Here is a 112,926-nt window from a genome sequence, read left to right on the forward strand (position 1 = left end):
CCCCAACCCAGGCTCACTCCCATTCACACACACACACTCCCTAACCCAGGCTGACTCCCATTCACACACACACACAAACCCCCTAATCCAGGCTGATTCCATTCACACACACACACACACACACCCTAACCCAGGCTGACTCCCATTCACACACACACACACACACACCCCTAACCCAGACTGACTCCCATTCACACACACACACACACCCCAACCCAGGCTGACTCCCATTCACACACACACCCCTAACCCAGGCTGACTCCCATTCACAAACACACCCAACCCAGGTAGACTAATTCACACTCATGCACAGCCCAGGCAGGCCCCCATTCACACATATATCCAACCCAGGAAGAGCCCCATTCACACACAAACCAGACAGAATACCATTTATACACCCAACCTAAACCCAGGCTATCATTCTCACACACACACACACACACACCCAACCCAGACAGACTACCATTATACACATATCCTCAACCCAGGCAAGCTCCCATTCACACACAACACCCTCACATGCAGGTTCCCATTCACGCACACACAATACCAAGGCAACCCCCCTCACTCACACACAAACTCTTTTTGGCAGGCACGGTTTGCCAGGAGCCTCTCTTACTCCTTTGCTGCTGCTATTGCAATGACCCTGTAAAACAGTGGTTCTCAACCAGTGTGTCGCAAACCACCAGTAGGTGTGTCGCGCACCCGCTGCTCTTCCCCACCCCCCCACCCCCCCACCCCCTTTTCACCTCAGTGAGAAGAACACTGCTGCCGTTCCTGCCCGGGCTATCAGCACATTCAAGCCCCGAGGGGAACGGCAGCAGTGTTTTGTGGAAGCCGGCAACAGGAATATAACCTTTTCTTCTTCCCGCCCCTGATAACAAGAAGTATTCAAAAGTGCATAGCGGACAGAGCTCAATTGATTCTTATCGCCGCGACGATGGTACACTTTCCTTCTCCGACTATTTCTAGAAGAACCAATTCGTCTACCAAATTCTCCAGATCTCCTACTCCAGGATCACGGGACTCTTCTACACCCATTACACGCATCCCTCCACTTGACAGCGTGGAGGTTGAACGGCTCCTATTAACAGAACAGGGAGTCTCTCAGTCTACACAATTAATTTTATTAGAATCAAGAAAACTTTCAACAAGGAAAAACTAGAGTTACAAATGGAAACTTTAGTCTACTTGATGCATATCCAACAACATGGACTGTCCACCAGAACAACTCATGGATTACCTTCATACACTGTATGACACTGGGCTAGCCACGTCGTCCATAAGGGTTCATCTCGATGCCATTGGTGCATACCATAGACCATTAAATAATACACCGATATCCAATCATCCATTACTATCTCGTTTCATTAGAGGACTATCTCATCTTCGTCCTCCAACTGCAAAACCTCCCGTTCCATGGAATATCAACACAGTCCTGGAACAACTCATGCTTCCCCCCTTTGAACTTATGGAATCAGCACATATGAAGCACCGTACTTGGAAGGTAGTGTTTCTAATAGCAGTAACTTCGGCATGACGAGTCAGCAAGCTACAAGCACTAGTCCATTATTCACCATATTTGCAGTTTTTTCACCAAAAGGTGGTTCTCAGAACACACCCATCCTTCTTGCCAAAGGTAGTTTCGCAGTTCCATCTTAACCAAAGCATAGAACTACCAATCTTTTTCCCTAAACCTCATACCAACGAGAGGGAAAAGTTACTTCATTCGCTGGATTGTAAAAGAGCGTTAGCTTACCACAAAGAAAGAACAAAATTGGAATCCCGAGCTTCTAAACTATTTCTATCATTTGATCCAAAAGCACCGGGACTACCAGTATCAAAATGTACCATCTCTAGCTGGATAGTACAATACATTCAATTTTGCTATGACAAACAGAAATTACATCTGTCTTCTATACCCAAAGCTCACCAAGTGAGAGCCCTAGAAGCTTCATGGGCACACCTTCGGAACGTACAGCCCATAGACATTTGCAAGGCAGCTACATGGTCATCACTCCATACCTTCTCATCACACTACTGCCTTGATCAGGAAGCGACCACGGATGCGAAGATAGGGCAAGCAATCCTGCAATCTCTATCCTCATGTCCTTGGTGACTACCATACTTCTTCAGATCACGTTCAAATAACACTATCGCACCTAAAGTGATCGGGAACTTGGGACTCCCATGACAGCATGGCTAATTCAGCCCTGCTATCAACGGGAAAAAGCAAGTTTGCTTACCGTAAGCGGTGTTTCCGTAGATAACAGGATGAATTAGCCATGCTGACCGCCCTCCACCCTGGCAGTCACCGTTTCTTCAGATCAACTACAGCTTAATCACAGACTGAGGAGAATCTGTTACTTTCCTGCACGGGAACACACGCGCAGCCGCAGAGACAAAAAAACTAAATCTCTGCTTAACAAGCTCCGCCTCCCGGACCTGATTGGCAGATCCCATGACAGAATAGCTAATTCATCCTGCTATCTACAGAAACACCGTTTACGGTAAGCAAACTTGCTTTTCTTGGTGAATGTATACATAGAATTGTGGAGACAAACTGAACTGGAAACAGCAAGAAGCCAAACTCTGTATGCAGTAAAACAATGCAAAAACATTAGCTTTATGGTCACTTTATTCTATATTTGGTGAGGGTCTGTCAGTAACCCACATTCCAGTGGGAACACTGAGAGGAGAGGATCACCTTGCTGGTGGCTGAAAGGAATCAGTAAGTTTTTGCTTGGGACATTGTCTTTTTTAAAAATATTGGGGCAAAGTTAACTATCTGGGAATATTATTTAATGTGTTTGTGTGTTTGTGCCTTTAATAATCAGAAAGGCAGTGAATAAACAAGTTAGATTGTTTGTATTTTTAAATAGGCAATAAGGTAGCTAGTAAGCAGTAGGTAGTGTGTTTATTTTTAAAAGTCTGCAGAACTGAGTGTTCTGCAGACTTTTAAAGAACTGAGTGTTTGTATTTAATACAAACTGAGTGTTTGTATTGAAAAAAAAAAAAAACCACCACAAAAAATAAACAAACCCCAAAAAGTAGCCAGAAGCTAGAAATAAGCTAGGAGCAGTGTATACCTAAGTAAAAAAGTTGAATAGTTCAGCTCAGTTACTCACCTTGGAAAGGTGTGGAGGTAGTGTGATTGGGTTTGAATAGGGACCAACGTTTGTTAATCAAGAGAGCAGTAAGTCACTCTGGCTGACTAACTGAAGTTAGACTGTTTGTATTTCCCAAACCTCCCACCCCTCGCTCATTCCTTAATTTATAGGCAGGTGCCACTTTCACAAAAAAAACAAACAAAAAAAAGCATCAACAAAAACTTTATGAGAATTCGATCAGACCCCGGTAGGCCACTACCAGACACATAGTGAATTCACTAATACATTTAAAGGAAGTTAGACACATTCCTACTCCCATAGCAACCTAAAACTTAACTAGGAACTGATCAAAATTGAGATGAAGGCAGCAGTCCAGCAGCAAGAGGGGGGCTTCCCAGTCTTTTGCATCGAGTGTCACATGTATGATTTTTTACCCACCGGTGAGAAGTTGTACATGTGCATGCGATGCAAAGAGCTCCTGGCTCTCAGAGAATGAGTCCGATCTCTGGAGGCTAGACTGGCAGACCTGGAGAAGCTGAGGCAGACAGAGAGGTTATAGATGAGACCTTCAGGGACATAGTAGTCAAGTCCCAACTTCAGACTGGCAGCCCTGGTGCTGCCTTGGAGGAAGAAGGTTTCATGATGGGAGAGCACCAACCAGGTGCAGCTGGAAAGGATCCTGTAGCAAGGACCTGCTCTCCAGGTGATGCATTGTCCTTTCGCACTGAGGATATCTCCCCAAGGCCTACTGCCCAGGAGGGAAGGGTTAGGTCGGCCGTCATAGTTGGTGATTCACTTATTAGGAATGTAGATAGTTGGGTGGCTGGTGGGCGTGAGGATCGCCTGGTAACATGCCTACCTGGTGCGAAGGTGGCGGACCTCACGCGTCACCTAGATATGATTTTAGACAGTGCTGGGGAGCAGCCGGCTGGCGTGTTACATGTGGGCACAAACGACATAGGAAAATGTGGGAGGGAGGTTCTGGAAGCCAAATTTAGGCTCTTAGTTAGAAAGCTAAAATCCAGAACATCCAGGGTAGCATTCTCTGAAATGCTCCCTGTTCCACGCGCAGGTCACCAGAGGCAGACATAGCTCCGGAGTCTCAATGTGTAGATGAGACAATGGTGCAAGGAAGAGATTCAGTTTTGTTAGGAACTGAGGAACCTTTTGGGGAAGGGGGAATCTCTTCTGAAGGGATGGGCTCCATCTTAACCAGGGTGGGACCAGACTGCTGGCGCTAACCTTTAAAAAGGAGATACAGCAGCTTTTAAACTAGAACAAAGGGGAAAGCCGACAGTCGCTCAGCAGCGCATGGTTCGGAGAGAGGTATCTTCAAAGGATACTAATGATGCATTAGAATTAGGGCATCCCGACAGTGAGGTTCCAATAATTAGAAAAATAGTCCAAGTGCCTGTAACTAAAAACTCACCTGAACTAAAAAATTCTAACTTATCCCTATCAATTAAAAAGCAGAATGAAAATACAAACAAAAAACAAACTTTGAAATGTTTGTATGCTAATGCCAGAAGTTTAAGAAGTAAGATGGGAGAATTAGAATGTATAGCAGTGAATGATGACATAGACTTAATTGGCATCTCAGAGACATGGAGGAAGGAGGATAACCAATGGGACAGTGCTATACCGGGGTACAAATTATATCGCAATGACAGAGAGGAGCACCCGGGAGGAGGTGTGGTGCTTTATGTCCGGGATGGCATAGAGTCCAACAGGATAAACATCCTGCATGAGACTAAATCCAAAATTGAATCTTTATGGGTAGAAATCCCTTGTGTGTCGGGGAAGACTATAGTGATAGGGGTATACTACCGTCCACCTGGTCAAGATGGTGAGACGGACAGTGAAATGCTAAGAGAAATTACGGAAGCTAACCAAATTGGTAGTACGGTAATAATGGGAGACTTCAATTATCCCAATATTGACTGGGTAAATGTATCATCGGGACACGCTAGAGAGATAACGTTCCTGGATGGAATAAATGATAGCTTTATGGAGCAATTGGTTCAGGAACCGACGAGAGAGGGAGGAGTTTTAGATCTAATTCTCAGTGGAGCACAGGACTTGGTGAGAGAGATAATGGTGGTGGGGCCGCTTGGCAATAGTGATCATAATATGATCAAATTTGATTTAATGACTGGAAGAGGAACAGTGTGCAAATCCAAGGCTCTCGTGCTAAACTTTCAAAAGGGAAACTTTGATAAAATGAAAAAAATTATTAGAAAAAAACTGAAAGGAGCAGCTACAAAAGTAAAAAATGTCCAAGAGGCGTGGTCATTGTTAAAAAATACCATTCTAGAAGCACAGTCTAGATGTATTCCACACATTAAGGTGGAAAGAAGGCAAAACGATTACCGGCATGGTTAAAAGGGGAGGTGAAAGAAGCTATTTTAGCCAAAAGATCTTCATTCAAAAATTGGAAGAAGGATCCAACAGAAGAAAATAGGATAAAGCATAAACGTTGGCAAGTTAAATGTAAGACATTGATAAGACAGGCTAAGAGAGAATTTGAAAAGAAGTTGGCTATAGAGGCAAAAACTCAAAGTAAAAAGTTTTTTTAATATATCCGAAGCAGAAAACCTGTGAGGGAGTCAGTTGGACTGTTAGATGATCAAGGGGTTAAAGGGGCACTTGAGAAGATAAGGCCATCGCAGAAAGATTAAATGATTTCTTTGCTTCAGTGTTTACTGAAGAGGATGTTGGGGAGGTACCCTTAATGGAGAAGGTTTTCATGGGTAATGATTCAGATGGACTGAATCAAATCACGGTGAACCTAGAAGATGTGGTAGGCCTGATTGACAAACTGAAGAGTAGTAAATCACCTGGACCGGATGGTATACACTCCAGAGTTCTGAAGGAACTAAAAAATGAAATTTCAGACCTATTAGTAAAAATTTGTAACCTATCATTAAAATCATCCATTGTACCTGAAGACTGGAGGATAGCTAATGTAACCCAGTGCCAGGAAAAATAGTGGAAAGTGTTCTAAACATCAAAATCACAGAACATATAGAAAGACATGGTTTAATGGAACAAAGTCAGCATGGCTTTACCCAGGGCAAGTCTTGCCTCACAAATCTGCTTCACTTTTTTGAAGGAGTTAATAAACATGTGGATAAAGGTGAACCGGTAGATATAGTATACTTGGATTTTCAGAAGGCATTTGACAAAGTTCCTCATGAGAGGCTTCTAGGAAAAGTAAAAAGTCATGGGATAGGTGGTGATGTCCTTTCGTGGATTGCAAACTGGCTAAAAGACAGGAAACAGAGAGTAGGATTAAATGGACAATTTTCTCAGTGGAAGGGAGTGGACAGTGGAGTGCCTCAGGGATCTGTATTGGGCCCTTACTTTTTAATATATTTATAAATGATCTGGAAAGAAATACGACGAGTGAGATAATCAAATTTGCAGATGACACAAAATTGTTCAGAGTAGTTAAATCACAAGCAGATTGTGATAAATTGCAGGAAGACCTTGTGAGACTGGAAAATTGGGCATCCAAATAGCAGATGAAATTTAATGTGGATAAGTGCAAGGTAATGCAAATAGGGAAAAATAACCATTGCTATAATTACACAATGTTGGGTTCCATATTAGGTGCTATAACCCAAGAAAGAGATCTAGGCGTCATAGTGGATAACACATTGAAGTCGTCGGTTCAGTGTGCTGCAGCAGTCAAAAAAGCAAACAGAATGTTGGGAATTATTAGAAACGGAATGGTGAATAAAACAGAAAATGTCATAATGCCTTTGTATCGCTCCATGGTGAGACCGCACCTTGAATACTGTGTACAATTCTGGTCGCCGCATCTCAAAAAAGATATAATTGCGATGGAGAAGGTACAGAGAAGGGCTACCAAAATGAGAAGGGGAATGGAACAGCTCCCCTATGAGGAAAGACTAAAGAGGTTAGGACTTTTCAGCTTGGAGAAGAGACGGCTGAGGGGGGATATGATAGAGATGTTTAAAATTATGAGAGGTCTAGAATGGGTTGATGTGAATCGGTTATTTACTCTTCCGGATAGTAGAAAGACTAGGGGGCACTCCATGAGGTTAGCATGTGGCACTTTTAAAACGAATCGGAGAAAGTTCTTTTTTACTCAACGCACAATTAAACTCTGGAATTTGTTGCCAGAGGATGTGGTTAGTGCAGTTAGTATAGCGGTGTTTAAAAAAGGATTGGATAAGTTCTTGGAGGAGAAGTCCATTACCTGCTATTAAGTTCACTTAGAGAATAGCCACTGCCATTAGCAATGGTAACATGGAATAGACTTAGTTTTTGGGTACTTGCCAGGTTCTTATGGCCTGGATTGCCCACTGTTGGAAACAGGATGCTGGGCTTGATGGACCCTTGGTCTGACCCAGTATGGCATTTTCTTATGTTCTTATGTTCTGCGTGTGTGACCCAGCTAAAGGTGTTCTGCGAGTTTGTAGTTTCTTGGTAGGGATCTATAGCAGCTTGGCTTGTTCTGTTTTCCTAATAGGAGGTGTATTGGTGTTTAGGGCCTGGTGTAATTTTTGCAGTGCTGCCTTTTCATAGGTAAGGTTGTTACTGTTTGAGTTCCATAATGCAGGTGTAACTTTGTGCACATTAGTTTGTGTATATTATTTCAGATCCTGGAAGTCTGATAGGTGCTATACTTTTGTTTTGCACAGAATTTAGAGTGGCTTTTTTCGGTTTCCATTCCAGTTTCTGTTTCCACATTTATAATTTTTTGGTCTCTGTACTTGGTGAAGGTTGATTATATGTGGTGAAGTATTTTACTAGCATGTAGGCATTTGTATCAATATTATTTGTGGTGTTTTCTCAATAGAACATGCATTGGTGGTAAATTACTGTTTTTTCATATGGAGGGCTATTGCACCTGGTAGGAGAGAGTGTTTATGTTGCTGTTATTGAGATTTCACCAGAAATATCTTTTTTTGTATGGTAAATTGTCCTAGTTCTGCCCTGCACCCATTGTTGGGGGTCGAGGGGGTTCCAGTGGAATGCAGAGTGTTTGTTTACATTTAGCCGGTGGTCACATGTTCAGTATGTCATGCATGTGAGAACCATCTGTCAGGTGTGTCCCGCCCGAAAAAAGGTTGAAACCCATTACTGTAAAAGGCTAAGGAGTTAGAAAATCTACTAGCACATCCTATCCAATGAGAAAGTGCATGCTATTGGTATGATGGTGAAATTATTGATGACTAAAAGTTACTTTGTAGGCAGCAACATATTTGTAAGCAGTACTTATATCTTTGCCCAAAAATAAAAGTATAGGAGAAATAATATTCCCAGTGTGTCATGGCTATTTTGAAGCTTTCTTAAGGAAAAATATGCAGTGCTTGCAACATGGTTGTAACCACATCCATATCAGACTATACACATTTTATTTGTTAAGTCCCTGTAACAGATAGAAAAACTGCAGGAAGTTGTCTGAGGGTGCAGTTAGCATTCTGGTAGTAGAGGATTGTGCAATTGATACAGACCTACTTTTTAGTGGCAATCCCTCCAATTTCTTTTAAAGTCCTATTTGAATTTATTTATTTATTTAAAAACTTTTCTATACCGTCGCTAAGTTATATACCATCGCAACGGTTTACAAATAGGCACATAGACTAAGGTAAGTAAATGTAGGATATCGTACATTCTAACAGGTGCCAATAAAGTTCGGTTACAATTTCATAAATAAAATCATTATTTGAGTAATATTGGTCAAGTCCAGGTGTATTATTGCATTACTATCGCTTTGAAATATTACTTCTTAAATGTAGGCTTGAGTACATTCATTCTCATCTGCATTACCCTGAACTTTCATTCTCTACCCTCCACACTCTTTAGTGAAGGCTTTTTTAAAGAGCCATGTTTTTAGATTTTTCTTAAAAGTTTTGAGATTATTCTGTAATCTGAGTTCGGGGGGCATCGTGTTCCATAGTATGGGCCCAGCCAATGATAAAGCCCTTTTTCTCACTTGGGTTAATTTTGCTGACTTTACTGAAGGGATTGTTAGTAGTGCTTTGTTTGCTGATTGGAGGTTTCTTTGTGGAACATGTACTCGTAAGGCTGTGTTTAGCCAGTCTGCTTCTTTATCATATATTAGTTTGTGTATGGTGCATAAGGCTTTGTATTTTATCCTGTATTCGATGGGTAACCAATGTAAGTCTGCTAGAGTTTCGGTTATATGGTCCCTCCTCTTTTTTCCCGTTAGTATTCTGGCTGCAGTATTTTGAAGTATCTGGAGTGGTCTTATCGATGTGCTTGGGAGTCCTAGTAAGAGTGCGTTGCAGTAGTCAGTGCTAGAAAAGATAAGTGTTTGCAATACTGTTCTGAAGTGGGCAGGTGTGAGTAATGGTTTCAATCTTCTGAGGACCATAAGTTTTGCGTAGCCTTCTCTTACTTTTATAGATATGTGTTGCTTCAGGTTGATTTCTAGGTCCATTATTACTCCCAGATTCCTTACTTTTCGGCTAGCTCAATTTTTTGGTTATTTCTTAGGGTTATCGGTGTTTGAATGATTTTAGTATGTTTTCTCTCAAGGTGAAGGAATTCAGTTTTGTCAATGTTGATAACCAGTTCCATCTGGTTTAGTAGTTGTTTAATTATGTCTAGGAACATGTTAGCTAGACTTAATGTTTTTTCAATTGTGTCGTCTATTGGTAGAATTAATTGAATGTCGTCTGCGTAAATGTAATGTATTATCCCTAGGCCTGCCAGCAGATGACATAAGGGTAGCATATATATGTTAAAGAGGGTAGCAGACAGCGCTGAACCCTGAGGTACTCCTGTTTCAAATTTAAATTTTTCTGATAATGTGTTTTTTATCTGGACTTGAAAGAACCTGTTGTTTAGGTAGGATCTGAACCAGTTTATTGTTTTGTCACATTGTTTTGGCTAATAATACTTTATTTGTTGTTATTTATGATTTGTATAACATATACCAGATGTACTAAGCACTGTACTGAGACACATAATGGACAGTCCCTTCTTCTTGGCGCTTACAAAGCAGACAGGAACAGGAGACACAACGAAAAACAAATAGGGAGCCTTTGGCAAGATGACAAGGCCATGACTGTTGCGCGGCCCGTCCATGCCCCACCCACGCACGGGCCTGCTCACCTCGCTAGCTTCTCTGCAGGCTATGGGTCGGCCTCCCCAGCGGCAACCGCGAGTTCCTCTAGGCCTCGGCGTCCCACGGCAGCGGTCGCCAGCCCTTCCACTGCGCACCAGGCCTCACGCCAGAGTTCGGCATCTCCAGTGGCGTTGGCCATGCCCCTACGCACGCACGGACCACCCGGCCTCTTGTAGGGCCAGGGGCGGGTCCTAGCTCCGCGGTGCGCCCTGATTGATGGAATGACATAAGGAAGTCCCTGCCTACGCTTCCTTGCCTTGGCAATCAGGTCGGCATTGTATTGTGTGCTAGTTTGCCTCTGCGCTCACGGTCTTATTCCAGTCTTGTTCCAGCATCCTACTGTTCATCTTCCCAGGTAGTACCCACGGCCTGTCTCTCTGGTACTGACCTTGGCCTGTTCCTTGACCATCCTGTCTGCTGCCTGCATCCTGACCTCTGCCTGCCTTGTGACCTCATCTGACCTCTGGAACCTGACCTCTGCCTTATTGACTACTCCTAAGACTGACCCTCGGATTCCGACCTCTGCCTTGTTGACCACGTGTCCTCATTCTGGCTCTGTCCCTTGCCTTGTCATAGTCTACGCTGTTTGGGTCTTCCTTGCTTCTCCAGACCAACAGCGTGAAGTCCGACCACACTCCCTTGTTGATCGTGGGCACGCCTCTCTTCTACCTCTCCGGGAGACCCTGCAAGGCCCACCTAAGTCCAAACAGCCCGGGTCCCTACGGGCTCCAGCCGGGGGGATCTCGCGCTTCCAGTGGTGAAGCTCATCCTAGCCTGTCTCCTCCTGCACTCCGCCCCCTGGGGGCAGGTGCTTCCTGGTCCCTGCCAGGGAGCCGTTCTTCACTGCTCCAGGACAAGGATCCACCTCCAAGCGCAACAATGACTGAAAAAATTTAAGGTAGGTGGGGTTAAACGGAGGAAAGGTAACTTTTATGTGATCAGACATGACATCTGTGGTCTGGAAATATTTCAGGGAGAACTCTGGTTAGGTAAGTTGTTGCTAATTAGCCTTTTCTTGTACAATAGATATATTCCAATTCTATGGTATACACCACCACTGACTTAATTAAAGGTTCAGAATAATTTAAAGGGGAAGTTCATGCTCAAATGTCGAGGGAGCTGATTGTCTGGTAAGATGAAAGCCCTCGCTACCTGAAAGATAACTTTTAGATTTGAGCAGATTGTATTCTTTTTGACCATAAAAAAAGACTCATCATTGCTACAAGGAACATCCATTTTGTGCTCCCAGCAGCACAGCAGTGCTCTAAGAAACCATTTTTTTTTAATAAGGGGTGATGCAAGGGTTTTCACTGTCCTACATAAATCATTTCCTGCCTTTGAGAGTGGGCCATCTGTCCTCACAAAAGAGTGAAATCAAGGGAGGAAATTCTCAAAAACTTACCAGAATAAAGATGTGTAAGTATGCTGGCCCTATGGCTCCATAGGAGACTCAGTTTGGAGCATCTCATCTGGCAGGGCTTGGGCATGTCATAGAAGTGGTATGCTTAAGATCCAGAGAGGAAGGTAATGAAGGAGACTGCAGCTATTGGAGAGACCTCTGCTGACAGAAGAGAGGGAGTGAAGAGTTTAAGCTTAGTGGAGGATTCCTCTCTTGACCTTGGTCAGCAAGAAGCTTGATTTGCCTCCGCATACTAGCTTATGTGTGCGTAGGGGAGGACAAATAAAAGGCATGTTAAGCTTATTTCTATACTAACAGGGGAAGGAAAAGAGCCAAGGAAAAAGTTACTATAGAGAGTATTTTTTTTGTTGTTTGATTATTGCTCTAAACTAAAGTTATTTCATGCTAGCTACAATTGCAACACAATAATCCTTTCTGGCAAACTAAAGGGGTTGGAGGTGCACTGTTTACAAGAATTAATAATTTGAAAGAAAGAAGAGCCATAACTAAACATTTCTGTGTCCAGTGCAGTTAAAAATTTGTCCCCCCACACTTCTTCCAGTACCCTTCCCAGATGGCTGCACTTAGGGTATAGGCACCACCCTAGTTAGAACTTTATAAAGAAGAGCTAATCTGTTCATTCTCCTTGGGGCTGATGGAATAATCTTCGCGGAAAGCGACCACTGACTTTTCAGCACCTGCTTTCTTAATGCATGCATGGCACCCGCAAGGGGGGCGCCATGCAATATGTAAATTAGGGGGTCGCGCTAGGAAGGAGGCGCGACCTTAGCGCCTCCTTCCTAATGCGACCCGCCGCGGCTGCCGGTTATGAAGACAGACGCCGGTTATGAAAACTCGGCCTCGGTTTTCATAACCATCCTGTCTGCCAGTAATGAAAACGGTTACAGAGTTTATCGGTGGCCATTTCATTACTAGCCGACGGCCGGTTATGAAAACTGACGCAGAGTTTTTTCTGCTTTTCTGTACTTCTTTTCAATGCACTCAGCTATTAACACCTGCTCCAGTCAGGCGTTAATATCTGAGCCATAAATGTGCGTCTGAGACTCACATTTATCTTTTTGCATTTGGAGTGAATGAGTAATAGCCTCATTCACGTGCATTTGTATGTGATGAGTGCTAATTCATTCACTCCGCATGGGATGTGTGTTAAATAGGCGCTATTAGGGGGTGGATTAGCGCCTATTTAACCCGTGTCCGACAGCAGGTTAAATAGTGCGCTCGGTTGAGCGCGCTGTATTGCATTGCCCTACTTGTAATTAACTTCCAGGAAAGCAGCACCTTCTTCCATTCAGGATAATTTAGAAATCCTTTTATTCTGTTTTATTGGCCTTATTTGAACTACCAGCTTTCTACAACCTTGAGTTTGACAAATATGAATTTGTTACTGATATGGGAATGTTTAAAATTAATTACAACTGTTAAACTTAGTATTTTGTGATTTTCTTTGTCCGTAGCACTCATTCTGCTGATGCAAAAATCATAAAATAAAACAGTATGGAACTAATGATTTAAATACTGTATGAAAATATTCAGATATACCACTTTTAAGGGTAGGAGCAGGCCACTCTGATGGCTAAGTGGCAATGTTGCATGCTGCCATATGAAAGACCTGGGTTCAAGGTTACCAACTCATGAAAATGTTTTTTACTGTCAGTTTGCCAGATCTTTACTTAGGTAATTAGACTGTGGCAAAGTGGCACCAAAGTGGCATGAATAGCCTAAGGCACTGTAAAGGGGCAAAGGGGTACCAGGAGTGGCAACAGTGCTTTACAGAGGTAAAAAGCAGCAGCGAGAGTGTCAAAAGAGAGCACCGATAACAGTTGCATGAACCCTCGAAGGTAGCACTACAGGCAAAGTGGCAAGACAAGTTTGTCAAGATTGTTTTTTAGATACACATTTTTCTGTCACCATATTATGAACAGCTGGACTTACTATGCAGAGATTCATCTATTTAGGCATTGAGACAGAATCCCCAGCTTCCAAACAAGAGTGTGGCCTCACAAAGCCTGAGCCCATAGCACTGTTGCCTCATGACATTTTTTTACTGACAAAAATTACTTTTATGGATGTCATTTTTGTTCATTTTTCTTTTTCCTGTCCGTAAATTTTCTGACAGTTGGTAAACCCTGCCTGGGTCCAACTAGGGTTGCCAACTTACTGCAGATTGACCAAATAGACTGATCCAGTTCTGGTTTTGCCTCATTGCATGCATGGAGTTGTAGTTCTATCTAAGAGACAAGAGTGAGAATCAGAACTACAACTCCATGCATGCAGTGAGGCAAAACCAGAACTGGATCAGCCTATTTGGTCAATCTGCAATAAGTTGGCAACCTTAGGATCAACTTCTGCTTTTAGGTCCTGCTGAGGCTGAAACTGCTGTGCAGGTCGCATTCTCAGAGAAAGCCTCAGCCATTGCATATTGGTGATACCTAGTGGCCAGACTCATGGTGCACAACTCTCAGGTTCCAGAAGGAGTCTGGTTTGTTGAACCTGGCCTAGAACGGTCACTGTGATATCTGGTCTAGTTGAAAGTGGGGAGAGGGTTAAACATGTGGAAGATCCCCAGGTAGTTGTGACTGAAGGTTTATCACACTGTTGTCCCAGAAGAGGCTGGCTTCTATTAAGCTGAAACCAAAAGAAAAAAATGAAACTGATGGCTGGGAAAAAAAAAAAAAAATGGACTCGGCATGTGTGTAAGGTCAAAAGGATTTCATGTGTGACAGGTAAGGAGAGGTTATTTATGGAATTATATGAGACACTAATGCTTTTGAGCAAGGACGCCAAATAAATGAGTAATATACATAATTCATTACATATTTAATTTTAAATTGATAAAATTGAAGTAGTGATCCTCAGACTGTGGCTTGGGAGATATATTTGCAACAGCATAAAAAACTCCCTGTCACAATTGCTTCAATCAAGGTACAGCACCCCAGGAACTCTACAGGACTGGAAGACTGGATGCGGGGCAGGACTAGGGCCGGTCTTCTGCCTAGCCAGCCCCTCCCTCACAGGTTGAATCCTTGGGATCTGGGGGCCAGTAGGTCTTTGCTGTGGCAGTACATCATAGTGAGTTTAGACAGGCAGAAGCAAAGCAGTACAGGCTGTATTAAGGCTGGACGAGGCAAGGCTTGCTACAGACAGAGATAAGATTAGGTACTGAACACGGAGTGGAAGAGACAGGCAAAGCAGGATATTGAACCGGGAATGGAACTAGATGCAGGCTGGGACAAGGCAAGATACTGGCAAGACAGGGAAAAATACCAGGAAGAGGAGTGGGTTGGTCACTGCAAGACCAAACACAGGACTGAACAAGGACAAGGCAAGACAACACAGAACAAGTAACACAGAAGACTGAAGGCAACAAAGCTGTAGGCCACTAGGCTACAGAAAGAGTCCTGGACAGTTCCACAAGGCAAGATATGAGAATAGAGCAGATGCGGAGGCCACACAGCAAGGCAAGGCCTAGGGTAGACCACAGAGCAAGGCACAAGGAGCAAGACAACTCTTGAGGTCACAAGTCAAAGCCTGAGTAGGGCACAGAGCAAAAAGCAGGAAGCAAGAAGGCCCCAAAGTCACAAATCATAAAGCAAGTAAACAACGTCCAGGTCAGAGAGCCAAGAGTGACTCCATGAAAAGGCAAAAGTATATGGGCAAGGCTGGGTAATATAGGGCTGGAGTTTGGGTGTGGTGCAAACAGGAGGAGGAGATTGGCAAGGCTGGAGATGAAGCTTGCTGAAGTCCACTGGTAAAGAAGAAGCTGCACCACAGGCTGAGTCAGAAGGCCAGGGAGGAGATGACTTGGATAGCTCTGAATGGAGCTCACTGGAGGCCTCTGCTGGTGAGGAGGGGTCATAACCAGCAGACTCAGGGCATGGTGAGGCTGTGAAACAGACACAACTGACACTCCCACAGAATCAAAAAAGATCCAAAACAAAAAAAAGTTTAACTAACCAGAATATTTGAATATAAGTCATTGAGACCAGATTTGTTATTAATTTTAATTATGACAGAGCAAAGGTTGAAACCTAAACCCACTGATTATATCCCACAATGTGTATTCAATATTTTTAAAAAATTTTTAGACACAGCTCCTATATTTTATACAATATAATTTATTAATTATTGCATTTTCTCCCTTTATAAACAAAATATAAATATTTATTACAAAAATATTGTCAAAAATGTCTTACATATATTAATCCAAATATAGAGAAGGAGCAATGCTGCACTCCACAATTCATATACACAATCCACAAGGAGTGCAAGAAGACTATAGGTCCAATAATTTCATCTTCAAAAATGTTTATTTTAAACGTTCAAAGGAGCCACTCCTATTTTTAATTCATGCACAAGTAAATGACTGCTTCAGGGTCTCCCGACACGGACCCCGTGTTTCGCCCGAAGGCTGCGTCGGGAGGGACAGTCTATAATTTTGACAAAAGCTTAAAGTCAGCTGAGGAATTCACACAGCTAAAGCGGCAAGGAGGGCCTTACATATATTAATCACCATCACAGGATTGTTTACACACACATTATCCAATATTAACAATATATACCAATCTTAACTACTGAAAGTCCCTGGTGGGCCAGCAGGGTCCTGGGAATGAGCTCCCCCTCTCGGACAGTCAGCTGCCAGTAAACAAAATGGCGCCATGGCCTTTTGCCCTTACCATGTGACGGGTTATCGGTGCCATTGGCCAGCCTCTGTCACATGGTAGGAGCAATGGACGGCCGGTGACATCTTAAAAAATGGCGCGGGCCATCCATTGCTCCTACCATGTGGCAGTGGCCCACCAATGCCACCAATAGCCCGTCACATGGTATGGGCAAAGGGCCATCAGTGCCATTTTGATTAGTGGCAGCCAACGGCCCAAGAGGGGGAGATCACTCCCAGGACCCCACTGGTCCACTAGGGACTTTCAGTACGTTTGTTTTTTTTTGGGGGGGTTTAATGTGCCCTCTCCCTCCCCCTAAAAAACGATAAAACCGTACAAAATTTTGTGGATTTTACTATCGTTTCGTCGGGCCCCCCGAAACACGACAAAATAGGAAATATCGTCTATATTTCTTATTTCGTCGCAAACGAATGCACATCCCTAATTAGCACATACAAAAAGCATACACATCTGCTTTGCTAGCAACCTAAACCAGTAAAGATGAAGCTAATTCCCTGGAAAGGAAAAAAATAGTGCATAGTTTTACTTGCTGAGAAGAGAGAAACAAACTTAAATAATTTCATTTTGGTCTAGCCCTGTATATTGCTGGTTTTCACAAACATCAAGGAAGCGTTTAGGTTATCAGCTAAGGCCAGACACCCCAATGTTTAAGTAAGGATTGGATGTGCCCTCCAGAGAGTAGAAGGAATGGGGTCAGCCACCCCTAACTTAAAGCACAGGTCTGCTGGGAGGGGGAGGTAAATAATGAATGTTAAATCCAGGGTCTGTAACAATTCGTAGTATGTCCTTTTCTCCTACATTGATAACAAATGCCATGAAACTTCACTGTCTGAGAAGCTGGTTCATGCTTCTGATTAAGTGCAGGACTACAGGTTAAAGTCCTGTCGCGGAGGGAGCATACAGCGATTACATCCTTGCTCTCCAGTGGTTTCTCTATCATCTTTTTCATTCTCATAATTAGAGGGAGATTCGGGTTGACACTGTTCCCAAAGAATTTCTAATTTTTCATGTTTATCAAGTAACTTTATTTAAACAGGTAATTTTAGACTTTAAAGCCTCATTCTGGGTAGTAGAAATTTTTAGCTTCTCAATTAAATCAGCCTCATGCTGCTCATAACGTTGTCTATCTTCTGCCAACTGGGCAGAAGATAAATCCTCCTGCATTAATTTATTATAGTTTTCTTGTTTCAATTTATCTGTCAAGATCTTAAGGTGTTTGACCAAGTACTTGTAATATCTAAAAACAGCCATATTAAAGCTGTGCTCTGCTTATTTTTTGGGCATTGTGGCATTGATATACTCAGAAATCTTATTTTCTATATCAAAAGCATTTAAGTCTGCTGTGACATTAGGACTCCATGGATTCTTCCCACAAGCTGCTGCAATCTCCAAAAGGGTACTCTCTCTTCGTTTCTGCTTTTAATTCTATCTTACTGACCATTTGATTATTAACAAATGACACCTTCTATGACCACATGATGCTAAAGTTAAATACACACAATATTCTGTACTCAGCAGCTTTTCTCTTCTACTCTTTCCTGTTTTCTGCAGATTACAAGAAAAATTCTTAACACAAACTAGACAGTACCAGAATAAACAAATCTGCCCTTCACACTAAAATATAAGAAGTACATAGGCACATAAATTAAAGACTCATATAATCCTTTCATCTGAAATCCAACATCCTTGTTGCCAATTTTGTTCTGAGTTCAGACCGTGTACACTGGCATTCTTGCCAGGGGCTCTGACTTGGGGGTGGGGGGGAGAATAATCTCACTGAGGTCTACACTGGGTGCTACCTGAGGAGCTTATCATCTGTGTGCACACAGGATTTCCTCGGGGGCTTACCCAATATAAACACACACAATTACTGGGATTAAAAAAAGGCTACACTATTAGGCGATATCCTTACAGATGAATCCCCTGACATTTGTGCAATAACAGAGACTTGGCTAAAAAAGACAGACATCGCTATTACTAATCAACTACCCTCAGACATTTACAATGTTTTCTCTATACCTAGAACTAAAAAGAAAGGAGGGGGACTCCTCCTTCCTGCCAAAAAGAAATACAATCTCACCCTGCAAGCCATTTTATCTCCTCCCAAACTCGAGATTGCTCTCTTTAAATCAAAGGCGCTACAGATCTGCTTAATGTATGCTCCCCCAGGCATATTGGAAAACAACCCTTCACTACTCACTGAATATATATCCAAATACATCAACATTAACATACCTGCTATCATCCTAGGAGACTTAAATCTCCATTTCGACCGCACCCCACCATCACCAGCCTGCGATGCTACCCTTACCACCCTTAATGCACTTGGATTTAAACAAATGGTTTCGGGCCCTACTCACAAAGCGGGACACACTCTTGATGTTATTTTCACTAACTCACTTATCAGCACTGACCCACCCCCATACCCTGATCAGACCACTACCGGATAGACACATGCTGCACGATTAAATGCAGCCCCCACACTCCTCACCTCAAAAAAAGAACCATAAATTTCAGAAAACAATGCAAAACTGAAGACATCGCTGATGTGCTTTCAGAGGAATTCCATAAGTTAGACCTTTCTGATGCCAACTCGGCTTGCTCTTCCTGGTATCATATCACTAGCAACGTAGCAAATAAACTCTGCCCACTACGTACCAAAGAGATCAACACAGAGAAGAAAGACAAGAAACCCTGGTACACCCCTGACCTTAGAATAATGAAACTTGAGCTCCGTAAAATGGAAAAGAAATGGCGTAGAAACCAAGCGCCAGCACTACTTCTAAAATTTAGATCACTTTTCCACGAGTACCGTAAAACGACAGATGAAGCCAAGAAAAACTATTATGCATCAAGGATCCACCAATACCAATTTAATTGACGTGCTCTCTTCCAATATGTTTCTAGCATCATTACCACCCCCCCCCCCAGCAAACTTCAATTCAGACAATGAAGATGAAAATAAATGTTAAAAACTAGCTGCCTACTTTCATGACAAAATTGATTCTATCATGACTCGCTTCTCTACTACTTCCCCCCACACTAACTACTCACCTACTAACACACCCATTATTTCTCCCACCCATAGACCACCTACACACAATCCAAATCTACCCATCCTCTGCTCATCTTCCCTCACCAAATTTGAAACCACAACGGCACTAGAAATTGAAGCGATCCTCAAAAAGACCAAACCAGCAATACACCCTCTTGACATCATGCCCACAAAGACACTCCTCTCCTTTCCTACAAGAATTGCTATACCCATTACCAAGATTCTTAACAAATCTATCACCTCTGGAATTGTACCGGCACAACTCAAGCATGCTATAATAAAGCCAACACCGAAGAAACTGGATTTGGACCCTAAGGAACCAGCTATCTATCGCCCAGTCTTGAACCTCCCTTTCCTATCGAAAATTATAGATAAAGTCATCAACAAGCAACTCACAGAAAAGAAAATTATTCCTTACCTGCTAATTTTCATTCCTGTAGTACCATGGATCAGTCCAGACGGTGGGTTATGTCCCCCGTCCAGCAGATGGAGTCAGATCAGAGCTCGAGAGTGCCACCTCATATAGCAGCGCACCCTCTGCTGGAGCTCAGTATCATGTATAACAAAGCCCAAAAGAGCAAGAAACAAAAAACAATTTGGATCAAACAACTGACGTAAGTAAACATCAAGAACAAGAACATGTACGACCCAGAACGAGGTCGAAACAGTGAAACCTATGAGGAGCTGTACCAATCCCCTTAGGAAGAAAAAAGAAAGAGACAGCTACAGATACAAGGCCGAGCAGAGGTTCACAGTCCCAAAGCGGTGGGCGTCTGGACTGATCCATGGTACTACAGGAATGAAAATTAGCAGGTAAGGAATAATTTTCTTTTCCCTGTACGTACCAGGATCAGTCCAGACGGTGGGATGTACCAAAGCTTTCCTAAACCGGGGGGGCCCCTGAGAGCCCTGCTCGGATAACCTGATCGCCAAAGTGCTCAGAAGGCGAAGGCGGTAGGTGTAGCCGATAATGCCTAGCGAAGGTATGCAGTGACTTCCACGTCGCTGCCCGGCAGATCTCCTGAGGAGAGACCGCACGAGACTCTGCCCAAGACGCAGCTTGAGAGCGTGTAGAATGAGCTCTGACGCCCCTAGGCGGATCCCGACCGGACCCAATATAAGACGCTGAAATGGCATCCTTAATCCAGCGGGCGATGGTCGTTTTTGACGCGGCGGAGCCCTTTTTAGGCCCCGACCAGAGCACAAACAGGTGATCGGAAACGCGAAAGGCATTGGTAACCTCTAGGTAGTGGAGGAGCACCCGCCTGACGTCCAAATGACGAAGAGACTTCGAATCCACAGGAGAGAACGCCGGGAGCTCCACCGTTTGATTCATGTGGAAGGAAGAAACCACCTTTGGAAGAAAAGACGGGACCGTACGAAGCGAGATCCCCGCTTCCGAAATGCGTAGGTAAGGTTCCCTGCAGGAGAGAGCCTGCAGTTCCGAAATGCGGCGGGCAGAGCAGATCGCCACCAGGAAAACGGTCTTCATAGTGAGGTCCTTCAGCGACGCGCCCTGTAGAGGCTCGAAAGGCGCGCCCGCCAGGACTCGAAGAACCAGGTTGAGGCTCCACGACAGACAGGGATCCCTGACCGGTGGCCGCAAATGACGGACCCCCTTCAGGAAACGTGCGATATCCGGTTGGAGAGGCAGGGAGACTGTTGTCTGTACCAGGACATTCAGAGCCGCGACTTGTACTCGGAGAGAATTATATGCCAGTCCCTTATCCAGACCATCTTGCAAGAATTGAAGGATCAATGGGACCGTCGCCTCCGTGGGCCGGGCTCCATGGTCGACACACCAAGACTCGAAAACCTTCCACACGCGAACGTAGGCCACGGAAGTGGAAGGCTTGCGTGCCCTGAGCATCGTGGAGATTACCGCCTCTGGATAGCCTCTGCGGCGGAGGCGGCGCCGTTCAAAAGCCAGGCCGCAAGACAAAAGAGTGCCGCCTGCTCGAAAAATACCGGTCCCTGTCGGAGGAGCCGGGGAAGGTGACTCAGCCGGATCGGACCGTCCACCGACATGTGCAGCAGGTCTGCAAACCAAGGCCGACGCGGCCACTCCGGCGCTACGAGAATCACGGGGCCGCTGTGATTCTCTATTCTGCGAAGTATTTTGCCCACCAAGGGCCAAGGAGGAAAAACATAGAGCAGCTGACCTTCCGGCCACGGCAGAGCGAGAGCGTCCACCCCCTCTGCCCCCCGTTCCCTTCTGCGACTGAAGAAGCGCGGAGCCTTGGCATTGCCCGCGGTCGCCATCAAGTCCAGTCGAGGGGTTCCCCAGCGACGAACCAGGAGAGCCATCGCCTCGTCGGAGAGAGACCATTCGCCGGGGTCCAGTCTTTGTCGACTCAGATAGTCTGCCTGAATATTGTCCACGCCGGCAATGTGAGAGGCCGCGAGCCGAAGCAGGTGAAGTTCCGCCCATGCCATCAGGGGCGCGATTTCGGCTGAAACCTGAGCGCTTCTCGTTCCTCCTTGACGATTGATGTAAGCCACAGTGGTCGCGTTGTCCGAGAGAACCCGTACCTCCTTGTTCTGAAGCAGAGGGAGGAAACGTTGCAGCGCGAGGCGCACTGCCCTGGTCTCCAGACGATTGATCGGCCACCTCGCCTCCACCGGAGACCATGTCCCCTGTATGGCGCTGCGCTCGCAGACGGCGCCCCACCCCACGAGGCTGGCGTCGGTGGTCACCACCACCCAAGATGGGACTGCTAGAGAAACGCCGCGAGCCAGGTGATCCGGGACCAGCCACCACTCTAGGCTGTCGCGAGCCAACTGAGGAAGAGGCAGAATCACGTGATACTCCTGGGACACCGGTTTCCAACGTGAGAGCAGGGACGCCTGCAGAGGGCGAAGGTGTGCAAATGCCCAGGGAACCATGTCTATGGTGGATGCCATCACTCCCAGAAGCTGTAGATAATTCCAAGCGGTAGGTTCCGTCAAAGACGCGAAGAGCCTGATGTGCTCCCTCAAGGAGAGGGCCTTGTCCGCTCGGAGGAAGACCATTCCCTGCTGAGTGTCGAAGGTTGCTCCCAGAAAATCCAATCGCTGAGAGGGAACTAGGGAGCTCTTGGACAGATTCACCACCCAGCCTAGGGAGCGAAGCACCTCCAAAACTCTGGTCACCGAAGCCTGTCCATGTGAGAAGGACTTTGCCCGCACCAGCCAGTCGTCCAGGTAGGGATGTACTAAGATCCCCTCCCGTCGAAGTGCCGCTGCCACCACTACCATGATCTTGGTGAAAGTTCGTGGGGCCGTCGCGAGTCCGAAAGGAAGAGCCCGGAATTGAAAATGCTGATCCAGAACTTTGAAGCGTAGATAACGTCTGTGGTCCGGACGTATAGGGATGTGTAGATACGCCTCTGTCAGATCCAGAGAAGCCAGGAACTCCCCCTGGTGGACTGCTGCAATTACCGACCGTAACGTCTCCATGCGGAACCGACTGACCCGCAGCGAGCGGTTTACCTCCTTTAAGTCCAGTATGGGTCTGAACGAATCGTCCTTTTTGGGAACTACGAAGTAGATGGAATAATGGCCCGAGCCCACCTCGGCGAAGGGAACGGGAACAATAGCCTCGATGTCTTGGAGTCGGTCCAACGTCTGTTGAACCGCCATCCGCTTGAGATCGGAGCCGCAAGGAGAGAAGACGAACCTGTCTCTTGGCGGACGGACAAAGTCCAAGGCGTAACCGTGTTGTATGGTGTCCAGCACCCACTGGTCTGAGGTTATCCTTACCCACTCCTCGAAGAATGCCGAGAGTCTGCCCCCGATGGGCGGACTGGAGGAGTGGGTCGCTCTGGCATCATTGGGAAGGCTTGGTGGAGGAATGTCCCTGTCCCGAGGCCTCTCTCGCGGGACGCCGCCCGCGAAAGGAACGGGACCAAGGCTGCGATCTACTGGGAGCTGGACGAGAACCAGGCTGTCGGTACGACCTGTAACGTCGTTGCGCCCTAGCCCTGGTCCTAGAGGAGGCAAATGCCCGGTAAGGACGCTGCCTGTCTTCAGGCAGACGATGTACCGAGTTCTCACCCAGCGACTTGATGATTTCATCGAGATCATTGCCGAAGAGAAACTTCCCCCGAAAGGGCATAGAACCTAGGCTCGACTTGGACGAGGCATCCGCAGACCAATTCCGCAGCCACAGGAGCCTTCGTGCTGCCACCACAGAAACCATTGACCGAGCAAGAACCCGGAAAAGATCATATAGGGCATCAGCTCCGTAAGCAATGGCAGATTCCAGGCTGTCGGCCTGGGCGGCTTCCTCCGGAGGCAACTGCTGGGACGTTAAAAGCTGTTGAACCCACAGGAGACTGGCCCTCTGAGTCAAAGAGCTGCACATGACGGCCCTCATTCCCAAGGCCGAAACTTCAAATACCTTCTTAAGGAACGTCTCCAGCTTGCGGTCCTGCGTGTCCCGTAGGGCTGTCCCGCCCGTGACGGGGATCGTGGTCCGTTTCGTCACCGCTGAGACCGCCGAATCCACTTTAGGGAAACGAATGAAATCCAAAAAATCTTCCGGTAAGGGATAAAGTTTTTCCATGGCACGGGTGACCTTCAAGGACGCCTCAGGGACGTCCCATTCCCCAGTGAGAAGCTGTAGAAAAGACTCATGCACTGGGAAAGCCTTCGCTCTAGGCCGGAGTGCAGCCAGAACTGGATCCCCTTTTTTTGATGAGGTCGCAATCGCCGGGGTCACTGGTGCCGGAGGATCCGGAGGTGGATCCAGATCCAACTCCTGCAGGGTCTGCTGGAGGAGATCCTCCAGCTCCTCTTTGTGGAAAATGCGCAGAGCGCGAGGATCGTCGCCCTCCGCCTGTCCCTCCGGGTGTGCAGGGTCCGGAGGATCCAAGGGGTCAACCCCCGACGTGGAAGCCGCTCCTACCAACCGTGGCTGAGATGGCAAAGCAGAGGTCCCCGGAACTGCCCCAGCCGGGGTCAGGGACCCGGAGGGAGGAACTGTGAGCTTAGGAATCTTTGGAGCAGGAGGACCTGCTGGAACACCTCCCGGGGCTGCCAGGCCCTGTAAATAAGCTGTGTGCATCTTGAGGATAAAGTCCGGGGCGAAAAAGGGCAGCCCGGGAGGCGCAGCAGCATCCCCTGGGGGTGGATGAGCGGGTCGACCTTCCTCGGGACAACGATGTAGGCGGGGGGGCCCCCTAACAGCCCCTATCTCCTCCGGCGAATTTCCTGCGCTCAGATCCTGTTCCAAAATGGCCGCCTTTCCCGCCATCGGCGATGAAGTGGCCGGCCCTCGCTGCCCGGGCTGCGGGGAGGATGGCGTCGGGAGCGAGCCCGAGGCGTGCGCTTCACCTTCCCCCTCGGGGAGGCAACGTGGACACACACCCTCCCGCGAAAAACGAGACCCCGGGTCGCCGCAGGTCTCGCAACGGGAGAAATGCGGCATGACAGCGCCGCTAGAAACAAACGCCGCGGGGGGGCCAAAAACGAAGCGCACCGCGGGGGGGCCTAAAGGCCTTCACAACCCGCCCGACGAGTCCGCAAGCGCCGGCGGGAAGGTCCCTTCTGCCGGCGCGCCCAGGCCCGCGAAAAGGCTGCCGGGCCGCGGGACCGTCCAGGAAAATTAGCTGCAAATAAAAACTTGCACAAAGTAGAAAACTTACCCCCCAAACGAACCCTGAAAGGGACTGAGAGGTAGCACAGGAAGGAGACAGAGCAGAGAAAAGCACGCCTCCTCAGAAATTAAAGTTAAAATTTTTTTTTTTTTTTTTTTTTTTATACAACTAGATCCAAATTGTTAAAAGAAATAAGACATGACAGGAAGAACTGAGAAAAGAGCTAAAATAACCAAAAAACCTGTCACACTGGGGAAGCACTGATTTCCCCAACTCGCATCTGCTGGAGTCAGAATGATACTGAGCTCCAGCAGAGGGTGCGCTGCTATATGAGGTGGCACTCTCGAGCTCTGATCTGACTCCATCTGCTGGACGGGGGACATAGCCCACCGTCTGGACTGATCCTGGTACGTACAGGGAATTTCTAGATGAAAATCAATTACTCTTCCCATCCCAATATGGATTCCGCAAGAACCATAGTACCGAAACTCTTCTCTTGGCACTCTCCGATTCAATACTAAAAACATTAGACACTGGTCACTCTTACATACTTGCCCTGCTTGACATTTCCTTGGCATTTGATACTGTCAACCACAATACCCTCATTACTCGCCTCGCACAAATTGGCATTACTGGCACTGCACTATGTTGGCTCCAATCTTTTCTAAATGACAGGAAATACAGTGTAAGAATTGGCCAACATGAATCCAAACCTAGAAATCTGCTACTAGGTGTACCCCAAGGATCCTCTCTCTCTTCAACACTTTTCAATATATACCTCACTCTACTCTGTCGATTTTTGATGAAACTGGGTCTTCCACACTTCATATACGCAGATGATGTGCAGATCCTTATCCCTATCAATGACTCCCTACCCAACGCTCTCAAACTCTGGGATACCGCACTTGCAGAAATAAAGAATCTACTCACTGAAAACTCCTTGGCAATAAATACTAGCAAAACAGAGCTCCTCATCATCACGCCACAAAACAACATCCATTCTAACCCTAGTCTTCACTCACCATCTGACCCTCTCAATTTACAGCAAGTCCGCAGCCTTGGCGTTATCATTGACAAACATTTCACCTTAAAAAAATTTATTACTTCCACCATTAAAAATGGTTTCTTTAAACTTCATACATTAAAAAGAATTAAACCCCTCCTACACCCATACGACTTCCGGACAGTTCTACAAGCTACAATCTTGTCAAAATTGGACTACTGCAATTCCATCTTACTAGGACTCCCAAAAAATTCACCTCAACCACTACAGATGCTACAAAATGCAGCTGCACGCTTACTCACCAATATGCACCGCCATGAACACATTACTCCAGTTCTACAATTCCTCCACTGGCTTCCTGTTGCGTCTAGGATTTTATTCAAAGTACTTACCCTTATACACAAGTCAATCTATAACCAAGATATGCATTGGTTCTCTGATCATTTTACATTCCATACATCAGACAGACCAACAAGAAAAATGCACCAGGTTAAACTCTATCCCAACAATCGAACATGTTTCAACGAGAGAACGATTATTCACGATCGCTGGAACCAACATCTGGAATAAAATGCCCACAGATCTGCGCCAGGAGCCCTGCCATAGGAAATTTAAACAGGACCTTAAAACCTGGCTGTTCAAACAAGCCTACACTTAATGAACATCTCCCCTTCAGAAATTGCTAAATATATGTTACACATACAATTATCGTTCACTCTCCAAGCAGACATTATACAATAACTCCATCTACATTCATTGATCTAAATGTTTGCACTACTTTTACTTTTGTAAAGACTATTTCTGATCCATGGATCTATCCTAAAATACAGACTCCCAAGTTATATACATCTCCTGTTATATATTCTCCAAATTATATATAATTGTATCGTTATATACCCTTCACCTGTTAAGTACGTCTCCATTGTATTATATGATTTTAATTTGTTTACTGGTTTTAATTTATATCTGTTATGTTCTATTATAAATTCATTTGATTGTAAAGCTTGTTGCTGAATTATTGTTCATTGTAAACCGAGGTGATGTTTTTTAACGTGCCGCGGTATATAAAAAATCCTTAAATAAATAAAATAAATAAATAAATTATATATGGGGGCTTGAACCCAAGAGTTTTTTCCCTGCACAAACAAACAGTCACATACAAACTTTGATTCAGTACATCACGGTTCCAGGTACTTAGGAAAGTAAGTTTATTTGAGCAATAGGAGGATAGAACAAATAAAATCAAATCAGATAGAAAAAGTATTGGTAGAAAAAATGTATGTTTCCAAAGGATCAGCCTGTGCTATCACATCCAAGAGCCAGCTCTCCCCTTATACATTAAAAATGCTTGTGAAAGCAGTGATGTTCGCTTACTCGGATTTCTAATCAAATCTCAGGCGCAGCTATGTGGCCTTTATTCTCTCTCAGGCTTTAGTATAAGTTAATTGTTTGCTTAGTTTTGGGGTACTTGCCAGGTTCTTATGGCCTGGATTGGCCACTGTTGGAAACAGAATGCTGGGCTTGATGGACCCTTGGTCTGACCCAGTATGGCATTTTCTTATGTTCTTATGCTTTCTCATTATAGACCTAGTGGAATAACTAAATAAACAGACTCTTGCCTGTTCGTAAACATTTCACAGTGCAAGACAGTAAATAGTTCACTCAGAGGTTGGCCTGTGGCCTTCAAACTAGTCTGTGTCGGGTAAAAACTCTGAATCCATACGGCCTACCCTCTATATACATTATCAGCAAAAAAATTGATATTTTTGCCTCTCTTCCTCTCTCTGCAACCTCTTTTAGTTTATGAAGGCTAACCAATTTTCCCTTAACTTTTCAGCCACTTTTTTAGAAAACCAAACTGGTGACTTTTTCCTCTTACCTTTATTTACTTTCCTAATAAAAAGGTTTGTTGCCCTTACAATTTCTCCTTTCAGCTTTGCCCACTGCTCTTCTGCTTCCTCTAGCTTTTTCCATCCATTTAATGCCTCCTTGAGGTACTCCCCCATTTTAACAAAGTTAGTTTTACTGAAGTCCAGGACCCTCACCTTTGAATGAACCACCACTGCCTGTATTCTAATACTGAACTACACTACCCAGTGATCCCTGATTATCTCCACTATGATATCAGAAGAATTCTCCCCATTTGTAAGCACCAGGTCCAGTATTGCCCCCTCAGGTGTCTGTTCTATTTCCAGTTGCTAGAGCAGTTCTTTTTGCATACAATCCAGATCCTCCTGCATCTAGACCACATTGGGATGTCCCAATCAACTTCCAGCAGATTGAAATCACCTAGGAATAGCACCTTCCCTTTCATAGTAATTCTGTGAATGACTTCAATTAAATCTTTATTCATTTCTTCTGCCTGCAGAGGTCTGTATATCACACCAGTATAAAATGGATGTTCTTGTCCCTCTTTCCAGATGAACCCACATAACCTCCCCTTTACCTAGTTATGATTTTCTTGTAACAAGGATTATAGCAAATAATGAAACAAGTCTATAAAAAAGGAAGAATATAGAAGGCTGTAACATGATAAAGAGAATTTAAACATCCCCCGATGCAGATTCTTTTCGAAACAGACACGTCGGAGTGCACATTATGTAGGTGTTGAAAATAAAAGTGGAAATACCTACCAAAATCCCTACCTTTTCTTCAGCTGTCTTGCAAGCAAAATCAGCTAACCTGTGGAGTCTATGAGGTGTGTAGTTTAGTGTGAGCTCCCTTTGTAGAATCTTGTTGCTTATGGTAAATCATACCAGCTAGAAATAATTATCAGATAGATCTATAAGATGCAACCAACCAAGCTCCCCTGAAATTTACTTAACGCATTCATTTATACATTTTATATTCTGTGGATCCATAGTGTTCAGCACAGATTACAAGATATGCATAAAACACAGTCACATAAAACAATAAAATGACAATTAAAATGTATAAAAACAAGACCATTTTTGTGCTTTCTAGTCCGTTTTCCTATGATCTATATAGAGCAACTATTTCTTTTAATTTTAGTCAGATTTAATTTTGTCCTTGTTTGTGTGAGGCCACTAATTGAATACTATTATACACAACTAATTTCTCAAACCCCTAATTGGGCAGTATTCTATATACCAAGTTTGGGTGAGCATTTAATTTACTACTCTGAGTTCTGGCCCATTGCTGTTATTTAGGAGAGTTGTGGGTGGATCCTTGGACCGGTGGCAGATGCCCAAGCCCCCGGGGGAAGATCCCGAAAGGGACCACCGGTCAGGCTCAGAGTATTGAGACGGACACACACTAGTTCTTTTATTAGACAGTATACTGAACCACCAGATGTGGCAGTAGTGAGCTGGAATGCCCAGCTGGGCTGTAGTCCCTCAGATACTGGAACAGCGATCCCTGGAGGCTGAGCTGTAGAGAAACTGAAATATAGTGAGTAGGCAGGGTATGCAGAGTTCATGTGCTGAACTAGAAGGTAACACTCACACAATGTCTCATAAAAGCCCAGGAGCTGGAATGTATAGGCCCTCGAGGAGCGAGTACCTGGTTCCAGGGAAAGCTCTGAGAGAGCGATGGTAACTCACTGATGTAGTTGGCAGTGATGACTTCCAGGCAGAAGAGAGTACCAAGTAAGTTTGGGAACGAGGGCCCTCGAGGAGCGAGTACCGGTTCCAGACTGTCACCTGAAAAACAAAGGAGAAAGCAAGGCCCCCAAGGAGTGGGTACCCCTAGTAAGTCCGAGGAGGCAGAGTAGCTTAGGTAGAGTAACCCTTGCTAACTCGATGTGTTAGCAAATTCTAAGACCTTATATATCCGTCGCAGGTGACGTCTTCGGGGGACGCCCCTGAGGTTCGCGTCATCGCCGGTACTTCAGTCGGGGCCGCGCGCGCACCCCTAAGCCTCCAGGAACATGGTGGTTTGCAGCATCTAGCTGGTCCGGGGATGCCAGACGACTTCGGCAGAACAAAGCCACGGCAGCCAATCTTCCCACGAACAAAGAGGGAGGCGCCAAAGAGGTAAGGAGGGCGGACAGAGGGCGTCGTGAACCGATGGACACAACAGTACCCCCCTTCAAAGGGCGATTTCCTCTTCAGGTACCAGGCTTAGGTTTTGAAGGACGTGCAAGGTGGAACTGACGAAGCATCTCTTTGTCTAGGATATTGGTCTGAAGCTCCCAAGAGTTTTTCTTCGGGCCGAAACCTTCCCATTTTAGAAGGTATTGAAAAGTCTTGCCTCTTTTACGAACGTCCAGAACTTCTTCGACTTTGTATTCTAAGTCGTCTTCTGCATTGATGACAGGTAGATCTTGAGTCTTGGAAGAAAATTCACAGAGTATGATGAAATCAGCAGCAATGGACGAGCTGCTGGGGATGTCACTGAGATCTTCAGTGGAAGTAGCGAAGTTGGGGAACGTCCAAAGCCCACTTCAAGTTGTAACACAATAGTGGATCTTCAAATTTGATGAGGGGACTCTTCAGGTCTTCCACTAGACGTCTGAGAATGAAGTTGCCTCCTGCCCCTGAGTCCACTAGGGCAGGAGTCTGAACCATGATCGGTCCGTAGGTCAAAGAGACTGGAAGAGAGAGCGGAGGAGATGTTGTGGTATGGCCTAAGAACAGTCCTCCTGCAGGACTTAGGCCCGTCCATTTTCTGGACGAATGGAGCATGTGGAGACATTATGGCCGGTATGACCACAGTACATGCAAAGGCCGTGCTTCTTCCAAAATCTTCTCTCTTTGGAGGTCAAGCGACCGTGACCAATTTGCATAAGTTCATCTGTATCAGCAGCAGAGACTACTGGAACCATCCGAGGTGTAGAGACAGTACTGGCCTGTTTCAACCCGGGTAACACCTAGGCCGGAGTTCCTTCACCTTGTCCCGGAGCCGGTGATCAATCCGAGTAGCCAAGGCTATTAATTCGTCCAGCGAGTCAGGTGTCTAGCGAGCGGCCAGCTCGTCCTTCAGACGGTTGTCCAAGCCTCTGCAAAAGAGAGTCTTGAGACATCTGGGGTCCCAGTGGAGTTCTGCCGCCAGAGTTTTGAACTCTATGGCAAAAATTCAGCCAATGATGTGTTGACTCGCTTCAAATCCACTATAGCAGAACCGGCTACAGACATTCGAGCAGGGTCATTGAAAACAGATTTAAATAAGTCCATAAATCCTTCTATGTCCTGCAAAATGGAGTCCTTGCATTCCTATAAGGTAGATGCCCAAGACAAGGCCCTACCATCCAGGTATGAAAGGAAGTAGGTGGTCTTGGAGAGAGCTGTAGGAAATAGAGACGGCTGTAAGGCAAAGTGCATGCAGCACTGGTTCAAAAAGCCCCGGGTCTTCTGGATTTCTCCGGAAAACTGGATTGGAGCTGCCAGTGGTATGGCAGTCTTTAAAGTTACCTCCTGTGACTGACCTTCTTGGTTGGAGGCTGTGCCTTGAACCTTCTGTGTGTGTAGCTGATGAAATGTTGCAGTAAGTTTCTCCAAGGTGCCTTGCTACTCCATAATGTGCTGGGCCAGGCCCGGCATGGCCTGCAAGGCATTAAGTTGTGCCGGATCCATGGAGTTAGCAATCTTTTGTTATTTAGCAGAGTTGTAGGTGGATCCTTGGACCGGTGACAGATGACCACGCCCCCGGGGGAAGATCCCGAGAGGGACCACCGGTCAGGCTCAGAGTATGGAGACGGACACACACTAGTTCATTTATTAGACAGTATACTGAACCACCAGAGGTGGCAGTAGTAAGCTGGAATGCCCAGCTGGGCTGTAGTCCCTCAGATACTGGAATAGCGATTCCTGGAGGCTGAGCTGTAGAGAAACTGAAATATAGTGAGTAGGCAGGGTATGCAGAGTTCATGTGCTGAACTAGATGGTAACACTTACACAATGTCTCATAAAAGCCCAGGAGCTGGAAGGTATAGGCCCTCGAGGAGCGAGTACCTGGTTCCAGGGAAAGCTCTGAGAGAGCGATGGTAACTCACTGATGTAGTTGGCAGTGATGACTTCCAGGCAGAAGAGAGTACCGAGTAAGTCTGGGAACGAGGGCCCTCGAGGAACGAGTACTGGTTCCACACTGTCACCTGAAAAACAAAGGAGAAAGCGAGGCCCTCAAGGAGCGGGTACCCCTAGTAAGTCCGAGGAGGCAGAGCAGCTTAGGTAGAGTAACCCTTGCTAACTCAATGTGTTTGCAAATTCTAAGACCTTATATATCCGTTGCGGGTGACGTCATCTTCGGGGGACACCCCCGAGGTTCCCACCATCGCCGGTACTTCAGTCGGGCGCGCGCGCCCCTAGATCTCCAGGAACATGGTGGTTTGCTGCGTCTAGCCAGTCCGGGGATGCCGGAGGACTTCGGCAGAACAACGCCGCGGCAGCCAATCTTCCCGACGGACACAACACCTATTATTGCGCCTGTCGGTTGCGACCTCTCATGTTCACCTCTTTTTTACCCTGCACCATCAATCATTGGAAGAGTGGCCACCTCCGCCAGTCAACTCCGACCTCCACGGCGTCCCCGTGGGCACTGCCAACCACCATCTTACTTCTGGAATCACCTAGGCGCGTGCGCGCAGGGCCTCCTTTTGTTTACGTCATGGCAGGAACCTCGGGGGCATCCCCTCCCGATGATGTCAACCCACTGGTATACTTAAGCTGACCGGCCCACTGCTAAGACGAGTTAGCAAGTAGTTCTCTCGTTGCTAAATCCGCTCCACATTGGGATCTTCTGTTCCAGTTCTACTCATGGCATTGGGATGCTCTGGGTACCCGCTCCACGGGGGCCCTTCCGTGTCTCGGCTATCCGCTCCTCGGAGGGCCTTTCTGCCTTGGACTTCGCCTAACCCAAACGTCACTTTCAGCTCCTGGAACTTCCTTCTATAAGTACCTTCTTCAGTTTCCTACGCTGTCTACAATGCTGGGATTCTACGGTGTACCCCGTACCTCTGGCCACTACCGTTCATCAGCATAGCTCTTCTACCTATCCTGAGCTACAGGGTATCGTACCACTACTCAAGATCCTCTACCTGGTTCCTGTATCTTCAGACCTGTGCTACTTCATCTACTGACCAGCTATCCTCGGTTTACCCCACGCTGCAGGCCACTACCGGATCTGCTCTCACAGGTATCTCCACCAGCGTACAGGAATCTCCTGGTGTACCCAGTGCTGCGGGCCACTACCGGAACTTCACATCTACAGTACTACCCTGAGTATTTCCTGCTTAAGAATTGTCTTATTGCATTTCCCGCTCCTCAGGTTCTGAATTATCTTTTCTCCCTCATAAAAGCTCTTTACAGTTGTGTCCTACGTCGCTGAGACCACGCCCGACGGTGAGGCCCACAGGGCTCCTCCCTGTGGGCGGAGACATCGCTCATCTAGGCCCAGGGTTCACTATTTCCAACAAAGTCATAATACCCATGTATGTACCTTAATCTCAAGAAGCCTAAAATGCATGTTTCCACAAAATAAATACAATTAATTATTTAGTATTAGGACTTCTGTTTATGGTGTTTATAAAATGTACATTTTTTCAGCTAATTTGATTTTTTTCAGTTGCTTATAATTAGTGTTTTTGCATTGCTATCACATTTCTGCATTTTCTAGTATCCCCAATATTCCTTCTACTTCTACAGCCCCAGCATTTTCCCTCCCATCCCAAATGAGCATAGCCCCGCACATCCATTATTAACATTAACACATTAGCTACAAAAGTAAAAAGTGTGCAAAAGGCATGGTCATTGTTAAAAAATACCATCCTAGTAGCACAGTCCAGATGTATTCCACACATTAAGAAAGGTGGAAAGAAGGCAAAACGATTACCGGCATGGTTAAAAGGGGAGGTGAAAGAAGCTATTTTAGCCGAAAGATCTTCATTCAAAAATTGGAAGAAGGATCCAACAGAAGAAAATAGGATAATGCATAAATGTTGGCAAGTTAAATGTAAGACACTTATAAGATAGGCTAAGAGAGAATTTGAAAACAATTTGGCCGTAGAGCAAAAACTCACAGTAAAAATTTTTTTAAATTTATCCGAAGCAGAAAGCCTGTGAGGGAGTCAGTTGGACCGTTAGATGATCGAGGGGTTAAAGGGGTACTTAGAGAAGCTAAGGCCATTGCGGAAAGATTAAATGATTTCTTTGCTTCGGTGTTTACTAAAGAGTATGTTGGGGAGGTACCCAAACTGGAGAAGGTTTTCATGGGTAATGATTCAGATGGACTAAACAAAATCATGGTGAACCTAGATATGGTAGACCTGATTGACAAACTGAAGAGTAGTAAATCACCTGCACCAGACAGTAGACACCCCAGAGTTCTGAAGGAACTAAAAAATGAAATTTCAGACCTATTAGTAAAAATGTATAACCTATCATTAAAATCATCCATTGTACCTGAAGACTGGAGGAAAGCTAATGTAACTCCAATATTTAAAAAGGGCTCCAGGGGCGATCCGGGAAACTACAGACCGTTAGCCTGATTTCAGTGCCAGGAAAAATAGTGGAAAGTGTTCTAAACATCAAAATCACAGAACATATAGAAAGACATGGTTTAATGGAACAAAGTCAGCATGGCTTTACCCAAGGCAAGTCTTGCCTCACAAATCTGCTTCACTTTTCTGAAGGAGTTAATAAACATGTGGATAAAGGTAAACCGGTAGATGAAGTGTACTTGGTTTTTCAGAAGGTGTTTGAACAAAGTTCCTCATGAGAGGCTTCTAGGAAAAGTAAAAAGTCATGAGATAGGTGGTGATGTCCTTTCGTGGATTACAAACTGGCTAAAAGACAGGAAACAGAAAGTAGGATTAAATGGACAATATTCTCAGTGGAAGGGAGTGGGCAGTGGAGTGCCTCAGGGATCTGTATTGGGACCCTTACTTTTCAATATATTTATAAATGATCTGGAAAGAAATACGACAAGTGAGGTAATCAAATTTGCAGAAGATACAAAATTGTTCAGAATAGTTAAATCACAAGCAGATTGTGATAAATTGCAGGAAGACCTTGTGAGACTGGAAAATTGGGTATCAAAATGGCAGATGAAATATAATGTGGATAAGTGCAAGGTGTTGCATATAGGGAAAAATAACCCATGCCATAGTTACACAATGTTAGGTTCCATATTAGGTGCTACTACCCAAGAAAGAAATCTAGGCGTCATAGTGGATAACACATTGAAGTCATCGGTTCAGTGTGCTGTAGCAGTCAAAAAAGCAAACAGAATGTTGGGAATTATTAGAAAGGGAATGGTGAATAAAACGGAAAATGTCATAATGCCTCTGTATCGCTCCATGGTGAGACCGCACCTTGAGTACTGTGTACAATTCTGGTTGCTGCATCTCAAAAAAGATATAATTGAGATGGAGAAGGTGCAGAGAAGGGCTACCAAAATGATAAGGGGAATGTATCAGCTCCCCTATGAGGAAAGACTAAAGAGGTTAGGACTTTTCAGCTTGGAGAAGAGACGGCTGAGGGGGGATATGATAGAGGTGTTTAAAATCAGAGAGGTCTAGAACGGGTAGATGTGAATCGGTTATTTACGCTTTCGGATAATAGAAGGACTAGGGGGCACTCCATGAAGTTAGCATGTGGCACATTTAAAACTAATCGAAGAAAGTTCTTTTTTACTCAACGCACATTTAAACTCTGGAATTTGGTGCCAGAGGATGTGGTTAGTGCAGTTAGTATAGCTGTGTTTAAAAAAGGATTGGATAAGTTCTCGGAGAAGTCCATTACCTGCTATTAATTAAGTTGTCTTAGAAATTAGCCACTGCTATTACTAGCAACGGTAACAAGGAATAGACTTAGTTTTGGGTACTTGCCAGGTTCTTATGGCCTGGATTGGCCACTGTTGGAAACAATCAGGTTTGATTGTTAGACCTGATGGACCCTTGGTGTGACCCAGTATGGCTTGATGGACTTGATGGATCCTTGGTCTGACCCAGTATGGCATGTTCTTATGTTCTTATGATTATATTCTCTTGTGGGCTGGTAGGACCAATGTTCTTTAAATGAATATCTTGCCCCCAGTTAATGTACTTCGTTCAGCATATTCTCTGTTACTTGCCTGGAGACCTTTTCTCTGTTCTTTCTGGGATTTTGTCAAGATTCATTTCATATCAGAGATCAGTGCACATTAAGTTGCATACGCTCTGGAGACCCAAGGAGGCTGGTGGTATGGCCCTCCCAGATCTGCAGAGACATCATTCGGCCTGTGGATTAGTGGGGACTATGGTGTGGCTTCATAGAGACCATGCTGTAACCTGGTATGCACTTGAATGTAAACTAGCAGGGGATGTTGCACCTACAGCCGGATTTGCTCAAGGGTACCAAAAAAGCTGGAGGTTCTAGTCCTTACATTACTTACACTCTAAAAATCTAAAAACATTGAAATGGCCTTAACGTAGCCTGTCTGCGTTCACTCCCTTGCGTGGGAATCTCAGGTTGGCAACGAATATGATGCATAGAGATGCTGCCTGTTGGTGGAAGCTTGGTTTAAAATTTCTGGGGCAATTATGGGAGGATGACAGTACATAACTCCAATTCTTTCCGGATCTCAAGGAAGAATTTAGGGTTGAGGATGACTCGGAAGTCTTCTACTGATATTTAGTGGCCTTGTTGACCTGTCTTAGAGATAAAGGGTGGCAACCTTTGGTTCCCAACGCTGTAGTGCATATCCTTATTCAGGATACTTTACCTCGTAGGGGTATATCTCTTTTCTATGGCTTAATACAGCACTGGAATAGAGATCTTCAGTTGGAAATGACAAGCCAACATTGGAAAAGAATTTGGGAGAAAGCACACAAGATCTCTTTATGTGCTTTCCGTGTGGAAATGATGGTAAAACGTCTCCACTAAGCATACAGATACCCTTTATTCTATGCCAAGTTCTCTTCTGACTCCATGGGATTCTGTTGGCATGGTTGTGGCTATCCAAGGCTCCTATATTCACATCTGGTGGTCCTGTGACTTTATGATGGCTTTTTGGCGGTCACTTATGGCAGTTTGTCACCTTATCTTGGGAAAGGAGATAGCAGTTAAACCAGAGCTCTGTCTGCTGGGGATATTGGGGAAATATAACCTCACTACCTTGCAAAGGAGACCGACAGACCATTTAATACATGTTAGGAGATTTACGATAGCTCTAATATGGAAGTCGGCTCCTACCTTGAGTTGCTGGCAGAGTCAGGTTCATGAAATTGCTCTGGTGGAGAAGCTTACCTATATGCTTAAACAAAACATGCTGTTATATGATAAAAGCTGGTCTCCCTATTGGGTGTATTGGAGTAGCCAGGCTGCATGAGGGCAGTAATATGGACATTGTGTGTAGGCAAGATATGTTTATTCATAACCTCTTTGTAATTTTTTCAATACGATCCATACTGCTTAACATTTTGATTTTGCTCCCTTCGGAGGGTGGGGGTGGGGGTGGGGGAGGAGTGTTCCTGTTGTTCTGATGAAGGAATGTTGCCATTCATTTTTATGAAGCTATCAAAAAATTAAACTAGAGTTTGTAGAAACATATTCAGCCAGTTGAGAAATAACATGCAAAAACTAAAGCCAGCAAGATTTCAAGGAATAACAATGATTTCTAAAGAAAGAAAAAGTTACACATCTGTCAGATATCTCAGGTGACCAAGAGGTACTACAGGATATGGAAACATAGCAAATATTCCAAGGTAATGGAAAGAGACCAACTGCAGTAATCTCTACAAGTTTCTGTGGTCTCTTGAAGGAATTCAGCATGGAATCTCTGCAGTAAAGAGCAAGGGGCACGTAGCTTTCTGCAGCCAGAAACCCGCAGAATAGCAAAACATCTCAATGAAGTACTGAGTGTTCTATAAGCAGGGCTGCCTTGCATGAACACCTTGAAAGAAAGCTGCATTCTTGGGAATGTTTATTATTCAGTAAATAAATAAGAAAACAGTTTCAAAATACAGGTTACTGAGTTAATTACGGTAAACATCTGAAAATGAAAAAATATTTTCAACTTAACTACGAACACTCATACTGACTGACAGGTCGATATGGCTACTTTCAGTTTTTGTTACGTTGTATGTTTCTTGCTTGGCAGACTGCAATGCAGCATACCACTTGCGAATGACAGCACCAGCTGTACTGGCTACTACACAGAGAGCCCCACCCATTGACCACCAAGTTGGAGAACGACTAAGGAAAAGAAACTGAAATATAAATGCAAAAACCACGTCCATGGTTCTCATTACTGCCACAGGCCCAGCCTTTTCTATCTGTAAAGCTTTGATCAGAAAAATCTGACCTCCTAAACCAAACACTGCTATAAACATTAGAAGCCATCTATCTAGTCCACAAGAAGGTAAACGCCATTCACCTAACACAAAAAGTACAATGACGCATGTAGTCAGCCCAATGACAGCATAATACCAAACAGACAACATATAGTGTACCGACTTTCCCATCTTTCTTAGCAGAACCAGGGTTGATGCTGCAGCAATGGCACTTGTCACAGCAACTATTGTTCCTTTGAGGTGATTTGAATAGTCTCCTTCCATGCCTTCAAAGTGCGATCCAAAGAGAAATGGTGGTCTTGCAATAAGCACCACTCCCGTAATCGTACAAATCATAAAAATAATATCCCAGATGGTGCAGAACTCCTTCAGAAATATGCAAGCAAAGATGGATGTAAACACTGGTCTGCTGAAGGTTATCACAATAGCATCTGCCAGTGGTATCAACTGGACAGCGTAATAGAGCAGAATCATTGCACTGGAACCAAGTAATCCCCTGAGGAGAAGGAAAACTCGCTGACCTTTTGGTCCCAAAAATCCAGTTCTGAAAATAAAGATAAGAAGTCGCATTCATTCTTCTCAATACAAAATCAACATATGGTTATATAACCTACCAAAATGAAGATGTTTGTTTATTAAGACTTATTCATTAGGCAAATTAAACCTATTGTTATGTTTGACTGCCAGTGGGATGTTCACACAGGTCGATTCCCCAGCCTGACGCCATGAATCACTGCGCCTCCCCTCTGTGGCGGGACCGTGCCGGAGCTCTTGGGCACGGCAAGATGCCACAGGGACCACTGCCTTTACCTTTCCCCTTAAGTGTGCATGCGCCCGACATCTGCTGATTTAAAGGGCCCTTGGCGGGAGAAGGCTGCAGCGCCCATAGATAGCATCACCAGCTATTGCCCTAAAAAAGGGCCCTTTGGACATCCCTACATTGCCTCACAACGGCCTCCTGCGTGGTTGCGTGTAGTGTGTGTTGCTGCTTCCTGAGTTCTCTCCAGCCCAGCCTTGCCTCTTCCCTCCTGCCTGCCCTGCTTTCATCCTATCTATTTCCTTCTGTCTACTTGCCTGCCCTGCTCATCTCCCAACCTCCCTTTGGACTGACTTCTGGCCCTAACCTTTGCCTGGACATTAACCATTCTTGTCTGTCGCCTGCCTCTGACCCTAGCCTGGCTGTGGATAAACACCTATGCCATTTCCATAGAGACTCTCGCCTAAGATCTGCTAGCCCCCAGAACTCAAGGGCTCAACCAAAGAGGAAAGGGTTTGGAATAGGTGAAACTCCAGTCCAGTCTCTTTCCTGCGTAGCTCCGCCGGCTGTCAGTGAGGCCTATGGGACCTACCCTGTAAGCTGAGCCAACCTCACCACAGCAGCGAGGGCCCACACATCTTACACCTATATTGGCTGATATTAGGCTTAGACAACAAGTGACACATTAACATGTAAAGGAATTTTACTTCTCTGCAGTAAGTTAATCTGGAATGAGCAATGAGTTTCTAAAAACAAAAGGCTGAATGTATAACAAGCACTGAAATGTTAGATGTTATGATTAAAAGCAATAAAAATTGATGTTAAAAAGAATCAACATGGCCTCATTTCAATAATCGCTTGATGTGTTAGGTTTATTACATTTGATTTCATTCTCTACAAGATGCAAATTCTAGACATAGAGAATCTTTTTAGTAGGTTACAAATGTTTCCATGCATCTGCCTTTAAAACAACAGCCTTCATTAGTAGAAAAGTAGATAGAGAGCTCCCACTGCACCTTGTGCCCCCACTACCCTGGTTCTGGGTATTAACAACATTCTTCCCCACCCCCACTCCCGGCCTATATTTAACACTTTAACTTAAAAAGCTGAGTACTTACTTTGCATATTACTTACTTGCAGTATATTAATGCAGGAAGCACAAATAGCAATTGGAAGATGCAGCGGATTGCACTGATTTCTACTGAATGGATATCTTCTATTTTTTTGACTAATAACGAAGACACTGAGAAAAAGCCACTAGACAGCAGGGTGTAAATGAGCCCAAGTCCCGGGCAGGTACATTTCTTCACTGCTTCTGAAATGAAAATTACATTTCAATTAGGTAAGCAAATTGCTTCAATCAAGTTATCTTCCCTTCATTTGGCACTGACATCATGTAATAGTAACCTGGGCAGTAGCACGTGTGCCTCCACCACTCTGCAGCTACTGCAGCTGCAGTGCTGTTTCACCCCTCCCCCACTTCCTGTTGATTCCCATGCTGCAAGCACAGGGCAGGACACCTAGCTGCTTTGGTCTGGCCTTTAGCTCCCTGCCTGAGGATGCATGCAGATACAGGACAGGGGAGACAGCCAATGGCAGGAGAGGAGGGCCTGCTGGGAGGGTGTAGACATCAGGGAATTTCATGAGGACAGACATAGACCTGTGAGTGTAATCATTAAGGTTGTTGTATTGTTAGTTTATTGTGTATTTAGAGACAGTTAGGAACTGTTAATTTTAGTTAGAGGAAGGAAAGCCTGAAGCTCTGCAGAAAGGTGGTGGAGACTCTTTAGAGAAGATGTCCCTGCATCTAGATAGGGACACCCATGCTGGGGGGAGGTCAGGTGTGGAACACACTAGTGAAGAGAGTGGAAGGCCCAGCTAGTAATAGGACCAGGAATGGCAGATATACCCAGGTAGGGCTGGTGGTATCCGATCATGCCTGCCAGTTCCCAATCCTTAGACTAAGCACTGCTAGAGGTCAGCCAGTGTGCCGTTGTCTCAACTGAGCAGGCATCCCCAGGGCTACAGCGGTGTAGCAAACTGAACTAAAACAACTCTTGTCTGGGAATATGGAGACCAAGAAACCATGAATAAGCAGACTTTGCCTGCCATACTACTGTTGTTATACAAAATTAAGTGTGTTGGACCCTTCCTGCGTGAACCCTCCTTTTTTAACATGATACCACTTGTGATCAGAAGTTGGTGGGAGGCCCTTGGAGCGGCCAGGGACTGGGGTAGGCCAGAGAACAGACCAGGTTGGACTCTGGCGGCTTTTCACTGGTTTATTTACAGATTTATATAACAAAACAGAAGAAAATGGCTGCTTACCTCAGCAGACTAACAGGCAAAAGAAAAACTTCCAGAACAGACACAGCACTTAATTATAGCTTCCTTCTTCTTCCTGGGGCCTCCTTCTCTCTCTCTCAGGGCTTCACCTCTTATCCCCTACCTCAGGGATACACCGCCACCGGAGGATCCCCTTCCTGTCTGTCTTAAGGTGGACCAGGCCAGATAGCTGGAGCCTGTCCCTTAAGGCAGTCTGAGGCTGTCATGTACTCTATAACAGTTGGATTACTAGGAAAGAAACACCTGCTAATAATTCAAAATGGCTGATGAAAGACCGTACAACCTAGTTCATGGCAAGGCTCAGGATGGAGCTCCCAAGTTGTCAGCTGCAATCGCAGCAGAATGGAAGGACTGGAAATCTGCCACATAGTCATTACTTAAAGACTGAGCAGACTCTGATGCCCCAAGGACAGGTACCCTCATGGTGGACACCAAATATGAGGTCCCCAACCTCTACCACATGAAAGAGGGCTGACCAAGGGATTGTGGGTACTACAAACTCTGAGTTGGAAAGTCTAGCGTGAAGTCCTAAGAACATAAGAACATAAGAAAATGCCATACTGGGTCAGACCAAGGGTCCATCAAGCCCAGCATCCTGTTTCCAACAGTGGCCAATCCAGGCCATAAGAACCTGGCAAGTACCCAAAAACTAAGTCTATTCCATGTAACCATTGCTAATGGCAGTGGCTATTCTCTAAGTGAACTTAATAGCAGGTAATGGACTTCTCCTCCAAGAACTTATCCAATCCTTTTTTAAACACAGCTATACTAACTGCACTAACCACATTTGCTGGCAACAAATTCCAGAGTTTAATTGTGCCTTGAGTAAAAAAGAACTTTCTCCGATTAGTTTTAAATGTGCCCCATGCTAACTTCATGGAGTGCCCCCTAATCTTTCTACTATCCGAAAGAGTAAATAACCGATTCACATCTACCCGTTCTAGACCTCTCATGATTTTAAACACCTCTATCATATCCCCCCTCAGTCGTCTCTTCTTCAAGCTGAAAAGTCCTAACCTCTTTAGTCTTTCCTCATAGGGGAGTTGTTCCATTCCCCTTATCATTTTGGTAGCCCTTCTCTGTACCTTCTCCATCGCAATTATATCTTTTTTGAGATGCGGCGACCAGAATTGTACACAGTATTCAAGGTGCGGTCTCACCATGGAGCGATACAGAGGCATTATGACATTTTCCGTTTTATTCACCATTCCTTTTCTAATAATTCCCAACATTCTGTTTGCTTTTTTGACTGCCGCAGCACACTGCACCGACGATTTCAGTGTGTTATCCACTATGACACCTAGATCTCTTTCTTGGGTTGTAGCACCTAATATGGAACCCAACATTGTGTAATTATAGCACGGGTTATTTTTCCCTATATGCATCACCTTGCACTTATCCACATTAAATTTCATCTGCCATTGGATGCCCAATTTTCCAGTCTCACAAGGTCTTCCTGCAATTTATCACAATCTGCTTGTGATTTAACTACTCTGAACAATTTTGTGTCATCTGCAAATTTGATTATCTCACTCGTATTTCTTTCCAAATCATTTATAAATATATTGAACAGTAAGGGTCCCAATACAGATCCCTGAGGCACTCCACTGTCCACTCCCTTCCACTGAGAAAATTGCCCATTTAATCCTACTCTCTGTTTCCTGTCTTTTAGCCAGTTTGCAATCCACGAAAGGACATCGCCACCTATCCCATGACTTTTTACTTTTCCTAGAAGCCTCTCATGAGGAACTTTGTCAAACGCCTTCTGAAAATCCAAGTATACTATATCTACCGGTTCACCCTTATCCACATGTTTATTAACTCCTTCAAAAAAGTGAAGCAGATTTGTGAGGCAAGACTTGCCCTGGGTAAAGCCATGCTGACTTTGTTGCATTAAACCATGTCTTTCTATATGTTCTGTGATTTTGATGTTTAGAACACTTTCCATTATTTTTCCTGGCACTGAAGTCAGGCTAACCGGTCTGTAGTTTCCCGGATCGCCCCTTGAGCCCTTTTTAAATATTGGGGTTACATTTGCTATCCTCCAGTGGATGATTTTAATGATAAGTTGCAAATTTTTACTAATAGGTCTGAAATTTCATTTTTTAGTTCCTTCAGAATTCTGGGGTGTATACCATCCGGTCCAGGTGATTTACTACTCTTCAGTTTGTCAATCAGGCCTACCACATCTTCTAGGTTCACTGTGATTTGATTCAGTCCATCTGAATCATTACCCATGAAAACCTTCTCCATTACGGGTACCTCCCCAACATCCTCTTCAGCCTCTGTAATCCCTCTGTAATCCCCATGGGAATAATATACACCAAAGGGGGCCAATCCCCACGACCTACCCATGGTCTCCCTACTTGCAATCTTACCCTCCCATGGATCTCACCAGAGCAAGCTACCCAGTGCCCTGTTATCTTGCACCCACACCGTACCATGCACCATACTACTCATCAACAGCTACACTATCAGCTATCCAGCTTTCTCTGGAGCACCCAAGACACCAAGTCAGCCAGTAAAGTATACACACCAGAAAACAAGTATAGCAAACTGAACTTGGGTAAGCACCCACCAAACCCATCAGTTTGAGGGTCTGTTGCTGGGCCTGGGCTTCCTCCAAGCTGTAGAAGCTACCATACAGGCTTGCAAAAGGGTGTTCCTTGGGACAGACCCCGTGTCTGCATACTTCACTGAAGGAGCTGAAGCGGACTACACTGCTACCCGAATGCTGTTGGAAGCAGACACCTCACTATCCCCAGAGAGTGCGTGTAAGATGAATAGGACTGTATGCTGGGCTGCACAGAGAGAGGAATAACCAGTCAGAAAATGGAGATGGTAATGCCCTTGTACAAGTCCTTGGTGAGGCCTCACCTGGGAGTACTGTGTTCAGTTCTGGAGCCCTTATTTCTAAAGGGATAGAGACAGGATACAGGCGGTCCAGAGAAGGGCCACCAAAATGGTGTGGGGTCAGTATCAGAAAAACTATGAGGAGGGACTGAAGGATATGAATATGTATACCCTGGAAGAGAGGAGGTGCAGGGGTGATAGGATACAGACCTTCAGATATCTGAAAGGTTTTGAGAAATCAGCGGAACTAGGGAAAGTCCAGGAAGGACGTCTCAGACCCAATATCAGAAAATATTACTTCACAGAGAGGGTGGTGGATACCTGGAATGCCCTTCTGGAGGAAGTGGTGAAAACCAAAACAGTGAAAGAATTCAAAAGGGAATCGGATAAACACTATGGATCTCTAAGGCTAAAGGATGGAAATGAAGAACAGAGAGCATGGAGTAACTTGCTGGTGCGGCAGTTACTACCTTAACCAATAAGCCTTGATACTGTTGATGCAACTCCATCATTGCTCTCTGCTTCAATGGCAGGTTGAAAAGGGGAATTGAATTCGTTCAGCGACCAAGGGCCCACACTTTTACGGTCTGGGGAAACAAGTATGGGGTAACTTTCTGATGTGCGGTTACTACCCTTAACCAATAAGACTGATACTTTGATGCAACTCAAACATTGCTCTCTGCTTTAATTGCAAGGCATAACGGGGAATTGGATTCAAACAGCAACCAAGGAGGGCCCCGACTTTTATGGTGTGGAAAACTGATAAGCATGGGGTTTCCAAGACAGCGCAATAGATACTACCATAAGCTTGTGCTAGATGGACCATTTGGTCCTTTTCTGCTATTTCTATGTATGTTTCTATTATCTTGGCAACTTCATACGAGACTGTGAATCGCACAGAAGAAGAAACTGTGATTGTTCTTCCCTATTAGACATCTGTCTACACTTCAAATTGTGCTAGTACACCCCGGACACACGAATTGTGAACATGTCCTTGGTGAAAACTTTGTATCTACTCATGAAACCAGCTATAAAACTGGTATTGTTCAGGAAATGTCCACTGATGAACCTCATTATCAGGAGTAAGAATATTCACATACATCTGGACTCAGACGATGTCATCAGTATCCCACCAATCCTGTATCTATAGATGGTGGTGACATCCAATCAAGATCTGAACTATACAGGACTCTGAACTATACAGACTGGGAACCTTTTGCTAAAGGATTTTTCCCAAGGATTTTCCCAGAGATTTTCTTCCCCAGAACCTTAACTGTTGTAATTCACTATACCTATGAACTAGCAAGCTTAAGAATGAGTTCCATGCGCAGCATAGCTGCTCCACTAATCTTGAAGTAGCTGCCTTGTCAAAACTGCCAACTTTATTCCCTGAAAGAACTTTGGCAAGCCAAGGTTTACCCTATTCCTGCTGACATACCTCAAGGAGATGTCAGTGAGACCTCTGGGTTCTATTTTCCTGTCATTTGCCTGCTAGGGTTGCTGGATTCCTTGTCCCATGCTTCTCTGCAGGAGTGTAACCCACCAGCTTAATTAATCTTTCAGCTGGGATAATTAGTTTGGCATTGCATATTTGTCAAGTGCAAGTTGACTTGGAGTTAACATATGAGTTTATACTAATTTTTCATAACAATGTTTTGCTCTGTAAAATTTAGAAATTTAAAAATAAAATTATATTTACTGTATTAAATTTTGTATACTTATGCTGCTACAATTAAACTGATTACCTCACAAAAGTGGAAGCAACTGCTCCTTTAAAACTACTGAATTTGTATCATAAGGTTATCAGTTAAATCTGCTAATCACCTGTAGCCAATCTAGCCTACAGATGGAACTTTTCCCCAAGATTAAAGGCTTAAAAAATGACTTAGACTGACAGTATCTGTATTTTAAGTAATCATAAGTCCTTGCTCAGAAACAAATAAATACAATTTTGTTATTAATCCTATCTAGGGTTACCAAAGGGCTTTGCCAGAGGGTTCCTATCATTTAGATTTATCCAGAGGTCAGAGAGCTCTGTGTTCTGCTGAGCTCTTGCAGTGTGCAAGCATCCTTCCTGTTAAAGAGGCATTTAAGGGCGATTAGATGAGGTGTCAACAAATGGTTGAGTGATGGAATGGACTATATAGGGTTGTGTATAGTAAGAACATAAGAACATAAGAAAATGTCATACTGGGTCAGACCAAGGGTCCATCAAGCCTAGCATCCTGTTTCCAACAGTGGCCAATCCAGGCCATAAGAACCTGGCAAGTACCCAAAAACTAAGTCTATTCCATGTTACCATTGCTAATGGCAGTGGCTATTCTCTAAGGGGTAGATTTTAAAACCCCTGCGCGCGTAAATCCTCCCGGGACGCGCGTAAGTCACGGGGCTTCCTAAAAGGGGCGGGAGGGGGCGTGTCTGGGGCAGGGGGCGGTCCGGGGCAGGTCCGGGGGTGTGGCGACAGTTCGGGGGCGGGTCGGGAGGGCGGTCCTGAGTCCCCCGGCACTGCGGCCTGTGCCAGGGGATGCCGGGGCAGCGCGCGCAAGTTACGCCTGCTTCAAGCAGGCGTAACTTGCCCAACAAAGGTAGGGGGGGGATTTAGGTAGGGCTGGGGGGTGGGGTAGATAGGGGAAGGGAGGGGAAGGTGGGGGGATGTGGAAGGAAAATTCCCTCTGAGGCCGCTCCGATTTCGGACCGGCCTCGGAGGGAACGGAGGCAGGCTGTGCGGCTCGGCGCTGATTTTTTTTGAACCTCTCATTCTCAAAGAAGCTAATTTGAAGAGTGAGGTTTTTGCTTGTGCTTATTTTTTGTGCTGTACGCAGTTGTTCATTTTAAGAATAGTACATCATGAAGTTTTTCTAACACTGCTTTTTTGTTGTTTTAGAGGCATAGATTAGATGGAAAGTGCATATATTTTCAAAACTTAACATTTTCTCTATTTTTCTTGCTAAATTTGATTTCCTTGACACAGGCTATACCAGCAGAATGCTGACAGCATTGGAACAGAAATGGGAATAAATGATTGGGAGCACACTTATTTTTCAAATTACATTTTCAAGCTAAGTTGATTTTTATCTTCACATTTTGTTGGGACATTTAGACTCCATTTTACAGACACTCATTCACATATAAAGTAAGATATATAAAAGCAAAATGTTTTTAAAATGTGTCACACATTAAAAAAAAGGACGGTTTTTTGACTGATGATGGTGCATTTTAAATCTATCTTGAAAGCCTTTCTGGCTTGAAATTTGGCATCTAAAATCTTTTCCTTCTTTAAATCTATATATTTATGTTAATCATGTTGGTGTGCTTTTCAGCTTTATACACTGAGTACATTCATATACATTAAATTTATATACCACCAATCTGCAATCCTAAGTGGTTTACAAAAAACATGTATAATTATTAAAACAGATAAAATGCAATTAATAAAAGTCATGTAAACTACAAAACATAAAATATAATATAAAATTACAAGATAAAAAAATAAGTGATATTAAAACTATGCTAAAAGCAGTAAAATAAAATAAAAGCTAACATATACTAAAAAGAGAACCTCATTGCCCTTCTGCATTATTTAACAAGTGCATTGCCTTATTATAGACTGCTTTTAGCAAAGTACTATAAAGAAATATTGCCTTAAGTAAAAGCCTCCTGGAAAATATCATTTTAACCATTTTTCTAAACTTCAGCAGAGAACTCTCAATTTAATTTCTCTCAGCAACAAATTCCATTAAATTGGGCCTTGTGCATAAAAGAGACATTCACAGGACTCATCTAGCCTAATATGTCTAAAAGATGGTACATATAACAATTGATAAACATTATCAGGCAATATAAAAGGCAGATTCAAAACATAAGCAATCTCCATTTAATGGGATGAAACTTCAAGTGTGGAAGGAAATTTAAATCTGCGTAGGCTCATTGTAATTAAAAGTACAGTGGACCCTCGAGTTACAACCGGCTTCACTTACAAACAACTTGGGTTACAACCAAAATTTTAGTTTTTAGTTACAACCAAAGTCTTGAGTTACAACCTGAATACCGGCCAAGACCATATGTATCCACTCGTGTGTGCGGTTGCTTCTAATTGAGTGTTTTTTCCTGTCAATCGTCTTTTTTTGGGCTTGGTGGGTGGGACTTCTGCTCTGCTGTTGCAGTGATTGGCTGCTGCTGCTGCCGATGAGGCCTGTCCATCTCAGGCGCACCCAGAGCTGCAAATGTTCACAGGAGCACATAGGCAGACCCGGCACGGCATTGCAGCAAGCAACAGCATCACTGGTGACCAAGGAAGCTTCTGTGCAGCAGCAGAAAGGGAGTGTAGCACTCAGCTGGCTACAGCAAGGTATCAGGAGGGGAGGAATGAGTATGCTGAGAGGGGAAAATGAGTGATTGGGGGCCAGAGATGTGTTCTGAGGGGGTGGGGAGGGGGGAATCCTGCCCTTCCTCCCTTCCTGCAAGCCAATTATATCAACCTGAATGGTGAGTACAGAATGAAATTGTTGTTTCCGGTAGGCTAGGAACATTTTATAACTTTTTGATGAGTACATTAGGAAAAGTATAGGTGTTTCTGGTAATTACGCACATTATACAACCCTTTTTTATTATGAAAATGTTAGGTAAGGGGTGCTTTGTGAGGTTCGGAACGCATTATGGGTATTTCCATTATTTCTTATACAAAAAATAGTCTTGACTTACGACCAACTTGAGTTACAACCAGCCCTCTGGAACGAATTGAGTTCGTAAGTCAAGGGTCCACTGTAATCTTAGCAAAAGCTTCAGTTATGAACTCTGGTGACACTAGATAAGTAGGGATCTGACTGTGTAGGATTATCTCTCTCTCTAACAGGCCAATTCAGTATGGTGCGCTCAGTCGAGCGCACCTTTAGCCCCAGTTTGGCCACGCGTTTTTGACGCGCTATTTTTACCCCTTATACAGTAAGGGGTAAAAATAGCACGTGGAAAATGCGCTGCCAAACCCCCCCCCCCCTCCCCGAAACTAATAGCGCCCGCAACATGCAAATGCATATTGATGGGCCTATTAGTTATTCCCGCACGATACAGAAAGTGAAATGTGCAGCAAAGCCGCACATTTTACTTTCAGAAATTAATGCCTGCCCAAAGGCAGAAGTTAATTTCGGCCGGCACAGGGAAAGTGTAGAGAAAAGCAGAAAAAACTGCTTTTCTGTACACCCTCCGTATAGTGATATTAAGTCGGAGGCCCCAAAATTTAAAAAAAATGTTAAATTAAAAAAAACAAACAAACATAAAATCTGCCCGCGGGTTGGAAGACGGACGCTCAGTTATGCTGGTGTCCGATTTCCGAATCCGTGGCTGTCAGCGGGTTTGAGAACAAACGCCGGTAAAATGGAGCGTCAGCTGTCAAACCGGCTGACAGCCGCCGCTTCTGTCAAAAAGGAGGCGCTAGGGACGCGCTAGTGTCCCTAGCGCCTCCTTTAACTGCGGGCCCTCATTTAAATACTTGATCGCGCGCCCAGGAGCGTGGCCTGGGTGCGCGTCTGGAGAGCGGGCGCTCGCCTCGGAGCGCCGGCTCTCCCGCAGTCTTTACTGTATCGGCCCGTAAGTCAATACTGAGAACTTGAATAGGCTGGGGCATAGGGTGACTGCTGATGTTGGTGGTGCATCAGAAAATTTGCTGCTGTCAATTGATCAACTCTCTGAGCTGCCTACGCAGTTTGACATCATCAATAAAGGCCAGGCTCAAAATGATCCTTTGACATGCTAATGTGTGCAACATTGAGCCGGCCTTTGATGATAACTTATGTCAGTTTGTGGGAAGTAGTTCAGACTGCTGGCAGCCTGGAGCAGGAGCAGAGATTTACTTTATGGCTAACTGATGCTGGCAGATAGGAACAGCTCATTTATTTATTTATTTATTTATTTATTTATTTATAGGCTTTTATATACCAATGTTCATGTAATAGTACATATCTCGTCGGTTTACATAGAACAAAAGTTAGAAATTACATCGAACATGTGTGATACATATAACAAGGCGTACATAATAAGAATTATAGATAAACCAAAAACTTAGTATTACATCAAACATAATAAACACAGTTGTACGAACAATGTGAGCACATAAGCATATACCCGAAGAACAAATGAACAAAAGGGCATTTGCCCCAGAGATTTTTCTAACCCAGGACCATGGTCTGGGAGAAGACTAGCCCAGGATAAGGTGAAGAATGAGGAAAAAGAACGGCCAGTCTAAGCTGAGGTGTAGGGATTATTGAAGCCTTTAAGTGAAGGCTTTAGTGAAAAGCCAAGTCTTAAGCTTTTTCTTAAACGTTTGCTTGCAAGGTTCTAGTCGAAGGTCCGTGGGGAGGGCATTCCAATGTGTGGGACCAGTGGTCGAGAATGCACGTTTCTTGAGCTGGAGGTGCATAGAGTGTGCCTAAATAATTGGTTCTGATCGGTCTAGATGATGAGTGATGACGAAGAGGGCAGTTTAGTTCTAGCGAAGTTTGGGAGTGAATGGTCTTGTGGATTATGGTTAGGACTTTATACAAAATTCTGGATTTAATGGGGAGCCAATGTAGGTCCTTAAGGATAGGCGAGATGTGTTCTCCTCTACTGGAATTGGTTAAGATCCTGGCAGTGGAGTTCTGTAACATTTGTAGTGGTTTGGTGGTGATAGCTGGAAGGCCGATTAGCAGGCAGTTGCAGTAATCTATTTTTGAGAATAATATTGCTTGGAGAACTGTTCGAAAGTCCTGAAAATGGAGGAGAGGTTTCAGCTTTTTTAGTATGTGAAGTTTATAAAAACATTCTTTTGTTGTATTATTGACAAATTTTTTTAGGTTCAGCCTGTTGTCAATAATTACGCAGAGGTCTCTTACGTGTGTGGAGGTCGTTTGGGGTGTGATAAGGTTGTTGACTGCCTGCACATTGTCATCCTCAGTGATGAACATAAGTTCAGTTTTTGAAGTATTGAGTACTAAGTTAAGGCTGGTGAGGAGGGTATTTATGGACTGTAGACAGTTATTTCAGAAATTGAGGGTGTTGGAAATTGATTCTGTGACTCATGGCAATCTTCTGCCTGAGGTGAGGGATGGGATAGGATGAGATTCCCCCCCCCCACCCCCACTCTGTGCTGCCCCTGCTCAGGTACCCAAACTGATGCACTCTCCAAGAGACCGTCCACACCAATTCACCATACAAAAGAAAATTCAAATTCTGGTATCACCTCATTAACAGCCACACAAACACCTTTCACTGCCAGAAACCTTTTGAAGTAAAACCTGGGAACTTTTAATTTTCAGTCAGCCTGAATTAGTAGAGAAGAGATGGAAGGGAGTAGGGAACACACAAACTTTCTCTTCTCTCACAAAACCCTTCTACCCTCTCTTCTTCTTATTCCCCTCTTCCGCTTTCTCATTCCCCCTTCACCTCACTCACTCACCCCTTCCCTCTCAGTCAGTCACCCCCTCCCTTCCACTCAACCCTTCCCTTCCATCTCAGTCAGTTACTCCCTCCCTCCCACTCAACCTTTCCCTTCCCTCTTAGTCACTCACCCCCTCCCTCCCACTCAACTCTTCCCTCTGTCACTCCCTCCCTCCTACTCAATCCTTCCCTTCCCTCTCAGTCACTCATGCCCTCCCTCCCACTGAACCCTTCCGTTCCCTCTCAGTCATTCACCCCTTCCCTTCCCTCTCAACACTCACCTCTCCCTGCCACTCACCCCATACCTTCCCTCTCAGTCGCTCAACCCATCCTTCCCACTGACTACCACGTAGGGTCTCTTCTCACTGAGAAGGGATGGGAACCCCTCCAGCGCATCACTAGAGAGTGCTGCTGCATAGGGCCAGTGCTAGCTTTTTTACTACCCTGTGTGAACAATTTCCATGTTGGCCCCACCTCATCCTGGTTTTTTTTAACGTTTAATTTATATTCTAATCAGGGCCAGTGCAAGGTTATTAGGCATCCTAAATAAATCTTACAGCTTTCTGCTCAGGCCTCCCCCCCAAGTCAGCCCTCTCCACACACAATTTAAAATTATGCATTTATAATACAAGATTTTACATATAAAAAGGCACTCAAAGTGCTGTCTTTTGAAGAAAAATATCACAACAATATGTATATTATATTTACATGCACTGCTGTAGTTCAAGCAGAAAACCCTGCAAAAAAGCCAAAAAGACACTTGGAACATAAGGCATTAGCACTATTGTAGCACATATTGGGTGTGGGCTTGGTCTTCAGAAAGTCATGAGCAAACTATAATACAATTACAATATAATAAATCTCCCATTCCAAAACAACACTAACTGCCAGCACTCAAACAGTAACAACCCTACCTATGAAAAGGCAGCACTGCAACTATTACACTAGGCCCTAAGACACAAATACAACTACTATTAGGAAAAAAGAACAAGCCAGGTTGCTATAGATCTCTACACAGAAACTACAAGCTAGCAAAATACATCACCTCAGTCACACATGCAGAACCCAGACAAACCCTCACTAAATACAGAATAAAGAGACCATAAATAGAAGCATGCAGACAAAACTGAACTGGAAATCGCAACAAGTACATGCAAAGTACACCAATGGAACAACAGATACATCACCATTCCTCAGAAAGCATCAAGCAATAAAATCAAGAAATCTAAAGCATTAATTATAATGGTAAAACCATACTAATAAAAAGAATTATTTCAAAACAACTGATGAACAGAACAACATCCAATAATTAAAAATGCATACATTTTGTTTTTTACATTTCCCAAATACCAATAAAATATTTCACAACATCATACGGATCAAATAACACCCAATTAATTAAAATCATTAAGAATTTTAAAAAATCTCACTCAGGCACCCACATAGGCTCCTCTCTCTCTCAGGCACAGGCACACACACACACACACACACACTGCCTCCTTGCTCCTTCTCTCTCATGCACACATGCACGTTTCCTCTCCTCCAGGTGGGACGAGATTCCCGAGCCTCCTCCACCAGCTGCCTATCCTGATGTAATCCTTCAGCAATTGCGGGGCTGCTTTCACTTTGGCCACCGAGCGAGATGGGATCACCCAGCAGCTGAACGGGCCTCTTTCACTTTGGTTGCCGGGTGGGTTGGGATCTCCCGGCGGCTGTGCAGGCCTCCTGCAGTTTGGCTGCCAGGCAGAATGGGATCTCCTGGTGGCTATGGGGCATCTAAAGTTGGTGGTGATTGGCACACACCTTTTAAAGTTGGTGGTGCCTGTGCACAATGGACGCTATGCTCCTGTGAATAGGTGAAATAAAACAACATTCCTCATTAAGCTTTCTTAAATATTGTTTGGTTAATTAGTACCTCATGGAATGAGATAACTGTTTCTTACAGTAAACATGATGTTTTTGACAGAGTTCCTCTGCCAAGTAATATGTGTCTTATTACTTTTCCCAAGAATTCTATAGAGAATATCCCTGTCCTATCTGGAACCAGCTCCTTTCCCCTCTGAGTCAGAGATCCTGGATATGTTTCATGGACATGCTATCAACTTTAGTGAGAGATTACACTAGTCTACAGCCAAAATCTTTCTGAAATGAATGTAGTCAAACTTTACTAAATCTGGGTCCCTAAGAGCAAAAATGATGCTTACAATTGTTGATTGGCTTCAGATACCTGAAAGGTTTTAATAACGTATGAACTTCAAACGTTTTCCACTGGAAAGGAAACAATAGAACTAGGGGTCACAAATGAAACTCCGGGGGGGGGGGGGGGGGGGGGAAATGACTCAGAACCATCATCATGGAGCTGTACCTCCTCGTCTCTGGTCCTGCCCGAGATGGATAATCGCCACAGCATTCATCTGGCCACCTACATTCAGGTCACTTTATTCTCTTGGGCCTACAAATCATGATGAGCTGCAAGGAAGATCGGAGCTGTACCTGCCCATCTCTGGGCCTGCCCAGGAGAATCGCTGCAGGTATCATCTGGCCACCTACAGTCTTGTCACCTGACTCTCTGAGGCCTATAAATCGCAGCGAGTTGCGGCGCACTGCTGCTGGTGCACCTAACATGCATGCCAAAGGAGCACGCCCCTTATGCCTTCCCCCCCCCCCCCCCCCCCGATACAGATAGAGAAGAAAAAAAAAGTTACATTGTTACATCTTCCAGCTCTACTCCCATTAAAAGACCTATGGACCAATATGCCGTTTGTACCAGTCCAGTTCTTCAGCATTCACTGAGTACTGATCTGGAAAATGTGTCCTTGAGTCCAGAGGTAAGATCTCCTCCCCGAACTCCTTTGGGCATGCTGACCAGAAAGGAACCTCTTGAGGAGAATTCCAAGTTTGTTCTAGGTACTGATATTCAGGAACCCTCATTAAATGTGGCGAATGTATCTTTAAGAAACTGTCGGGCCGATACAGTAAGATGCGGGGGAGAGCCGGCGAGCACCCACTCTCCCGACGTGCGCCCAGGCCACTCTCCTGGGCACGCAATTCAGTTAAGAAAGATATGCAAATTAGGGCCCGCAGTAAAAGGAGGTGCTAGGGACACTAGGGCATTCCTAGCGCCTCCTTTTTGACAGAAGCGGCAGCTGTCAGCGGGTTTGACAGCCGATGCTCAATTTTACCGGCATCGGTTCTCGAACCCGCTGACAGCCAAAGGGTTCGGAAAATGGACGCTGGCAAAACTGAGTGTCCGTCTTCCAACCCGTGGGCCATGGGCAGATTTTTTATTTATTTATTTATTATTATTTTTTTGGGGACTCCGACTTAATATCGCCATGATATTAAGTCGGACGGTATACAGAAAAGCAGTTTTTTCTCCTTTTCTGGCCGAAATTAATGCCTGCCTGTAGCAGGCGTTAATTTCTGAAAGTAAAATGTGTGGCTTCGCTGCACATTTTACTTTCTGTATCGCGCGGCAATAACCAATAGGCCCATCAATATGCATTTGCATGTTGCGGGTGCTATTAGTTTCGGGGGGGGGGGGGGGGGGGGGGTTGACCGCGCATTTTCCACATGCTATTACTCCCTTACTGTATAAGGGGTAAAAATAGCGCGTCGAAAACGCATGGCTCAGCCTGAGCGCACTTTACTACATCAGCCCGTGTGATAGAAGTATCTGGTGGCTTCAGCTTGGTGTGCTATTCTAGAGCCTATGGGGTAGATTTTTAAAAACAGCGCGATCGCGTACTTTTGTTTGCGCAGCAGGCGCAAACAAAAGTACGCTGGATTTTATAAGATACGCGCATAGCCGCGCGTATCCTCTAAAATCCTGGATCGGCGCGCGCAAGGCTGCCGATTTTGGCCAGCCGGCGCGCGCCAAGCTGCGCAGCCTGCCTCCGTTCCCTCCCATCACCTTCCCCTCCCTTCCTCTACCTAACCCACCCCCCCGGCCCTATCTAACCCCCCCCTTACCTTTGTCCGTAGATTTACGCCTGCGAGAAGCAGACTGCTGGCGCGCCGTCCTCCGACCCAGGGGCTGGTCCGAAGGCCTGGACCACGCCCCCGGGCCAGCGCCATGCCCCCGGTCCCACCCCCGAAATGCCGTGTCCCGCCCCCAAAACGCAGCGTCATCGGGTCTCGCCCCCGACACGCCCCCTTCCAAAATCCCCGGGACCTACGCGCGTCCCAGGGCTCTGTGCGTGCCGGCGGCCTATGGAAAATAGGTGCGCCGGCGCACAAGGCCCTGCTCGCGTAAATCCGGGCGGATTTACGCGAGCAGGGCTTTTAAAATCCGCCTATGCATCTAACAGCAGCTCGGGAAGGGAATGCTTCCGCTAAGGCTAGTTAATCATCTGATATCTCTTTAAAAGTCATTTGGAATTCTTACGCATTGAGAAATCTCTTTCCAGCTCTGTCTCTCAATTGTGTCAGTTTTCATCTGCTGTATCCTCGAAGTTAATTGAGGTAGACAAAAGGTTGGGAACAATCAAAGATACCTTAGGAGTGCAGCCTGGTGCAATTACCAATATTCAAGCATCATCAGTTTTATCAATTAAAGATAATATGAGTCTTAATTACAAATGTGAAATGTTGGAAAACAAACTTAGCTCCATGAATCTACATTTTCTTAATTTCCCAAAAACTCATTTGCTTTCAGGTATCGAGTTCTTTAAAAAATATATTAATGAAGTTTTGCAGTTTTCCTCAGAGAAATCTTTTCCTTTATCTAACTTTTATTACATGCCAGAGAAAAAAAGAGAGTGACAGGTCCTACTGTTGGTGTCATGGATGTTTTGGCCTCAGCTGATAGAGGGATACATCAGAAATTTCTTCAAATGACATTTCCACTAGGTCAACTTTTGTGGTGTCCTTTGTTTCTCTTCTTGATAAAGAGCTGTTTCTTCAGCAATTCTTTAAACACAAGATGTAATTCCCTATTATTCAACTTACCTCTTAATACAATCCACCCACTACAGATCCTGCAAAATGTAACTGCAAGAATACTCACTGGATCTAAAAAACATGATCATATCACTCCCACACTTATATCTCTACACTGGCTCCCAATAAAATTTAGGATCGAATACAAAATTCTATCCATACTACATAAAATAATATATGAAAAACAAACTGGTTTAGTTCATCAATAAAATTGCATGCTCCAAACAGAAACCTCAGATCAGCAAATAAAGGAATTTTGAAGATTCCTCCTTCTCGATCCAAACAACTCACCTCAACTCAAAAGACAGCAATTTCACTTGGAAGCCCCAAACTCTGGAACACCCTCCCAATAGAACTCAGAATACAAGAAAACTTAAAAAGTTTCAAAAAAGAGCTAAAAATATGGATGTTTACCAAAGCCTACCAACTCACCCACTGACTGAAAACTCCGCTCCCATCCTATAACACTAGGAAAACAGAAACAGATGGACCCAAGAAACTTGTGATTATTACTCAGTTCTGTAATATGTTTTGATTAATCTACAAACCTAGTTCATAAATTATATCTTCTATGTTAGCAACCATATGAACCGTTTTTTGAAACAGTTAAATATCGTAACTTTGTAAACCGTTGTAATGGCAAAACCGAACGACGGTATATAAAAATCGATAAATAAATAAATAAGAGTGTACCATGTTTGTGGCCATGTTGTACGAGTTTTTCCTGATGTTTCAAGAGAAACACAAGTCAAGAAGGAACTGTTTCTAAATTTAAAATCCAGAGCAATTGGGGAAACCTTTTTTCTTAAATTTGCCTGTAAATGCTTGGTAGAATTTCAGGGTAATAAATATTTTTTTCTTGATCCTGGTTACCTAGAAACTTTTTAGATAAATCTTCTTGATGGATGTGTTAGATGTTTTCTTTGTTGAAATTGTATCAAGAGGTGACATTGCCATGATGTGGACATTTCAGTGTAAAGATATGTAACTTAAAAATATTTGTTTTTGCTTCTTGGATTTGTGTTTGAAATTTCCTTGTTTATATCATGTATTTTGATTAAAAAAACTTAATAAAATGTTTAAAAAAAAAGAAGAAATGGAAGCCTGGAATGCCCTTCCAGAAGGGGAGGTGTGGATGAAAACAGTAAACAAATTTAAAAGAGCATGGGATAAACCCTGTGGATCCCTAAAGCCTAGAGGTTGGAAATGAAGAAACCAGTGCATGGGGGTAACCTACTCAGAGTGGCAGTATTATTCTTAACAGAAGGCATGGGGATTACTATCCTTAATTAATTAACTTTGATGCTTCTGATGCAACTGCAACATTGCTCTCTGCTTTGGCGGGTGGAAAAAGGGAAACTGGATTCAGACGACAACCAATGCTGGGCCCCAACTTTTATTGTTCAGGATACTGATTTAAAAAAAAAAAAAAAAAAGCACAGGACTGCTTCTATGGCCAAGACCAAAAGTAAAGCATGTTCAAGCAACACTGTCTGAATTATGAAGAAGGCTGCTCATCCCCTAAAAATGGTGTTAGCAGTAATTACGTTATGGATTTGACAGTTGTTTGGTTTTGATTGTAAATATTACTACCCTTAACATAACGCTTGGGGGTAACCTGCACAGAGTGGCAATTGCTACTTTAATAAACTTGCTGGGCAGACTGGATGGACCATGTGATCTTTTTCTGCTGTCATTACTATGTTACTATGTAAAACGTAAAAACAAATATCATGGAAACAGTAGCCAATCAGCTAGTTTAATTGCCATATTTGAATTCAGCACATCAACATTAATAATAAATGGCACATTTTATCGCTGAAGCTAACTTCTAAAAATGTGTATACCAGTATTATTTGTTGGACTTTAAAGACTTCCACACTATTGAACTGTTCATGGATCAGGACACCATACAGATTATCAGTTCGACATATGCCCTTCCCATTCTTGACATTCTTTTCCTCATACACTATATTATTCTGTTGTTCATGAATAGAAAGATTAGGGCCATGATTTCTTTTGGGTGGAACCATCTTGCTTCCACCCCACTGCATTTCCAAGATTTATTCGAACGCCAAGATAATTGAGTTATAAATTACATGATGCCTTAAACGACAATCTTAATTTTAGGTTACCTAAAAGATGTGAGATAATATAACTTTCCTCGCTCAAACACATTTAATTTTTCACATAATTATGTTAAGAGAAATATATTTACTCACATTTATTATTCATGCACGATTAGTTTGATTGATTATAAGAATTTTTAGTATATTCATAAATAGTTAACATTTGACTTATGATGTTATATTGAAGCTTAATTAATAGAAAGAGATATTGATGCTTATTTTCACTGTTCAGTTTTTGCTTTGATTAATTACCATTGATATCATTGCATATATCATTATAACCTTGTGTTACTCGTGAGTTCAACTTGCAGTGTTGTATTTGCTAGTTAGGTTTAATAGGTAATACATCCTTTGCAGCACATTTCATCTTAAAAGGGAAGTTGTTGTAGGGTAAAAGCAAGTGACCCTAAACAAGGATGTGCATAATTGAATCTGGGCCTGTAGCCATGCACACAGACTGAACCAAAGTGCAGGCCTAAGCAACACAAACATGGAGCCTTCAACCACGTGATCACACAAAGGAGAAGAAATTGTGATTGTTCTTCCCTAGCAGACATTTGTCAACATTTCACAATTTAGTAGTACACCCCCGACACATTAACCGTGAGCATATCCTTGGTGAAAACTTTGTATCTAGCTATGAAATCAGCTATGAAACGGGTATTGTTCAGCAAATGTCTGCTGATGAACCTCATTTCCAGGAGTGAGAATATTCACATACATCTGGATTCAATGTCATCAACATCCTACCAATCCTGTCTCCCAGAAAAATAAAGTGTCACGCTTTCAAGCGTAAAATGTATTCTTAGTTTGTTAAAAAATGTCAAGGCCATCAAGGCAAATCTGGAGAACAACAAAGAAAAAGATAAAAAAATAAATTAAATTGCAGCCACCACTGACTCTGAGGAATACAAAAGGTTCGAGACGTTTTCCATCAAGTCAATAGCATTAGATCACTCAGGATCTTCCATCGATTCACTCGAGTACCCACCAACCAGAGATTCACTTGAACTACCATCAGAACCATCACTAGAGCTCCCAAAGAGTATTTCCCCTCCAGATGACAATACATACTAAACATTCAGCAAATGACTAGTAAAATAGAATTCCTTCTCCTTGGAAGAAGAGGACACATACTCAACTCATCAAGGCATTCTCTAAGCACAAAAGGTTAACAAAGCAATTCCAGTACTAGATACTTTCCTAAAGGTGCAGGATAACTGCTGGAATAACCCTCACACCAATACCTAAAATCTTACCTATGAAGTACATAGTTAAAGAATGCAGACATCACACAAAGATTCAACTGCCTCATGATTCTTTGATCATGAAATCATCAATGAAAAAAGCATGGAAATCTAAATTGTATTCCAGTACTTCGCTGGGTAAGGATGCAAAGGTATTAGACACAACAGGCACAAAACATTTCCAATCTGCCACCCTACAATCCAAAATCGAAGCATGCCAAACCCAGATGGTACAGTTCTTCTAGTACAAAACCTGAATGAATATGAAGTCTACATACCAGAGGACAAGAAGCATAACTCCAAACAACTATTCAAGAAGGCAGATGACTGCACAAAGCACATGACCAGGGCCGTACATGACGCTTTTGATATTGCATCCAGAACATGGGCCATAGTGACAGCAGCCAGAAGGCTGGCCTGGCTAAAAGTGTCAAATATCCTAGAGGACATACATGAGAAATTAGCTGATATCCCTTGCAAGGGAGACAACCTCTTTGGAAAAAAAAGTAGAAGAGACTGTAGAAGCTATCAAAAACCAGAATACAGCACTACAATCAGTATCCACATTTACCCCTATAGATCAGTACCAAGGCAGATGCCAATACACTCATACACACAAAAAACCCTACAACACTACTGGGTTCAAGAATAGATATCAACCTTACAACTACTAAAGACAAAGGCAACAGTTGTACTAGTCACAGCTCCAATAAAAGCCAATGACAACGAGACCTCAAAGGAATAGGATTCCAAATTGTGGCCAATCCAAAAAAAATTAGACAGGGCAACAGAGGTCGCAATCTAGTTTTTCACCATTAATACCAGGAAAACATGTTCCCACATATTCCAACAGGAGCAAGAATTCAGAAATTTTACAAACAATGGACTGCCATAACAACACACAAATGGGTCTTGGAAATAATGAAACATGGATACTTTTTAAATTTTAAAACACCACCAAAAATCTATTTCCAGGAAAAAAACCAATCAAAGTTCGATAGTCAACAAAGACTAAACAATCAAATCAAAAGCAATCCAAAAAGTCACGAAAACCCAACAAAAGAAGAGGTTTTACTCTAAATACTTCTTGATACCAAAGAAAACAGGAAAACCCAGGCCAATTCTCAACCTACGGGGGTTAAACAAAAACCTTCACATAGAAAAATGTTGCATTCATATTTTGCAGACAATCATACCTCCTCTTCAAAAGCACAAATGGTTAACAACAATTGACCTAAAGGATGCTTAAACTCACATTCTTATAAGGAAAAAAATCACAGAAAGTCTCTCAGATTTTCCTTTCAAAAATCCATTATCAATACAAAGTCCTATCTTTTGGCCTAGCATCAGCTCTCAGAGTCTTTACCAAAGTCCTAGTGGTAGTTGCAGCACATATTAGGAAGATGGATACATTGATCTTTCCATACTTAGGTGACTGGCTCATAGCCACATCATCAAAAGAAGATACAAGAAACCATACTTCCACAATCATTCATATTCTATAGATGTTAGGTTTTGTGATCAGTTTCGGGAAAGCTTGCTTATATCCAAAACAAAGGATGGAATATATAGGAGTCATTCTACACATGACAAACATATAGTATATGCTTACCTTCCACCTCAAAGGGCACAAACTCAAAGAGTTAATATGAAGCTTTGATAGAAGGTACAAGCCCACAAGGACCCTGGAGAAGGACCGTCGCTAGTTAACAAGAAACTGGAGGGGAATGGAGTAGATGTAACTCCATTTACAGCAGAGAATGTATGGGAAGATCTGGGGAAACTGAAAGTGGACAAAGCCATGGGGCCTGATGAGGTTCATCCCAGGATACTGAGGGAGCTCAGAGATGTGCTGGCGGGTCCGCTGTGTGACCTGTTCAATAGATCCTTAGAAATGGGCGTGGTGCCGAGTGATTGGAGAAGAGCGGTGGTGGTCCCGCTTCACAAGAGTGGGAACAGAGAAGAGGCTGGTAACTACAGACCGGTCAGCCTCACCTCGGTGGTGGGAAAAGTAATGGAATCACTGCTGAAAGAAAAAATAGTGAACTATCTACAGTCGCGAGAATTGCTGGACCAGAGGCAGCATGGATTCACCAGGGGAAGATCCTGTCAGACAAATCTGATTGACTTTTTTGACTGGGTTACCAAGGAATTGGATCAAAGAAGAGCGCTCGATGTCATCTACTTGGATTTCAGCAAGGCTTTTGATACGGTCCCGCACAGGAGACTGGTGAATAAAATGAGAAGCTTAGGAGTGAGTGCCGAGGTGGTGGCCTGGACTGCAAATTGGTTGACGGACAGAAAACAATGTGTGATGGTAAATGGAACTTACTCTGAAGAGAGAGCGGTGTTAAGCGGAGTGCCACAGGGATCGGTGTTGGGACCGGTCCTTTTCAATATCTTTGTGAGCGACATTGCGGATGGGATAGAAGGTAAGGTTTGTCTTTTTGCGGATGACACTAAGATCTGCAACAGAGTGGACACGACGGAAGGAGTGGAGAGAATGAGACGGGATTTAAGGAAGCTGGAAGAGTGGTCGAAGATATGGCATCTGAGATTCAATGCCAATAAGTGCAGAGTCATGCATATGGGGTGTGGAAATCCGAAAGAACTGTATTCGATGGGAGGAGAAGAGCTGATATGTACGGAGCAGGAGAGAGACCTTGGGGTGATAGTCTCTAATGATCTGAAGTTGGCGAAACAATGTGACAAGGCGATAGCTAAAGCCAGAAGAATGCTGGGCTGCAAGAAAACGGAAGTGATAATCCCCTTATACAGGTCCTTGGTGAGACCTCACCTGGAGTACTGTGTTCAGAGTGGAGACCGTATCTCCGAAGGGACAGAGACAGGATGGAGGCGGTCCAGAGAAGGGCGAAGAAAAAAGTGGAGGGTCTTCATTGAATGACTTATGAGGACAAATTGAAGAATCTAAATATGTACACCCTGGAGGAAAGGAGGAGCAGGGGTGATATGATTCAAACTTTCAGATACTTGAAAGGTTTTAATGATCCAAAGACAACGACAATCCTTTTCCGTTGCAAAAAAATCAGCAGAACCAGGGGTCACGATTTAAAACTTCAGGGAGGCAGACTCAGAACCAATATCAGGAAGTATTTCTTCACAGAGAGGGTGGTGGATGCCTGGAACGCCCTTCCGGAGAAAGTGGTGAAGACCAAAACTGTGAAGGATCTCAAAGGGCATGGGATAAACACTGTGGATCCATAAAGTCTACAGGATATGAATGAAGAGAAGAGGCACGGGGGTGGCTTGATTGAGGGAATGACGGCTACTACCTGGAGATTAATATCCTTATTCAATAAACATACACACAGTTAATGCGACTCCAACATTGCTCTATGCTTCAATGGCAAGAGGAAATGTGGAAAAAAGGATTTGCATCCACAAAAAAGCAGGGGAATAGCTTGCTTGTTACGGCGGTTACTACCCCTAATCAATTAGCTAGATACTTCACTTAGATGCAGCTCCAGCACTGCTGTCTGCATCGATGGTGGGGGTGGAAGGGAATTGGAACCAAAAAGTTACCAATAAGGGCCCTGACCTCAGCGGTCAGAGTAACAGATAAGTATGAAAACAAATAGGTGTGAAAGCTTGCTGGGCAGACTGGATGGGCCGTTTGGTCTTCTTCTGCCGTCACTTCTATGTTTCTATGTTACTAAGACTCACTAGCCACATGGCCTCAGTGGTACATGTTGTTCCAAATGTGAGGTTGAAGATGAGATGGCTGCAATGGCACCTAAGAACTTTTTGAAACTAGGCCCAACTGTTATCAACAAGAGTGCCAATATCTTATCACCTTCCAAAATCGTTAAGATAGTGGTCTCACATACTCAGTTTGCCATCTGGCAAGACAATACATCCATTGGAAGACCAATTAACAATAACAACAGATGCATCAATGATGGGATGGGGAGCACATCTTAGCAATAAGAACACCCAAGGCCACTGAAGAAGCAAAATCACACATAAATGTCTTGGAAATTCTTGCAGTTTTCAAAGTTGTCAATGTCAGTCTTACATTCGCAACAAAATTCTACAGACAATCAAGTAACGATGTTTTTTTTTTACTTTATTTTTAAAGATATTTCAATTAACAAAGCATGAAAAACTTTTTATCAGTAAGCAAGGGATATAAAAAAACACAATAAAGGGAAAAATTTATAAATATACATATAAATGTATAAAAATATACAATATATGTAAGCCCTGAAAAAGGAAACAAAAAAAGAGAAAGGGGGGGGGGGGGGGGGAGAGGAAAATATAGGAGAAAACAGGAAAATTTAAGGCGAATGCACTAACGAGCCAATTCTGTTATACCAAAAACAATAGATCATTGGTTCCCTATAGGAACATGAGAAGATGTTAACCTCTTACAAGCCTCAATAAAAGATTTCAACTGTTCTGGAGAAAAAAAAAGAAAACTTTCAAAACCATATTTTACAAAACATTTACAGGGATAACGCAAAACGAATGAGGCTCCTAGATGGACACACTTCAGCAATTGCAACGATTGGGGTTCGTACATTCGGCCACAGGGGATTTCAGTTTTTTAACACAAATGGACAAGCTGCGTCATCATCTGACAGAAATTGAAGCAGCTCAGATAGCCCACCAGCTAGAATGTACTAAGCAGTTATACTATGAGGGGGGAAACAAGGCTGGTAGACAATTAGCCCGTAAATTGAAGACCAAGCACACCGTAAATTGAAGACCAAGCACATATTGTAAAGCTAAAAGCTTAAAACTGGCAGATATTAACTTCTAATGCAGAAATAAGCCAACGATTTATATGCTTCTACTCGGAATTATATGCATCTACTACTAACATAAGCCAGTCCGAGATAGAGGATTATTTGCAACAAACGCATGTACCGCAGGTAACCCCCGAAGCACAAAAATTTCTAGTTCGGGACATTACAGCGGCAGAGGTCACATGGGCAATTAAATCTCTGAAATCGGGCAAGTCGCCAGGGCTGGATGGATTCACGGCGCCCTTTTATAAAATATTTGTTGCTTTGCTGGTGCCCCCATTGGTAAGTCTCTTTAACTCTTTACAGGGGACGCATTTGCTCTCCCAGGTAGCTAATCTTGTGGGGTGACTCTTATTGCTCAGCCGGGCCGTGATCCAAAGGTCTGCGGATCATACCGCCCCATTTCTTTAATAAACTTAGATATGAAAATCCTAGCTAAAATATTGGCCCATAGGCTTAATGTGTCTCTCCCTGGGCTGATACACACTGACCAATCTGGCTTTATCCCAGGTCGAATGGCATCGGACAATGTCCGCAAGACAGTAGACGCCATGTGGTGGGCCCGTTCTCAAGATATCCCCTTATTACTTCTCGCCCTAGATGCCGAAAAGGCTTTTGATTATGTACACTGGCCGTTTTTGTTTCAGACCATGCGATTATTCAACCTGGGGGACAAATTCATAACTTGGATTCAAAAATTATATGAGGCACCTACAGCCTGCTTAAAAATCAATGGGGGGTATACCCATCCGTTTGACGTTCGGCGTGGGACCAGGCAAGGCTGTCCACTTTCTCCCTTATTGTTTGCCCTCTTTTTAGAACCCTTTGCCCAACGTATTAGACGTAACAACTCAATCAAAGGGATTCAGGTTGGCGAATTCTCTTCAAAACTGTCCCTCTTTGCCGATGATATTCTGTTTACGATTACTGAACCCTCACAGTCATTACAAGCAGTCACAGAAGAAATTACAGCCTTTAGCTTAGTATCTGGTTTCACAATCAACTGGGAAAAATCTGAATTATTGAATGTCTCTCTGCCCTCTGACAATATAGCCCAGCTTAAACAGGATTACCCCTTTAAATGGGCCAACCAAAAAATAAAATATTTGGGGATATATTTGGGCACCGATGATGATCTGTTTCAATTAAACTACCCATCACTTATGGCTAAAATATATCAAGACCTTGAGGAGTGGGACAGGTACCACATATCATGGTTAGGGCGGCTAGCAGTATTAAAGATGAACATTATGCCTCGGATTTTATACCTGATGCAAACATTGCCAGTCATAATACCTGCGAAGCTACTGGATAAATGGCAAAAAAGGTTAAACAAATATTTATGGAAGAGGAAAAGATCCCGAATAGCGAAAGAGACACTGTATTTAACCAGACATCGAGGTGGATTGGGAATGCCTAATCTATCTCGATATCACGGAGCTACTCAGCTTAAATCGGCTGTAGAATGGTACAATACTAAACATTGTAAACCTTGGGCATAGTTGGAACAGGCAATGATTGGGAATCTCCCAATTACTGCCTTGTTATGGCAACCACGAGATACCTGGGATCCAGGGGTGAGATTACCTGGGACAGTGCAATCCATACTGTCAGTCTGGGAATGATGGAAGAAAACATTAGTGGGCACACAAACCTTTTATCACAGCACCCACCTATTCCACCATAAGGCTTTTCGACCTGCTGGTCATCCTGCAGCCTTTAAACACTGGGTGGCTAATGGGGTTACACAACTAGCTCATATTTGGTCTCCAGGGGGGCTGACTCCTTTTACTACACTTTGCGATACATATCATTTAGGATCTTCGGACCTCTTTAAATATTTGCAAGTCAGGCATTTCTTTCGTAGCAACCAGTTGAAAATGACTTACTTAGGGGCATATCCTCCTTTGAAAGCATGTATAGACATGCAGATTCGGTTGGCAAACATATATCTAATCTGTATGGATTGTTGAGTGGTGACTTAAATATGTCAGTGACTCACATAAAAGCTTGGCAAGCGGATTTACAAAGCGATTGGACAATGGAGGACTGGAAGCGAACGTTCCAATCTTTGAGGAAAGGCTTAATTTCGGCGCTGCACATTGAAAATAGATAAAATTGTACTTCAGATGGTATACCACTTGTTCTGTCCCCAGTAAAGGGTACATGTTTGTGCCTGTATACATTGCATCCCACCTGTGCTTACTACGGCCCCTCCCTCCTAGGAACGCATGACATTTTCTGTAACCCAGGACAAAAGTCTGGGAGCCTTGCCTTTAAAGGGAGTTTTGCCTTTAGCAGAAGCCCCCTCCCCTCTGTTCCTCCCATTGGGAAAGGGTCTGCATGCCTTCTCAATCTAACTTGGGTCTTCTTAGGGGTCCTATCGGTTGAAGGGACTGCCCCTCATGTCCCCTCCTGTGTCACATGGGTCCTAGGCTCGCTACCATTGGATCTCGCCCCTAGCCCCAGCTTGTGGGGACCCTTCCTGTAATCACTCTCCAAGACTGTGAACCAGTCTGAGCCACGCCATGTAGAGGACGCACGTGTCTGTAACCTCTGCTACACGAACAGCTTTTTTACATTTCTCCTACCGCTTTAAACTCTAAAGACTAATCAGCTTCAAACCTTCGTCTTCTTACCCTGCATCTCAAGAAACCTCCGTTCCTCCCTCTCCCACCCATTTCCAGCCAAAAGGATCTTCGTCTGAGGCTACCTCGAGTTGAATCCAATAATTGTGAGTAATAGAAAAATTATCTATGCAATAAATGATTCATACTTAAAAGATCTTTGTTTGGATACTGATTAAAGGAGGAAGGTTAACTGTCTGGATGAGGGGACTTGGAAAGTTCTTATTGAGCCAGAACAGTAAAAAAGCTGGGCTCTTGCAGCAGGTTGCAGTATAAAAGGCTGATCTCTCTACACGAAGTAACAAGCAAAGGGGCTAGTCCGCTTCAGTAAAGCATCTTACTGAGAGCTGCAAGAAAAGTCAGCCGGTGATCTGAAAGTAAAAGCTCTGATCACACAGAAGGTAACACAGCCGGTGAGACTTGTTAATCTCAAAGCCTTTCAAGGAACTGTATGAGGTACACTGAAAGAGAAACTTCAGCTTGCTACAGATTTGCATTGAACAAAGATCGTTAAAGACTGTCTTGCATTTGAATAAGCCTCTCCTGCACACAGTGTGGGAAGAAACTAGCATAAAAACCTCAGAGTGTAAAGATTTACAATTCAGGACTAACTTTGGATCTGAAAGGCATTTGAGAAGCAAATACAGATTTAAAAGTCAGCCCAAAACTGTAAGCAAGGAATACTTGGAGCTCCCAGGAAACCTTGGCTTTGTGTTATCTGAGACGAGGCGGGAAAAAAGTAGCCCGGCTTCAGACAAAGGACTTAACGACGGTACTTAAGGTCTATTCAAGTCTTCTAAACTGAGAAATTCACCCCTCCCTTCTACTACTGCACGGGCAGAGAGCAATCAGTTGCCATAGAGACCAAGACACGAGGCCTCCGTCTATTCCAGAGACTAGAGGTGATAAAAAGCTACGGCGGGGAGGGGAAGACAGAGGCGATTCCGCCCTCCTCACCTTCCTTTGTTATACCTCACTGCCAAGCTCCCTCCCTCCCTTTCGCCACACTCTAGCAAGCTAAGAGCAGAGAACCAAAGAAAATAAAATCTTTGAAGTGTTGATTACAACATACTCAGCCCGACCAACCTAATCACAGATAGGATCATGGCCGAACAGCCGGCAGAGACCGTCACATTAAAAGTCAACACAGCAGGAGGAGGGGGGAACGAGGAAGAGAGAGATGAAAACAGGGGATCAAAGAGATTATGCGCACTCACAGAAAAAGCTTCACAGCGATATGAAGAAAATAAACTGAAATATGAAGAGAAGATAGAAAAAGAGTGGCATAGCATTACAAAGAAAAAAGAGAAGGTTTTAGAAAGCCCCACCAATCTCAAGTATTACATAGAACAGCTGAAGCTTCATTTCCAAACCTATCAGCTCAACATAGAAGAGTATCTCGGGTTCTTAACACGGACCAACACTGCAGAGAGCCTCGAAGAAAAGGGCCGTTAACAGAATTTACACCAACTGCGCCAGAGAATGGTAATGGACACTATTGACAGCGCAGAAGCAGGTGACATGATAAACGAGACCAGCTCTCAACACTCTCGCACCTCTAAGCAAACATCTAGGTCTGCAAGGTCACAAGGGTCAAGACACTCGAGCCAGTCTCAACTCGGCTCTATCATCCTCCGAAAGAGAGCAGAGTCCCAAGCAGCTATAGCGCGCATGCAGTATGCTGAACAAGCAGCAGCCCTCAAGATAGAAGGGCTCAGAATAGAAGAACAGCAGAAAGCAGCGGAGCGCAAAAAGGCTGAGCTAGAGATCGCCTTAGACCTATTGCAGCAAAGGGGAGAAGCGGCAGCCCTTGAAGCCCAAATTAAAGTACTCAATGCGCCCCCGGACCAGGACAATGGGGAAGACCCACTCAGCTATATGGCCCAACAAGAACCAATCCGGCGGACACTAGAGTACGTCATGGCTCACCCTCTGACCCACACCAGCGCCGGGGCGTCACCTCCCCCAGAGCAACCTCTGCACCGGGAAGGAACACACCTCCCCCCACAAGTAGAGACTTCAAATAGAGAAATCAAACCTGAGACACAAATTGTCCTGAGTACCAGACCTCATGGCAGCAATCCACTGACTCTAAATCATACGAATGCAAGAGAGCCACTCACAGGAAGCGTCCCAGTCGAACGCCCCGAGCCAACGCACAACAGGAGAGATGCGCATAGTCAACCACAGGACATCAATCCAGCGAGGCCCGCCACCTTTCAGGATGAGTCTTCAGAAAGAGAAGACCTAACAAGGTACATGTCTCGCCGAGAACTCGTAACCGCAGGACTCTACGCGTTCAACGACCGTCCCAAGGATTACAGGACATGGAAAGCCGGCTTCCAGAATGTTGTGAAACCTATGAAGCTGGATCCGTCAGAAGAAATGAACTTGGTGATGAAATGGCTAGGATGTGAATCGGCCGAACTAGTGAGCAGATTGAAAGCCGTCCACCTAAAAGATCCCGCCGCGGCATTAAAGGAGCTGTGGGAGAGACTCGACCGAGACTATGGAAACGCAGTCGCCATAGAGAATGCATGGTTCGAGGAACTGAAAAACTTTCCGGTAATATCTAGAAAAGACAACCGAAAGTTGTCAAAACTGGGAGACCTCCTCCGAGAGGTGGAGACTGCGAAAGCCGAACAAATTTACCCGAGTCTCAGCTTCCTAGACACACCACGAGGCATGAACGCCATCATAAATAAGCTGCCAAGCGACATACGAGACAAATGGGCATCTCACGGTGCCCGGTACAAAAAGGACAACGACAGGCATCCACCTCTCCATGTCCTCGCGAAGTTCATACATGACTTGGCAGACCACAGGAACGACCCTAGCTTCCAGTTCGACGCATATGAGACACACAGGATCGGCCCCCGAGTGAGGGAAAGGCCAGCCAAAGAGTATGGCAACAAAAGGAAACCCATTTCCGTGCACAAAACGGAAGTGTCACCCAAAGCACCTACGCTAGATGAGCTTCCCGATACGAGCAAGGTGGAGGATCCAGACCGGCAGTGCCCCATACACAAAAAACCCCACCCGCTCAGGAAGTGCCGAGGATTCAAGGGGAAACCCTTGAAAGAACGCAAAGAACTGTTGAAAAAGTATAGAATTTGCTACCGGTGTTGTTCTTCATCTAGCCATATGGCTAAAGACTGTGACGCAGCCATCAAGTGTTCAGAGTGTGGGAGCGACCGACACAATAGTGCTCTGCACCCTGACAAAGTAAAACCTCATCCTTCAAGAACTCCACACCCCAGTTCAAACCACGGCGGGGAGGAGAAGGATGAACAAATGCCAGAATCTGAAGTGGTCCCAAAATGTACACAGGTGTGCGGGAGAAACAGCCAAGGGAAGTCCTGCACAAAAATATGCTTGACTAGAGTGTACCCCAAGGGGCGGCCTGAACAAGCAATCAAAATATACGCTATCATAGATGAGCAGAGCAACAGATCCCTAGCAAAGCCGGAATTCTTTGACTTATTCGATATCCACGAACATTACTCGCCGTACAGCCTCAAAACCTGCTCAGGAGTCGTCCAAATGACAGGGAGGAGAGCAAGTGGATACGCGATAGAGGCGATAAATGGCAGCAACAAGTCAGACCTACCCATGCTCATTGAGTGCGATCAAATACCTGACAACAGAGACGAAATTCCTACACCAGAAGCTGCCCAACATCACCCCCATCTGAGATCTGTAGCACATCGGCTCCCACCACTAGACCCGGAAGCAGAAATCTTACTGCTACTGGGTAGGGACGCACCGGAGTTGGTCAAGTCACTGGAGATGTGAGATGGTCCACCAGCCACACCCTACGCCTACCGACTCGCCCTAGGGTGGGTGATAGTCGGCGATGTCTGCTTGGATCGGACAAGGAAACCGAGCGTTCAGACGTACGCTACGAGTGTCTTGGACAATGGACGCCCCACCCTGTTTGAGCCATGCTCCAACCACCGGAACACCAAGGAGGTCTTAAGCTGCGAAGAACCGGACTTCAATTTGGTGACCAGTCGAACCAGCCCTCCACCGGACGCAGAAGACCATCTAGGGAACTCAGTGTTCCAAGTCACCAAAGATGACGACAAAACCACCCTCTCTGTAGAAGACAGAGAATTCTTGAGAATTATGAACAAAGGGTTCTATATGGATGAATCAAAGAGCTGGGTGGCCCCCCTACCATTCCGGACACCCAGGCCTCGGCTCCCCAACAATAGGGAACAAGCAGTCTCACGACTTAGGTCACTGCAGAAGACTTTGGAAAGGAAACCGGAGTCGAAACAGCATTTCATTAGCTTTATGAAGGAAATGCTTGACAAGGGCCACGCAGAACTAGCCCCACCCTTGAAGGATGGCGAAGAATGTTGGTACTTACCTACTTTTGGGGTATATCATCAGCAGAAACCAGGTCAAATCCGAATCGTCTTCGACTCCAGTGCACAGTTCCGTGGTATCTCACTCAACAGTGTGCTTCTCACAGGACCTGATATGACCAACAACCTGTTAGGAGTGGTGATCCGCTTCAGGAAAGAAGCAATCGCCGTGATAGCTGACATTCAACAAATGTTCTACTGTTTCGTCGTGCACCAAGACTACAGAAATTACCTGAGATTCCTGTGGTACGTGACAATGACATCAACAAGGAAATTGTGGAATACCGGATGCGAGTGCACGTCTTCGGCAACAGCCCTTCACCTGCAGTAGCCACATACGGGCTCAGAAGGACAGCCCAAGAAGGAGAAAAGGAGTATGGCACAGAAGCCAGACGCTTTGTGGAGAAGGACTTCTACGTGGATGACGGATTAAAGTCCTTACCTACTGCAAGGGAAGCGATCAGGTTAATAAAGGCAACGCAAGCAATGCTAGCGGGCGCAAATTTGAGACTCCACAAAATAGCTTCGAATAGTCCTGAAGTAATGAAAGCATTCTCTCCAAACGATCATGCCAAAGACTTGAAGAACTTGGACCTGAGAGTGGACGCACCCCCCCTCCAACGAAGCCTTGGGTTAAGTTGGGATCTAAAGAGGGATGTCTTCACATTCCAAGTTTCGACCCAAGACAAACCATACACCCGCCGAGGTGTCCTATCCACAGTCAACAGTCTGTATGACCCGCTGGGGTTCGTAGCTCCAGTCACAATACAAGGAAGAGCCTTGTTAAGAGAACTCTCATCAAGCACTACCGAATGGGACGCCCCACTGCCCCAATCAAGGAAATTGGAATGGGAAAAATGGAACAGTTCCCTGAAAGTGCTCGAACAGCTCCACGTACCACGAACTTACGTCCCGATATCACTCAGCACACCCAGCCGTAAGGAGATCTGCATTTTCTCCGACGCATCAGTCAAAGCCATAGCTGCGGTAGCCTTTTTGAGAGTAACAGACGCGAAAGGGACAGTACACATGGGCTTCATCTTCGGCAAGGCCAAGCTAGCACCACAACCCGACCACACCATACCGCGCCTAGAATTGTGTGGGGCGGTACTAGCAGTGGAAATAATGGAGCTGATAACAGCCGAAATAGACACATAGATTGACGCTATTCAACTCTACACTGACAGCAGAGTAGTACTAGGCTACATTTACAACCAGACGAGAAGGTTCCACGTGTATGTCAGCAACAGAGTTGAACGTATACGTAAGTCAACGCATCCAGAACAATGGCACTATGTGCCCACCGATCAGAATCCAGCGGACCACGCGACAAGAAGTGTACCAGCTTCCCATTTAATGAAAACGATGTGGTTGATGGGACCAGAATTTCTCCAGAAACCAGAACACAGGTCCCCCGAACGCTCATTCGATCTCGTGGACCCCGATGCCGATTCGGAGATTCGCCCAGTCACAACTACTCTCCTCACCAGCATTGCTCCCGGGAACAGTCTGGGAGCTCACTGTTTCCTGCGCTTCTCAAGTTGGACGGCGCTGAGAAGAGCGATGGCGCTCCTCATCCATATAACGCTGTCAAGACACCGACCAACAGACGATAGGCAGAACACCTGTCGTCGATGGCATCTCTGCACAGAATCCCTCTCAGTGAACGAGCTCATCCGAGCAGAGAGCACTATTCTACGCTGCGTACAACAGGAAACGTACGCAGAAGAATGGAGACACATTAGCAGAGGTGCGGGTTTGCCCAAAGACAACACCCTCCGGAAGTTAAATCCCCTCATTGGCAAAGACGGCCTGCTGCGAATTGGCGGACGTCTCACCCATGCGGAGCTAGACGCGGGAGAAAAGAACCCCGTCGTTGTTCCTGGTCGGCATCACAGAGCTGTCCTGCTCGTACGACACTACCATGAACAGGTCCGGCATCAAGGTCGACACTTCACCGAAGGGGCCATCAGAGCGGCAGGGTTGTGGATCGTGGGAGCGAAACGATGCATCGCCTCCGTAATTCACAAATGCATCAAGTGTCGCAAACTACGTGGTACCCTTCAACAACAACAAATGGCCGACTTGCCAGCAGACCGACTCAGCACCGAGCCTCCGTTCACCTATGTGGGGCTAGACGTCTTTGGCCCCTGGCCGATCACGTCCAGACGCACCCGAGGGGGATGTGCGAACAACAAACGCTGGGCAGTGATATTCACCTGCATGAGTATTAGAGCCGTACATATTGAAGTCATCGAATCTCTGGATACTTCGAGTTTCATAAATGCACTGCGCAGATTCTTTGCGATCAGAGGTCCAGCCACCCAAATCCGCTCCGACTGCGGAACTAACTTCGTGGGAACTTGCAAAGAACTGAACATTTCTTCCGTTAAGATTGACTATCCTACCGTTAAAAGATACCTTGGCGACCAGAAATGCACGTGGAGGTTCAACCCGCCCCATGCCTCACACATGGGAGGATCATGGGAGCGAATGATCGGGATGGCCCGCCGAATCCTCGACGCCATGCTGATAGGGACTAGTCCGACTCGACTCACCCACGAAGTCCTAACCACTCTCCTGGCAGAAGTGGTGGCCATCCTCAACGCGAGACCACTGATCCCGGTATCCTCCGACCCTGAGTCACCGCTGATCTTGACCCCAGCCATGCTTCTAACACAAAAGACTAGTAATATTCCTGTGCCACTCGGAGACTTCGAAGGCAAAGGAATCCACAAACGCCAATGGAAACAAGTCCAACAGCTTGCCAACTCCTTTTGGAGTCGTTGGAAGAAAGAGTACTTACCGACCCTCCAGTATCGAAGCAAATGGCAATCTAACAAACCCAACATCCGAGAAGGAGACCTCGTTCTTCTCAAGAATGATCAAACCCAACGCAACAGCTGGCCCCTGGGGCTCGTCGTCAAGACTCACCCCGGAAACGACGGACGTGTTCGTCAGATCGAAGTGAAAACTACGAATCAAGGGACAGCCAAGGTCTTCTACAGGCCCGTCAGTGAAGTGGTACTCCTCATGCCACATGAAGAAACTTGAACTTCGTGGACCGTTGTCCACACCAAAGACTCTCTCTTTGTGTTGTCTGTCTTTCGTTTCAGCTTGGCGAAACTCCTTGAGGAAGACACCGTCCACTGCCTAGATGACTGGACGACCGAGATGACCGCGAACGATCCAGTTATAATGAACTTTACACTGTTGCATGATGATATGAGAACTGATATTGTGGTATCTTGTGATACCAGACGGGGAGTGTTCTGTCCCCAGTAAAGGGTACATGTTTGTGTCTGTATACATTGCATCCCACCTGTGCTTACTACGGCCCCTCCCTCCTAGGAATGCATGACATTTTCTGTAACCCAGGACAAAAGTCTGGGAGCCTTGCCTTTAAAGGGAGTTTTGCCTTTAACAGAAGCCCCCTCCCCTCTGTTCCTCCCATTGGGAAAGGGTCTGCATGCCTTCTCAATCTAACTTGGGTCTTCTTAGGGGTCCTATCGGTTAAAGGGACTGCCCCTCATGTCCCCTCCTGTGTCACATGGGTCCTAGGCTCTCTACCATTGGATCTCGCCCCTAGCCCCAGCTTGTGGGGACCCTTCCTGTAATCACTCTCCAAGACTGTGAACCAGTCTGAGCCACGCCATGTAGAGGACGCACGTGTCTGTAACCTCTGCTACACGAACAGCTTTTTTACATTTCTCCTACCGCTTTAAACTCTAAAGACTAATCAGCTTCAAACCTTCGTCTTCTTACCCTGCATCTCAAGAAACCTCCATTCCTCCCTCTCCCACCCATTTCCAGCCAAAAGGATCTTCGTCTGAGGCTACCTCGAGTTGAATCCAATAATTGTGAGTAATAGAAAAATTATCTATGCAATAAATGATTCATACTTAAAAGATCTTTGTTTGGATACTGATTAAAGGAGGAAGGTTAACTGTCTGGATGAGGGGACTTGGAAAGTTCTTATTGAGCCAGAACACCACTCCTGTCCACATACAACATATTGTGCCAAGCACCACAGGACTATGTTGGAAATTATTTCAGGAGCGGGGAACCTTTTTCCATTTATGGTGGAGGTGCCCCAAAATTCAACAGCTCTGGAGCTCAGTATCTGCTTGGATTTCCACAATATTGGGTACCCGAATATTGCTCACCCCGTCGCAAGCCCTGCTCAATGATGAACTCAAAGACAGATCGAAATTTCATAATTATTTTATTAAGTATGTGGTAACAGCCACGCGCTGTGCAATAGCACGCAGTTGGAAAGACAAAAGGGTACCAACATTGCAAACTGTGCAAACCTCGGTCATGAACATGCATAATCTCGGACATATAACTGCTTACAAGAATAAGTCGACTCATAATTTTTATAAAGTTTGGGGGTGCTACGAACAATGGCTGCATGCCAACATAGCCTAATCAGCGAGTGCTTTCTTTTGATGCTCTAACTATTCTCAGTGTCCTGCCATAGTTACTATACATTGCAATGCACCCAGGCATACCAGGTGGCTCGTTACCGTCTTAAGACTGACTGGCAGGTATGCCGCATCCTTGTGACCTTATTTCCACTTTCCATACCAGATTTAGTGATTGCATAAGTTATCACTCTCTAGGGGAGGAGGGAGGGACTACAAGGAGTCTACAAATATAATGGCGTTTATTCATAATAATGTATTTTTGCAATAACTGTATATGTTAATTGTTGGTTATAATTCCAATTTTCCTCATTGGAATGCAAAATTGTGTTAAAATTACTTGCCAATAAAAGAGATTAAAAAAAAACCGAATGAGGCTCCTAAAGACAAATTATCTTTCCTGAGAGCCATTTTACTCACAGAGGCACAAAGAATCTGGCCAAACTTGGCAATCATGTCCCAAAGGGAATCCAATATTACTTCTGCCGGTTTGTGAAAGAGCTGGGAGAGCTCACCAACAGGAAAAGACTGCCCAGAAGAGAAAGGCACCAAAGGAGGAACGCCATCCAGCAATATCTGCAGCGCTGCAATACCACTCTCCGAATAGCCACAGCCAAATCGGGAAAAGACGCTCCCAACTCCTGCAAGGATTGTACAGGCAGCAAATCTCCTCGGCCTCCTCCCGCACTGGCTGTAGAGAGACGTCATACTCCTGCAACAGTGCTGCACTCAAGAGAGGAAGCACGCCCGGCAGACCCTTCAAATCCAGCAACGGTGAACTGGGTACTGGACAGAACAGAAACCGAGGACGCAAAAGATGTTATTGTTTGCTGTCCCGGGAGGTTGAGTAGGTTCAGAAGGGAAAACTCACATCTTCCCTTTTCTTTTCAGAGCCATTGAGAAGGAAACAGAACGTTAACAGCAGACAGCAAGAAAAGCATCCTCAGCTCGCGGCAATCTTGACCTCCCCCAAGTAACAATGTTTTACATCAACAAACAGGGAGGAATAGGATCCTATGCCCTCTTCAAACAAGCAACGCAGATTTGGGACTAAGTACTACATCGCAACATTCACTTATCAGCGAGATACATACCAGGGAAGTAAAGTCATATTGCAGATTGATTGACCCGCCAATTGCATCTACACAAATGGTCCATAGATCATCAAACATTAGACAATCTTCCAAAAGTGGGGGAAGCAGGAAATAGTTCTCTTTGCAGCTCCATTCAATCACAAAATGCAGAAATATTGTTCCAAAAGGTACTTTTAGAATTCCATAGCACAGGTTGCCTTCATGATTCATGGGACCAAGCACTGAGATATGCATACCTGCCAATTCCTCTAATATTGAAAACACTTCTAAATTAAGGAAAGGCAAGGGAAGACTGATATCAATAGCACTGTACTGGCCAAGACAACCTTGGTTTCCTTGGCTAAAATGCATGGCTATTCAGCTGCCAATTTGACTGCCTCTCAAGCCCAACATAATAACTCAATTCAACGGAACCCTACTACATCCAAATCTGAAGATATCAGCTTTAACAGCATGGCTCTTGAGTTGCGACCCTATCAACACATTAACCTGCCATGGTATATTACTGACATCTTACAAGCAGCAAGAAAACCCTCCACAAGGAAGATTTATGCATGCAAATGGAAAAGATTTTCAATATGGTGTTCGAGTAACAACATAACTCCACATGACTACGCAAATCACCTCTCTCAACTTTTTAATTAAGGTTTAACAAATAATATATACAAGTTCATTTAAGTACTATAGCAGCGTACCATAATAGTTTGCTGAATAAACCAATTTCACAAGAACCTATCATCCAAAAATTTATGAAGGGTTGGAAGAACCCTCCCCTAAGACTGTGTATGCCTCATTGGGATTTGACTCTAGTACTTCAACAATTAACTACACCATTTGAACCAATGGTCAATGTGCCATTAGAGTTCCTCATCTGAAAGGGCTATTGTCTTATAGCAGTGACATCAGCAAGAAGAGTAAGTGAATTACAGGCTCTAATGGTCACTAAACCATACAATATGTTCTATGACAACAGAGTAATCCTAAGAACTCATCCAAAATGTATAAGAACATAAGAAATTGCCATATTGGGTCAGATCGGGGGTCTATCAAGCCCAGCATCCTGTTTCCAACGGTGGCCAATCCAGATTACAAGTACCTGGCAAGTACCCAAACATTAAATACATCCCATGCTACTAATGCCAGTAATAGCAGTGGCTATTCCCTAAGTCAAATTAATAGCAGTTTATGGACTTCTCCTCCAGGAACTTATCCAAACCTTTTTTAAAACCAGCTACACTAACTGCCCTAACCACATCCTCCGGCAATATATTCCAGTGCTTAATCGTGCGCTGAGTGAAAAAGAAATTTCTCTAATTTATTTTAAATGTGTAACTTGCTAACAATGTGCAGGCTGATGCAATATTGGCACGGGGAAAACAGGCATTCATGATTGAGCTCCTGCTCTCCTAACGCGCGTTGATCGACCTCTCCGGGATGCCTGATTTAATATTTAAAATCAGCTGCTGCGGTCAAAAGGAGGAGCTAGGGGAAATTATGCACCCCTAGCGCCTTCTTGGCAACGGGCGCCCAGGACAGGTCGGCTGTCAGTGGGTTAGGTAAACGGACACTTGTTAATTTTCCTGACTGCTCGCACACTTTAAAAAAAAAATATCTTTTTTTTAACCGTTCTCCTTTTTGTTCCACTGACTTAATATCGCCAAGATATTAAGTTGGAGGAAATACAGAAAAGAAGTATTTTCTGCTTTTCTGTATACTTTTTGGGCTGCTCAAAAATATATGCCTGCTCTGGGCAGGCATTAATTTATGAAGATAAAATTGTGTGTCAGGAGCACATTTTTTTTGCATCAGAGGAGAATATCTAATAGCCTCATCAACATGAATTTACATGTGATGAGTGCTATTAGCTTTGCAGGGGGTTGGACATATTAATCCCGTTATAGCATAAAGGGTTGTGGACACGCATCTAAAATGTGTATCCAACCAAAGGTTAACCAGTGTGTTCGGCTGAGTGCACTGTATTGCACTGGCCTGATGGAGTGCACCCTAGTCCTATTATCTGAAAGAGTAAATTACCGATTCACATTTACCCGTTCCTAGTTCTCTCATGATTTTACAGACCACCATCATATGTCCCCTCAACTGTCTCTTCTCCAAGGTGAACAGCCCTAAACTCTTTAGCCTTTTCTCATAGGGGAGACGTTCTAACCCCTTTATCATTTTGGTCGCTCTTCTCTGTACTTTCTCCAATGCAATTATATCTTTTCTGAGACATGGCGATCAAAATTGCACACAATATTCTAGGTGCGATCTCACCATAACATAAGAACATGCCATACTGGGTCAGACCAAGGGTCCATCAAACCCAGCATCCTGTTTCCAACAGTGGCCAATCCAGGCCATAAGAACCTGGAAAGTACCCAAAAACTAAGTCTATTCCATGTTACCGTTGCTAGTAATAGCAGTGGCTATTTTCTAAGACAACTTAATTAATAGCAGATAATGGACTTCTCCTCCAAGAACTTATCCAATCCTTTTTTAAACACAGCTGTACTAACCACATCCTCTGGCAACAAATTCCAAAGTTTAATTGTGCGTTCAGTAAAAAAGAACTTTCTCCGATTAGTTTTAAATGTGCCACATGCTAATTTCATGGAGTGCCCCCTAGTCTTTCTATTATCCGAAAGAGTAAATAACCGATTCACATCTACCCGTTCTAGACCTCTCATGATTTTAAACACCTCTATCATATCCCCCCTCAGTCGTCTCTTCTCCAAGCTGAAAAGTCCTAACCTCTTTAGTCTTTCCTCATAGGGGAGCTGTTCCATTCCCCTTATCATATTAGTAGCCCTTCTCTGTACCTTCTCCATTGCAATTATATCTTTTTTGAGATGCGGCGACCAAACTGTACACAGTATTCAAGGTGCGGTCTCATCATGGAGCGATAGAGGCATTATGACATTTTCCGTTTTATTCACTATCCCCTTTCTAATAATTACCAACATTCTGTTTGCTTTTTTGACTGCCGCAGTACACTGAATTGACGATTTCAATGTGTTATCCACTATGACGCCTAGATCTCTTTCTTGGGTTGTAGCACCTAATATGGAACCCAACATTGTGTAATTATAGCATGGGTTATTTTTCCCTATATGCATCACCTTGCACTTATCCACATTAAATTTCATCTGCCATTTTGATGCCCAATTTTCCAGTCTCACAAGGTCTTCCTGCAATTTATCACAATGTGCTTGTGTTTTAACTACTCTGAACAATTTTGTATCATCTGCAAATTTGATTATCTCACTCATCGTATTTCTTTCCAGATCATTTATAAATATATTGAAAAATAAGGGTCCCAATACAGAACCCTGAGGTGCTCCACTGCCCACTCCCTTCCACTGAGAAAATTGTCCATTTAATCCTACTCTCTGTTTCCTGTCTTTTAGCCAGTTTGCAATCCAGGAAAGGACATCGCCACCTATCCCATGACTTTTTACTTTTCCTTGAAGCCTCTCATGAGGAACTTTGTCAAACGCCTTCTGAAAATCCAAGTATACTACATCTACCAGTTCGCCTTTATCCACATGTTTATTAACTCCTTCAAAAAAGTGAAGCAGTTTTGTGAGGCAAGAGTTGCCTTGGGTAAAGCCATGCTGACTTTGTTCCATTAAACCATGTCTTTCTATATGTTCTGTGATTTTAATGTTTAGAACACTTTCCACTATTTTTACTGGCACTGAGGTCAGGCTAACTGGTCTCTAGTTTCCCGGATCACCCCTGGAGCCCTTTTTAAATATTGGGGTTACATTAGCTATCCTCCAGTCTTCAGGTACAATGGATGATTTTAATGATAGGTTACAAATTTTTACTAATAGGTCTGGAATTTCATTTTCTAGTTTCCTTCAGAACCTTGGAGCAAAAAAGAGGAATTATGACACTCTGTTTTATTCACCATTCCCTTCTTAATAATTCTTAAAATTCTGTTTGCTTTTTTGATCGCCACAGCACACTAACCCAACAATTTTAACATATTATTCACTATATCCCCTAGATCTTTTTCCTGGGTGGTAACTCCTAATATGGAACCTAACATCGTATAACTACAGCATGGATTATTTTTCCCTATAGGCATCATCTTGCACTTGTCCACATTAAATTTCATCTGTCATTTGGAAGCCCAATCTTCCAGTTTGACAGGGTCCTCCTGCAATTTATCCAATCTGCATGTGATTTAACTACTCTGAATAATTTTGTCTCATTTTCAAATTTGATCACCTCAATTTAAAGGGCCTGCGATGGGAAAAATCCTGTAGCCCTTGTTGCTGACATCATCGCCCTTGGGCTATTTAAGGCTGGTCCTTGCCTGCAGCCTTTGCCTTGGCAATAGGTCTTCCCCATCTGGAGCAGTGGTTTGCTGAGTTCCTGGTCTTCTTCTTTCTTCCATATGGACTGATCTTGGCTTAATCCCGGACTAGACTTCGACCCTACACTTCTCACCGCCTGCCTCAACCTTTGCCTGGACTTGACCATGAGCTTTGATGCCTGCCCCTGACCTCGGCCTGTATGACCCTCTCTTCTCTGAACCCCTGGCTGTTCCTCAACCGACCCTTTGGCGTGCTGCCTGCAATGTTCCAACTTCCTGGACGTCCACCTCTGCAAAGGCCACACCTAAGATCAGCCAGCCCCGCACCTGAAGGCTCAACCTAAGGGGAACATGGGCTGGTATTAGTGAAGCTCCAGCTGGGCCTCTGCTTCCACGAGCCTTTCCTACTGATGGTGGGGACCTGTGGGGCTCCTTCCTACAGGTAGCATCAACTCCCCCTCAGTCCAAGGGTCCACCAGCATAACAGGCTCACTGATCTATACCAAAAGTGGTATCAGACTTCCATCTGAACCAAACCATACAGTTACTGTTGTTCTACCCAAAGCCTCACAAAACAAAACAAGAACAGATTTACCATTCACTGGATTGTAGATGAGCCCTACTGTATTATCTTTCAAGAACAGAGACTTATCAGAAGACAAATCAGCTCTTTAAATCCTATGCAGACAATAAGGGCAAAATGTCAACAAATAAACTATACTTTAAAAGAACTTGCACCACCAATGCCGATAAAACCGCATCATATATGAGCAATGGTTACTTCAACAGCATATCAGAATACTATACCCATATCTGAGATATTGCAAGTTGCAACATGGACTACCAAGGACACATTTATAAAACACTATTGTCAGGGAAATGTCTCAATTCTGATGCAGCCTTTGTAAAAGTGGTCTTCCAAGCAGCACATAAGGACTCAAAAAATAAAGAGAGAAAAGTAGCTTTCTGCAAATATTTCAGGGTTACAAAAATAATAATAATAATAATAATAAAATTAAAAAATATATATACATAGTGTAGCAACACAAGCTCAGGAGGCCCACTTGAGCGGCTGTGTTGCATGCTTGTCCATGAAGAAATGGAGAAATTACTTACCTGATAATTTCGTTTTCCTTAGTGTAGACAGACAGACTCAGGACCAATGGGTTTAGTGTACTCCTGATAGCAGTTGGAGACGGATCAGATTTAAATCTGACGTCAGCCCCTAGTACATATACCCCTGCAGGAAGTGCAGCTCTTCAGTATTCTCCTCGAAAAGCATTGTGGATATATGTGTGACTGACTAATTTGATTAACTTGAATAACTTCATAACTTGGATAAACTTTATAACTTGATTAACTTGATCTGGTTGAATTGGCTATAGCTGGAGACCACCAGGGCCCTCAACCGGAAAGCGTCGACACCCGGCAGGGTGGGTGTCCTAAGTGAAGGAAAGCATGGCTTAGCCTTGAATCATTCGAAAATTCCATGAGTAACGGCAGCCAAGGGTGGGATGCTAAGACCATCTGTCTACACTAAGGAAAACAAAATTATCAGGTAAGTAATGTTGAGATTACTTACCTGATAATCTCCTTTTCCTTAGTGTATGCAGATGGACTCAGGACCAATGGGATGTATAAAAGCTACTCCTGAGCCGGGTGGGAGGCTGCCCGTGATCCACTTAGTACTGTCCTTGCAAATGCCATGTCCTCCCGAGCCTGAACATCCAGGCGGTAGAACCTGGAGAAGGTATGGATGGAGGACCATGTTGCCGCCCTGCAAATCTCGGCGGGTGACAACATTCTGGTTTCTGCCCATGACACTGCCTGGGCTCTAGTAGAATGGGCCTTGACTTGTAGAGGCGGCGGCTTGCCTGCTTCTACATAGGCCGCCTTGATGACTTCTTTGATCCAGTGGGCTATGGTTGCCCGCGAGGCCGCTTACCCTTGTCTGTTCTCGCTGTGAATGACGAATAGGTGGTCTGTTTTTCGTACAGGTTCCGACACTTCCAGGTATCTGGATAGAAGTCTGCCGATGTTGAGGTGACATAGACTTCGAGCTTCTTCCGAATTCTTAAACTCATCCGGCAATGGTAGAGAGATGGTTTGGTTAAGATGACAGTGTGACACCACTTTGGGAAGGAACGAAGGGACCGTGCGTAGCTGGATGGTTCCCGGGGTGAGCCTGAGGAATGGCTCATGGCAGGACAGTGCTTGTAGTTCCGAAATGCGGCGGGCTGAACAAACTGCCAGCAGGAATGATGTCTTCAAAGTCAATAGTCGGAGAGACAGTCCGCAGAGGGGCCTGAATGAGGCTCCTGCTAGAAACTCCAGGACCAGGTTGAGGTTCCAGAGAGGAACTGACCACTTTAGGGGTGGGCGGATGTGTTTGACTCTTTTCAGGAAGTTTGAAACGTCCGGGTGAGAGGCTATGCTGTCGCCCTCGCTCTTGGTGCCGTAGCATGACAATGCGGCCACCTGTACCTTGATGGAGTTGAGTGACAATCCCTTCTGAAGTCCATTCTGTAGGAATTCCAAGATCGGGGGAATTTTGAATGAGCATGGTAGGTTGTCGTGGTCTTCGCACCAGGCTTCGAATACTCTCCAAATCCTTATATACGTCAAAGATGTGGAGAACTTGCATGTTCGGAGTAGGGTGTCGATTACAGCCCCCAAGTATCCGCTCTTTCTCAGGAGAACCCTCTCAATGGATCCTCCTGGAGGATCGGTCCTTGTTGAAGCAGGTCTCTGTGTGGAGGCAGTGGCAGGGGGGTCCCTGCCAATAGTCGCCTCATGTCTGCATACCACGGTCTTCTTGGCCAGTCCGGGGCCACCAGAAGTACTAGTCCCTTGTGTAGCTGTATCTTGTGAATGATTGCGCCCAATAGGGGCCATGGCGGAAAGGCGTATAATAGGGTCCCCTGTGGCCAAGTCTGTACCAGGGCATCGATCCCCTGGAACTGAGGTTCCCGCCTGCGGCTGAAGTACCTGGGTATTTGGGCTTTGGACCAGTTTACCAGAAGGTCCATGTCTGGTGTCCCCCACCGGTTCACTATCATTTGGAATGCTGAGGACGACAGCTTCCATTCTCCTGGGTCTAGACTTTCTCTGCTGAGGTAGTCCGCCGTGATGTTGTCTTTCCCGGCGATGTGGACGGCTGAGATCCCCTGGAGGTTTACTTCTGCCCACGACATTAGTGGGTCTATTTCCAGAGACACCTGTTGGCTTCTGGTTCCCCCCTGACTGTTGATGTAGGCCACTGTTGTGGCGTTGTCTGACATTAATCTGACCGCATTGTCTCGGAGTCTGAGAACGCAACGTAGGCAGGCTAGTCTGACCGCCTCGCTTCTAGGCGGTTGATATTCCATCCCGACTCTTCTGCGTTCCACTGCCCTTGGGCGGTTAACTCCTCGCAGTGTGCTCCCCATCCTCGTAGGCTGGCATCTGTGGTGAGCAGGGTCCAGATTGGTGAAGACAGCCTTGTTTCCTGGCTCAGGTGGCTGACATGCAGCCACCACCGTAGCTGGGTCCGGACTCTGCCCGGGAGTGATAGGCGTACAGAGTAGTTCTGAGACAGTGGATTCCATCGCGATAGAAGTGAGCGCGCGCCCATGGCACTACTTCCAGTGTGGATGCCATCAGACCGAGGACTTGTAGGTAATCCCATGCTGTGGGGCGAGGGTCACTCAGCAGGATTTGTAAGTGGTTCCTCAGTTTTGATCTCCTTGTGGGAGTCAGGCTGACCTTGTCTTCTTTGGTGTCGAATCGAACTCTTAGGTATTCTAGAGACTGTGAGGGCTGCAGACAACTTTTGTTTGTGTTGACCACCCATCCGAGGCTCTCCAGTAGAGTTTTGACTCTGTTGGTTGCTTGGTGGCTTTCCTCGGGGATTTCGCCCTGATCAGCCAATCGTCTAAGGGTGTACGAGGATTCCTTCCTTCCTCAGTGTTGCCGCCACCACTACTATGATCTTTGTGAACGTCGGGTCAGCGCTGTGGCTGACCCAAAGGGTAGTGCCCGGAACTGGTAGTCACGGTCCAGGATTTTGAAGTGTAGGAAGCGCTGATGTCCCCGATGAATTGGGATGTGTAGGTAGGCTTCCGAAAGATCCAGGGATGTGAGAAACTCTCCCGGTTGCATCGCCCTTATTACGGAGCGTAGGGTTTCCATGTGGAGGCGGGGAATCCTCAGGTGGCGGTTGACCGACTTGAGGTCCAGGATGGGCCTGAACATTCCCTCTTTCTTGGGGACGATAAAATACATGGAATAATGCCCAGTATTTATTTCTTGTGGAGGCACTGGGGTTATGGCCTCGAGGGCCAGTAGTCTGGTCAGTGTAGCTTCCACTGCCGCCCTCTTGGAGAGGTCATGGCAGGGGGATTCCACAAACTTGTCCGGAGGGGTTCGTAGAAAATCCAGGTAGTACCCCTCCCGAATGATGGCTAGGACCCACTTGTCCGAAGTTATCTCGACCCATCTGTGGTAGAACAGGGCTAGTCTACTCCCTATGGCTTCTTCCCTCGGACGGGTCGGCTGAATCTCATTGTGGGGCGCAGCTGGGGCCTGGACCCGAGCTAGTTCCCCTCTTATTGTGCTTGTTCCGAAAGGACTGGCTCCTGCCCATAGGGCGGGGCGCTTGATAGTTGCTTCTGTATGGATTGAAGCGCTGTGAACCTTTGTCCATGGCGGACCGGGGGAAGGGTCGCTGGTTTCTCTTATTCCTGTCCTCCAGTAGGCGCGGCAATGGGGACTCGCTGGTTCCATGGCCTCCCCAGGGGTGTTGCTCCTGGTCTGAGAGAGGCAGGCACGTGTCACTACGGTGCAGCAGGCCACTATTTGTAGGGAGACAGCGGCGATGTCAAAGGACTGTTTAAGGATGGATTCCAGATGCTAGTCATGAGCATCTTTGAGCGCTGCTCCTCCCTCCACTGGGATAGTAGTGCGCTTCGAGACCGTGCAGACCATGGCATCCACTTTTGGACATGTCAGAAGGTCTTTGGCTGCCGGGTCCAGGGGGTACATGGCTGCCATGGCTTGTCCCCCTTTGAATGTGGACTCTGGTGAATTCCATTCCAGGTCAATTAGCTGCTGGACAGCTTGTAACAGAGGGAAATGGCGGGAGGTCTGCGGAGGCCTTCTAGCAGGGGATTCATCTTAGGCTCCCCGAAGCACTTGCACCCGGGATAGCGAGCTCCTTCAGGCTGTGGGTGACCAGGCCTGGGAGCTCGTCCTTGGTGAAGAAGCGTCTCATGGTTTGGTGAGGCTCTGTCCCCGGGGGGAGTTCCCCCTCTTCTAGGGGCTCTGCTTCCTCTTCAGAGTTGTCCGTGTTCCCATAGGTGGGGCTTCTGGGTGGTGGAAACATTTGTTTAGGCCTAGAGGGGCCTGGGGCATAAGGGTCTTCTGGCGGAGGCTGTGGTTGTTTAGCCGGAGGCTCCGTCTCCATGTGGACAAAGGTGTGAAGCTCTTTGAAGAATTCCAACCATGAGATAGACGCTGGGTCCAAGCTAACGGGCGTCGAGTCCCTGGGGGTCCCCGTCTGAGGGGGTGTCCCGCTGGAATTTGCTAAGTCCGGGGTACTCACTGAGGAGCTAGTACTCGGTCCTGGGTAGGACTGGCTCTGGACTGGATCTCCCAGGGCCTCCTCGCACTGAGGGGCGGATTTTAAGAGCCCTGCTCGCGTAAATCCGCCCGGATTTACGCGAGCAGGGCCTTGCGCGCCGGTGCGCCTATGTTCCATAGGCCTACCGGCGCGCGCAGAGCCCCGGGACTCGCGTAAGTCCCGGGGTTTTTCGAGGGGGGTGTGGCGGATTGGCGTGGCGTTTTGGGGGCGGGACGCGGCGTTTTGGGGGCGGGCCCGGGGGCGTGGTTTCGGTCCGGGGTGGTCCAGGGGCGTGGCCGCGGCCTCCGGAACCGCCCCCAGGTCCCGTCTCGGCGCGCTAGAGGCACACTGGCGCGCGGGGATTTACTTCTCCCTCCGGGAGGCGTAAATCCCCCAACAAAGGTAGGGGGGGGTCTAGATAGGGCCGGGGGGGTGGGTTAGATAGAGGAAGGGAGGGGAAGGTGAGGGGAGGGCGAAAGCGAGTTCCCTCCAAGGCCGCTCTGATTTCGGAGCGGCCTTGGAGGGAACGGCGGCAGGCTGCGCGGCTCGGCGCGCGCTGAATACACGAAATCGGCAGCCTTGCGCGTGCCGATCCAGGATTTTAGCGGCTACGCGCGTATCTATTAAAATCCAGCGTACTTTTGTTTGCGCCTGATGCGCCAACAAAAGTACGCGAAGGCGCGCTTTTTGAAAATCTACCCCTGAGCGCATAGGGCGTTGGCTTCTTCGTTTGTGCGGCTCTGATATGGCATGCTGGCAGAGGCCTTGAGCCTTGATCTCCGTTTTCGGGGGTGCCATGGCTATAGGCACGTAAACCCTTGTGCACTCCGGCGCGCCTAAGACGTGCATGCGGGTTGTGCGCGTAGGTGTGCACCCAAGTGGTAGATATGCGCTTAGCCCGGTAGGTGCGCGATGCCCGTGTAACTTTATGCGCACATGTATTTTGTGCGCCTAGCGAACCTTGTGCGCCCGGGTTGAGACGGCAGACAGAGCGGCAAATAGGGCTAAGATGGCGATGGCTACCACGCGGGCAAAATGGCAACCATCTCGGAGGGTCTCCACATGGGAAGACTCTTGGAATTAACCGGGGCCTGGCCCTGCTAGGGCGGATCAACCCGGCGGCACCGGTCCCGGCCGGCGACCTGTGCGACTCCTCGAACCTCGGAGACCGGAGTCTATGCTGAAGATTTCTACCTTACCTTGTCTTCGGTGCTTCCCGGTTTCGTTCCGGGCGGTCTCTGGCTGCGGGGGGAAGAGTGTAAATACCTTCACCGCCACGCTCGAGGGTGCACCCGCTGCCTCTCAGCCGCGCCCAGATCGGGGGCTAGATCCTCGCCGCAATTCGGCCGCCGGACCGAGGCTTACCTTCGAGGGACCACGGGGGGGAGGGACCCAAGGATAACATCCCAAGTAGAGCGGGGCTCATCTTCAGAGGTAAGTTTTCTTCCGAATTTTGGGTTTTCCCTGTTGAGAGTGTGCAGATAGTCCCTAACTGCTATGGGGATGGAAAATACTGAAGAGCTGCACTTCCTGCAGGGGTCTATGTACTAGGGGCTGACGTCAGATTGAAATCTGATCCGTCTCCAACTGCTATCAGGAGTACTCTATACCCATTGGTCCTGAGTCTATCTGCTATATGCTAGGAAAGCAGAATTGCTTATCTGATAGGGTGTTCTCCGTGGACAGCAATGCAAACAGCCACACAATCGCTCCCGCCTCCTAGGAAAGCTAACTAAATCATCTACTGGACAAAATTGAGGGACTCTAGAACACAGACCATTGGGTGGAAAGAACCATGCATGCTCAGAGCAAAGATCTAGAAGATTCTGACCACAGATAAAGAGCCTGTCTGAACTCCACCTGGTAGGATAACTTGTGTGGCTGTTTGAGTTGCTGTCCACTAAGAACACTTGTTTCAGATAAGGCACTCTTCCTATGCTGCTGATTCGTCCAGGGCCCTGCACCCTCCTATCAGATCGATACTCTAAGGCCGCAGTAGAAACAGTGCGGCAGTGTCAGGCGCACCCTCGTTCCCCGCACGCACAGTTCTCTTCACCTACCGCTCTATACTCTCTTCTAATTGCATGCAAATGCATGCCGCGGCTGCGAAGCCTTAGGCAAGCGTTAGGCCCGCGCAACCCATTTTACTGTATAGAGCACCTATACAGTATCCTGGGTTCGCGGGCCTAACGCTTCACGGCTGCGCTGGTATCTGTCATTTCAAATGTCATTTCAAATGACATTTAAAATGACAGGTACCAGGAAGTGGACAGTTATGTTCCCCGATGCTCGGCAAACTATCCCCCAGCCCCCGCTCACCTGCCCTGGCCCCGTCCAGTCTCCGGTGCAGCCCCAGTCCTGTCTCCTCCTCCCGAAGCAAAAAAAAAAAAACAAAACTGCTCAAGGCGGCCGGGTGGGCGTGCATTCATCCAAGCAGAGGGAGCCGGCGGCGAAAGCGGCCTCCGGCTCCCTCTGCCTGGATGAATGCACGGCCCCCGCCGGCAGTGAATGAATGCCCGTTCGATTTCGGCGCTCAAGGCATGAGCGTCGAAATCGCACGGGCATTCATTCACTGCCGGTGGGGGCCGGGCATTCATCCAGGCAGAGGGAGCAGGCGGCGAAAGCGGCCTCCGGCTCCCTCTGCCTGGATGAATGCCCGGCCCCCGCCGGCCGCGAATGAATGCCCGTGCGATTTCGGCGCTCAAGGCGTGACGTCATGTCATGTGACTGCCTTGAGCGCCGAAATCGCACGGGCATTCATTCGCGGCCGGCGGGGGCCGCTGGATGAATGCACAGCCCCCGCCGGCAGTGAATGAATGCCCGTGCGATTTCGGCGCTCATGCCTTGAGCTCATGCCTTGAGCGCCGAAATCGCACGGGTATTCATTCACTGCCGGCGGGGGCCGTGCATTCATCCAGGCAGAGGGAGCCGGAGGCCGCTTTCGCCGCCGGCTCCCTCTACCTGGATGAATGCACGCCCACCCGGCCGCTTTGAGCGCCGAAATCGGGAGGAGAGGAGAAGGGAGAAGGGACTACCGTAGCAGGCCCGAGCCTTCCTACTTTTTCGGGGTTTTTTTTTTTTTTTTTGCTTCGGGAGGAGGGGACAGGACTGGGGCTGCACCGGAGACCGGACGGGGCCAGGGCAGGTAAGCAATGTTTTTACACTTTTTTTACACCATTTTTTACACTTTATTCCCATTTTAATTTTCGAACACCACACTAACACCAAGTAGAGGGTGGCGGTAAACTAACAGGTTAAGGACGCGGCAAAATAGCGGGTTACAAAGGAGATAATCTGAGCGCGTGTCACAATATCGGAGGGGAATAGCTAATTCCTTCATTATACAGCTAATTCGTTCATTTACATAGCATATACATGCTGCGTGCGGAAAGGGTTATGCGTCTGTTTTAAAAAGCGCTAAGGACGTGTGAAACTGGAGACTGTATCGCTGAATCGCCTTACGCGTCCGAATTGTGCGCTCCCAGCACGTTACAGACGGCAAATCTTCAACCGCACGTTACAGTATCGACCTGTAAGTGATGGCTGCTTGTCCATCATTGTAAATCAACACACATTATGTAGCAGTGTTCCCATCTAGGGCGTCTTCTTTTCTTCCAATCAGTTGATAAGAATCTTTTGAAAGGATTTCTTTCTTAAAGACTTCCCTCGACTACAAAATAAAATAACAGCAATTGTTTTCACATGGCGTGGCTATCTCTAATTAAGCACTGCTTACTTGCCTTGTTGGGCTATTTAATATTGATATCAATTAATGGTGAAGAGGTAATCCAGAAGTCAGGGCTGCACCTACCAGGTCACACCCAGGTGAACAATGACCACCTGGCACGCACAGGAGTGGCAGTTATCAGTATCACTTCCTAAGCAGTTTTTTTTTGTCAAGTCATCCTGTACAAGTTACAAGCAAGATTTCAATTGTTTTTCATTATGGGGAAGGAGAAGCAAAGCAGGAACATGGGAAACACCACCGTTCTAAAACTCTGTGGATTTCTTTCTTTTTTTTTCGTAGTTAAGTTGCTACTGGATTTTCTAGGCGAGTGGGCAGTCCGCCACTCCGCCCGGGGAGATACCTGGATTTGACCTTTACCACAGGAAGGTCTTTCCCGGCCGTTTCCCCGCCTGACTCCCTCGCCTAAGTGCGTGATTACATCACGCTGCACTCCCTCGCTCCCCACCCCTTCCCGGGCCGTGGAACTCCTGCATCGCTGCCAGCGTGAACCCATGCCGGGAGGGGAGATAGTATCCGCCCGGGGGACGCTGCTGCTCCGTCCCCTCGCGCTTTCTCACCGGTTCCTTGCGGTGTCTCTTCGGGACCCATCGGGATTAGAGAGCTGCGCTTCGCGCGGCCCGGCGAGCCCCCCGCTGTTAGCTCTCCCGCCAGCACCCCGGTACCGGCCGCCTCTTCCTCCTCCTCGTCGCTGTTTGCTGTGGTAACCGCCACCGTTGCGTCGTTGGAGCCCATGAAGGCCGCTGCTCCCCCGGCAACTGGTGTAATCCTCTCCGGACACAGCCGGCAAACCCGTCTTTGTCGTGGTTCTAAGTCGCTTTTGGCTGGGGTAATCCTGTGGCCAGCCTCGTGTCCCCGGCCGACCGAGGAGGGGGAGGGATACTTGCAGGTGAAGGGACCATCGCGTTTCCTGCTGTTCTCAGTGACAGGACGGGCAGCCGGGAGCCAAGAACACGGCGTTGGCAGCAGCCCAAATCCCGCCCCTTCCCAACCCCTCCAGGGGCAAGCAGCGTTCCCGTCGCCGGCCAACGTTACTTGCCACCTGTTTCCCCGAGGGAAGAATGGAGCGCGCTACCGGCTCGCTTACCTGAGACATTACAAGGTGACGTGTCTTGTCCAAGTTCACAAGGAGCATCAGTAGGAGCTGTAGATTTGAAAACTGGATTTCCTCCCTGGTTCTCAGCGGCTGCTCTAAGCACTTGGAGGTTACTCTTCTACTTACTCTCGGACCTATGCAGTAAAGTGCACACATGCCGAGCTCAGTTAGCCCCCCCGCGCTATTTATACCCCTTATACTCAGGCCGATACAGTACAGTATGGAGCGCACTGTTAAATCTGCGTTTGGATGTGCGTTTGAGGCGCTAGCTTTACCCCTTATATACGGGTCGATACTGTAACGTGCGGTTGAAGATTTGCCGTCTGTAACGTGCTGGGAGCGCACAATTCGGACGCGTAAGGCGATCCAGCGATACAGTCTCCAGTTTCACGCGTCCTTAGCGCTTCTTAAAACAGACGCATAACCCTTTCCGCACGCAGCATGTATATGATATGTAAATGAACGAATTAGCTGTATAATGAAAGAATTAGCCATTCCCCTCCGATACTGTAACGCGTGCCCCGACTATCGCTGTCATTTTGCCCCGCGTTTAACCTGCTAACTTACCGCCTACCCCTACCCCTGCATTAGAGGCAGGGGTAAGGGTAGGCGGCAAGCTTTCCCCCAGCCCCCTCTCACCTGCCCTGGCCTCATCCATGGATGCTGGCCTCCGGGGCAGCCCCAGTCCTCCCCCCTCCTCCCAAAGAAAAAAAAAAAGCGAAAAAAAGTTACGAGAGAGGGGAGAGGACTGCAATCCTACGCTCGGCGACTTACTTTTGCAGCCCCCCTCCTCCGGACATCGTGGCTTCCCCCGTGCCAGTTCCCCCTCCCCTCCTGGCAGTGTAAAGCGGCGAAGCGACTTACTTTATGCAGCCCCCTCCGGACATCGGACGACCTCTCCTGCCTCCAGCTGCTCGCGAAGATGGACGCCTGCACGGCCGCTGAAGACGTGACGTCACGATGTTTGGCGTCAGGCATGTGACGTCACGTCTTCAGCAGCCGTGCAGGCGTCCATCTTCGCGAGCAGCTGGAGGCAGGAGAGGGCGTCCGATGTCCGGAGGGGGCTGCAAAAAGTAAGTCGCTTCGCCGCTTTACACTGCCAGTCCCTTCTTCCCTCCTCCGGGAGCAAGGCTGCTTTTCGCGCCCTGCTTCGGGAGGAGGGAAGAAGGGACTGGCAGTGTAAAGCGACGAAGCGACTCACCTTTTGTAGCACTTTCCGGACATCGGACGACCTCTCCTGCTGCTCGCGAAGATGGACGCCTGCATGGCCGCTGAAGACGTGACGTCACATGCCGTGACGCCAAACGTCGTGACGTCACGTCTTCAGCGGCCGTGCAGGCGTCCTTCTTCGCGAGCAGCTGGAGGCAGGAGAGGTCGTCCGATGTCCGGAGGGGGCTGCAAAAGTAAGTCGCTTCGCGCTTTTCGTGCCCTGCTTCAGGAGGAGGGGAAGGGGAACTGGCACGGGGGAAGCCACGATGTCCGGAGGGGGGCTGCAAAAGTAAGTCGCCGAGCGTAGGATTGCCGTCCTCTCCCCTCTCTTTCTCGCAACTTTTTTTTTCACTTTTTTTTTGCTTCGGGAGGAGGGGAGGGGACGGCAATCCCGACTTCCTGGTATCTGTCATTTCAAATGACATTTGAAATGACAGATACCAGCGTGGCCGTGAAGCGTTAGGCCCGAGCACCCAGGTTACTGTGTAGGCGCTCTATACCGTAAAATGGGTTGTGCGGGCCTAACACTTCCCTAACACTTCGCAGACGCGGCATGCATTTGCATGCAATTAGAAGAGAGTATCGAGCGGTAGGTGAAGAGAACTGTGCGTGCGGGGAACGAGGGTGCGCCAGGCACTGCCGCACTCTTTCTACCGCGGCCTTAGAGTATCGACCTGTCAGTAAGGGGTAATAGCGCGTCAAAAACATGCGGCCAAAACCCCCCCCCCCCTGAAACTAATAGCGCCCGCAGCATGCAAATGCATGTTGATGGCCCTATTAGCTATTCCCATGTAATTCAGTAAGTAAAATGTGCAGCCAAGCCAAACATTTTACTTTCAGAAATTAGTGCTAATTTCTGCCGGCACCGGGAAAGTGTACAGAAAAGCAGTAAAAACTGCTTTTCTGTACACCCTCCGTCTTAATATCGTGGCGATAGTAAGTCGGAGGTCCCAAAAGTAAAAAATAATTTAAAATAAAAAAAATTTAAAATCAGCCCTCGGGTTGAAAACTGGACACTCAGTTTTGCCGGCGACCGGTTTCCGAACCCATGGCTGTCAGCGGGTTTGAGAACCAATGCCGGCAAAATTGAGCGTCAGCTCTCAAACTCGCTGACAGCCGCGGCATCTGTCAAAAAAGAGGTGCTAGGGATGCCCTAGTGTCACTAGCGCCTCTTTTTACTGCAGGCCCTCATTTGAATACTGAATCGCACGCACAGGAGAGTGGCCTGTGCGCTCGCCCACTCTCCTGCAACTTTTACTGTATCAGTCTGACAGTAAAGGATAATAGCACGTGGAAAATGCCCGGCCAACCCCCCCCCCGAAACTAATAGCACCCACAACATGCAAAATGCATATTGATGGGCCTATTAGTTATTCCCACGCGATACAGAAAGTAACGCCTGCCAAAGACAGGTGTTAAAGTGTACAGAAAAGCAGAAAAAACTATATTAAGTCTGAGGCCCCAAAAATAAAAAAAAATTAAAAATAAAAACATTTTAAATCTGCCCGCAGCTGCGGTTTGGAAGACGGACACTCAATTTTGCCGGCATCTGTTTTCCGAACCCGTGGCTGTCAGCGGGTTCGAGAACAGACACCAGTAAAATTGAGCGTCGGCTGTCAAACCCACTGACAGCTGCCGCTTCTGTCAAAAAGGAGGCGCTAGGGACGTGCTAGTGTCCCTGGTGCCTACTTTTACAGCGGGCCCTCATTTGCAAATTTTTTCTTTCTGAATCGCACGCCCAGGAGAGTGGCCTGGGCAATCGCTGGCTCTCCCGCTGGTTTTTCTGTATCGGTCCGTCTGTGTCTAGGGGAAAACTGCTTACTTCATGGGCTGCCTAAGTGTAAGGCTTCCGTTTACTTTATTGTTAAGGGACAATAATAGTATCTTTACTATTTTTTTTTCACTTATTTAGAAGCTTATATTCTGGTTAAGCACCAGAAATGTACACCCAGGTTCCTGGTTGCATCATGTTTCTAAAATATTAAATTATTAAAAACACGAGAACCTATTTTGATAGGGGGAAAAAAAGCAATACAAGCAGGAGCCGTGCTGGTGATTTTGTTGTCTTGTGTGAACCATTATTGTTCTTCCCATCTCTGCCATTCCTCACCCTGTCCTGTTTGTAAATTGGTTATTTACATTTTCTGATAATAGAAGGACTATGGGGCACTCCATGAAGTTAGCAAGTAGCACATTTAAAATTTAACAGAGAAAATTATTTTTCACTCAATGCATAATTAACCTCTGGAATTTGTTGCCATAGGATTTAGTTAGTGCAGTTAGTATAGCTGGGTTTAAAAACGGTTTGGATAAGTTCTTGGAGGAGAATTAATTAAGCTGACTTGGGGAATGGCCTCTGCTACTACTGGCATCAGTAGCTTGGGATCTTTTTAGTGTTTGGGTACTTGTCAGGTTCTTGTAGCCTGGTTTGGCCACTGTTTGAAATGGGATGCTGGGCTTGGTGGACCCTTGGTCTGACCTAGTATGGCAACTTCTTATGCTTTTTTTTTTTAACATAATTTTTGTTTTTTCAATGGCTCACACTCTAGCAGGCCACCCTTCCCCACCTGAAAAAAAAGCCATGTTCCCTCTGTAGATCTAAACTTTCAAAATTGACACATCCTCTGAACCTATTTTACCTCATATACAGGTACAAAACACCTAAATTGGGCATGCATAATTACTGGATAGTGCTGTAGCTGGCACTATTTTGCTGTACCGAAATAGATGCACTGCTATCGTGTCAACAGAAAACCCTGCAAACTCCAGAATGCTGAAGGAATTACCAGGTCTCTGGGCTAAACTCCCCAAACTCTGTCTGTTCCTCCTTGTACCTGCCCCTGCGGCCGTGGAAGAAAATATTTGCCAGAGCTGCATTGGTAGGAAGGAGGAGAAGCGTTGGCTCCCGTGCAGAAGAAGAGTAGCATTGAGTATCTGTAGCAGGACCACCGTGGATTCCATCTTACAGTGGCCTGGGATGATCAGGGTCTCTCTGTAGCAGAATTTACATCTAGCCCGAAAAAGGGCTAGCTGAAATAAATCTTGCAATTCTCCCTCTGTGCTTGGCTATGGTTTATAGATCATATCAATGGTAGGGTCTTTGTCTTGCAGTTAACTGCTTAAATTGAAAATAAACCTCACAATAAAAGGCTTCAACCAAAATTGCTGCAAATGGTTGTACAATGTCTGGATCTGTTAATAGGATTGCTATTTCTAGGACTAGCTGGTCCCCGTGTTTGCATTTCAGTGTGCAGACTTGTAACAAAGAAGTGCTTAACTTTGACAGTCATGCAATTAATAAATGTAATATTGTGTAGGGAGATATGGTGAGGGCTTTTCCTGGAAATATATCTTCCTCTACGCAGGACTTGAAAGAAAAAGAGAAGGGTAAAGTAAGGGTGAGCAAATTAATAGCACAGAGAGAAGGAAACAGTATTAGAAAAATGGTAAAGGTGTTAACATGCCCCGCCCCAGAATGAATACTTGGTCCAGAAATTACTGAAGATGATTGTACCTTGAGTTTGAACACTCACTGACTCATCCCAAATGATCCTGTCCACTCTGTGAAAGTGACTTTTTGACAGCCCTGTTGATGACTTAATTCTCATACCAGCTTGATGACTGACAAATCCCAGTTCAGCCAGTGGCTTAAGTGTCTTGCAGTGATTACATCCTACACCCAATCTTATTGGTGGGAGTCCATCACTTACTGATGTTTTCTAGGATTTCCTATGGTTACTGACTATAAATTCCACTTAGACTGACCCAAGGAGGAGACTCTCATTTAAACTCTAGCTTTATGGCTTTTACAAATAATCAGTTGTTATGATCCCACATAAATATATTGGTAAAATTAGAATGTGTGTTTAATTAATAATAAAAAAAATATTCTCTTTTACAGCATATCTTAACTACATCATTAAGGTTGAAGAGGATGCCTGGTTGTGTGTGTGTGTGACAGCATGTGAGAATGAGAACCTATGGTGTGTGCGAGAGCATGTGAGAGTGAAAGCCTGTGTGTGAGAGAGAGACGGAATCTGAGAGAGCCTGTGCGTGTGTGTGAACATGAGTGAGCCTGGGTGAGACAGTATGTGAGAAAGCGACAGCATGTGAAAGTGAGAGCCAAGGATATGTGTGAGAGAAAGCATTTGAGAGTGGGGGCTTGTGTGTGAGAGAGAGCATGTGAAAATGAAAGCCTGAGTGTGTGTTTGAGGGAGGTAGGAAAGAAGACAGGAGAGAAAGAAGAAAAAAAAATAGACCTTGTAAAAGGAATTGGGAAAAGACCAAGAAAGATAATGTTAAAAAAAAAAAGTCAGAGTAAGCGATTAAAAAAATAAGATCAGACAACAACGGTAAAAAAAATATATTTTCAATTTTTAGTGATTGGCATATGCTGTCTTTGGGAATGTGCATTATGGGCTGGATTTTCAAAAGGCCCGGCGACGCACGTAAAGCCCTGGGACGCGTGTAAGTCCTGGGGCTTTATTAAAGGAGCGGGGCCAGAGGCCTCCGACACAGTGGCCATTACCGCTGTGTTGGAGGATCGCGTGCCGGCAGGCTGCCAGCACGCTCAAAAGGTAAGATAAAATTCGAGGGGTTAGAGGAAGGGGTGGTTAGGTCAGGCTAGGGGTAAGAGAACGGAGAAGGTAGCACTGCTCGGCGTGCACAACTGTGCACCCCCTTGCGCCCACCGATTTTATAACATGCAAGCGCCTGTGCGCGCATGTTACAAAATTGTGTGTCTTAAGATCTACCCCTATATATTTGAATTTTGTTCTTCAGGGTGGTTTCTCGGGCTTTCCACTATTTTTGTCTGCATGTTTCTGTTTCTAATTCTAATTTGTAGTCCTTTATTCTGTATTAGGTTAGGGTCTGTCTGTGTTCTGCATGTGTAATTGAGATGCAGTATTCTGTTAGTATGTAGTTTTTCTGTAGAGCCTTCTAGCATTACGGCTTGTTCTGTTAACCCTAGTAGGTGGTGTATTAGTGTTCTAGGGCATGATATAATATTTGAATTGCTGCCATGTCATAGGTGAGGCTGCTGCTGTTTGAGTCCTGAGATAGTGCTGGTATGGTATGGTATGGCAAAGTTCTAGATGTCTTTTTTTTTTTCAGAGGTTTGTGTTACTTCTCAGTCGGGCTGATCCAATAAATCAGCATGGAAAATGGATGCTCAGTGTTGAGCGCCTACTTTCAGAAAATGCACCCAGCCACCTCTCCTGGGTGCGCAATTGAATATTTAAATGAGGGGTCATGCTACCAAGGAAGCGTTAAGGACAAATGTGCACCCCTAGCACCTCCTTGGCAGCGGGTGCCCAGGAGAGGTGGTTGTCAGTGGGTTAGGAAAATGGATGCTCAATTTTACGAGAGTCTGTTTTCCTAACCTGACCGCCAGCACACTTTTTTTTTTGTAAATTTTTTTTTTTTTACATTCTTGTCCATTTTGTTCCTCCAACTTAATTTTGCCACAATATTAAGTCAGAGGAAGTACAGAAAAGCAGTATTTTTTGCTTTTCTGTACACTTTTTGGGCTGCTCATAAATTAACACCTGCTCTGGACAGGCGTTAATTTCTGATGGTAAAAATGTGCATGTCGGGCACACTTTTTTTTTTTTAATCAGGGGAGAATAGCTAATAGCCTCATCAACATGCATTTGAAAAATAAACCTGCAAAGCGGCGAATTCGGGGGACACTCAGCTAGCAATTGTCTGACTGCATTAGGATGGCTGCAAAATGTAAAACCACGGACCTAAAGCAGTTTTCTTTCTCTAAAATGCCGGCGGAGTTTGCCGACGTCCATGATGCTGGGCCTGATCAGGCCGCGATAGAGAGCACCGAGGTAAATTTTGGCGACGCCTGCAGCACTGCGGATCGCGCGGAAATTGAGCCCCCTGCACTTATCTCCCAGCTTCGTGACGAAATTCGGGGCTGGTTTGTTGAATTTCGCTCCGACTTGAAATCGCATAAAAAAGAATTATTAGCCTCCATTTCTGAGCTGCGGGAGGATTTTGCAGCTCTTGGGCAGCGGGTTGATGAAGTGGATCTGAGGACAGAAACTCACGCTGAGGCCCTACGCACGCTCCAACAAAAACAGGATCACACGGATACCACAATCTCCGCGATGGAAGACAAGCTTGAGGATTTAGAAAACCGCACTAGGCAGTGTAATATTCGCATACGCGGGGTACCGGAGGCACTGACCTACCTTAATGCCTCTGAGGTGGCAGTGCGGATCTGCCACTTTCTTTTATCGGGTGGCACTTCCCCTGAAGAAAACTCAGCAGCCGGTAATGTGGACATCAAGCTTGAAAGAGCACATAGAGCCCTGGGCTCCAGATCAGAGGCTCAACCCAGAGACATAGTGCTTTGTTTCCATAGTTTCCTTCAGAAAACCGCTGTATTGGAAGCCGCAAAGAAGCAAAACGTGTGGATGTGGGATGGACATTCCATTTCTATATTCCAGGATCTGGCCTCCTCCACGCTCTGGAAAAGGTTCGAGTTGAGAGATGTGACTGCCTTTCTCAGAAAGGAGAATATCAGATACCATTGGACCTTTCCTTTTGGATTACAATTTACTGCAAAAGGTGCCAATCTCCGTGTCAAGACACAGAGCGAAGCCGTGGCTGCGCTAGAAAAAGCGGGCTTCCATCCTAATATTATACCTGCGCAACCACCTCCTAAGTCTCAACGCCTGGCGGACACTCCACGTTGGCGCAGAGTGGGCAAGGGGGGCAGGAGATTAAGGAGGCACTCTGAGGATTCACAGAAGGCTCTCTCAGATCAGGGTTGAATAACTTTTGAGCCAATGGACTTTTCTGAGATCTGGGTGATTTATGGGAAAGTATTGTCTACCACAAATACTTCCTTGGAATTTTCTACCTATCTTGGAGACTTGGAAGTAATGACAATCTTTTTGACTTTGTGCGGTTTGAATGTTTGCAGGTTTATATTCTAATTCATGCTGTTTGTTGTACTGATCTGGGGGGAGGCATTGTTGGATGTCGGTTCTCGTTGGCATGGGGCTTCCCCCACTTATGGTGATGCCCATCCTGTTTGATGGCAGGATGGGGATTTTTCCACAATTGGGGTGTATATCTCTTCTAGTATCTTAGGTTACACTTTTTTCTTACTGGGGAACTGTGGGATGTTATGTCTAGTGAATCTTTATAGTTAGGAGAATGGCAGGTATATTACGTATGATTTCTATTAATGTCAAGGGTCTTAATCATCCGCAGAAACGATCACTGCTGGAGCGGGAGTTAGTGGCTAGCGGGGCCTCTCTTGGGTTTCTCCAGGAAACTCACCTCCATAAACGTTATGAGCGCCTTATAGCATATAGGCAATTTCCCCATAAATTCCTGGCAGCAAGCACAAAGGATTCCCGGTATGCTGGGGTGGGTATACTTTTGGCTAAAGATTTTAATCATGAAGTTCTTACATTCGTGGCAGATCCCCAAGGGCGGTATGTGCTACTTAAGCTGCGAGTGGGTGGGGAGGTGTGGACTTTGCTCTCTATTTATGCCCCGAATACGGGTCAAGGCCCCTTTTTTAAGGCTCTAGATGATTTGTTGTTACAACATGCATCTGGCTTACTTGTAATAGGGGGGGACTTTAATCTTACCATCAATCCCCCAATGGATAATTCTGCCCAGATTTCCTCTGCCTCCAGGTCCGCACGTTCCTCCCTGCAATCCCTGCTTGATAAATGGGACCTTCATGACGTCTGGCGACAGAGATACCCTACCTCACATTCATACTCGTACTATTCCCAGGTCCATCACTCCTATTCCTGGATTGACTTTTTTTGGTAGATGCCCATGTACTGAATGGGGTGACTGACGCTGGGATAGATCCGATTACATGGACGGACCACGCGCCAATCACACTTGCTCTTAGTGCACCCACACCTTCTCAGGGGAAACGATTTTGGAGACTGAATGAGTCGTTATTGAAGGATAAGGGGTTCTTATCTAATTTAGCAGATAGCCTACAGTCTTATTTTAAGATAAACACCTCCAGTGAGAGTGCGCCCCCCCCATGGTTTGGGAATGCTCTAAGGCTGTTGCCAGAGGGCTCCTTATCTCGCAAGCCTCTTATTGTAAGAAAAAGAAAGGGGAAAAGCGGGCGTTATTGCACACCACTATCACTCGACTGTCGTTGCAGCATCAGGCCACTCAGTGTCCTAAAATATATCAACAGCTGGATAAGGCTAAGGTAGAACTGAGTGCTCTGGATGCTGATGCTATAGCATTAGCTATGGAAATTACCAAACAACAGTTTTTCGAAGAAGGTGATAAGGCGGGGCAACTATTGGCTCGTCGCCTTAAGAAAGTACTAGCCCAAAATAATGTAACTCAGATTCGGAGTGTGGGAGGGGATATCTGTACGACTTCGGATGCCATACGCCAGTGTTTTGCGGAGTTTTACTCCGCTCTGTATGGGGTGGACCAAACCATACGGGAAGGGGACATTGAGGCTTATCTGGCGCAGGTTGACTTGCCTACTCTGTCGCCTGAGCAACGGACTAGGCTAGATGCTCCCATAACGGCCATTGGAAGTTCAATATGCTATCAAATTGTTGAAGGCTGGGAAGGCTCCGGGCCTTGATGGCCTCACCGGGGTCTATTACAAAAAGCTAGCATCCACGTTAGTCGGACCCTTGACTGATATGTTTAACTCCCTGCGAGGTCCAATAGGATTGGCGTGCCATGCTAATGTTGCTGGCATCACTGTTTTAGCTAAACCTGGGAGGGTCCCCGAACTGTGTGGCTCTTACCGACCCATATCTTTGATAAATATTGATTTAAAACTGATGGCTCGCATTTTAGCGGAACGCCTTAAGGCTGTTTTGCCGGGCTTGATTCATAACGATCAGGTCGGATTTGTCCCTTCCAGGACGGCTAGCAATAATATTCGGAAGGTAATTGATATCGTTGATTGGGTACAGAGCAAACAAATTCCGGCGGTATTATTGGCTATTGATGCTGAAAAGGCCTTTGACCTTGTTCACTGGCCTTTTCTCTTCCATGTTCTGCAAAAATTTGGATTTGGCCCCTACTTCCAACAATGGGTGCGTGCATTATATGATAAGCCTCGGGCACGGGTAAAGGTAAATGGAGGATACAGTTCTTGTTTTGATATCCAGAGAGGTACGAGGCAGGGATGTCCCCTCTCACCTATGTTATTTGCACTTTTCCTGGAGCCTCTGACTACTAAGGTGCGGCATTCTTCTGCCATCTCTGGGGTGCAATTAGAAGGTATACACTGCAAAATGTCCCTATTTGCGGACGATGTACTTTTCACTTTGACTAATCCTCATGCTTCTTTACTAGCGGTGGTGGAGGAGTTGGAGGCCTTCCAAAAAGTAGCTGGATTCAGGGTCAATCATGATAAATCAGAGCTGCTTAACCTTACCTTGCCAGTTCTGGAAGTGGAACGCATATCTGGATCATTTCCCTTCCGATGGGCAAAACAATCCATTAAATATTTAGGAGTTCAGATAGGAGCTAAGCTGTCGGAACTCTTTAATTACAACTATATTCCGTTATGGAAGAAAATTGACCGGGATCTCCACAATTGGGGGAGGGAGTTCTTTTCGTGGATGGGTCACATAGCGATTTTGAAAATGAATGTCCTACCGCGCTTATTATATTTGTTCTCCACCTTGCCCATTCTAGTCCCAAAAGCAATACTTAAAGTATGGCAAAAGAAGTTCTTTGACTATATTTGGAATAGGAGGCCCCCTAGGGTCTCGCGGGCTGTCTTGTATCATCGTCGTCAGCATGGGGGTAGAGGGGTTCTTAATCTTCATTGGTATCATGGTGCAGCCCACATGAGGGCGGTTGTTGCCACATACTATACTCATGACCTGAAGCAATGGGTGCGTTTAGAAAATGCAATGATTGGGGAGATACCACTACAAGCTTTATTTTGGCAGCCTAAATCCACTTGGAGAACTATTGATTTCATGCCCACAGCTTTACAAACCACACTTACTAACTGGTTTCAATGGAAAGGTACTATGGTGGGTTCTTTTCCCTACCATCAATCCTCTTTTCTTTTTCATAACACTGGCTTCCAAGCTGGGTACACTTCCCGACTCTTTTCCACTTGGGTCCCCAAAGGCTTATTTACTGTCTGTCATTTCTGGAAAGAGGATTCCTTAATGTCCCCAAGGGATCTTCAGGATCGGCTGGGTGGGGATCCCCAGGATTTCCTAGGCTTGGCTCAGATACGGCATTTTCTGTATGGGCTGTCTGCTACTCAGGCGATACGTCCTACCATTTCTTTATTTGAAACCTATTGTGTGCATGCAGACAAGCTGACAGGAGTTATTTCCAAATTATATTCTTTACTGAGCACGCCTGCCCCTTATACCTTCCCCCATTTGCGGGCCTGGGCTACTGATTTAGGGGAGGCACCCACTGAGGACACCTGGGATATTGTTTTTCAACAAACTGCTAAAAGCTCTATCTCCTCAGCAATTCAGGAACATTGTTATAAGTTATTGTATAGGTGGCATTTGACCCCAGTACGATTACATGCTATGTATCCCCATGTTTCTGATCAGTGTTGGAGGAGGTGTGGGCAGGTGGGCACGTTCTTGCATATTTGGTGGACGTGTCCTCTTGCACAGCCTTTCTGGAATGCTCTGCAAACCTGGCTACAGGACATTACTGGTATAGCTATCATATTGCAACCCGCTCAGGTCTTGCTCCTTCTTCCCAATGAGGCTTTGCCTAAACCTATGCAATCTTTCGCATCCCAAGTCTATATTGCTGCCCGTAGTGAAATTGCTAAAGCGTGGAAACTACCTTGCCTTCCGTCTCTACCTGCTGTGATTCATAGACTGCACTCGTGCTACAGGATGGCACACCTCACTGCTCTCCGTCATGATAGTATGCCTGCTCATAGTCGCACTTGGGAACCTTTTATCAAATGGCTAAACACTCATGACCCTGCCGGACATGCTTGAGGCATTTCTACATCACTGGGGCACGCTGAAGGGACTACGCAGATTCTGTGTGGTCTTTTACTGTGTTTATTGGGAGTTCTATACCCTTGGCATAACACTTTGATATATTTTGTGAAGTCATATTTGTACTATACATTCTCCCACATTCCATCATGTTGTGGTTTCTTTGTTCCTGTATCTCTGATACTATTGTATTCTAAATAGCGGGGGAGTGGAATCCTGGGGGTTATATAGTTTGAAATGCTTATTGACTACCTGGTTACTTTTAAACTGTATTGCTCAAATTTGCTGTCAATAAAACTTTACATTTAAAAAAAAAAAAAAAGAATAAGGGATTGTGGACATGCGTCCAAAACCCGTGTCCAACCAAAAGTTAAACAGTGCGCTCAGCTGTGTGCACTGTATTGCATTGGCCTGAAAGTGCTTGGCAGTGAATGGTCTGTGGTTTGCAGTTACTGTGTGTGTGGAAGAGGAGGAGAATTGAGTGAGTATGCATGTGTGTGAGAGTCTGGGGAATGAATGAGGAATGAGTGCATGTGTGTGAGAGAATGACCATATATGTATGTGAAAGAGTGTAAGTGTGTATGTGAAAATATGTGTGCATGCTGCTACTAGTGTTCCCTTTAAGGCTGTGAGCATAAAATAGGCTTTTTTGCATCTAATAAAAGTAGTGTTCACAGGTTAATGAAAGGAAAATTAGTTCTTACCTGTTAATTTTAGTACCGCGGATCAGTCCAGACAGTGGGTTGAGCCTCCTTTCCAGCAGGTGGAGACAGACTAAAACTTGAAGGATGCCCTATATCAGGACAGAGCCTATCCTCTACCCCTTCAGTATAAAGTATCTCAAAGCATAAAACAACAAACCCAAGAATAGGATCAAGCAAGTAACTAAAGCTTAACGGAGCAAATATAGAATAATGTAGAAAAACATGGTATACCTATACGCTCTTGCATCAACTTGGTATAAGAAAATGACCAAGGCTTCCGGTGTAATTGCTCAGTAATCTTGCACAAAGAAATATATGAAAATCTGCAGACCTGCAAGAAAACAAGCTTCGAGAGGACAAAAAACAGACAGGGAAGGGCGTCTGGACTGATCCGTGGTACTACAGGAACGAAAATTAACAGGTAAGAATTAATTTTCCTTTCCTGTACGTACCCGGATCAGTCCAGACAGTGGGATGTACCAAAGCTTCCCTAAACTGGGTGGGACCGAGACAGTCCCGCTCGAAGCACTTGCCACCCAAAGGAACCGAACACCGGAGCGTGTACATCCAGACGGTAGTGCCGAGCAAAAGTGTGCAGAGACGTCCAAGTGGCAGCCCTGCAAATCTCCTGCGAAGAGACAAACTGACTCTCCGCCCACGAAGTAGCCTGAGAACGCAGGGAATGGGCTTTCAGACCCTCAGGAAGCGGACGACCTTGACAAAGGTACGCCGAGGAAATGGCTTCTTTCAACCAATGCGCAATCGTGGTCTTAGAAGCCTGCTTACCCCGGTTGTGACCATTCCAAAGGACGAAGAGATGGTCCGATACGCGGAAGTCAGTGACCTGGAGATAACAAAGCAAGATTCGTTTGACATCCAGCTGATGGAGGTCGCTACCAGCCATACCCGAGACCTCCTCCGGAGAGAACGCGGGGAGTTCTACCGACTGGTTGACGTGAAAAGCGGAGACAACCTTAGGTAAGAAGGAAGGAACCGTCCTGAGAGAGACCCTGGAATCCGAAAAACGCAAGAAGGGCTCTCGACAGGACAGCGCCTGAAGCTCGGAAATACGGCGAGCAGAGGAAATAGAGACCAGAAAGACAGTCTTTAGAGTAAGATCCTTGAGCGTAGCGTGGCGAAGAGGCTCGAAGGGAGCCGCATAGAGAGCACAAAGGACTAGGTTGAGACTCCACGATGGACACATGGCCCGAGAGGGGGGGGGGGGGGGGGGCGGAGGTGTCTAACGCCCCTCAGGAAACGAATCACATCAGGGTGAGCTGCTAAGGCATGACCGTCCACCCGACCCAGAAGAGAGCCGACCGCAGAGACTTGAACGCGTAGAGAACTGAAGGAGAGGCCCTTAGAGAGACCCTTCTGAAGAAAAGAAAGAATCAAAGGAATCGAAGCGGAGTGCGCAGGGACACCCGCCTCCGTACAAGCGGACTCAAAAACTTTCCAGATGCGCACATAGGCCAGAGAAGTCGACTGCTTCCAGGCTCGCAGCAGGGTGGAGATGACCTCCTCCCTATAACCTGTGCGCCTCAGGCGACGCCGTTCAAAAGCCAGGCCACAAGACAGAAGCGATCGGCCTGGTCGAAAAATACAGGCCCCTGCCGGAGGAGACGAGGAAGATGACCGAGGCGCAGGGGCCCGTCCACTGCTAGATAGATGAGATCCATGAACCACGGCCTTTGCGGCCACTCGGGAGCGACGAGAATCACCGGTCCCCGGTGGAGCTTGATTCTCCTGAGAACTTTCCCCACCAGTGGCCACGGGGGAAGCACGTACAGAAGGATGTCCGCTGGCCAAGGCAGAGCCAGAGCATCCACGCCCTCTGCGCCGTGCTCCCTCCAGCGGCTGAAGGACCGATTGGCCTTGGCATTGCACAGAGTAGCCATGAGGTCGAGGTGAGGAGGACCCCACCTGTCCACTATCAGAGCCATGGCCGCGTCCGAGAGCTCCCACTCTCCCGTATCGAGCGACTGCCGGCTGAGGAAGTCGGCTTGAACATTGTCTTTTCCGGCGATGTGAGAGGCCACAAGGCACTGTAGGTGACGCTCCGCCCAAGCGAGGAGACGGCTGGCTTCTAAGGCTACCAGGGGACTGCGAGTGCCCCCTTGGCGATTGATGTAGGCGACTGTGGTGGAGTTGTCGGACAGGACTCGTACCGCCTTGCCGCGGATCAGGGGAAGGAACTCCTGAAGAGCCAGGCGGACCGCCAAAGTTTCCAGTCGATTGATGTGCCAGCGCGACTGAGTCTGCGACCATGTTCTCTGGGTGGACTGAGAAAGGCAGACCGCACCCCAGCCCAACACACTGGTGTCCGTGGTCACTATCGTCCACTGTGGAGCTTGAAGAGGCATCCCTTGCAGAAGATGAGAAAGAGACAGCCACCACTGTAATTCGTCGGCAGTAGAATCCAAGAACGGAAGGACTACGTGGACCTGCTCCGACACTGGCTGTCAACGGGACAGCAAAGCTTTCTGTAACGGACGCATATGAGCAAAAGCCCAGGGGACAAAGTCGATGGTAGAAGCCATGGATCCCAGGACTTGGAGATAATCCCAGGCTGTCGGGGAAGGTAGGGCAATCAAAGTCTGGACCTGATCGATCAGCTTGAGGGCTCGCGCCCGAGGTAAGAAAACCTTGCCTACTCGGGTGTCGAAGTGGGCTCCCAGAAATTCCAACTCCTGGGAGGGCTGAAGCTTGCTCTTGGAAAAGTTCACTATCCACCCGAGAGAGGCAAGGAGCTCCAAGACACGATCCACCGCCCGCCGGCAAAAGATCTCCGACTTGGCCCTGATGAGCCAATCGTCCAGATAGGGATGGACGAGAATCCTCTCGCGGCGCAAGGCCGCCGCTACTACTACTATGACCTTCGTGAAGGTGCGAGGAGCGGTCGCATGGCCGAAGGGGAGAGCTCAAAACTGGAAGTCCTGGTTGAGAATGTGGAATTGGAGATACTTCTGATAGTCGTGGTGAATGGGAATATGAAAATAAGCTTCTGCGAGATCGAGGGAAGCAAGGAACTCTCCGGGGCGGACCGCCGCAATGACCGCCCGCAGGGTTTCCATGCGGAAGTGGGGGATCTTGAGAGCCCGATTGACCCTCTTGAGGTCCAATATTGGGCGGAAGGACCCATCCTTTTTGGGCACGGTGAAGTAAATAGAATACTGGCCGGCGCCAATTTCCCTTTCCGGGACTGGGACCACCGCTCCCAGATCCAGAAGCTTGGAGAGAGTCTGGACCACCACGTCCCTCTTGGCCCAGCTGCAAGGCGAGAAAAGAAAGAGATCTGGAAGTTCCCTGACTAGGTCGAAAGCGTACCCGTCTCTGATAATGTCAAGGACCCTCTGATCCGACGTGATCTTGACCCATTCCTCGAAGAACAGGGAGAGGCGTCCACTGAGGTAAGGAACCGAGGAATGGGTCGGCTGAACTTCATAGCGTGGCAGGTTTAGCGGTGGCACTCACAGGCTGGCTCTCGCAAAAGGGCCATCTGCCACGAAAGGACTGCGACCTCTCATGATTTTAAACACCTCTATCATATCCCCCCTCAGTCGTCTCTTCTCCAAGCTGAAAAGTCCTAACCTCTTTAGTCTTTCCTCATAGGGAAGTTGTTCCATTCCCCTTATCAGTTTGGTAGCCCTTCTCTGTACCTTCTCCATCGCAATTATATCTTTTTTGAGATGCGGCGACCAGAATTGTACACAGTATTCAAGGTGCGGTCTCACCATGGAGCAATACAGAGGCATTATGACATTTTCCGTTTTATTCATAATTCCTTTTCTAATAATTCCCAACATTCTGTTTGCTTTTTTGACTGCCGCAGCACACTGCACCGACGATTTCAATGTGTTATCCACTATGACACCTAGATCTCTTTCTTGGGTTGTAGCACCTAATATGGAACCCAACATTGTGTAATTATAGCATGGGTTATTTTTCCCTATATGCATCACCTTGCACTTATCCACATTAAATTTCATCTGCCATTTGGATGCCCAATTTTCCAGTCTCACAAGGTCTTCCTGCAATTTATCACAATCTGCTTGTGATTTAACTACTCTGAACAATTTTGTGTCATCTGCAAATTTGATTATCTCACTCGTCGTATTTCTTTCCAGATCATTTATAAATATATTGAACAGTAAGGGTCCCAATACAGATCCCTGAGACACTCCACTGTCCACTCCCTTCCACTGAGAAAATTGCCCATTCAATCCTACTCTCTGTTTCCTGTCTTTTAGCCAGTTTGCAATCCACGAAAGGACATCGCCACCTATCCCATGACTTTTTACTTTTCCTAGAAGCCTCTCATGAGGAACTGTGGGAAATATAAGCTTTGCCAGCAAGCCATTTCATCAGGGTTTAAACACTAACTTCCCTTCTCCCTGACCTTTGCCTGAATAAAAGCATCACTTGTGCTTAAGCCTCTCTGCCTAGGAAAGGATACCTGACTATCATGTATTTCTCTGGCTTGTGCTTGGCCCTGAATTCCTGGGGGAGGGGCTGGATGTTCCCTAGTCAGAGGCAGGACAAAGTCAGGAGGTATAGATTTCAGCAGCCAATGAAATGATCCGTGCACACCCCCTGAGCCAAAGCCAATAGTGTAGAGACATGTCTGTTGCTATGGGGAAAGTAGCCAATCATGTGATGACACATCATCTGCCTTTGTATGAATGTACAATAAAGGAGGACTCTGAGGTGTGCTCAGGTCTCTTTTCCCTGCCTGCCATGAAAGCTGTCTGATGTGTGTCTTCATTACTGCTACATCTGGTGACCCCGACGTGATGATAAACTCCATGCTCATTTCAGCTGGACATAGCTTAGGTACGTACCGTTCAACAGATTTGCAATTGTAAGTATTTTTAAAGTACTTTTTAGTATTTTTTAAGTATTTCTCAGCAAGTTTGTTCCCCACATTCGTGAGCATGGGAAGTGATTTATCTGTACAGCAAAGGCTTCATGCCAGGGAGCTGCAGAAAATCATCAATAATCATTATTTCATCACCAGAAGGAAAAAAGCACAAATCAGCCTGGGATACTTAGAAAAATTAATAAGTGAAATAGCTTGCCGTTGCCCTTGGTACTCGGAGGCGGGAACTCTGAATATCCAGGACTGGATTTTAATAGGCAATAGTCTTCATATGGCTCCCAGAGCTCCCATAAAGCAAATATTAATCTGGCAAAAATGTACAGAGGCCATAGAACACATAGGAAAAAAAAGTTTCAAGACAGCATTTCCAAACCATGTGCTTTTAGAAGCAGGCAGACTCAATCAGAATACCCTTCCCCCATCTTATGCTCAATCTCCCTCAGAGACAGGAAATTCTTTGTATCAGCTCTCCATACCCACACCCAAGCCCATTCACACCTCTTTAGAAAAGCAGTCCTTGAGCACAATTGAACCACAACCTGGCCTGGGTGGGGCGATTAGCATTGAATTTCAGCAGAAACAGCAGAAAGAAAACCTTACAGAAAAAGAATTATTAGGACTTCAAGCTGTGGCTTCCTCTGCATCCACCTCAGAGAAAAGGCCCCAGGAAACTGAAAAAACTGAGGTCAGAAAAACTAGCCTCCCTCCATCTTGCCTGCAAGCCCTTCCCCCACCAACCACCGACTCCCTGTACCCCCATTTGCCATTGCCTGAGACAGTCATTAATTCTGCATCACCAATTTGTCCAGGTAAATTACCATCTCAAACCACTGCTCCCGGTAACAATTTATGTGCCGCGGTCCGCATGGGATTTCATCTAGAACATGGAAATCTCACAAGAGAGGAATTATTGAAAGGGATTCAAGCCTCTCCTATTACAAAAGGGATTAAAGAACCAGGTGTGGCAGCAATAGAGTTGAGTGCCGCCCGGAGTGCCATGAGGAGTGGCTATGCCCCCAGGTCTTCAAAGAAATCAGCGTATAAGACCTTGGGCCAGGCAGCTGCACTCCTGTGTTACAAGCAAAGAAAATATCAATATGAAAAAAATGATTTAATTAGACTCCTGCGTTACAAGCAAAGAAAAAATCACTATGAAAAAAATGATTTAATTATACACTTCAATGACCTATTGCAGTCCAGATTAAACAGAGTAATTGAACAGACAGTACAGATTTGGAAAAAAATGGTTTCTCTTGGTCTTCGATGTTCAGTTGCAGAGGGACTGCATGCTTAAGGAGTAGTTTCTCTTTGAATTCAGTTACAAAAAATCTGCATACTTTGAGAGTATTTTCCCCCACAAAGTGAATTCACAGCCTTATGTTATAACTGTACTGAAATTTGAACAATATACTGTATAAATTACATGTGAAAATTTCCCTTTTGCAAAGTTAATCTGGCTCACATTTAAAATGACTCCATTTCTCTGAGATTTAAGTTTATAAGCAATTGCTTGCATTGCCAGCACACAGATTTTTATTGTAATTTTCCCTACAGGAGAAAGATAGAATCTGTCTGCAAGAAATCAGCAAGTCCTTGCCAGCCATTGTCTCTGGTTGATGTTATCTAGATTGTTAAACAATGCTATCTTTAAGTTCCTATTGACTGAAGGATTAATTCGTTGGGTACAGTTCTTTTCTTTTGAGAAACACTGCTCCTCCCCCCCTTTACTGTCTTTCTGTTAACTCTTGCTTGCCACTCATGGGGGAGGGAGGGAGAACTTTTGAAAAGAAAAAAAAAAACTGGACTTAGTCCTGCAGTTTCTCTCTCTAGTTTCTATATGTTATAACTCAGACAGATCAGATATCCTGCTGATCCAAATCTTTTCCCTCAACCTTCAATGCATTCCTGCACTAGCCCTTCCTCGTCTCACTCTCTTTCTGTTAATCTTTTAATACTTTCAAACTTACTGACAAGGACATTTAATAGCAGTTAGTCACTTTAGTGTGCAGCAGACAGAGCTGAGCAAACAGCGTGTTTAATTTCCTATTCTAATAATTATATGAAGAAATTCTATTCTGATATTCCACATTGAAAGTAAGCTCAGAGTATTATTGATTGCAACCTGGAACAATAGTTGCAATCTATAAAGTAATGATGGTGTCTCCACTAGGAGGCGCTATGCTATTCTACCAGTTATATTATATTATTGTTTTAATAATTCTGTTGTAAAATAGTTTTTATTTTTCAGGCCTACAGACCTTCTGTATTAAAGAAACTTCAGTTTTATTTTCTTTTTCACAAAATTTATACAGAATTCTGAACCTTAAAAGTTTTACTGACAGAGGTTGCTACATCTAAAGCAATCCCTCCCAAGCCTTTTCTTGCATATCTAAATTGATTTTATTAAATTGAATGATAGAATTGATTTATCCAAGGTTAAAGTAAGAATTTCACTTTAATCCTTACCTTAATAAATTTTTGCTGTATGCCAGTTTTTGATATTTTCCAGATTTACAGCCTTCCCGCCATGAGGAGATGTGAAGGTGAACACTTTGCAGTTTATTTTAACATTTTTCTAATGCCTTTTGACTTTTGATCCTTGATCTAATTTTGTTTTTGATAACTTTTTGATAAGATTTTTAGCTCAAATTATGTGTTATCTGTTGTCTGTCTTGATGTCAAGAAGACTATGAATGAACATTTGCAGGATGGATGAATATGTGTCAGTTTTGTGTAAATTAATATTTGCAGGATGAATGAATATGTGTCAGTCTTGTGTAACATATGTTTAATGTAGTGACATACTTGTCATTTGTGATTCAGCTTACTACAAATGACTTTTCCTTTAAACGATTAATTTACATTTATTGCTATTTTACTGAATGAAAATTGATCACTGCATAAAAAAATTCTTGATAATGGGATTACCCTCTGTTCTGAAAAATGGCTCTGCTTACTGCAGCCATTCCTTTGCATGAATTTTGTCAATAATTGAACATTAAATACTTATTTGGCATCCCCTACAACACCACAGGGCAAGCCATTGTGGAGAGAGCCAATCATACCCTTAAGAGCTCTTGAAAACAAAAACAAACAGGAGGGATTGCCCCTGGACTTCCCACTAAGAAGGACTGGCTGAACAAAGTATTGTTTAAATCATCTAAACATATCAGGTTCACATAAGACCACAGCCATGAGTAATCATTATGGGACTAGG

At 45.6% G+C, this 112,926-nt stretch overlaps 1 protein-coding gene across 1 annotated transcript; it reads right to left on the minus strand.

Annotated features, from left to right (window-relative positions):
• Nucleotides 1-37,814: 37,814 nt before the first annotated feature.
• Nucleotides 37,815-91,793, minus strand: LOC115095758 (solute carrier family 35 member G1-like). Its single transcript, XM_029609878.1, has 3 exons — nt 91,403-91,793; nt 40,093-40,273; nt 37,815-38,745 (listed from the first exon to the last, which is right to left on the minus strand). The coding sequence occupies exons 1-3, from the start codon at nt 91,575-91,577 to the stop codon at nt 37,926-37,928; spliced, it is 1,176 nt and encodes a 391-aa protein (XP_029465738.1). The 5' UTR covers nt 91,578-91,793; the 3' UTR covers nt 37,815-37,925.
• Between the last annotated feature and the right edge of the window lie 21,133 nt (nt 91,794-112,926).

The sequence above is a fragment of the Rhinatrema bivittatum genome, chromosome 7, assembly GCF_901001135.1.
Source record: "Rhinatrema bivittatum chromosome 7, aRhiBiv1.1, whole genome shotgun sequence".
In the NCBI taxonomy this organism is placed as follows: domain Eukaryota; kingdom Metazoa; phylum Chordata; class Amphibia; order Gymnophiona; family Rhinatrematidae; genus Rhinatrema; species Rhinatrema bivittatum.

Excerpts from the sequence above, each read along its gene's own strand:
- LOC115095758 (XM_029609878.1), bottom strand. The coding sequence starts at position 91,577 with ATGGGCTCCAACGACGCAACGGTGGCGGTTACCACAGCAAACAGCGAC. Across the intron at positions 40,274-91,402 it reads AGAGACACCGCAAGGAACCG|AAGCAGTGAAGAAATGTACC; the intron begins GTGAGAAAGCGC and ends TTTTCATTTCAG. Across the intron at positions 38,746-40,092 it reads CCTGCATTAATATACTGCAA|AACTGGATTTTTGGGACCAA; the intron begins GTAAGTAATATG and ends CTTTATTTTCAG.